Source organism: Gavia stellata, chromosome 4 (genome assembly GCF_030936135.1).
Source record: "Gavia stellata isolate bGavSte3 chromosome 4, bGavSte3.hap2, whole genome shotgun sequence".
Taxonomy (NCBI): Eukaryota; Metazoa; Chordata; class Aves; order Gaviiformes; family Gaviidae; genus Gavia; species Gavia stellata.
The window spans coordinates 57882174-58010059 of record NC_082597.1 but is presented as its reverse complement, the minus strand read 5'-3'; the positions used below and the strand labels follow the sequence as shown (position 1 = coordinate 58010059).

General features: G+C 47.2%; 6 protein-coding genes across 8 annotated transcripts; 1 reads left to right on the top strand and 5 right to left on the bottom strand.

The window, feature by feature from the left end:
- Nucleotides 1-16118: 16118 nt before the first annotated feature.
- Nucleotides 16119-39071, bottom strand: CSNK1E (casein kinase 1 epsilon). Its single transcript, XM_059817232.1, has 11 exons — nucleotides 39031-39071; nucleotides 34830-34917; nucleotides 28720-28830; nucleotides 28409-28557; nucleotides 27489-27717; nucleotides 20909-21079; nucleotides 18260-18408; nucleotides 17540-17732; nucleotides 17297-17436; nucleotides 16847-16912; nucleotides 16119-16328 (listed from the first exon to the last, which is right to left on the bottom strand). The coding sequence occupies exons 2-10, from the start codon at nucleotides 34903-34905 to the stop codon at nucleotides 16880-16882; spliced, it is 1251 nt and encodes a 416-aa protein (XP_059673215.1). The 5' UTR covers nucleotides 34906-34917; nucleotides 39031-39071; the 3' UTR covers nucleotides 16119-16328; nucleotides 16847-16879.
- A 16864-nt stretch (nucleotides 39072-55935) lies between these two features.
- On the bottom strand, nucleotides 55936-58570 carry KCNJ4 (potassium inwardly rectifying channel subfamily J member 4). The gene is made up of 2 exons (XM_009812972.2): nucleotides 58533-58570; nucleotides 55936-57265 (listed from the first exon to the last, which is right to left on the bottom strand). Exons 1-2 carry the CDS (start codon nucleotides 58568-58570, stop codon nucleotides 55936-55938), a joined length of 1368 nt encoding a protein of 455 aa, XP_009811274.2.
- A 2669-nt stretch (nucleotides 58571-61239) lies between these two features.
- LOC104258027 (endosome-associated-trafficking regulator 1-like) lies at nucleotides 61240-62358 on the bottom strand. Its single transcript, XM_009812974.2, has one exon. The coding sequence runs from the start codon at nucleotides 62356-62358 to the stop codon at nucleotides 61240-61242; it is 1119 nt and encodes a 372-aa protein (XP_009811276.2).
- Nucleotides 62359-76470: 14112 nt separating this feature from the next.
- KDELR3 (KDEL endoplasmic reticulum protein retention receptor 3) lies at nucleotides 76471-82346 on the top strand. Its single transcript, XM_059816900.1, has 5 exons — nucleotides 76471-76653; nucleotides 77335-77435; nucleotides 78024-78182; nucleotides 78510-78762; nucleotides 81942-82346. The coding sequence occupies exons 1-5, from the start codon at nucleotides 76563-76565 to the stop codon at nucleotides 81980-81982; spliced, it is 645 nt and encodes a 214-aa protein (XP_059672883.1). The 5' UTR covers nucleotides 76471-76562; the 3' UTR covers nucleotides 81983-82346.
- Nucleotides 82347-84968: 2622 nt separating this feature from the next.
- DDX17 (DEAD-box helicase 17) lies at nucleotides 84969-103272 on the bottom strand. 3 transcript variants are annotated; one of them, XM_059817298.1, is made up of 13 exons: nucleotides 102981-103272; nucleotides 98742-98892; nucleotides 96573-96672; nucleotides 96310-96443; nucleotides 95502-95567; nucleotides 95069-95210; nucleotides 92839-92999; nucleotides 92578-92750; nucleotides 92155-92265; nucleotides 91614-91675; nucleotides 91128-91187; nucleotides 86685-86930; nucleotides 84969-86008 (listed from the first exon to the last, which is right to left on the bottom strand). In XM_059817298.1, exons 1-13 carry the CDS (start codon nucleotides 103022-103024, stop codon nucleotides 85485-85487), a joined length of 1974 nt encoding a protein of 657 aa, XP_059673281.1. In that variant the 5' UTR covers nucleotides 103025-103272; the 3' UTR covers nucleotides 84969-85484. The 3 variants fall into 3 exon arrangements, with proteins under 3 accessions (XP_059673281.1, XP_059673280.1, XP_059673282.1); XM_059817297.1 differs by having other exon boundaries at nucleotides 86691-86930; XM_059817299.1 differs by having other exon boundaries at nucleotides 84969-86005; nucleotides 86691-86930.
- Nucleotides 103273-106365: 3093 nt separating this feature from the next.
- DMC1 (DNA meiotic recombinase 1) lies at nucleotides 106366-117556 on the bottom strand. The gene is made up of 13 exons (XM_009822209.2): nucleotides 117500-117556; nucleotides 116827-116871; nucleotides 113803-113949; nucleotides 113502-113584; nucleotides 112839-112891; nucleotides 111891-111932; nucleotides 110598-110670; nucleotides 109862-109953; nucleotides 108947-109020; nucleotides 108729-108843; nucleotides 107817-107877; nucleotides 107165-107281; nucleotides 106366-106435 (listed from the first exon to the last, which is right to left on the bottom strand). Exons 1-13 carry the CDS (start codon nucleotides 117554-117556, stop codon nucleotides 106366-106368), a joined length of 1029 nt encoding a protein of 342 aa, XP_009820511.1.
- Nucleotides 117557-127886: the final 10330 nt, after the last annotated feature.

Below are 127886 nucleotides of genomic sequence, written 5' to 3'. Positions count from 1 at the left end.
CCTGAAACACTGCCACTGCCATTGTCACCACCCTTCTGCAATAAAAATATTTAAGAACAAGATGAATACAGCATTAACCTGAGATCAGAAGCAAGTATCTAAATCATCCATACTGGAAGATGACAGGCACACCTAAGTTAACAGCTTCTCTTTCCACAAAAGCACTGGCTATTCCGCCATGTTCTGAAAAGACAGAGTCTTAGTCTTATGGTTTCATCTGGAAGGTGGCAGAACAAGCAGCAGCAGGCAATAAGAACATGCACCACAAAGTGTCACTGCGCAGCAAGGGGGAAAGAAGAGCATCCTTATTCCTCCAGTGAGCAATCCCCACCTCTCCTACTGCCATTCTGAAAACTACACTCAGCCCAAAGCACCTTCATTGGAAGGATATGCACTGAAAGCTCTCTCACTAGAAAGAAGAGCATGAAAGTGATGCTTTTACCAAATGTCGTATGGCATGGTACACTTAGCCAGCCTGTCATTAATTCTACCAACTTAGCATTGTTTTCTATATGACATGAATTTAACCTGATTGGCTTTCAAAAGCCAGTTGACCTATGAAAACACACCCAGAACACAAGGATATGCATGATTTCAAAGCAGCATGATCCTTGGTCGTTTCCTGAATGAAAAGCTATTTTCTTTCAATGGAACAAATTCTTGAAGGCCTAAGATCTAAAGCAGCTATTATTTTCAATTTGGTTTTAAGCAGGCTCTGATGTGACCTCTGGATTGGAGGAAGATAATCCACTTAAACCAAGATCACAAGCAGGCCGCCATCGGTTCTATCCACTAGAAGTGCTGCTTCTGATGCGGTTGTAGTAAAGACATGGTTATCAAGGAGAACAGCATAATATTGCCTCCTTCTGATAACCTCCTAATAGTTTTTGGGATACCCTTTCTGTAAAAGCACAAGAGGCAGCTCTTACACAGGCCTTTAAGATCAGCAGATGGAAAGGGCTTTAGAAAGGCCAACAATCCATTGCCACAGTTTACAGCAGCACCAGGGAAGGACATGTCTGTCATCTACTGACAGGTCACACCAGAACACAAAAGAGTACATACATCTGCAGATGAACTGCCCCAGCCTTGCTTCACACAGCACAAATCGGGGAACAGGCACCCAGTAAATGCAGAGGGACAGGGGCAAATCATTTCCACATGCACACTGAGGTGTGCAAAAGCCCCCTCCACCACATGCGTTTCCAAATCACACACTTGCACCAGCGGTGCACAGCACTCTGATGTTACTTGTGTCACATTCCACCTCATTTCTGCTTTCTTTCACAGGGGAAAGAGAACAAATACAAATCCTGGGAAATATCCAGATTTGTTTAAGCAGATTTTATCTTACTATAGAGGGAGCTGCACAACTGTTATGGCTTAATTTACAAAGTAATAACCAAACTTGGCTTTTCTTCTTTCTTTCCAGTCGTTCTTTTTCCAAAATATCTCTGATCTGAGTTACAGCCTTCCATAACTGCACGTACTGAAAAGAACTCCTTTCCAGTCCTGATCAGTACAGGAAATATAACTCTTAAGTTTTGAGTTTCAAAGCATATACACACACATTACATTATCTATACTGTATCTAAAAATTTGGAGAGATGAAGGCTGCATGGAGATGTCACAAGGTAGCAAGGTTTTTATTGCTTTGAGAAGAAAGAGATTTCTACCCAAGTGACTTCTGAAGTGACTGAACACTCACAGTGCTGAGAGTGCTTCTACTAAGCTCACAAACGGCACATCTAAAATGAAATCAGAGCAGATGCACCTGTGGTTAACCTAGCTCTAAATAAAGTCCAGCCACCTGCAATCCTGCACATCCCAGTGCACTTTGGGAGCCATGCAAGAGAGGAAGCTGCTAAGCCCTTCCTAAAGTTCATGGGGGAGAGGATCTCTACTGCAGACCATCAGTGGCAGGAGGGACAGAACCAGGAGTCCCAGGCTCCAGCTAATCAAACTGCACCAACAGCACAGACCCAAATGCAGCACCAGTAACGTCAGCAGAACTGAAGATCTAAAAGGGAATTCCTCTGCATCTCTGCACTCATTTTAAAAGAAACTGAGACAGCAAAAAGTGATCAACAAGCATTTTGACGTGACAAGGGTTACGTATTCAGAAGCAAGGACACTTACAAGTTCAAGTTGTATATGTAACCTTAACACTGCCCCCTTGTGATTATACATCAACTGTCATTAATTACATGATGATGCACCATTCTTTGCCTAATTCCCTTTAATTCACACAGGCACTGAAACTAATAACTCTTTCCAGCACTGTATTCTGAAAGAAAATATACAAACTTTCTTAACCAGGGCTCTACTTCCCTTCTCCTACCCCAAACCCCAATGCACCTCACCCATGAGCACTCCCCGTTCCTCAGGGTTGCCCCTGAGGACAACTTTTTAATTGGTTGATACTTTTTATTGGTTGTAAGCATCAGCTTGCAGTTCATTCTCCTTGCTAGTGAGACACAACAGAACATTGTACTCCCAAATCTGCAAAATTATCATGTACCTTCCAAATTATCCCTTCTAATCTCCTAAAGTCCCATACACCATTGCTACAGTGACAGGTATAAGCAGTGCATGAAGCTAATACAAAAGTCTACTGTATGCATGAAGCTGAAGCTGGAAGAGCAATTCTGTACTATATTTAAGTATAGTTTTAAGTATCATTTAAGTTCCAGATGACTGGAACCTTAACCCGGTGAGGGGATTTCAGCTCGTTCACTACCACCAGCTCAGAGTCTGCTAGCTCCTCTTTTGCCTTGTTAAAAAGAGCATCATAAGGGCAGGCTACAGCAACTCTCTTAACAGGCCTTGTTTCTGAGATGCCTCTTCCCCACTGTGCAACAGGACACAAGCCCAGCACATCATTAGAACGGGCTTCCAGCAGGCAGTGCCTGGGAGCACATCACAGCAAACACGCTGCCTTGGCAAGCTACGGATCGAGCACCCTGGTGTAAGCAGCTTCCCTCTTACCTGACACCAAGAATGTGTTTTCATACTTGTTTCTTGGACACCTACGTCCATCACAGCCCATGTCAGTGCCACACACATACCTTCCTGCTTCCTCTCACACCTGGGGAAAAAGGTCCTTTCCAACAGCCACAAAGCTGTTTCATATTCACCTTGATTTTCTCCATTCTCCCACTTTGCTACTCCAGCTGTGCAACAACCTGACAACAGTTAGGCTACCAGCTGTGATCTCCTATCTATGTGCTCCTCCCAGCTGGCTACACTTCTGTGTTGTTTCTTGTGCATTTTAAGCTCCTTGGGACAACCATCTTTTTGTTCTCTGCCCATACAGTTCCCAGCACTGCAAGGTACCAAACCATGAGGAAGGCACTTGACATTACCATACGGCAAATTAGGGGCATTTAAAAACCTAAATGACCAATGCAATACAAACCAAACTAATCTAACACATAATAAATTTTGAAGAGTTCCTTACTCTTCTGCCATATCCTGTTTTCTCTGCCCGTCTCTTTCACCTCCACCTTATTGCTTCCACTTCAAGGGAGAGTAAAGTTACTTGTGCACACATTCTCCCTCTCTGGAGGGCTCTCCTAAATATATCAAAGGAAAACGTTTCAACACTTTCAAATTTCACTCCTGAAGCTTTCCCCATCTCCAACTGACTATCTTGCTCCCCCTGGAGGTAAGCTGCAATATAGCACGTCCCAAACAGGACCAGGAGAACCAGTAGCCAGGAAAAGCACCAAACTTTGGCAACTGGAAACATGCACACAGAGAAGTATATCCGGGTAAACACACAGGGCTTTTGGATGCGGACTTAGGCATATTTCAGGATGGCTGCGGGAAACTTGGATCATCTGGTACGATTCCTGTATGTGGGCTACATGACCTTCGGGCAGTGCTTAGACTGTGTGAGGTCTATACCCAACAACCCCAAACATGGAAGGCAGAGATGACACCCCCATTCCCAACAGGCTGTTACATGTTCCTGCCCAGATACCATTACATGTTATACACATTAGAGCAAGACAGGACCTTGTACTGCTAGGGTATTAGCTTAAACACCAACCTAGCACCAGCTTAAACTTACCTAACAGATCTTCTGAAAGCACTTTAGGAGTATTAGGGTCTGCTCTCAATGCAAGGAGGAGAAAAGAAAACAAAGCAAAGCATATGCTATTTATATCAAGATAACTATCCTGATAAAAACCTAGAGATGCAAAACACTATTACTGAGATTCTTGATAGGAAAGGGGCTCCAACCTGCATGGGGACCAGTTCTGTTATAAACACCACACTGGTGTAAAGTTAGTGGGGATTTGTCCACAGGACCTACATCCACAGAAAAACAGCAGCACAGTAATTCTCGATCAGGAGCAGATTGCCATTCCTGTACCTTTTGGAAACAGAGCCCTTCTGTCTCTAACAACATGGCAGCTTCTTCCATTGAAAATAAACTCAGAACAGTTAACAGAAGGGATGTGGCACAAGTGAAAACAAAAACCTTCATTTTGGGCTTGTGTAAAGGCATGGAAAATGTTACCACCAAGGAGGAGCTATTTCTACATAAACAAACAAATATGTAAACTCCATTTCTGATGCAACAAAAGCCGTGTAAGAGGAGGGAAAAAATGTTCAAGCTTGGTCCTTCAGTTCCTAGGGGTAGTTCTGAACATGTATTCAATCATAGAGCCTAGAAAGGGAGGAGCAGGCTGTCTGCTCTGAGCAAGACCCACACTGTTGCGCTGCTGGCAACAGCGGGCTCGCTTTACCCTGGTGTTGGTAGGAAAAGAACCCCAAACGACATGACTCTGAAGCCATTCTCTGCCACCTGCAAACACAATCTGCGGTTTTTAAAATAGATCATCTCCTCCAAGGCTAAAAGTATTTAATTTCTAAACTGCTGAGAGAGCAAAGAATGATACACAAAGCTATCCCATGAAAGAGTCTTAACAGCTAAGCCTCCTTCTGCTGTACAAGATCCAATCCAACAAAACACGCACGACCTGGCTGCAACGTTCTCCTGGAAAGTTACAAGGCAAGAAATTGCTTCTCCTTAAAACCTACTCCACACTTAGTGTATTTTCAAATATCCACCATGCTGAACTTTGTTTCTGTTAAGATACCACAAAACCATCTTCTACTCCCTTCTTAATTTCTTATTCCTCACAGAGTTTCTCCATTAAATTATCCTTATTAGGAACCCCAAAAGACCAATGCAGAAGTGCCATGTGATAAGTGATTTAAGGTCTGAATTTTCTGCATCTATTAGGACACAAGTCAGAGCTTTACATTAGTGAAAGCAGGAGCTATGGTTTTCAGAATGTCCCCTAGACTTACAAGGAGTACAAGAACACAGGACAAAATGGTTCAAGGTTTATTTTAGACTATTTTAATTATAAGAATGCCTAGAATTGCCAACTGGGATCAGCTCTTTCCATTGTGCTAGGTATATATCGCAAATTCATAACTGATTTAAGGTCTTTTCAACCCTGAAAGGCATGGCATCACCAGCTGATCTGGCAAAAAGTAGGAAAAGGAGGAGGAAGTGAGTCAGGACAAAGTAACACAACGCCATACAGTAAGAGAGGCACTGGTGCAGCTCAAATCACTGATAGCAATACAAGAAAAACAAATGCTTTTAAATTTATTACTTTTTAAATTGCTTTTGCTCTCTGGGGTGGCATCTAGTTTAGTTAGCTATGAGACATGAAAAGGTCCCAACAGTGCATTTTTAAGCTCTGCAGTAGCATTCCTGAAACAATCTGTGAGTTAAATATGTGACCTGGCACGCAATTTTTACTAGTGCAACTCATTTACATTTTACCATTCATGTTGGGCAAAGCTTTCTTAATCTCAAGTCAGTGAAAGTCACCCCACAGCACACACTTCATACACAGGCACCCATGCATAACTCCAAACACACGTGAGCAATACTACTGTGCTCAGCTAGAAGATGGGCATTCGACAAGATTTACAAAAACATACAGTGATTGAATCTACAGTTACTGTGCTTCGTATCAGTTTAATGCACGACTTCTCTCTCTACAAAACAAATTCAGATCCAAATGCAGTCCTTCGCAATGTTATTTCTCCAGAGGTGTAAGCAGTCTGAATGCTAAAGAGATTTTGCCTGGTCACGATTTTCAAAACAGCTGTCAGTACAGTCAGTGAAAACAGAGAAAAGTGTCACTGGGACATAAATCCAGTAGCACCAGCACGAGCGGAGCGGAAAGACCATTAGCCTCAGAAGCAGAAGGCAGAGAAGTCAGGCACCTAGGAGGACCAAACCGCAGGGCAAGGTACACACCCACTAAGCCATATTCAAGAGATGATCCAACGCCTACGTACGCGCAAGAGCATACCGTACACACAAACAATTTAACCAACAAGGCCATGCAACTTCTTTTCTCGTTTTAAGGAAATTAAACTCTGAGAATACGACAAAAGTCTTCTCCACTTCCAGCTCACGCAGCCCCCACCCATTTTGCTAATCCACACACAGCCACCTGAAGAGAGAGCAGCTTCCCCTGCCCATGCAACCATTTAAAAACTCAGAATCGACAATAAAACCCTTTTACCCTGAGCCATGCACTCTTCTTTCCAGAGTTTTTTTTCTGCTCTATTAATTTCTGTTGTCTTGCTGTACTCACACAGCCCTCTTCCTCCTCCTTTTTTTTTGTGGACTGACCCACATTGTGATAGGTCAACATCCAACATCCCACCCCTTTTTTTGAAGGGGACAGGGAAAAAAGAGAAAGGGAGAGGGAGAAGGGATGTTCCCCAATCTTCCAACCACTCCTTTAAGAGCAGATTCAAGCACACTTGGGCAATGCACTGCGTCCCTTTCCCATATTCCCGGCAGCCCCACTCCATGCAAATCAGTCAAGCCCTCTGCTCCCAGGGGAGAAACACAGAAAGACTACAAAGATGTTCTGTAACTGGCAGAGGGAAAAGAGACAACAAGAAATAGGATGTGTTGTAAACATTTGTGCCCAGCATGACAGAGGAAGTTTGCATTTCATTTTCCAAATTCTCAAGAACAAAGACAAATCAGAATTTATTCCACCACCACTTGCATTCATCCTTCCCACCTCCAAGTGCCAAGACAGAGGTGGCAACAGTTTTAAAGTTGCTACAGGGTATACAGTTACTCTAAGAATCATCAGAAGTCAAACTCTACAGCAAGATAAAAAGACATTGAACTTGTGGCAGTCACACATGAATGGATTGGGTTTTTTTATATTGGAGCATACTTTTCCACACAGAATATAACATACAGAATCTATCAGATCAAATCCATACTTAAATTTAGCAAGTAAATGTGCTGGAAGAAGCCAGACATCTTATCACAAGCCTAGGCAACTGTGCAGCGATGCATACGAGGGAGATGGCATCTGACTTCCCCAAGCAATCGTTCTCTGATGCAAATATGTAACAGTGATGAGCACTGCAGAAGTAAAAACAAATTCTCAAGAAGTAAAAACAGATTCTCAACAAAGCACCCAAAGCCACTCACTGTGAAGCCATTCTGTTACTGCCAAAATAACTTCTGATCTGCTTATTTTTGTTTGTGGGTTGTTGCTTTTTTTTTTTTTTTTAAACTCTGGACATAAGACACATACATCCTCTTGTTAATTCCAAAAAATCACTGACCCCTAATTTCATTACTCCTGTTCAACACTGCCCCCTCCACACTTCTCTCCTGCCCTGCTACTCCATCAAGAAAAATAAAAATCCTACAAATGCAGACTTCTAAAAGCAGAATTAGGAGCTTTGTATTCCTGGACTCCTGGGAGAGGAGAGTTCCTCCCCACACAAAAATGCCAAGCCCTAGATAGATCAGCATTACAGCTTTGCTAAAGAATGAGCCCAGACACAGCACTTCCCTTACAGAAAAGTTACCTCTGGAAGCTCACAGGCAGAGAGCAATGCCTGGGGGAGGAAACCATTCTCACCCTTGCCGGCTAAAGCACAGCAAGTAGAGACAGCATCAGTGGGAAAAACCTTGCCCAGCATCCTCTTCCGAAGGCTACTTACGCCACACAAGTGGCTAGGTGCTGCTCAACCTTTCCTGACTCAGCACCGAAGCTGACCACAGAGGTTTGCAGAAAAGTCACCAATACTGTTAGAAGCTGATGGATGCCAACAGCTACCAAAAGACAGTTCAAGGCAATACTGAAATCCCCCCTCTCTATCCCAGAAGTCAGCAACAGCAATACATTTATTTTCTCTATACAGAAAGGGGCACACTAAGTGTCCACTTGACAGGATGTGTGCTTAAAAAAAGACAAAACTTCAACCCAATTTTTCCAGACACAGTAACATTAAATTACCCAGTCGGATGAAGTTGCCTAAATGGGAATTTATGTGAATAACTTCTAGCTTAAAACTCTGCTGTAAAATCAGTGCCATCACAAAGCCATTGGGACAGGGGAAAAAAAGTCTGAAAGTCAGGAGAGCTTGGAAGAGGAGAGAGGTCACTCCCAGCTCCCACAGGACAATTAGCTGCAAATAGCTTCATCCACCACTAACCCACCCTTCCTAGCAAAACTGGCCAGGAGGAGACAAGATGTGGTGAGCCATGAAGAGAAATTCACTCTCTTCTAATCTGCCTCCTCAGGTGACTGGCTTGTCCAGGTTCATTTTAAGTAACCTGGACAGAGGCACGGCAACTTACATTACTGCTGCCTGGGCTGTATCTGTGCTGGAGATGACCAGGCAACTGCAGGTGCCCAAGCAATCAGCTCAGCAGCCTCCAATGGCATCAATGTCATGTTTCATAGCCTGGGGAGGGAACAATGGGCCAGCAAGTTCAGCGTTTAAGGTATTACTTCATCTCACCTCCTTCTCAAAGCCTCACTGCTGCACTAGGTAATATGTTGCAGTCATTTTCTTTGCTGAACCAGAGAGACCTTTTTTTACCTTTTTGCCACAGAGTTGATCGGGGGCCAGATGTACAACATACTCAGGGCAGAGGAATGCTTTTGGGTTAGACACAAAAAATTTGAGGCCATGACACCATCTCTCTATGCTCTTGGTCACTCTCCATTATACAACGTCCTCAAATAGCTGATCCTTTCAGTATCATCAGACTCCCAGGCACTGTGACTGTAAGATAATAATAGCAGTATTCCCATCCTTTCAATCCAGAGGCAGACTTGAGGGTGGAGAGACAAATATCCAGGTACTCTATGGGTTAAAGGACATTCAATGCTGCAGGTAGAGCATGTAAGTTATTTCCCTCTTCAGGTTTCCTGTAAATTATGCCCCTCAGGGGCTATAAAGACCTGGTCACACGCAGTATAGCACAGTTCCTAGGCAGCTTGCCTACACGCTGCATTTTCCCTGGACACAGCTTGCTCTGTTGCCTTCCCAGACATGTTACTTACACCACCACAAACAAAAACCCCATGGAGGTTGAACTGATTTTTAAAGACTAGAGAGAACCTGGCTACAAGCAAGGACTCCAGTCCCCTGCCTCTTCCCAGAGAACGAAGACTCTGAGGCGAGACTCCTGGAAGGTGGCTGCAGCTCACTGCTTCAGTTGGCAGAATCTCACCTCCACAACCTTCCTTGGGGATTGCTGCTCTGAAAACATGTCCGGTTGCTCTCTCACAAAGTAGTCCATAAAGAGAAAAAAAACAAACACTAAAAAACCTTTTCAAAAGGCACTATCATATTTTACAGTTATTTTAGCTAAGCGTTTTAATCCATCTTATCACCATTTCAAACCACGTTCAGAGTCCCAGTGTTCTGGTAGGGTGTAATGTCTTGGCAGGAAACCACTTTTCCACCACAAGAAAGCAAACCCCAAAGAGTTTGGGAAGATGCGAGAACAGCACGCAACACACACAACACTTCAAGCTAACAGATGGGCAAGTCAGCACACAAAACCCAAACATGATGCTATTCTCTACAACACCTCAATTTTCCAGGGCCTTGGCGAATGTAATCAATCACAAGCTCTAAAACAGAGAAAAGCTTTTGCCCCTGGCCCTGGCTGTCCAATAACACACAGCAGCTTTGTTACGTGAATAGCTAGCAGCAGTCATGTACTAGGAAAGCTCTACTGTACAAAGGTTAAGTGCAATTTCTCTCCCAGGCTGTGCTATTCTTTCGATTCTGCAGACAGCCCAACCTGTACATTCACCACTGCTTTATAACGTTGGTTTCCTCAATTTTAGCCTGAAAACCCTGTGAAAACTAGTCACAGCAGCAGCCCTTCCGAATCAACAAGTCTGCTTTGCAACTTTGTATTTTACCTCAACCTTCAATACTTTGAACAATGCAACACTGGGCTCTTGAAGCAGCTAGGACCAAATAAAAAACATCTCCCGAGGGATTCACTGCTCCCACCAGCCTTGCTGCAAGAGCTCAAAAATACCCTTTGAGCTGCTGGAAAATGAAACAAGCACTTCTGCTAGAAGGAACAGGCAAGAGCTCATCTCCACCACTGCAAACATAAGCCAATTAAACACAGACACGAAACAAGAGGGGAGGAGGGGATGAAGGGTAAGTAAGTTCCATCACAGAGAAATGAAAAAAGGTTGTTGTCTTAAGTCAAAACATGATTATTAGACATTTTAGTTAACCCAGCAGGAGAATTGGGTAGAGAAAGGGACTGATGTTTTACGGGGGGAAAAGATGTTTTAAAAGTTACTTTAATTATGAGTTGGGGAAAAAAACAACCCACCCTTCCTTTATCCATGAGAAGAAAAGAACCCTAATCCCACAACTGCACACCACAAAAGCTCATCTCCCAGCCTGCTACCAGCAAACAGGCAAACAAGCTGACAGAGAACAAGGCAGATTTCTAGCTGGATTCTATCAAATCATTAGAAACCAGCCAGCTCAGAATGCTTTCGTTATGCCAAACCAGCTAGTCATGCTGAACTTTATTTTCAGAACAGCTTGTGCATGTCTAAGAACCTACTCCTTCTAACTGCCATGTGTCCCAAGAAGACTGGCAAATAAATGTACAAAAGATGCCCGAGTGATTGGGAGGCATTCTTCCCCTTGCCCCACATTTCCAAAACACAACCCGTTCAGCACTCAGAACTGATTGTAGAGACCTGAGCAGAATACAAAGAAAAGCATCTTCCCACACCACCAAACTGGTTAGAAACGCTGACTTCAGTAGCAATGCTTTCCCAATCATTTTACAGCAAGACTGAATCACTTCTGCTCCAGATGCAGAGGTAGCCAGCCACCTGCTTGCATACATGCCACTTAAGGTTTACAGCACAACCCTAACAAAGATGGTACTAAGGACTTAAAAACGGCTCCACGAGACCAGCGCAAATTTGAAGCCCATGTTCTTGGGGACAACGGTGAAAATAAGCCTGAAGTAGACCTTCATGGAATACCTTCACCATAAGAAAAGCTGTCCCAAAACTCTACCGTTTAGTACTTCAACAACATCCTAAAAGTGTGAGAGTTAATTTTTTTCCAAAACTACCACACAAATACAAACCTTTAGTATTAGAAACCTGAATAACACGAATGTTTCTAGAGAAATCTCTGGTCCCTTTTAGAGAGGCTGCTAAGCTCTTAGACTCAAGGGTAACTTCCAGCAACACAAGTTCAATTGAACAGTTAACTATTGTGCTAAAAAAGCCAAGTCTTTGTTAGTGGGATGTATGCTTTATTACATTTTCATCGATTGTTGTCTTTTTCTTGCAGGACAGGAAATAGACATTTCTATTCATCCTGTTAGCCTTTGCTTTATTATTGATCAATGCCTTCTATTTTTCTCTTCAACAAAGAGAAGTGGTCTTCTCTCAGGGGAAGCCTGTCTGTCTTCAATAATTACTCCTGTTCAAGTTCTGTATGTGGCAACAACAGTTTCAAACTTCCTGTAAGCAGGAACCATCTTCAGTATTTCCTCTAGATTTCCCACTCCTCCTCCCACTCTTGACAGCTTCACAGTGTTCCAGGCAGCTTTCATAGAGCTGTCCCTGAAACCACTCCAGTCCCTTTCCTGGATCACAATTCATCAGAACCCAGTCACGCACGCCTTCTTCCAAAGACCTCCTTCCACTACACGCTGCAGTTGCCAAGACTGAATTAGCCCTCACAGAGCAATTAAAATTTCAAGCCACCGTAAGCATCCAAACAAGACCCATCATAACTCACCTACAATACAGGAGCACACAGGCACAGTAACAGCCTCCTCACACACCTACCACATCAGCATACGCACATACACACGGTGTCTGTCAGTCCATTCAGCTTGAACCAGAGGAGGCACAGCAAACACAAACCTGGTGCCCACCACCCTGCGGGGGTCTATTGTGCTCCCAGCCCGCCTGGGACAAACACAGCCTTGCAAACAGTGACACCCACCCAATACCACTGAGAAGCGTGACAGCACCGCGGGGTGTGGGGGCTGTGCTGGGGCAGCGCATGTGTGTGTGAGCATGGGGAGACCGGGTGGGCTGCAGCAGGGAGATGTTGGGGGGGAGAACTGCGTGGGCTCCATCGGGGGGGGGGGGGATTTGGGGGGAGCACTGGGAGCTTGTGGGAAGGCGCGGGGGGGTGCGTGTGTGTGTATGTATGGAGGCCACGCAAGGGGAATGTGCGTGGTGGGGGCAGGCTGTGGGGGCCGCGTACGTGGAGGAGGAATGGCGGGGGCCACACAGAGGGGAAGAGAGCGTGCGCGGGCTACACCAGGGAATGGGGAGGAGGGCGGGGGGGCCGCGCCGGGGGGATCATGCAGGCCACGCCGGGGAACGGGAGGAGGAGGAGGGATTAGGGGAGGCGGGGGGAGCGGAGGTCGCCGCCACACCGGGGCGATGCGGGGCGTGAGTCCGCGGGGGCACCACCGAGCACTCCCGCGCCCACCGCCAGCGCTGCCCCTCAGGCCCGCCCCGCGCGCCCACAGCCGCCCCCGCGCCCCGGCTCCGCGGCCACCCAGTCCCCGCCACGTCTTACCTCCCGGCGGGCGGGCCTCAGCTCGGCTCAGCCCGTTGGGGTGAGGAGGGGTCGCGTCGGGTCGGGCCCTGCCCCGCTGCCCCGCGGGCGGGCGCCGGCACCGGCGCGGGGGCGCTGGGGGCCTCAGGAGCCCATGGCGACGCCGGGCCCACCCCGGCCCTCCGCGCCTGCGCACGGCACGACACGCCCCGCCCACTCCGCGCGAGCTGAGGCGGGGCGGTGGGCGACCGGGGTGACGTAACCGCCCTGCTCTTAAAGGGGCGGCGCCGCCAACGAGGGGAGCGGGCGCCTCGGGGCGGGGGACCTGGGCACGCGCCGGTGCCGCCGCCGCGCTAGGGCGGTGCAGGCCGAGACTGGGCGGGCGGGAGGGCCGAGCTGCGGCCCCGACCGTGGCCGTGCTTCCCGGGGTTTTCAGCGCTCCAGCAACAGTTCCCCCCCAGGCCGGTTAAGGGCAGGAAGAGCCCCTCCAGGCACATTTCCACCTCTACCCCAGGACCGTTTTCCCAGAAACTGCGAGGGAAAAACACCTGTATAGCTGCTGGAAACCAATGCCATATCTCCGCTCAAGCCGGAACAAGGGACTTTCAGTCAAAAAAACCCCCAAACCCAAGCCCTAAAAACCTTTAATACGCAAACTGCTTGCAGCAAGGACTGTGCCCAGCTGAGGCACTTGATGAGTCTCTCCTGTAGAGGGGCACTTGCCTTCTTTTAAACAGACGCAGCCCTGGCCCTGTTACTGCCTATCTCCCAAAATGGTGGCACATTTCCCTCCTGTCCCAGAACAGAGCTCCTATCTGAAACACTGCCACCTCTCCTGAGCCCAGCCAGATGAAGGCCCTGCTGCCTCCACTGTACTGTAATAAGGCCCCACACTCGGTGGAGCAAAGGCACCACGCAGAGATGGGTGTTGTCTTCCACACCGGTAATGCTCCTCTTTCTCACAGAAAACAAGATTTAGATGGGAAAAACTCCAGTTTCATTCTGATCCCTCAAAAACACACTCAAAACGGAGGCAGGACCAGCACAGGATAGAGGAAACAGGACAATGCCCCATACCCCTGAAATACCCTCCTCTTCTCTTCCCTCCTAGTCGTCTTCTCTCAGCCGAGGAGCTGGAAGCCCCACACACCAGGAAAACAAAGAGGCAGCTCTTCCTGCTCAGCTGTCAGAGAACAGGGTATGTGAAGTCACCAAGATTTACTCGCGGCAGGTGTTTCTGGAACTCAATTTCAGGAGTTTTACAGAACCTGCAAGAAATAGGCCTCTCGTCTGGATAATGCAGGGAAGGGTAACTATAGGAGCAGTGACTTAGAAATAAATCAGTATTAAAAATTAGTAATTTATTGCCAGACAGGTCAGGCAACCAAAGGAGGAGAAACCCAAACAAACCACACCACCGCCAACATCAAAACAGCAGGTGCCACTTGACAGGGATGTTTGCACCAGGCACAGCACCATTGACAGGTGCTCAGGGCTGCTGCCCTGACCCCTCTCCTTCCCCTTCCTCTGTGATCTAAGCTTGAGGATAGAAGAAAGCAAGAACATACAAAACCCTGGGTCCACCTCTGTCGAACGCAGTGCATAAAAGCCAACGGTGTGGAAAGTTTCCATCCCATTCCTCCTAAAGGCCAGATGCACGGGACGCCAGAGGCTCAAATCCAGGAACTGAGAGATCCTGAATCGGATTTCACAGAGCTCTTGCTGTACCAAGGCTGCAACTGCAGAGATCAGCTCAGATTTATTTTTAGGTGCTCCAGCCCTGTGCCTTTTTTCCAGTAATTCTGATCAAACACATTCCTGGAACTCGGGAACAGGTTCGGCTGCAAGACAGCGCTTCCTGCGTGTAAGATGTCACTCCCAGCAAGGATGCCAAGGAAGGAAGAAATGACAGATGCTGGCGTCACTTTATCATTTTCTACTTTATTACTTCAAATTAACAACCACGATAAAGCTCAAAAAAGTCCAATATTTACACAGGAAAAAAGTACAAAATCCCCCCCCAAAGTTCTTCAGGTTTTTTTTTTTTGTTTTTTTAAATTACAAAGTAATAAAAAGTTTTGCTCTTTAATTAAAAAAAAGAGAGAGACAGTAAGAGGGGTAAATAAATTAGGAAAAAAATAGGGAGGAAAAATAAAGTGTTAAATAGAAAGGATAAAAACAAACAAAACAAAGACTAACCCCACCCTCCCCGCCCTGCCAACAACCCATTGGCTCCACACTACAGTGACAGTGTGTCTGCTACAGGCCATAGGTCGCAGTGGTGATCATTGTGTTTCAAAGCCCCAAGTGCCATAAAGCAGCTTGAGTATTCCTAAATTATATTTAAAAACAACTAAAGGGGTGGGGGGGGAGACAGGTGGGAGAGGGCAGGAAGGGGTTGTGCATGTACGGTGGATCTTACTTGGGGTTGCATGAGGGAAGGAGAGAGCAAGAGCCATCGCTCCGAAAGAACACCAATCTCCAGTTTCTGTGCGCCCCTCTCTTCTCCTCAAGTCCCGCACTCTCTCCGCAGGAATTAAAACAAGTTTCAATTAAAAAAAATAATATAGAAAAACACGCACAGCCAGACGAAAAAAAGACCCTGCTGCAGAGATGGGAAGAGGGTTCTCATCTCCCTGTATTTCAGCTCCAGCCTTCCCATCCTCCAAGGGACCAGGTGCCTCTCCACAGAGATCGCTCGGCGCTTGAGGACCGCACGGATCAGGAAGTCTGGCACTTCTCCCAACAGCTGAAAAAAAAAAAACTGCAGAGAAGCCACCCAAGGAAAGGAAGCCCAAGTCAACAATTAGGCCATTGCCACAATTCCCCTCACAGCTTAAAATTCGTTTAATGCTTGAGAAAATAAATTCTGTTATAACAATAAAAATCAGACTTCTACCATCAAGTGTGGCTGGAATATGATTCCCTCCTGGTCCACAAGGCTCCTGGAAAAAAAAAAGAAAAAAAACAAACCCAAAACAAAAACCCAACCCCCTCACCATCCCCTGCCCTCAGAAAAAAAGGAGAGCAAAAGTTAAAATTTATATGGCTAGAAACCATATTATTTTAAAATGAAAAAAAAAAAAATCCGGAGAAGGTATCCAAGAAGAACGAAAAAAAGAGAGAAATCAAAACCAGGAGCACAGAGTCAGGAGAGGGAGCTGGGGGTAGCCAGTGGGGGCAGCAGTAGGGCCGGGGTGGGGCTGGGGGGGCAGCAGACGTGTTCCCGCGTCGTCAGCTTCTCGGAGGTGCTCGCGCTGGGGGATGCAGGCAGCCCTCTCAGAAACAGCTCACACCAGCGCAGGGGCACAGCTCGACTCCTCATCATTGGCAAAAAGAAATTCTGTTGGGTGTTTTTTTTTTTCTTTTTTAGTTTTTTGTTTGTTTTTGGGTTTTTTGTTTTTTAAAAGAAAAATACAGTGAAGACACTAGAAAAAAAGAGAAACAGGGAAGAGGACATTAGGAGAAAACGCTCTTCCCAGCACTTCAAATGCCAACTGGAGTGTAACAAATCAAACCAGCCCTTTCTTCTATGCTCCTGCCACCCCACCTTGTCCAGCTACTGTTGTTTCCTCTACAAGAGGCACTCACTAGCTGTGCAAAGTCTCGCACACTTGATTATGTGCTCAGCACTCTGCTTCCCAACATTATTATGCCGCCAGAAAAGCATTCATTAGGAACTAACAAAAGGGCTCCCTGGCCCAGCACCTTCTCCACCCTCGCTAGCCTCCTGGAGAAACGGAAGCTACCTTCACACTCAAGATAATCCATCCCCCCAAGGTTTTAGCAGCCAACCTTACTCTTCCCTCTGAAGCCAAAAACCATCTCAAAAGTAAAGCAAAGGGAAAGGAAATGTACCAATCCCCCACAGCAACAAAGCCTTAACCTAATCCCTAATGCCAGCAATTGCCTCCTTGGGGGATCCCAGACACGAGGACAGGCTCACCTAAGCAAACACTGGTCCAGTGGCAATTGCTCCTCACTTCCCAAGGTGATCAAATGGCACACTTGTCTACAGGAGAAACAGAAGAATAAGTAAGGGATGGAAAGGAAGAAAAAGGCACAAAGGACACCAAACAGAGAGGCTGCACGTTTCTCAGGATATCCTCCCTCCCAAGAGTTTACTGCTCCACTTTTCCAAACCACTGCAGTCTGGAAGACAACCAGATGAAGGCTTACTCAGTGCAAAGCAGAGCTAAGACGACAGTACTGAGCATGGCCTCCAGAAAACACGTAACTGAAGAGCCAGGACGTAACCTGGTACCACTCCCCTCACCACACTGTAGAAGCTTCAGGCACATGTCAACTCCAGCAGATCAGATAAAAACCACTGTGGGGCCCCTAGTCCTTCTGGGACATGCATGCCAAGGCCACAAACATCGCAGTAGGGACTCACCTGTGATGCTGAAATCCGTGACACTTCTTGCCGCCCTGTGAGGTCAGATGAGGACACATTGGCAGGAGCTCCTCGGTGTAACCTCATGCTGACCTTCCGCTCCCTGTCCACTCTTGAGATTGCTCTGGGGGATGTGTTTCCTGTTGGTGCAGAGAAACACAAGACGAGAACATCAGTCAATCGTTTCGGTTGCCAGCCAATAACAGGGGTGGCACCCGCCCCCAGCTCTCACACCCCACTCACCGGACTGCTGGATTCGGGAGGTGGGGGTGGAGGCCATGGGCTCGGTGACATTGCGAAGACGGTTGGCAGTGGCTCCAGCAGGCGGACCCGGGGGCAGCGCTCGCGTGGCTGACCCCCGGAGTTGCCCCATCCTCTCTTCTCGCTCGTGCTCTCGCCGCTCCCGGTCCATATCCTCAGGGTTCCGGGCTGCTCCCTGAGGAGAAGAGAAACCCCCATGTCTTGCACAGCTGTCAGGCAGGAGGGACAGCAACAGCCCCAGACAGAAAACACACAGTGCTCCATCATGCCAAGAAAGCAGAGCTCCATCCCCAAAACATGTTCTCCCCCTGCCATCTTCCACTCAACCCAGAGAGTTCTCTTCCATGAAGAAACAGAGAAGAAAGCATATGGTACTGCAGCTGTTATTGCAATCCATGTCTGTGTCCCACCTCCAAATATAGTTTCTCCTGAAAAATCATCTCTACCTACCTATAGCTATAGATCTAATGACACGCATGCTCCATCAGACACACTCACTAATACAACACTAGCTACACCCCCCTCAGTTAGCACCACCAAACAACTCTGCCTCTTTTCACTCTGCCTGGTCCCTTTTCTCAAATTGCTCACCAGGGGTAAGTACAAATGACAGGCAGTTTCCAACTTTCCTCTCCCATCTCCATGATACACATCAATCCCTGCCCCTCCAGCCCTTTCCCCCCCCCACACACACACACTCACAAATTTAAGCATGTTCCAGTCAAAGACGTAGTCGTAGGAGAAGCCTTGGCGGTGGAAGAGGTTGCGGAAGAGCTGCCGCAGGTACGAGTAGTCAGGTTTGTCGTCAAACCTCAGTGAGCGGCAAAAGTTGAGGTATGTCGAGAACTCAGCTGGAGGGAGCAGAGAACAGTTGGTAGTTGAACACCATCCAACCCCCCTGGTCCCACTACAGAGCCGCCACAGCCTTTTCAGCAGCAGTATGCTGGACCAGGACAGCACAGAGAGCTGTACAACGAAAACAGAGCCTGCCGGTTGCAATGCTTTGGCTACCAAGACAACCCCATCCCCATTTTTACCAGAGGAAATGCTCACGCATCTCTTTTTCTGGCTACTTCTCCAAGCCAGAGGTAGCAAGTCACAGACAGAGCCTGCTGAAGGAGAGTAAGAAGTCACAAGCGGAGTCCCCCAGGTCTCAGTTTTGGGACCGGTCTTGTTTAATATCTTTATCAGTGATCTGGATGAGGGGATTGAGTACACCCTCAGCAAGTTGGCAGATGACACCAAGCTGGGCGGGAGTGTTGAACTGCTTGAGGGTAGGAAGTCTCTGCAGAGGGATCTGGACAGGCTGGATCGATGGGCCGAGGCCAATTGTATGAGGTTCAACAAGGCCAAGTGCCGGGTCCTCCACTTTGGTCACAACAAACCCATGAAATGCTACAGGCTTGGGGACGAGTGGCTGGAAAGATGCCCTGCAGAAAAGGACCTGGGGGTGTTGATTGACAGTCAGCTGAATATGAGCCAGCAGTGTGCCCAGGTGGCCAAGAAGGCCAATGGCATCCTGGCCTGTATCAGAAATAGTGTGGCCAGCAGGAGCAGGGAGGTGATCGTGCCCCTGTACTCGGCGCTGGTGAGGCCGCACCTCAAAATCCTGTGTTCAGTTTTGGGCCCCTCACTACAAGAAGGACATTGAGGTGCTGGAGCGTGTCCAGAGAAGGGCGACAAAGCTGGTGAGGGGTCTGGAGCACAAGTCTTGTGAGGAGCGGCTGAGGGAACTGGGGTTGTTTAGTCAGGAGAAGAGGAGGCTGAGGGGAGACCTCATCACTCTCTACAACTACCTGAAAGGGGGTTGCAGAGAGGTGGGTGTTGGTCTCTTCTCCCAAGTGACTAGTGACAGGACAAGAGGAAACGGCCTCAAGTTGTGCCAGGGGAGGTTTAGGCTGGATATGAGGAAAAATTTCTTTACTGAGAAGAGTGGTGAAACACTGGAACAGGCTGCCCAGGGAAGTAGTGGAGTCACCATCCCTGGAGGTGTTCAAGGAACGTGTGGATGAGGCGTTGTGGGACATGGTTTAGTGGGCATGGTGGTGTTGGGTTGATGGTTGGACTTGATGATCTTACAGGTCTTTTCCAACCTTAGTGATTCTGTGAAGAATGCAGGCCTAAAGAATAGGTGGAAGTGAGCTTTGGGAAGCTCAGCTCAGACCAGAGGTCCTCCTAGTTCAGTAGCCTGTCTTAAGCAGTGGCCAGAAGTTGACAGCTACAGAGGAGAAAGACTGGGGCAAGTACGTCTGGCACTTTCATTGACATTAGCCCAGCTTCCATCTGGCACTTTCATTGACATTAGCCCAGCTTCCATCTACTTTCAGCTCAGGGAACTTCCTGATCTGGATGTGGTTTCTAATTATTTAGTAACCCTCAGTGGATCTCTTTTCCACGTAGGTGTCCCATCTCTCCTTGAACTCCTGGAAGCTTTAAGTATCCACAGTATCTTCTGGGAAGGAGTTCCACAGGTCCACTACTGGCTGTGTGAAGAACCACATTGTTTTGTTTTGAAGCTAGCAGGAACCAGCTTTGTTTCTCTTCCAGTACAAGAACTGGGGCCACCAAATAATCAGCTCCCATCCAAACTTCTGGAGGCGCAGCAAGAGTGTAGACTTCTATCATCTCTCTACTCCCCTCTTTTCCAGATTCCAGCGAACGCATTGCTTGTATACCAATCAACTCACCTCTGATCACCCTTTCTGAAATAGTGAGATGGACCAGAGCCGCACAGTGCATGCAAGGGGCGAGCGGACCATGGGTGTATGCACACTGTTTGGGCTTCTTTTCTTTCCTAGCAACTCCTAACACCCAATCCACTTTCCTCAGTAGCCACTAAGCACAAAGTTGATGCTGTCATAGAACCATCTATTGTAACTGCAACAGCTCATTGGTGAGTGGCACTGGTCAGCTCAGAGCCTACTATTCTGCATATGACATGAGGACCAAGCCTTCTCTCTCCTCTCACAAGCATTATTCCACATTCTACAAAGAACTGCATTTACCACTTCATTGCCTGGTTATTTCTGGGGTTCACCACAGTTGGCCCTCATCCTCATTACCCAGTAAAAACTCCGGATCATCAGCACATCTTCTCACTTCACTGCCCACCGCTGTTCCAGACTTCTTCTGAGGTCCTAAAGATCCCTCTTAGCAGTCTCATGCCTTTACTAACACAAGGCTTAACTCTCCACAAAAACATGTTTCCCACTTCTGAACCAGAACTATATCACCACCAGTCTCTTATCGTTCTCATCACTGGTGGACTTCAGGACTCAAGACTCCATGGGGTTTCAGCAGGAGAGCAAGCCATGCATCAGACAAGACAGCCATCAAGATCAAAGCACTTACAAGGGTACCCTTTGCAGAGCACCTCAATGGGCGTTGACATCTTTTTCTCACTGATCCTCTCGTACTTTTGGCGCTTGGTGGCAGCCTTGAGGCCCTGCCAGGGCAGTGAGCCCAGGTTGAAATACATGAGCACGTAGCCCAGGCTCTCCAGGTCATCACGGCGACTTTGTTCTGCGAGAAGAAATTATAAAGGGGCAAGGAGTGAGCAGCAACCAAAATTGCTTTGGCAATCACACAGCTTTGGAGGTGAACATGGAACAAAAGAAACAACCCCTCTTCTCCTCTTTGGCAGATTTCTATGGATAGACAAACTTGTAGAAGACATTCCAGTACAAATTCCTGGGGGGATGTTCATCCTGCAACAGTTAAAGCGCTCCTCTCCCCATACAGCCCAAACCACTTCATAAATGAATAATTACTCAACCTCCTCACTTGGACAAGCCTTAATTCACACAAGAATTCAACAGACCAAGAAGTGCTGCAGCGACACTGCCTACTTTGCTCTTCCCAGTCGCAGAGGAAGGACACCTACACTTCTCCACCCAGAATGATACTTCACCCTGGGATTAGTCATGATGGAGATAGTCATGGAAAGACAAAGCTAACAGAGGTAAGCCCAACACAACCCTTACAAACACATCTTCTAATTAACCTACTGATACTCTTTACACAAGGCATAAATGAGGAACTAGCGACCCCTTCTTGTGGTAAATTACTTTCTTGATAGTTTAGAGAAGCCTAACATGTTAATACTGTGCAAAGATCTTTTCTGATTGGTGGCATTTTTCAAGCTGTGGAAGGAAGAGGAACGAATACAGGGGTATACTTTTAACAAAAGGTTCCCCTCCAAATGGAGAATGACTGTGTAACTGGCATCTCTACCAACTCTACTCAGAGCAATGGTTGCACTTAATATGCCATTGTAAGGACCTGCTTTTAGATGCTTATTTATGAAACAAACAACTGATTCCCAAACAAAAACATTCCACATTGAACTTGTTCTCTGGAATGGCCGAGCCATTTTAAGTTTCAAGTTAGCTCAAGATGGAGTTGATGCAGTATCTCAGCAACTGAAAATGCTGACTGGTTAACTTGTGAAACTCCTCCCAGCTCCTCCAACATGCTTACAAATTCATTTTTAAGTTTTGCCAAGAAGCTCTTGCCCCTGTTCCCCTCCCAGATAAAATAAACTAAACACTTCGGGGAAAGTACTTTACATCTTGAGGAGAATAACAACTTAGATAACAGACAGCCGAAATACGGCTTGAGGGAGAGCACAGGGGTAGAGGAAAGACTAAAGAGATTAATCTATTAGATTAATTTACTACTACAGCACATTTTGCTGGATTCAGTGCCATGTCCTAGAAGATGCTGCAGATTATGTATTGGTCTGTGGGTTAATTCTCAGGATCAGTTACATGCTACCACCTGCCCCATTCAAAGGCCAGTAGATTATTACAGCTACCCCTTACTCTACTAGCTGAACTGAACGCTGACAGAGTAACTGTAGCAGCTCACTGATCTAGATGTCCAGATGTACTGACACAAGCTGTGCGTCACCATGGGCCTTTCTTCCTCCTGCACCCCTCTCATAACCTCCTGGTGGTTTTGAGAACTAAGGGGCTTGGCAAGTTAAAAATATTAGGGGGAAAAAAAAGCACTGTGGTTGCGTAAGATAACGAGGGTCTCATCACTCCATAACTGAGAGGAGAGAGCCTTTGGGTCAAAACACATGAAATGCCATAAAAACACCATGACTAGAGGAGAAGGCAGCCCTGCAGATCCCTAAAGTGTCTTACTTTGAGCACGCAGAAATAACAGCATTTTTTGACCTTACTAACTTACTGCCTCAAGTTGCCCACTTTAAAGGGGCTAATATTTCCTAATCTTATCAGACTGCTGCCAAAGATAACTACATGACTGGCTGGGAGATGCTTAGATGCTATGGAGGGAGCAGGGAAGAGAAACTCACAGTTTTGCATTTGGTCTAAGGTTGGGATGTGCATACTCTCAGAGGGACGTGGTTACACACCATGCATATCAAATAAATAAAACTAAACAATATTTGATAACAACCTACATCCTGAGACAGAAGGCATGTGGAAATGGAGTCTGAACGCACATCCAGGGCCTGAAAGCACAGAAGACAAGGGTAACTTCAATCCTGCAATTTGCCAGCCCTTGACTTATCCGTGCTGTAGCTTTAAAGCCTGTAACTGTGGGTTTCTTGTCTACAGTGTGGTGCTGCCCCTCAGAGGAGTAGGGAAAGGCAGGGCAGGAACGAGAGAAACCTACTGAACAAGCAAATCAGCCTTTTTGGAATAAATCAGGATCTTGCCTCCAAAATCTCGCTTGAACTCCACACTGCTTAGGGCAGGCTGGACCACACCCCTCTACTTGTGTGGAGCACAGCAGCTTTGAGTACAGCCACTGACCCCATCCAAAACAGGAGATGTTCTGCGAACGTATGCCTAGGCACAGTCCTACTGATTTGGGGAAGGCCAGAATTAGAGACTTGAGGTTAAGGAGCCTGAAGTCAGTGGTGGATGCTAGAAGCCTTTACCGGACAATGAGAGGGGTTGCAAAACCAAACTGGGCAGCTCACTAGTAACCATTACATGCATGCAAACACACCTTACCTGTGCCTTAACACAGCAATATGATCAAGGAAAAGCAACTGCAAGCACAACAGCTAATTATTAAAATGCTGAATGGCAAGTGTCCAGTTGCATTGCATCCCTGATGTCCAATATCTCAGGTATATTGTAGCCAAGTTAAACAACTTCAGTGAGATTCAAATCTATGACAAGCCTGAAGCACCAACATGATGGGTCACAGTTGTCAAGCTACCTCAAAACATTGTAGCTGTCTTTCACCTGTAACCCTAACTACAAGATCCTGAATTAAACCTTGGGTGATGGTGAAGAACAACAGTTCCTCCATCCCATTTCTTTGTTTCATCTTCAGTTACTATTACACATCTCTTTTTTTTTTTTGCCTGGCTTCATATACCAAAATCCTCAGGATACTAGATAACATTAGACAGCAAAAGTGGAGTAATTAGTTATGAAAGAAGTTCACCTCTACACACCAAAGAAACATTATTTAATATCACTACTTTCCACTTCCAGAAGCTTGACAATCATTGACTAACTCTCACAGCATCCCCGGGATGCAGGCAAAGGAAAAAAAAAAAAAAAAAATATCACTTTACAGTTTGAAAAGAGAAAGAGAAACAATGATGTGAATGCGTGCCCAGAGCAGGTCAGTCCAGGAACAGGATTACAGTCATGACCTATGAAATCACATCACACTTCCTCTCTCCATTTTACTTCAGTTTCTTAGCTCTCCTACAACGCATGGGGGACTGCTACTTTTATAAGACACTCATCCTTTCCTCCCTCACAAAACCCCTTCCAATAGAAAACACGAGGTCACCTTCTCACACAACCTCTCAAACCCAACCCACTCTGCAAGCTATCTCCTGCCAGTTCCCTCCCACTCCCAGGGAGGTTCCCAGCCAACCCACACCCTCACTCCCTTCCCAAAGCAGGGTCCTCAGAAGGAGCTGAGTCAGGGGTGAGTAGCAGGACAGTGAGTTACCCGGGGAAGACATGCTCAGGCAAAGACTGAGACTGAGGACTGGTTGCCTTGGACACAAGGCTCATGACAAAACCTGTTTCTTTGCAGCCTAAAGTGCCTCTGGTTCCCCCAGGACAGTGTTTCCCTCCACCCCGATCCTATCCAAAGTGATGCTATTCCCATGCAGGACTCCTTAGAAATCAGCTGTCTTCACTGGAGCCAGCCCAGCTGCAAGCAGTCTTAACCAAGCAATGTTTTCCGAACTACATATTCAGATCTGATTTTGCACATGCTGAGACTACACTTTCCCCTTCCCTCCCCACTGCATGGCAACAGCCTTTAAAAGACAAAAAATTCTGGAATAGGTGACAGAGGGCAGGATGAGCAGAACTTCATGCTCCGCATAGTCTACACTGATGCCATCTAGGACACGTGTTTGGGGAGGAACTGCCCCCAGCCTCCTGCTATCCAGACAGAGCCCACCAGGCTCCTTCCAAGACTGTCTCCTGGGCACCCCTGGGCATCTATTTCAGACTTTACAAGCTCCAGAGGGTGCAAGGGACTCTCATCCCCAGAGCATGTGAAAATTGACTGGAATGCGTGAACCAAAGCCTGCACAGTCCAATGACTCCCCCAACAGCAAGTCTCCAGCTGTGGAAACCCTCCCTAATCTCGCCTCCTACTTTTTCCCCTGGTCACTGGGAAAAGAATGCATTTCCTCCAGACACTGGAATGCCCAACCCTTAGCTTGCACATTCAAATAAAGGCATTTATTCATTTGCTATTCCCGTCACATGGACGCCCCCAGCACCTGGTTCCTTCCCCCTCCCTAAACTACATTAATGTAACATTAAGACAGAGAATTTAGTCTCTGAAAAGTCAAAAAATTCAGAGTGACGGTTCCCATGGCAATGCTGCTAACTCACAAACATGTCTGTCATACACCCTGTGGCAAGGTCTTGAGAAACAAGAACTCCAGCTGCAACCTTGACACCCCCATCCCCTTTCCACTGGGCAAGTCACGTAACCTTTATGCCATTCAGGGGAACTATCTGGAACACGGAGATAATACACTCAAGACCCGTTGCGTAGAGTAACCCACACCCAGACTTTCCCGAAGCAAAGGGCATGAAGAGAGTGACAGCTGTGCTCAGACTGATGGCATATGCAATTTGCCCTTAAATTAGTGTTCAGACATTGTTTGTTCATCCTGATACACAAGCCAAGCACCAGTAGTAAAGGGCTAAGTTGGGGTGGGATGAATAATAAAGTCCTTAAAAAAAAAAAAAGGGAAAAAAAAAAACCCACAAACAAAAAAAAACCCCACAACCAGACATTTAGCCTCTCGTGATCAGTTCAGACAGAGCAGGCACACACAAAGGGATCGACAGACATAGTAGTGAGAATTATTTTGTGCATGTCTCCTTGTGGCAGTTACCATGGCTGTGGAAATCTTGACTGAGAATTCAATGGAGAGTCAGTTATATATAAGCAGGTCAAGCCAAAATACAGAAGACCAACTTGGAAAGCTCTACGAGAACTATTTTTACTACGTGGAAGAAAGAGGTCAGGAGATCACAGCCCACTCACCACACACAACACTCCCCATTTTGCTATAAATGAAGCATTTTCAGTCTACCGTTATACAGTATTAAGCAAGGAAGACAGTGGGAAACGGCTTTATTTTCTGCAGGCCAAGTCTTGACTCCAGATTTCTAAGAAACCATCTGTGAGAGGGGCAAATGGGAAGCTTTCCCTAGGAAGAATGAGGACATGAAATCCTGTGGAAGCTATTAGTTTAAAAGGTTTGAGTTTCTTGCTCTGATTTTCAAATTCCCAGCTTATACATTTCAGAATAAGGTCTCCCAAAGACACAGACTGAGCTGCAACCACAGGAGCTACTTTCCTGAGTCCACAGGCAGGGCAGCTTCAGTGTTTCTGCTCTTCAGATTTGTCAACCAGCAGCAGAACCGAGTCAGCCTGCTCAGAATGGACCCCATGGTAACTAAAAAACTCTCACACTGTGGACAAAGTTTAGCCCAAGCAGGGGAAAAATGTCACACACTGGATAGAAGTATCTGGTCAGGGAACAAAAGAGAAAACCGCAAGAGGTTTTCACCTCTGTTCCTCAGAGCAACCAGACGTTGTGCATCAGGGGCTCATTCCCAGGACAAGAGTTTGGGTGATTTCAGGACGTTTAAGCGTGGTGGGTACTAACCTGCATAAGGTTTTTAGAAAACCTGGGATGATGCCCATCACCAGTGTAAGACCTGGCTGAACCCTCAGCACTCTTTCCCAACCTAGTTTTATCCCCACAGTATTAGCCACAGACACTAAGGGCTGAGCCCTACCTCCCTAAAGCTGCCTCAATCTCTCTCAGTGGTGAACAGGGCAGTGTGGTTCACAGACACAAACATATTTTGAAGGCCTGTGACAGCCAAACCTCAGTCACAAAATCTGGATGTCCAGGCAGTAGGAAGCCTCCCCTCATTTCAGCTTCTTGTACATTTCCAGCACATGGCTGTGCCCACCCTCAGCAGTGGGTAACAGGAGTATCACCATATTGCAGTGGGCCTGTATCCTCCAGCTCTGACAGCTACAGAATAATCAGTGATGGAGGCACTCAAGGGGTCAACAAGAGACATTTCAATTGCACATAGACATAAGGGCTCAGTGCCTGCAAACATCTCCTTTACATATCTAATTGGCCTGCAAAGATTGTGCAAGGCAGACTTAGTAGCAGTAAAGTCAGGGACGTCACAGCCTGGCTGCTGAAATAGGGCCCCACTGTACTAAGCAGCGCACAAACACATACCAGTACACAATTCAGGAGCTCAAAGTGCCACAAAAAGCAGGTGAGGTAACACAGGTGTAACAGTTGTTTATCCACCATCTTAACACAGGTCAGCAGCAGAGCCAGGAACAGAACCCAATCCCCTCCTTCTGGGACACACCACCTCCCCTGGAAAACCCCACCAAGGGGCAATAGCAGGCTCACCGATTCCCAGGTGGGTGTTGATAGAGGCATAACGGGCTGTGCCAGTCAGATTTTTGTTTTCCCGGTAAGGGATGTGCTGGTGGGTCCGGGCATCTCGGTACTTCTTGGCCAAACCAAAATCAATGATGTATACTAGGTTGCCTTTTTTGCCAAGGCCCATAAGGAAGTTGTCTGGCTTCACATCCCGGTGGATGAAGTTCTTGGAATGAATGTACTCAATACGGCTGATCTGGAATGGGAAAATAAATAAATAAATAGTGAGACAAGCAAGAAGGTAACTTACCGTAACTGCATTTGTTAAAAAAATACCCTGTCCAGGACACTGGCCTGTCAGAGCAGGGAAAGGGACATTTCGCAGAGAATATCAGAGATGACAGCCAAGGAAAAGGACACCCTCTGGAGGCAGAAGGATCTGGAGATGAAGAATGGACATGGAATTCAACCTTGCACACCAGCCCAGTCCTCCATCTCGGGAGGTCACCATTAGCACCACAAGGAAGGATGAGAAGCAAGTTTGTATGGACTAAAACTTTGAGCTTCAGTATTGGCACAAGTCAACTTTCAAACTTAGCCACGCTGGGAAAGCAGAGGGTCCAGAACAGCTAAGGGTCTTAAACAGTTGAGTCGAGATAGGTAGCGATGCCAGTGATTCATCACACAGGCAAAAGCATCTATGCACACAACACTAAATACAGGGTGAGCAGCAGGGGAAGGAAGGAGGGACGGAGATCAAGAAAAGCCAGCAGTGCCTAGGTTCCAGGCCCCCAGCTTCACCAAGAAATAGAAACCTAGCAGCCACTTGCTGCTAAATGAAAAAAGCCTGGGATATAGCAGTTCTTGAGCAGAGGGGATGGGAGGCAGGAAAAAAAAAAAAGGCATGGAAAAGGAGAGTAGGCACAAATGCTTCAGAGGAAACTCACCATCTGGTCTGCCAGGAGCAGAACTGTCTTGAGACTAAATTTGCGGGAACAGAAGTTGAAGAGATCTTCCAGGCTGGGTCCCAAGAGCTCCATCACCATCACGTTATAGTCCCCCTCTGCTCCACACCACTTAATGGAGGGGATACCCACTGGGGAAAGACAAAGATTAAGCCCATGGAACAGAGGAAAACTGCTGCATCCCCTGCTGAGAAGATTATATGTAACATCAAACAATTTCCTTTCTAAGGCCCTCCAGAATAATCTCCTTCTTCAACCACTCCCCTGGCCCCATCCTTTCCTCCCCATCTCACCTCCTCCCTGCATCATCTTGTAGAACTTGCTTTCAATGTGGAGCTGGGGATGCTTGGTTTTGACACATTCCAGTTTGATGGCCACCTCTTCACCAGTCGCAATATTGGCTCCTGCATAGAAATGAGGGTGAAATGAAGGTTGTGCAAGCTTCCACTGAAGCTAAACACTTTTAACAAGGTCCATACAGATGCCAAAACTTTAAGATTTGCCCTGAAATTTATTCTCTACGACAGAAATGAGATTCAGCCACTTCAACTTCATACAGAGTTTCCAGCACTGCCATTTGCAAAGGCAGGCCCAGAGGAAGGCACACGAATAGGAAACCAGCTCTGATCCTGCAGCCAGGCTAGAACAACAGTCCCACAACATGTTAACTGCCTCATTATCTCTAAACATGCCAGACTTTGGGAGGTCAATCTGTATGTATCAGCAGTACCTAAACTAAGTGGAAGTTTTAGCTGTCCCTGATCATACACCTAGCCCCTGAACACAAGTCAGCCATCCAGGCAGTGATATGGAGTACCTCTTCCTGAGAAAAATTACTGGTTACCTCAGGTACATCATTTCAACAGAGCCAATTAGTTCAGGAGGAGACATTGCAAACATTCCCAGCTACCTCTGGTTTATCCACAGCCGTGACCTGCTCAATACAGACAATTCCCAAATCTCCAACTTCTCCCTCTCCTGAGGCCTTTGATAATACCTTTATCTTTTGCCAATACAGAAACATTTGCTACATCCTAAATTAGAAGCGTGAAGAAATAAACTGAATCCAGTACTGAATTAAGCTACTCAGATGCCTTTGTGAAAGGTATTGCTAGATAGTTTGCAATGACCCAAAACCACCATCCCACGCACTTCTTTCAGAAAAGAACTGAGCTGCCAGCCACAAAAGCCAGCACTCCGGTCCCAAAGTGCACTGTCAAAGGAGGAACAGGCTGGTCTTCTCGTACTAGCTAAGAGTATTCCAGATGTTTCACATCATCCTAAAATGGAAAGAATGAAGATCTGTACACAGGTCACGGGAATGACACTCAAGACTTGCCTCTCTCTACCCCCCTTCCATGGCTGCTAACACACACAGACAAGCCCTTCCTCCTATCCGGAACTATTAAAAGTTGCACTCAAACACAAATCAGAGAGCAGCTCTGATCATGAGCAGCTTATGAACACTCTCATAAAATAAACTACTCCAGAACATGCATGCAAAACATGAGCTAGAGTCAAAGGTGATGTTTTGTAGATATCCCATAGCTAGTTTTGGTAGGTCTGGCTAATTCATGCCTCCTGATCCCTGCGGTAAGACTTTCAGAGTCCACAAGAACAGCTGCAGATAGATCTCTGTACCCATCCTCTTTCACACACCGCATCCAGAGCTAGGGACCAAAGACAAAAAGGAAATGTTCACACAACTGGATCCCACCTCCCCCTGCATCCTAAGGAAATCCATCTCCTGTTGAAGAGTTCTGGCTTGTACACAAAGTTAGCCAAGAGCTGCCTGCTAGCAAAAAGACATCATCTAGATACTACAGACTCGGGTCGAGACAGACAAGCTGCTAGGAATTTGTAAGAGAGGAACAAAAATGATCAGGGCCTAGAGGGATTGATTTACTAAGAAAGATTAAAAGAGCTAAATATGTAACATAGACAAGAGATACAACTAAGAAGGGTGGGGAGGAAGAATAGGACATGACAACAGCCTGCAAATATTTGAAAGCTGTAAACACTAAGGAGGGAGAGGAATTATTTAGGGTGCTCTGAGGGAGGGGAAGGAGGAGCAATGGGATGAATTTAATAAGGGTTTTTACTCAAGAGCCAGGAGAAGGGAAAAAGCAATCCTGAGAGCTAGAGCCATTTGTCCAACGGTTACTTTTGGCAAGAGGTTAACATTTTCCACTTAAAAACTGCTGGCCAGCAAAGGAAGCCTGTACATTCCCCTCACTCTACCATAGGACCCTTCTTACAAGCATCAGGAATGCAAGGAGGAATAGAGCAGGAAAAGGGGCTCAGATCACATGGCCCTGGACTAGTATCTACCTTTTAAATTAGTGTTCAATCACTGGCCCTCATTCAGCATGGAAACACCCAGGACATCCAAATAGTTATGAGCGCTTCCTTCCTTTCTCTCTTTCCCCCTCCCTTTGTGAAGACTTTCCTCCAAATGTTCTGCAGCAGCTCCTTTGTCCGTTCCCTGAGGGAATTTTTCCCCTCTCCTAGTCCATCTGCTGACACACACGCAATGATAAGCCTTGCTGACTTTTGGCAGCAGTAGCATTAGCATTTGAAATGAACCCTACTCCCCAAAGTTGAACAGTGAAAAGATGAACGAGTTCTCATCTCCGCATTATCCTGTGTGTTTTGGAAGATGACGATGCATCCATCTACTAGGCTGTCTGCAGGTGGGGAGTGTTATCTGTGAACATGTAAAGCAGGAAAAGGGAAAGGAGGGGTAATTATCAAGAAAACTTAAGATTCTGTAAAATGTGAATATGCCATTCAAACGATCAACATGGCCTTCAGACCCACGCTCTCCATAGCCCAAACACAGGTGTTAGTCTCCTAGAAAAAGAAGAAACAACCCTGTGCCCAACAGCAAAAGTAGGACCAATTGGACCTAATGAGGAGCTATTCTTTGCAGAGGGGATCACAGACTGAACACTTTAGGCTCACCCCCTCCTCAAACCCCTGTATGTCTTCCGGTTGCTCCCTCTACCATTTTTGGGCTAGGGGTCTACCCAGACTCAGACCACCACAAGTGAGGTGGGAATTCAAGGGCAGGAGTCTCTCTGATCTTTTGTTCCACACTTTAACCACCATCTTTTTTAAAGATACAAGTACAAAAGCAACAGTTCTCCGCTCCCTCTCCAGATTCAAAAGCACCACATTTCAGACAAACGCAGCAGAGCCTGCCTAGCTTCAGCCACTCGAGAGACGTACGTAGGATTGGGGATAATTCCTAACATCCACCCCCAGTCTCGCTCCGCTGTGGGGGCTGCACAAATTCAACTCATTCATCACGAGCTGTTTGAAACAGGGCCCCGGGGACAGAAGATGTCACCGGCTAAACAGGATCTTTTCGGACTGAAAGCCTTCCTGCATGTCTGATACAATAAACACCGCCCTCCGTGCACATCAGGCAAGCCAACAGGCACGTCCCCCCCACTCTCCCCAATGCCCACTCCCCTCTAGCCAGCTTGGCGCGGGAAGAATGGAGGGCTGGGAACAGATGGAAAAAGTCAGAGGCGAGAGAGAGTTAACAGGCCAGGAAACAAAGGGAAGGCACTCCCCTCCCAGCAAGGGAGGAGCCTGCCACCAGGAACTGTCCCCAGCCAACACAGGTCCCAGCATGCTTTGTCTGCCTCACCATCCGCAGCTCCTCTCCATCACCAACGTTCCCCCTCCAGTGCATCCAGGCCCCAACAATTCCTACCACGTCCAGCAACCCTGCCCTGCCTCTTGGCCAACACCTCTGACAAAGCACCTCTCCTCCGATGGCTCAAAGGTCTCGGCAATTCCTCTGCAAACTGGGTTTTGCTCTTCTGACGTAGCGTTTTTAGAGGCAAACAGGGTAGCCAAGGCCCAAAGCAGCTGGAACTCATTTCCCACCCTGCTGACCCAATGCTGGCAGAATCCCCCCATAGCACATCAATCCCCCAAGGTAGAGCACAGAAGCAAGGCATTGTGCTTTAAGCTCCAGCCGAGGATTAACAGAGTCCATCCTTTGTATGTGGCCACGTGAAAATTCAAGTTTGCCTCTGACAGAAAACCCACAAGCAAATCCCGAAGAGCACAGCATGCAGTACCCCTTGGTTACAGGCTGGGTGAAGGCACTAACATCCTGAGAGGGAAAAGCTGGGAACAAACCATACAGCCCATGCTCGCCTTCAGAGACAGTCAGGGCTTGTCTGTCTCTGCTCTGTCTCCACACCATTATCAAGAGAGAGAACAGCAAGGTGAATCTGGTGCAGGAGAGAAGTCCTCCTGAATAAGTCCCTCTGTCTGCAGAACAGACTGTGAGAGGATAGCATGAGCACAAGCGTTCTCCAGACGCACCATCAGAGACTACATGCCTGATCCCTCCAGGCTGGGGAGTCACCCAGGCTCCAAGAAGTCTCGCTATCACTGCTTCAAAACACGCTGGCTTGCACCTCAATGAACATCACAAGGGCTTTGATACTGCATTGAAGTAACTTGGTCAAACTCAGCAGTTTGGAGGCATCCCACTGTGCTCACCACACTAGGGCACTGGGGCTTCCTCTGCCTCTCATGTTGTTTGGTTATGGGCAAGGCGGGCACAACCCCTCCACCAGAGCCCATGTTTTCCATGCCCTCCTTTGCACAGGTGGATGACCTGTTACGTGATGCATAGGCCTTTCCATTCAGTACCTCCCTTCTTTCTCCACACGCTTCCCAGATGTTTTGTAAGATCCTGACAACTTCTACTGTCCCAGAGAGGGTCTGGAAGGCTTCAAGCCCTAGTACAGGTGGAAAATGTTGTGTCTGGGCTATCACCCCTCAATCCCTAGCACCTGGGAATTGAAAGCACTGTCACCTGAGACACTAACTGGCTGGAGGGCCACAGAGGAGTGACATACAGGAGTAGGCTGCAGTGAAGGCAGCACACAGTGGAACTGGGATCCCAGATCCATCATTTACCGTCTTTGTTCGTGTTCTGGATAAAGGTGGCAACAAAGCCTGTTACTGATGATTCCCACAGGATACTTAATCAAGAGAGGCTGCCAACACCAATCAAGAGAGAAAAATAAAGCAAGAGGGAACTGGAGCTAAAAGCCAGAGGTAGAAAACAGAAGGCGATTTACAAACATGGGGAAAAGTAATCTGAACTAGAGGTACTCAACAAAAGGAACTCAAGGAGGGATGGGAAGATATTGCACAACCTAGAAGAGATCGCCTACAATACAGCTGACAGTGCGCTAATGCCAATTCTGCAACCCAATACAGGGCTGGTGATGGGGGAAGCCAAGGAGACGCAAAGCAATCTATGCGGAGGCACCACATTACAGATCACCAAGGGTAGCCCTTTGCTGCCCAGCACTGGAAATGCCACACCTCAAATGCTGTGTACGCTCCAAGCTGCTCACCAGATAGACAAACTGGGAAAAATCTGAAGGAGCAGCCAGAGTGACGAGTGGTGGATGCACTGGGAAGCAAAATATAACTCAACTGAGCAAACTGACAGTCAAGGAGCATATGAAGACCATCTTGCACCCAAAGGGTGCAAACACCAAGAAGGGAGAGGGCAATCATTCTGCTGGCCGCAGAATTACAGCTGAACAGATAGTGGTGAGAACTAGATGACAGGTAAAGCCACGCCAGCTCTCATGGAGGGATCAATCAGGCTACTAGGTAGTCTCGCCACTCCAGCCCCACATATTGAGCCAATAAAAAATATCACCAGGCAAAGCATCAGGGAACATATCTACACATCAGCATGCTGGCTTGGAAGAACTTCTCCCCAAGTGACCTGCTGTGGTAACAGGAAACCCAGCATCTCATGGGCTCTCTTCACTGAGCTCCCAGCTCAGGTCATTCCAGACATTAACTCTAAATCCCATTACAGACCTAACAGATCTGGGCCCCCAGACTTGAACCAGGCCAGCCTCTCTGACCTGTTTTACACCTCCTGGTCTCAGACCTCTCTCTCACAGATGCTGGACCACCTCTTCCACTACCAATCTTCCCAAAACTCTTTTCCTTCTACCCTGAAGGAACATCCATCTCCTCCCTTTCCACCACCCACTCTTTACAGAGTTTATACCCACACACACCCAAGCTCAAGAAAAGGAAGCGAGAGAGCTGTAGTACGGTGTATGACAAATATGCCCTGAATAGTCCAAATTTAAATCAGTCTGATCAAACACACCACCGTCTCTCCAATACCTGCAAGGCAAAGCTGAACTCATCCCACTTTCCTTGCTACCAGAAGACCAGCAGCAACTAGCAGTATTCCTTGAAACTCTTTTTCTCTCCACCACCTCCAACCTTACCTGGTACCCACAAATATCAACAGGCAAGAAAAAAAACCCAAAACAATGATGCAATTGAGAAAAACAACCTTGCAGGTGGAAGATCAGAGACTCACACTCACCTAGGTAAATGTCTCCAAACGAACCGCTGCCAATCTTTCTGCCCAGCCGGTATTTGTTCCCTACTCGAAGCTCCATGGTTCAGTCGTGCTGAGAAAAGAAGCACAGAAAGCGCAGCGTCAGAGCAGAAACAGGAAGTGAATCATGTAAGGCTACAGAAGAGACCTCGCCACTTCACCCAGAGGCTGGGTACATTTTTTTAATCTTGAAATACTTCACTTTCTAACATGGCCTCTATCACCTCTCCTGATCTCCTGGATGTCCAGGGACAGCATGAGCTAGAAACACTGCAAAAAACACGACCCTTTCAAACATGTTTTCCGTGTTCCCATTATGGGAACGAAGGATTAAGTCTCTTCCCCACCATTTTGTTCAGAGACTGGGAGGTGGCAGGAAATCCCTCCTAAAAAGGTTTCAGTGGGTGATCACTTCACACTACTGTCAGGAGAGATGGTACTGCTCCTTGTAACCTACAGTACCTGGCACCCAGGCAGTAGTAACCTTGTGAGACACCAGAAGGGACAGGCATAATAAACACTATGACAAGGAGTGCTCTCTGGCCCAGCCCTAGACCAGCATCACAGTGGCAGTGAAGCACAGGACCCAAGGGCTGCAAGAGACAGACAGACTGCCAGGAGCAAGCGACTCCAATGCCCCTAGGCAGGGGCTGGCACAGGGAACAGGGAGGAGACATCTCGCTGAACTGAACCCTGCCAGGCGCGCACACTGACTATGAACGCCATTTGCTTATCTCCACATGCTTCTACTGATGGGATCACAGCCTCCTTCGGTCTGTCTACCTGAGCCTCTCCATCTCTGTTGCCTACCCAGGTGTGCCAGCTGTTTTTTGCAGCTCAGGCCTTTCCTCATCCCTTTACCTGAGGTGATTAGCTAACCCTTTGACCTGCTATACCCTGTCGACATGCCCAGGCTTAGCCTACTCACCTTCCACAGAAAACCAACTAAATGGAAGGACCGTGGCCACAGAGTTTGTTCTCCCTGCCAGCCTCAACTTCTGCTGCAAACACCTTGGCCAAATACGGTTCCAGCAGTTCCCCCCTTAACAGCCCTTTTTCCTCTCACCCCTTCCATGGCCACCAACTTATTCTAGGAACCACAGCTCTTCAAGACAGCCAATGCAGCTCCTTTTAGAGGGATTTGCCACACTCCTAATTTATGCAATGCCACATCATTAGCATACAAAATACAGACACGGAGCCTGTTGGGGACAGGAAAGGTGAGGAATGATTCATGTTTTCACAAGTAGGTGAGAGGAACTTTCCCTTGCTGGAGCTCAGTGGGAAGGAAGCATCACTGAAGGAAAGAAGGGAGGAATGGCCTTGTGAGACACGAGCACAAAAAAAAAAAAAAAAAATCCCAGCTACAGGATTCTAGGCGTACTATAAACCCAGAGCTGCTTCTCCTGCCCCAGGAGATGGGATTACAGAAAGAGGAATGGACGGGCTGCAGAGACAGACAGGGAAATAATCCTATCAAGGCGTTCAGGAGACACTGTGAACCCTGAAAGCAGAGCTCCAGTCACCAGAAACCACGCACAAAACACTTAAGAGGTGGAGTCCCCTCACCTCTTATTTACTTATGGATGTGGGTTTCTGTGTGTCTAAAGTCTACAAAACCCTGTGGCTATTTCTGACTTTCTTACTACAAGGAACGTAAGCAGAGCCTTGGGTATCAAACCAGGAGGCAGACGTACCTGGGTGAGGGCGCAGCAAACAGACATGATTTTTATCCACTGCCTGCTGTTCTGTATAACCACATTAACATACATCTGACTTGCTTACACTCCTACTCCAATAAACGATCAAAGGTCTGTGTCCCCGGGAACCCGTCACACCACCATCAGGAAGACAGCTCTTGAACCTCCTTCCTTTTCTTCATAGCCATGTTTGCTCAGGCCTGTTAACCCTGAGCACTTCCACTTCAGTCTAACTCCCAGCTGCAAACAAGCACGGCCGACCAAGCTGCAGAGGCTGGGCAATAGGTCTCGGCACGGTTCCCTCCATACCAGAGCACAGCAGTTACCACTCTGCACCACCACAGTCCCAAGCCTAAATTTGGTCCCACCCTTCTGGGACAGGCAGGAGCCAGGTTAAGAAGGGTTTCTCACACAACTAGGCAGCAGCCCTTCTAGCTGATTAAGCAACAGGCTCCAAAGGGGAATCTAAAAAATGCTCCAGGGTGAGGGGGTGGAAGCGGGAAGCAGGATAATGGAGTGAAAAATCATGGTCTCGCACAGCTGTCATTTTGCCTTATCTCCCCCCCAGCACACACAAGTGTGCTTAGAAAACCCGGGTGGAGAATAGCCAGAGAGCAACAGCTTGGATTCATGGTAAGGGGAGCGGGCAAGACACACGCATCCCACCCCCCAACAACTGCTCCAGGAGTTCAAACATCTACCACATTTGCTTCTACTTCACACACGTACCCCCACCATCACACACGTACCCCCACCATCTACAGCTTCCGCCCTTATCATCTGATCTTCAGGTCTACTATTACAAGAAGAAAGAAAATTTTACATATAAAATCTCTATTATTATATATGAAATTTATATTATTTTATATATATATTATTTATATGTGTAAAATTTAAAAAGCCATCCTCCCTCCTGCCCCCCAGCAGGCTTAACCCCCGCTGCCCTGCCACCCTTCCTGAGCTCTCCAGCCAAGGCAGTGCTCCCAGGGGCTTCGGGGCAATCATTTAGTTAAACCATTTACTTTTCCATAAGGGATTAACACACATACAACCTCAAAGCAACTGTGTGCTCTGCATGGGCGTTTGCATACATGAATATCCAACATTACACAGACACCTACAATATAGTACACGGCCTCAAAAAAAAAAATACTATCCAGCCGCCAGCGCTGCTTCCCCACACACACCATTTTGCACCAATCCCCTTTTATATAATATAAAATACCCACGTACAGGCACAAAGGCCATTATATAAACACACGATCTCGCGTGTTAATCTCGCGCCGCTGTGCCAGCACCGATGGTGACCGAAGACAGACGCAGGGACCACCTGGGGGGGGGGGGGGGGGGGGGGCACGGGGGCGAGCAGGAGGGCCACCTCCATCCTACCTGAGGGGGTCGGGAGTGAGAAGATGCCCTGGCTAGCAAAGGCCACGCAAAACCAAACCCACGGCTCCGTAATGGAGGCTGCCGAGCCCAGCACCGCTCGGGCTTTCAGTGGAAGTGTGGGGAGCGGGGGCTGCTTCGCCCATAGACCATAAAGGCTTTACATGGCTTTTTGTGTGTGAAGGGAATAAAGGAAGAGGCTGGCAAAACAATAATTTGAACTGGCTTTAAAAATGGGAAGGAAAATAAGAAAAATTACATTTTGATTGAAATGCAAAACATCAAACCCCTCCAGACCCTTCCACGCTTACAAAAAGGAAAGCAGCAAATAAGATGGGTGGGGGGAAGAGAAACCCCACGTACAGAGCTTTTGGACATCTGAGGAAGAAATAGCCACAACAAGAAAACAGGGGGGGGGGAACAAAAAAATAATAATAAATATGGCCCTTACACCCCCACCCCCTACAGGCAAAACACTACGCGAAGACAGCCGTACCCGGGCTGTTATTTTTCCGGGTAGGTAACAAAAAGCAGCCACCCCCGAGAACGGCGCTGAACTTCTCCTCGTGTCCCCCCCCTCGCTCCCGGCCGCGGCCACCGACCCCCGCCCCTACCGCCCCCCACCCCGCACAAAAGGAAAAACCGAGCCCCACAACCCCCCCCAAACGCAGACCCCCCGAAACAGGCGAGGAGGGGGGGCTGGGGAGGGAGACAAGGAGCATCAGTGAGCGGGAGGGGTGGGGGGTTAAATCACCCAGGGGGCGGCCCGCCGTGGGGACACCCGCAGCCCCCCGCCCAGAACGGCACGGTACCCCCTCCCCGCTCGTCCCGGCCCCGCCGGCAGGTCCCCGGCAGGGGGAGAAGGGGAAGAGGGGGGAGCCCCCCCCCCCAAATCCACCGCCGCCGGAGGGGGCGACCCCCTCCGCGCGCCCCCACAAAGGGGCTTTTGTCCCCCGCTGCCCCCCCGGCCCAGCGCATCGCGCCCTGCCCTCCCCTCCCCCGCCCCCTCCCCCTCCCTCCGCGCACACAAAGAGCCGGAGGGGCCGCCTTTCCCCCGGGGTTTGCGCCCCAAGATGGAGGCGGGCGCCCCCCATACCCACCCTGGCGGGAAGGGGGCCGTGTGGGGCTGCTGCTCCGCCGGCTGTCAGGGGGCCAGGCGGCCGCGACGGGAAGGATGACGGAGGATTGGGGAGGGCTGGTGGCGGCCGTGCCCGGCGCGTCCCTCCTTCGCTCGGCTCCGCTCAGCTCGGCGCGGCGCGGCGCTGCCTGCCGCCTCCCGCCCGCTCGCCGTCCCCTCCAGCCGGCGTGTGCTCGGCACAGCCCGGCGCTCACCCAGTTTCCATTGAGCCCCGGAGCCAAACCCACTGATGTCACCCAGCGCAGCCCCGACCCTCCTCCTCCTTCTCCTCCTCCTCCGCCCGGCGTTAAAGGCACAACCATCCGCCGCCGTTCCCGCCGCCCTCCCGCGCGGCGGCCCCCCTCGGCCCCGGGGAGGGGGAGGCCTACCCCACCACACACGGGGGAGTTTGGGGCACGTTTCCCTTCAGCGGCCGCCGGCCTCCTCGCTGAAGGTTTCTCGTCAGCGGGGCACTGTGGGGGGGAGTGGGGCAACAGCCCATCCGTGGCACCCCACTGCGGCGAGGGGGCAGTGGGGCAGCCCCAATATGGTGCCACCGCTGCCACAGCAGGGTCATCAGCCCTCGGCCCCGCTTGGGGATCCTCACACAAGGACACCAGGTCCCATCGCGGTGATGGCGGACGCCAAGCGGGGGTCCAGCAGGGACCCTCTGACGCCCATCAAGGCGTCAGAGCCGCCCCAACCCCACAGAGAGGGTCAGGGCTCCTCAGCCCACGCCCCTCAGGAGCCAGGGGCACCCCTTGGGTGAAGCACCTGCAAATCCATGCTAATGTCGACGTGCACGCATAAACCCTAACGCGGACAGACAGAGGCCCACGGGGCGCCCACCAGCACGTACATGCAAAGCTGGGGGGTAACCCCCAGCCCCCGAGGTGTTTGGGGGCCAGGTGGCCACCATGCGTGACAGCGAGTCCCGGCGAGCCCCAGAACAGCTCAGAAGGAGCCAGCTGACTTGGGGGGAGGCAGCCAGGGTGTGTCAGACCCACATGAGGGTGTAGGAGCAGCGCCCAGGCTGGGGAAATGTTTGGGGGGTCCCGGGAGGTGGGAGGTTGGGCCTGGCTGGGCAAAAAGGAGCAAGGTGCCATTGTGCAGCTGTGGTAACAGGAGTGTGGGGGGAAGCTGGAGGCTAGCGCAGGGTGAGAGGAAAGGGAACAGCAGTAGGTCCCGTGGAACAAGAGCCAGATTCTGCCAAGCTTCTCAGGCACCAGGATGCCTTGGGAGGAGCTGCTTCAGCACAGTCATCGCAAAGTCAAGAGCTGCAGTTCCTGCAGTGGGGCTAAGGGTGGAGGAGATAAGTGTGATGGGGGAGGGTTCAAGAGCCCCCATACCAGGCCAGCCCATAGATGCATCTAGGCTAGGACACCCATGTCAACTTCCAAATACACCACGTAAGCACAGGCTGTTGGCACTAAGAGGCCCAAGTTGCAGCCCTGCCGGCACTGTGCGGTGCAGAAAGCAGTCGTTGCTTCAAGTCATACCAACATGGTGGGCTGCAATGTTCTGAACCCCACTGCCAGTCAGCACCCGTGCCAAGTTGGTGGACTATTGAGACCTGGGAATAATTCCTGGTTTATGCAACCCTTTGGGAACCAGTGCCGCTTCTCTCTGTCCCTGCCAGGCAAGTTTTATCACAGAACTTTGCCTGCATTCCAAGAAGTTAAAATTTAATTGAGTTTTTCGTAGTAATGACATTTCCTTACACATGCTCCATTGAACCTCTGTAGTTTCACAGCTTACGTAACAGCGAACAGATGGGAAGATAGGTAATGAAGTATGCAGCCGCTGCCGAATCCTGCCGAGGGCTTGCCCTCATACCCTGGGTGGGTGCACATCAGCCGAGAGGGAATTTGCTGCAGCCCAACATTGCTCATGACTTTGCTGCAAGTGGCAGGCCTGTACAGGCACTGAGGGAGGTGGGCTCTGCTGGAGAGGGCTCCTGGAAGGATGGGTCCGAATCGAATCCCAGGAGAGTTGGCTCTCAGCGTGGCTGGTGGGAGCAGAGTTTGGGATGACACTGCCTGGCAGGCGGGTGTAGGGTCTGGTGGCCATGCCAGCTCTCCCCCTGTTGCTGGTTGAGGCAGCGGGAGGGAATTTGAAGAAATCCCGAACGTAGACACAGCCCTTGGAGATGAAATCGGAATGTGTGTACGGACACTTCAGCTACCTTTATTTTAATCATTTAGGGCTTAAAATAAGAACTCTTTAATTAGAAACATTCCCTTAATTGAATTGTAATCAAGCTTTTAGTGCTGTTAGCCTGGCTAACCATGTGATCTATTAACACCCACCTTCTCTCCAAGCATTGCCTAGTTACACCTCTTCTTATGGAGTGATTCATATCAGGGAGCCTGGGCCAGGGGCTGCTGGTTTTGGCTATGTGTGTAGCAGCCAGTACGGCAGGGACCCTGTCTGCATCAGGACTGTCAGTGCTCCAGTGGTACAACAGGTAGCTCCTGCCCCAGTGCCTAAAAAAAGGTGGGTGTTATATGTAACACAAGCAGCATGACCCCGACTAGAGAGGTTGGGGTTGGGTTGGGAAGGGAAGGGAAGACATTTGAGGGACAGGCAGAGTCCATGCTCACAGTCTGTGCTGGGTCATCTTCATTCCTCTCCAGTTACCAAACTGAGGCGCAGCAGTAGCCACAAGCGTCTTTTCCTCTCTGTGCACCTTTCAAAAAAATGAACATCCGCTCAGGTCTAGCCCTGTATTAGGCAACAGAATACAACCAAAAAAGTGCATTAAGGCTTTGTTTAAACTACAGCACCTCAAAAGCTGTCTAACCTCCCAGACCCAACAGTGAGCCGCAGCCACACTCATAACCCCGTGCCAGGATGAGACCCCAGGAGGCCTCACCTCATCCCTTCTCCCTGGTTTGCCTGGGAAGGATCTTTGGGTGTAGACCATGGAAAGGAGTCAAGGCTCCAGTCAAGCCCCTTAGCTCAGCAGCTGGGGGACCTGCACCTGGGACACCTCATGTCTACCTTTCACAGGGTTCAGACATGGCCAAAGCATCCCTAAATGATCCAGGGAGTGCTGCTGCTGAAGGCAGGCAAGCAGAAGATGGGCTATACAGGATGGCTCTGCTTGCAGGCCCTTTGGCTGCTGTCCTGTTCGCATGGGAAGGTCCTCGGGCAGTCCCCAGTGCTCACACTGCAGCGCTGTAGAGGGAACCCATGGCAATGTGTCTTGGCTGAGTCTTGTGGGCTGATGTATCCAAGGGGGCTATACCTCACTGGACACCCACCCAGCCTCACCACTGCCCGCCATGTCATTCCTCAGGTAGGAAAAGAGAAGAAGGGCTGGAGTTGCCCTGTTTATTCACAGTGTCACTTCTGGGTGGCCTTCCAGTGTCACCGTATATGATATTCATAGCACCTAGTAAAACTTGTGGGAAAGTTGAGCTCCAGTGACCTAGCAGACCTTGGAGAAATGCCAGGTTGCATTTGGCAGCTCTGCCTGATCCACAGTGAGAAGAATCCCATTTCACCCACTATCCAGAGAGGGACCAAAGACCAAAGCCACTTCTTCAGAGAGACTTGCCTGTGCTAGGAGAGTGTGAGGAATCAGGAAAAGAGCAGAGAAAACTTTGGCTCTGTGCTGAAGTTCTACTTCTGCAAGGACAGTGAAAGGAAGAAAAGTTGAGAAGTGAGAACAAATGTATTTCCACCTTCAATTCAAGAGCAGGTGGAAACCAAGGAGGCAGGTGCCTGTGACTTGACACATCCAACAGAGCAGAAGACAGTTGTTCAAAGCATTAGCTCGCAGTTTATTCAGAACATGCAGCCCCCACTCAAAAAACAATGATTAATGTTCACAGGGTCTTTTTTACGGGACACCCATTCTAGTTTCTCAGTACTTCCCAAATAATAATGGATTTGCCTTTTCAATACTCATACCAAGCAAGAGTGTAGCGTTTTAGAGAAGACCCAGCATTCATGGAAGGAAGGTCAAATGCAGCCTGCGAGCTGGGGATGCTGATCTGAGCGCTTTGCCAGAGTGCTCTCTGCATTTTAAAGCCTTTTCTACAGTCAACTGCAAGTCCCCATTCACATGCAGCAGGGAGCAATAAATACTCCTGCAAATGAGACATCAGGATCCCAGGATAGCACAAGGCTAAAACCAAAGCAAGAACACCAAAGTAAATAAAACATAGCTAATAGCTACCTCTGAAAAGGTTGCTGTGAGTGACTCGCTCAGCATCAGGTAGGAAATCCGGGGCAGGGATCCAGGCCAACACACAACTGTCTCAGCAATGAGTCACTCCTTTTTCTTCACACTTTTGAGGGGAAAAAAAAAAGAGATGATGCTGAGTCCCTGCAAGGAGCCTTCTTCATGACACAGCCCAGACTCATCCAAAGCACCATCTGACCTGTGTGCTGCAGGTGTCCTGTGGAAAATAAATCTGCGGCCACATCCTTAAAGACTCAACCGTAATTCATATGCATGAGGACATTGAAGGGCAGTTGTACAGCCAGCCTTCGTGCTGCCATTTCTCAGGGATGAGAAATGTGTATTCTGATGTAACAGATAGCAGCAGTGGCCTGTTGTCCTCAGTGAGGAGCAGAGCTGGCGAGAGGTGAGATGTGCTGTCGGGCAGCATTTGGGGTAACAGCACAGGAGCAGTAAGACTTGGGAAGAAGACTTGGGAGAAGACTTTTATTCAGGCACTGAAGAAATCTGTGGTCCCAGAAACACAAGCTGATACAGCTGTCCTCCCTGCTCCCCTTGTCCCCTCCAAGCTTCCCACTTTCAGCTTTCCTTCTTCAGGCTTGTGATGAAGTCCTGGGCTCTGGGCTTGGCCATTGCCCCCTCCGAGGTCCACCTCACCTGCCCTTCCCTGTCTCTTCCCCACAGCACCCTGGGCCCAGTCTCCTGCCCAGACAGTACCAGTCTGGCTCAGCTGTGTGTCCTTGGCCAGTCAGTCCCAGCTTTCCCACCACATGCTGTCCCCCTCCACGCAAGCTGCTCCCTGTCACCACTCCAAGCCTTCCTGTGCAGTCGGTCAGTGGCAGCTCCCCTCCATCCCCAGTCCCCATCTGTCACCAGAATCCCCCACTCCCCAGGCAAATGGTTTGAGTGCTGCCTGCCTCCCTCCCATCCCCCCTGCTCACCCCGCTGCCGATCACCCCTCCTCTGCTCTTCCCATTCCCCATCTCTGATCACCACGCCTTTGCTCTTCCCATTGCCCATCTCACTGCCCAGCCAGCCCTGCTTTCTGCTCCCAATTCCTCTGCTCAGCCAGCCCAAGTCACTCCAGCAGCTCCCAGACAATAGCCCCTTGCCCAATCAGCCTCGGCACCTCCCTTCAGCTCCTGGTCTCATCCCTCTCCCGGTCTCATCCCTCTCCCTGTCTCATTTGTTTTTTCCCAGATTTTTGGTCCTTTCCCTTTGAGTTTCATCCCTTTCCTATTTAAATCAGGGGCTTTCCTCTACTGGGCTTCCCAGAAGCCAAAAGACAGGTGGCCAGGAGGGCAGAGCAGAGGGAGGCATCGAGGGATTCAGCCCGGTGCCTGACACAGAGCAGCAGGATATGGCCCTAGAAGGGAAAGCCCTCCCAGTTTCCTTCAGCCCTGCTTCTCCATGGGAAAGCCCACACGCTGTCACGCCAGCCTCAGAAGCCAAGGGAGGGTTGGACAGGTTAGCAGAGGCTGAAATCTTTGTAGCTGTGAAGCTGTGACAGGTCTTCCTCCCATGTTTAGCAAAACCATGTAATTTGTCCACGCCAGTGGGGGAGAGCAGTGGTGTTTCATAGAGCTGGCAAAACACAGCCTCTGTGACACAAAAACTGATGTCCTGCCCAAGGCCAAGCCCTTGCTTGAAAGCCCGGAAGATCTGCAGCTTTCATCCCCAGGGCCATATGTATACTTCCTCCAGCTGGGAAACCTAGTGGTGGGCCAACATTTTCAGAAAAAACTAAATAAATGCGCTCAATGAAAGTTGAGGCAATCACTTCTATGGAAAACTTCTGCTCCAGTGGTGAAACTTTAACAAAGTTACAAGCAAATAAAAACAGGGTCTTAAAAGGGGAAGTGTCGACAACCTTAATAATAGGAGCTGCTCCTGGCCACACCTGTAATTAAGGGCCTTTATTGCTTTTTTCCATGTACCTTGCCTTTTTTATCCTCGTGGTATTCCCAGTTTCTGTCAGTTTGCAACTTACTCTCTTTATTACACTTATGTTGGCTTGCTTTGGTAAAAAAAAAAAAAAAAAAAAAAAAAAGTTCTAATGGAAAAACACCCAAACAAACGGGAATATTCATGTGTACCCTCAGAGCTGTGTTAGGCCAGGGCAGACATAGCAGAGGACTACAGGACAGGGCCAAGGTTCCTTGGGAGGAGCCAGACTGAGGGTTGAATCAGCAGGATCTTGCTTGAAGACATGTAACCTCATCCTCCTTGCCTGCATGCTGAGTGCTCCCTGGGCACCAAGGCATCTGGGCGCCTGGGGGTGGTCAAAGAACCTGGCCCAGCATCCTAGGCAAGATGCAGGGATGCAGGGGAGGCACCACCTCTGCCTTGCAAAGTCTCATGGATTCCTCCTCACATTGAAAGCAGTCTCCCTCTAAGAAACTCCAAGACTCTTCTTTTTTGGATAAATGGAGCTGAACTGGTCCCTCTCTCTCTTTGGGCTTTTGCTCCATGGCCACACCCTGAGGCAGAGCCATCAACTGGGACAGCCCCATCCTATCTTCCTGCAGGGTGGGATCAGGCTGCTGTGCTCCCCTCTCCCTTTCTGCATGACACCAGGGATGGCTTTTCGCAGCAGTGTGAACTTCTCAAAGCCTCTAGTAAGAGGATGTGCAGCCCAAGGAGAAGAGAAACAACCCTGAGGCTCAGAGACACAGCCTTGTCTCTGTCTTTCTTAGGAATAGCAGGAGCAAAGCAACGGAGAACTGAGAAGCCATATTTGCCCCTGTAGGAAGATTTGCAGGTCAGACCAAATGAAGTACAGGACTGGTCAGACAGGAGGCAATTCAGCTGTGAAATGACTTGTGTTTGGGAGGCTGGTTGCAGGAGAGGCTAGATAAAGAAGTACAGATCAGAGAAGGTCCCCCATGACTGGAGAAAGGCAAATACTGCATTCTTCTTCAAAAAAGGACAAAAGATTGATCCTGGGAACTACAGGCTGGTCAGATTCATTCGGTCCCTGGAGGGGGCCCTCTTGGAACACATTTCTGCACACATGAAGGAGAAGAAGGTGACTGGCAACTGTCAGTGTGGATTTACCAAGGATAAATCATGCCTGAAGAACCTGATAGCCTTCTACAATAAAATGACTGGATTTGTGGGTGAGGGGAGGGTGGTGGAAGTCGTTTATCTCAAATTCAGCCAGGCTTTCAACACAGTCTCCCACAATGTTCTGATATCCAGGTAAAGGTGTAGCAGTGTCAATAGGTGGACAAGCAGATGGGTAAAAAAACTGGTTGGCTGGTCAGGCTCAGGGCGTAGTGGTTAATGGGTTGTACTCAGCCTAGAAGCTCGTACCAAGTGGGGTGCCTCAGGGGGCTGTCCTGCCACCTGTCCTGTTTGACATGGTTATCCACGACCTGGAGGAGGTGATGGGGTACACTCCCATCAAGCTTGCAGATGACACCTGGTTGAAGAGGGGACCAGTCAAGATGCCTGAGGGCAGGGCTGCCATCAGAAGTTCATAAGCAGGCTGGAGGGATGGGCCTGCAGGAACATTGTGAGTTCAGCAAGGGCAAATGCAAAGCCTTTTACCTGGGAAGGAAGATGCCCTGGCCACAATACAGGCTGGGGACCTGCCAGATGGAGAATGGCTCTGTGGGAAAGGACCTGGGAATCTTGGTAAAAGACAGAGCCAAGCTCTTCACAGCAGCATGTGGTGGGAGGATGAGAGACAATGAGTATAAGTTGAAACAAGAGAGGTCCAGCTGGATACGAGGAAAATCTGTCTCCAAAGACAGTCAAGCATGGGGGAAATTTGCCCAGAGACGCTGCGCAGTCTCCATCCTTAGAGGTTTACAAGACCAGATAAAGCTCTGAGTGACCTTCTTTAACCTCTTTGCTGACCCTCCTTTGAGCAGGAGGCTGGACTAGAGCTGTCCTGAGGTCTCCTTCAACCAGAATTATCCTATGATGCGCAGTGCCCCATTTGTGTATGGTGTGTGTTTGGCATGGCCCAGGTACATATGTGCCACACATATATGTCTGTGGCAAGGGTGAGCTGCAAACCTGTGGCACAAGTCCCATGTGAAGGGTGCAGCTGAAGGAGGATGAGGTATCACACACACACGATGGGCGATGGGTGAGGAGCACGCAGTGGCAGGGGAGCAACTGGGGCAGTAGGTCTGAACGTGTGTGACAAGCGTGTCAGTTTTGCGCGTGCCGGTGAGCTCGCTGAGTGTCACACGCACGCGAAGCGCGCTTGCAAGGAGCTTGTGATGTAAGTGTGCAGTAAGAGTGTGCATGCGTGTGCCAGGGGAGTGAACATGTGGCCATAGTAGCGAAATGCATGTGCAGAGTGCAGATACTGCGTGCGTGGGGGGTGGAGAGCGGCGTTTGTGTGGGCTTGTTATTCACAGGGGTGTAAACTGGCGGTAGCTAAAAAGCCTCCCATGTACGAGCATCTCCCATGCGGACTCAGGGGGTGGGAGGACGGGACGTAGCACAGGCGGTTATGAAACCAGCTTGCCCAGTCAGGATAATTCACGTACTGCTGTGGGCGGGACAGGAGAGATAAACAACGCACGGGGAGATGGGAGGGTAGTGAGAATGGCTTAAAATGCAGCTTCCCAGCATGCCCTAGTGAATTAGTTCAGCATCTCAGCCCAGCTCCTCTTTAATTCTTATGCAAGGGGTTTCTCTGTAAGGGACAGCTTGTCCTCTCCAGCTGAATGCCAGGCACAGGGCACTGATTAACAAAAGGCCATCTCACCACCCATCATCCCACACAGCGCAGGGCGAGAGGCAGCTGGGGACTTGTTCCCTGCAAGGACTGAGGTTGTGGATTTTCGTTTCTGCTTTGCATCGTGCTGTTGCTCATCAGGGACCTCAGGACGTGCTCATCTAATCCTGCCATGACCTCCTGTTCACTTCTGGGTGTGATTTGAAAGTGCTGATTTGTATCTGTAAGGCCCCACGTAGGCTATTTTGAGGCCTGTGGCCCAATGGCTCCCAGTTTCTACATCTGGATGTCTGGAGGCCAAGGGAATCTGAGTTGGGAATATGGACTGCACTGGGTCCGTCAGAGCTGCTGTTTGGAGTGGTAGACAGTGGTACGAAGGTGATGGGTGTTGTGTACATACCTAGGGAGGTACAACGTCCTGGCCACAGCTTCACTGCAGCTGCAGGATGGGCAGAACACTATTTTGGGAACCATTCCTGGTTCATTTATCACTCGCAACGTCCCCAGCTGTGCAAAGAGGTGATAGGTTAAGCCCACAGTGGCAAGTTAAATTCTTCCTTCTCCCACTGACTGCTTCGTGATGTGGGCAAGTCACTTTGCCTTGCTGTCAGCTGCTTCCTTCCCCCTTTGTTTTCTTTCTGGCTGAGAACAGGAGCTTCCCCTTCTCTTGCAACTGCAGCAGCAAGCACAACGGGGCCACGGAAGACCTGAGGGCTCTGGAGGCTTCTCCATTGGACAAATTATCAAATAATTACAATAACTCAGAAAAATCCCATGTTTTTCACAAATTGCTCTTGCATTTTAACAGCTGACAATGCATTTCAAGCTCTTGAGACCATCTGACTGCTGCAGGAGAGCTGTGTCTCAAGCAGGGAGCATGCAGATTCATCTGGCCAGTACAGCTCCACCAATGCACCTTGCATCTCCTCTGCAGCAACTGCTGCCAGCTGCTCTCTCCCTGACTTCCCTCCTCCACTGACCTCAGACCACTCAGTCCCAGCAGCCCCTACCAGATCGCAGAGCACTGCTGGCTCCTTGGGCACTCCAGAGCTCCCAATTACTTAACCCTGGCACTCCAGGTGCAGCCAGACACCCCATGGCTGCAGCTCTCTGCTCCAGAGCTGTTTCTCATCAGAGCTCTGACCCACTTCCCCCACAGCCTCGTGCAATGCTGGATGGGTCACATAAGTTTCTCTAGCCAAAGCAGCCTGGTTGCTAGTGAGCACAACACTGTGTCCTGGAGAGCAAAAGGCACATGGTGTCACTCAGCAGCCTGGAGCTAAATGGTGGCTCCACTTTGCGTACATTTAATCAGCTCCTTCTGTGTCGTACCAAGTGTTCTGCTATAGGTCTGCATTGCCTGTCATGCTCGCACCCACTCTCCAACTGATTCATTATTTTATCCCTGAGAGAAGCATGTGCAGGTTGCAGGTCATGTTATACATATCTTCAAAGTCATCTGTACAGTTTCTGCGTTAGCTTGTCTTCCTCTGATACCCCAGGAGTGGTGTGCAGGCCTGTGTCAGGTCCCTGATAGACATGCAGAGTCTGTTGCTGGGTGAGCATCTAATCACCTGTCAGCAGCAATTTCAAGCTCCTTATTCTATTGTTTGCATGGCTTCTGTTACAAGGCTTTGTATCGTACAGCTGACTTTCAGTGGCAGTAGCGCTGGGACATTCAAACAAGTCTACCAATGCACTACAGACAGGAACCCAAATATTACCAGGTTCTAGCTTTCAAGCCATGCTATTTCAAATCTGGGGCCAGTACCAAAATAATCCTGCTAATTTCAGAGGCCAAAAAAACTTTTAAAGCTCAAATATCCAGTGTCTCACAGGCTATTTCAGGATGGTGTTTGTGTTCATCCCAAATTTCTTCACAGGCATCAGGGCAGTGAAATCACATGGCTCTGCTTGGCAACACGCGTTTCCTCTTTCCATGCTGACCTGACTTTGATAGCCAGTCAGTTGGGGTCTGGTCTGTGTGCCGGGCTGCCCAGAGAGCAGAGGGGTTGCCCCCACTAGATGGTTTCTTCTGGAGGGGATGTCTTCAAAGGTAAGCAAATACACTAGTGGCCCACTGACCGCTCTGCTGGTGTTGCTTTCCCCAGGAACTGGAAGAAGCCCTGGAGACTCTGTACAGTTTGCAAGCTAGACTGTCATTATTTAATGTCCCAAGGGGGTATGAAAAGGTTGGTTGCCAGCAGAGCTTTCAGAGTATTGCAAACCCTCCACCCGAGAGCCCTCATGCTGGCAAGGACACCACCAAATGGGGCATTTCTTCACTTCCATGCAGTTTCACTGCCCCTCTCCTGCTGGGGGAGCATGCTGGCCGGCTGCCTGTGGCACAGAAAAGGCAGCAGCGCCCTGCCACAGCTGTAAGTTGTGTGTGCCTTGCCAAGGGACTGAATAATAGGAAAAAAGGGAGTAAATCTCATACATTGAGCCCATTCTACCAGGCAGGGCTGTGAGGCAATGACTGAAGGGCAGGCAGGCAGCAAGGCGGCAACCAGAAGAACCGGACTCTGAACACAGATCATCTCTGCCTAACTTCCCAGGGCTGGAGCGGCTTTGTAGGCTTCTCCCCAAGAAGAAATCAAAGTGGTAGCAGATATCTGAACTGCTTCCAGAGTCAGTGGCCGTTCTGTGAAAGCCCCGGCCCGGCTGTCAGCCGGGGTGACCTTTACTGCAGGTTATGGGTGCAGCGCTGGCGGTGGGTGCCGGTCCTCTCAGCCCCTGCCTTCCCTCAGGATCAAACGTTTCCACACCCGACCCCCACCTCTGACCCACGGCACTACCCGGGGAGCCAGCCCCGGTCCCAGCCCAGCCCCGCGGTGTCACGCCAGCGCCGGGGCGGGTGGCAGCCCTGGGCCAGCCCGGGTAGCCGGGACCTGCGGGGACGCCGGGACCTGCGGGGTTCCCGGGACCTGCGGGGACGCCGGGACCTGCGGGGTTCCCGGGACCTGCGGGGATGCCAGCCCCGCTTTCATCTCTAGATGGTGCTCTGAGGCCGGGCAACGGCCGGGCTCCCCGGGCAGTGCCGTGCCGCTCAGCCTCCCTGCGCTGTGTCCCGCCGACAGGAACACAGCAGGGCTGGGGAGGGCAGGACCCCCGCCCTGCTGCCCGTGGCAGGAGGAGAAGCCTGTGTAGCCCCTCCAAGAACCTGCTACTGCCTCAGCTCCCCCTGGTGTGGCATCCCCCAGCTGTGGCATATCGTGCCACGGGCGGCTGCATTGACAGACTGCCTCCCCTTCCTCCCCATCCCTCTGCTGTCCCCCTTTACCTGCCCCAGCGGGGGTGCCCATGCTTTCAGCATCCCAGCAGGCTGCCTTTCCTCCTCTCCCCCTCCTGCGCAGCTGGCAATAGTCCGTCTCGGCCCTGCGGATTTCGCACAGGGCCGGCGCCTGCGGGGTTTTCCAATAGCGGTGCTCCATTAGGGCCCAGCTCTGCTCTTACCACTGGCAATGGCAAAAGTCCCATTGACTTCGCAGGGGCAAGAGCAAGCCCTTAATGGCCTGAGAAGGTAAGGCTTTTTCTTCTGTTGGGGTTTTTTTTTGGTGATGTTTAAAACCATGGCCACTTCATATTGCCTGTCCAAAAGCTGGGAGAGACTTCAGGCCCTCCTGCAAAGGCAAAGAAGGGCTGCTAAAGCTCAAAGCGAGCAGAGGAGGCATTTTGCCATGCAGAGGTCATGAGCCTGCGTGCAGCTGCTGAGGCAGCACTGTGTGCCCTGCTCCTCTCCTCAGCCAAACCTGGACGAAACTGGGCTGGTTGAAAAGGAACACGTTTCTTCAGCAGCACAGACATTTTCAACACCATTTCCTAATCATGGAAATTCAAACCCGTTTTCTCCCCTTTTGAGATTATTGTTGTTTTCCTTGAAAATATTTTTAGTCGCAGTATGTATCAAAATGTTTTGCTGAGCAAGTTTTGGGTGAGTTGAAAGGTGCCAATGACGACTTCTGTTCAAAAGGGTTGTCCAAAAGTGTCACCAAAAATAAAACATGAAACAAGTTTCTCAAGTGTCATTTAAAACAACAACAACATTCATCTGAAAGCTGGGAAGAGTGACAGCAGCGTAGTTAGTTGTCATGGGGTGGAGGATCTGAACTAGTGCCTGGATCTTACTCATAGGGAAAAAGTCCTTCCTGTCTCCATTATCTTTCTGATATTTGAATAGCTTTCAATAACAAGCCAAGGAAATAGATTGTGGGCAGATAAACAAAGCAGCAGTGTCTTCCTCCTGAAAAGCAGGCTGACAGCCCCTTGGGATTAGGGGCAGGCCTTGGGGAAGCAGTGCCTCCATCAGATCCTGGATGAGGGAGGGAGCTCAGGGATGTCATGCCCTGCCGTGCAATAGAGGTGTCTTCTCTGGAGCGCACAGAAGAAGAAAGTGTCACCTGCCCGAAAGGTGATGCTCCACATATTGTATGCAACAGCCAAAATATCAGGTGTGTTTATGGTTATGAATGGCTTGGAGAGCTGATTTGCAGACTCCTTAAAGATGTCCAGTCTTCTTTATAGCAAACAGCCTTCTGAGGTGGATTCTCTTGGTGGCCTTTCATGAGCTACATAAAGGAGTCCCCAGCCTACAGCCAGAGAGGCGATTTTTGAGGTGGATGCTGCTGTCACATGGCACTTGTGCGTACATCCTTGGGTGTTTATGGGATGAAGTTGTGGTATAGGATGGGTTAGGCCCTCATGTGTGGCATACACATGTAGGTATGTGCAGTGTGTACTTGGGCACAAGTACTCTGTGATTTGAGCATGCAGTTACAGAAGTACCTTTGCAGAAGGATGTACGTACCGCTGTGTATCAGCAAAGCCTGTGGGCATGCGTGCAGCTTGCAGAGGCAGAAGAGCACTTTCTACTGGGAGGAGTGACCTCACCGTGCAGTAAGATGGGCTATGTGTGCCCAAGGAACGTGCCATTTTGGCAACATAAGCACAGCTATGGGAGGAGTGCCTGATGGGCAAACGTTTACCCATCACCTCTGTTCTCCTGCATTCTGGCTGTTCCTCTCCTTCCCTCTGCCCTCTTCCCTCAGCCCCCTTCTCTTTCTTGGGTCCTCCTCAGCTCTCTCCCTTCTCTAACAATGTGACAGTGTTGCCAGCTTTCTCCCCATTTTATTGTGAACAGCAGGGGTTTAGCTGCATTTTCCTCAACGTCTCGATGTCTTTTCCACTGTGATGCCAAACATGACATGAAAAGGGCCAGCAGGTTCAAACATACGGAGGGGGCTGGGATCCCAGCGTGGCTGCGTGACGCTTGTTCCCTTAGCAGCATTGCAACCTTTTCCCATTTTTCCCCCAAGAGTCATGTCGTCTGAAGTGAGGGGTGGCAGTGCTGGCCTGTGTGCCGCCTCCACCACCCCAGCTGTGCATGCCCATGGCCCCAGTGCACCTCAGCTGCCCCAACCTTGCCCAGGCTCCCTGGGCGTCACTCCTTGGAGATGAGCCTCCCAAGAGCTAACAGGCTGTGGGCACTTCATCCCCACCAAGGCGCTGCCATCTGCTTCCAAAGGATGCTGTACCTCGGTCAGGGGGTCCCCAGCCATCCGGGTTCCCGCTCTCCTGGATGCCACCACCTCAGTCTGTGTCCTGGATGCCCGTGTCCTCTCACACAGAGTCCTTCTCTCTCGGTCCATTAGGTTGTTTCCACTGCCATGGCCAGTGGCAGGCACCCAGCTCTGAAAGCTGTATTAAAAGCCAGGTCAATACCAGCCCCTGCTTATTCCCTCTGGGGAAAAAAAAAATAATAAAAGGAGAGAGGGAGGGACTTCATTAATTAGCAATGGGGAGGAGAGGTGGGACAGGGACCCATGTGGAAAAATGAGGCTGTGTATTAAGTCATACATGGGAAACGCCAGGATCCACGAGCTCCTGTTCTCACTCTGTGCCTGATGGAAGGAGAGGGAGGCATCAGGAGTGATGCCTTTCCTCCCCCCCGCCCCTCTCCTGGTGGTCTGCTCTCCAGTTGTTACCTGTCTGCTCTTCTCTCATCCCCCTGCCAGCTCCTCTTCCCTTCTTGGCAGGGCTTCCCAAAGGTGTCAGATCACTGCTTGGGTGCAGAACAAACCTGTGCAGTGCAGCTGTCCCCCCACAGAACCTGCTCCCCAGGAAGAGAAATGGCCACGGCTGGGTCTAGACCCATCTTGTTAGTCTATCCCCGCTCTTTCTCAAATGCACTCCCATATTACCTCACTGTCTCTTCTTTTTCTCTTCCTCCTCCTCCTCCGCCTGCCTGCTGTGCCTGCTTCTTCCTCTCACTCCTGCTATTTCCTTCCTTCCCCTTCTGCTTCTTCCCCCCTTTCTCTTGCTTCTTGAACCAAATCCAAATTGATATTGATATGCTGTTTTTCTGCTTTGTAGATCAGGTGTTGGGTGAGACATCATTTCTTCAGCCATTCTGCCCATAGCACAACTGTTGGGTGCCCAGAGCAGCTTCCTGAGCTACCTGTTTGTCTTTGTGTCCTCAGGTCATCTACAGTTTTGAAGGAGAGGAAAAAGCTCACTAGGTTTTCTCATCTTTTGTGAAATGATAGCAAAGTGATGTTACAGGTCTAGCTCTGGTTGATGCCCTCCCTCATTTCCTCTAGTTCTTACTTGCTTCTAGCAAAAAAAGAGGTTTTGGGGTGGGGTTTTTTTGTTTTTTTTTTTTTTGAGCCTTACACCTAGAGCAGTGTCTTGCATGTCTCTGTCTCTTCATCAAGCATATCTATAACCCTTCCCTGGGCAAAACTCTCATTATCTCCAAAGCAAGCAGGATTGTTTGGCCCATCCTACTGGTAATTTTAATGCAAATGCTTCCCTTCATACATAGATTTTGTATGATCTTCTCCTCAAGCAAGTTCTCTGAGCCTCTTGTCGTAACTCTTTACCAGGGAGGGCCAGAACAGAGGAGCCCTCCTGGTGAAGCTTCCAGGCACCAACACCATACAAATAGCAAACACCAGCACTAATAACTTATCAGTCTCTATACCAGGCTGCAGCCTTGGGGTGTCTCCTTTGATTCCAAACCTCTCCCTGGGATATTAGACTTTATTAAAAATAAATAGTTACAAATTCAGTTTTACAGCTGATGGCAGCAGGGAGAAGAACAGAGGAGGTGAAAGGAGCAAGTTGAGGGTCTGCTGTCCAGTCAGGTCACTTGTCTGTCATCCCGGCCATGCTGTGCCAGGGAGCAGTCTGAGTGTGCAAGCACAGGGCCCTGCCTCCTCTGCCAGGCATCTCAGGAGAGGAGCAGGACGTGTTTCTCAAGAGGACTGGGAGAACTAGGTCTGAGTCTGTGGAGTCAGGCTGCTTCTGGAGGTGACAGATGCCAAAAGCCAAGGAGAGTGCAGAGCAGGCTACACAGAGCGTCCTTGTCTCCTAGCTTGGCATTTGTAGTGGAAGAATATGGATTTCAGTTCTCGTTCTGTTTTATATACAAAGGAAGTCATGTGCAACAAGCAATAAACATGCAAATAAACCCCTCCCTTGAGATCCTTCCCCACTCCCTCCAGGAGTCCTAAACTCTCCTGTCCATCCTCATCTGGTCAGTGCTTATGTATCACTCCTCTCCTAGTGACAGTCATGACTCTTGACAGCCATGGGGCCTTACCCACACTGAGAGAGGACAGAAAGTCTGCTGTTGCCTCAGCAGCAGAAACACTTGCTGCAGGTCCCAGTCTGTCCGTCGAGGGCAGGGACTCCTGTTGCCTCTCCAGAGACGAGAAACCAGGCATGCTGCTCTCCTGCCTCTGGGCAGGAAAGGGGTCCTAGCATGAGCTGCACACAAGGGCATAATAGTGTATCCTCACTCCTCTTCCAGGCAGTATGACTTCAGGGGAAGGGGAAGTATATCAGAGCAGCTCCAGGCCTTGGTGTACTCAGGGGCTGAGAGGCAGTCATGGGAGGCATCTTTTGGTGGGCAAGGGACTTATCCAGCTATGTACGGGTACAGAACGGAGGAGGAGACGTTGGGCGAAGGGTGTGGAATGGGGAGGCTGGAGGAGTTAGATGGCTGACTCCCTGCGGTATGAGATTGTATCTAGGGGCAGAGTTGCCTGGAGCCGCTCCAGGTCTAGGTGGCTTCCAAAATCCATCATCTGGATGACGCCTCCTTCCTCCTTGGTGCTGCCCCCTAACACCACACCCACTTCGTCATCGTCTTCGTCTTCGTCTTGACTGACAAGAGCTAGCTCATTCTCGTAGCAGAAGGCACTGGGAGGTGGGGGAGAAGGTAAGATAGTCATCTTGCTTTCTTGCAGCTCCCGGGCTGAGCAGCAAGGCGTACCAGCTACCTCGTAGGTCTTGTGAAAGCGCGAATAATCCACTTTGTAGTGGTTCTTCTCCTCAAACACAACTGGTTCAAAACGATGACCCCAAAGGATTTCACTAGCGAGGTAAGAGCTTCGAGCCTGTGTGGTCATGGCTGTGGCTTCCACCATCCCCTCCAGGATAACAACAATCTCAAAGTTCTCTGTTTCCAGCTCCTCCTTGCCAATCCCATAGAGCGGGCTCTCCTCGTCAATCTCATGAACGATAATAATGGGTGAGACCAAAAATATACGATCGAGGCCCACGTCGTAGCCCACATTTAGGTCCCGCTGGTCCAGGGGGAGGTATTCCCCTTCCTCTGTCATATAGGGCTTGATGAGCTGGGCTCGGACGTGGGCCTCCACGATGTGGCTCCTCCTCAGGTTGCCCACCCGCCACATGAGGCACAGTTTGCCATCCCGCACTGAGATGACCGCATGGTGACTGAAGAGGAGGGTTTGGGCCCGCTTCTTGGGCCTTGCCATCTTGGCCATGATAGTGCCAATCATGAAGGAGTCAATAACACAGCCCACAATGGACTGGACCACAACTGCCATGATAGCCAGTGGACACTCCTCAGTCACGCAGCGGAAGCCATACCCAATGGTTGTCTGTGTCTCCACTGAAAAAAGAAAAGCCCCTAGGAAGCTGTTCACATGCATGATGCAGGGCTTGAGGAGAGAGGGACTGCCACCCACCGCCGGTGTATTGAGGTCACCATGGAAGAAAGCAATGCACCAGAACAGGAAGCCAAAGAAGAGCCAGGAGACCAGGAAGGCGGCAGAGAAGATCATAAGCATGTACCGCCAGCGGGTGTCCACACAGGTGGTGAAGATATCAGCCATGTAGCGCTGAGACTTGTTGCTCAGGTTGGCAAAGTAGACATTGCACTGGCCGTTCTTCTTCACAAAGCGGTTGCGGTGCTTCCGCCGGGGGGCATGGCCCTTCCCGTTCCGGCTATGCCCGTTCATACTGCCCAGCGCAGAGACCTTGTGTCCATCCTCTTCAGTCGACACGATGCTGTACCTGGAAGAGAAGAAACAGGCATTTCCAGCAGAAATACATGACAAATAACAGCAACTACCGAGACAGCGAGGGTGGGAGACTCGTGGGTGGCTCATAGGGCTATGGTACCGCAGTGCTGAATATCACAACAGCACGTTTCCCTGGTTATTGCACCGTGGTGCCACCCTGACCAAATTGGTGGAGCTCGGCTGCAATATTTGCCAAGTCTTGCTGCCAGGAGGTTGTAGCTAGCAAAGTCCTGATAGGGCAGCAAAGCAGGAGAAGCTTGTAGCGCTGTGCTATCCTCCAGCCTTTGTTGTGAGAGGGGGTCCAAGGCTTTGAAGCCTGATGGCAGTTTGGGCAGCCGGGAAGCCTGGGAGCAAGCACCCGCAGTCTGGCCACATTTTGGCCCACACATAATGTAAGGCCGAGAGTTTCTATTTTCTCTTCTGCTCTCCTCATTGATTTCATGGTGTGTCAGTGACAATGTTTATACACTTCCTGTGCTCAGGACAATTCTGTTGCCACAGCAACGCGCATGGCTCCCAGCATGCCACATCCAAAGCCAAAGGTGTAATTTGGAGATCAACAGCCAAAGTGCTGGCAGATTGCCCTGGGAGAAGCTCCCCACACACTTTCTGGGAGACCTTTGCCCCTCCAGTTCCCCTCCCTGGGGGGCAGGGAGGCACTGCTACTGCCCCTTGTGTGGTGCTGGGTCTACGGTTGCATATACTCCTTAAAGACGTGATGATAGAAGATGCTCTGATCACTGGGGAAATCAAGGGAGTGCACAAACCCACCAAGACCACTCTGCCCTTGTGACCGCTGAGTCCAGGCTTCCCAGGACATGTTGGGCTGGCAGCACCTCCCTCCCACCCCATAGTGTTGACATGTCAGCTGGAGCCCTCCAGCATGGGCTCCATGACCCTCCTCCTTCTCTCGTGGGAAGAGGGAGCAGGGGAAGCACCCGTGGCTGGAGCTGGGACTCCTGGGGACTCCTGGGGACCCGGGCCTCTGCAGCACTGCTGGAATCTGTAATTTCTGGTCCAGCACCACGCAGCACTTTGCTTCTCCTCCGTAGCACTCCTCCTCTGAGCACTGCCCCCATGTATGGCGTGTCTTGGACTGAAGAAGGAGAGATGAGCCATACCTTGCAGCAGGAAAGCCCCTAGTAGATAGTTTGAGAAGAATATACCAGAAGGCAGGCTGAAGGTAGGGCCTGAGGTGTCAGATGAGGAGGACCAGGCCACCCTGGGCAGCAGCAGTCCTTCAGAAGGGGGTTACTCACCGGTTGACTCGGATACTGCCCATGGCTCGCTGTATCATCAGGTGTTAGGGGGCCGCAGGAGCTGGGAGGGTGTGGGATCTCATACAGCAGCACTCACATGGGACCAGGCGGCTCCGTGTTTCACCTCCAGTGAGCTGGGGCCCGTGCTGCCATTGTGATTGCTCCCGGGCACGCGCCTTGCAGAAAAGGACGAAGCAAAACCCAGTCAGAGCCTCTCCTGACAGCACCTGTTCCAGTCCTGGAGCGGGAGACACAGGGCTCCCAGCCTTTTGCTCAGGAGGGTCTGGCAGCGTCCACAGGACATCATGCCACAGCCTGGCTCGGGCAGGTGAGGAGCTGATGGATGCAGACCGGGTAGCATAGCCTGCAGCCCCCACACTCCCCGGCATGTACTGCTGGGAGAGGTGCAGGGCCAGCTGGTCACCACTCTCCACATCAAGGGCACAACGACTGAGCAGCTTGCAGAGCCCTTGCCCTGAACCATTATAATAATATCATAGCTTACACTAGGACGAGAGCTCAGCTGGGTTAAATACCTCACACGCAAAGACTAACGAAGCATGCACATGCATGGCAACCCTCAGGGATCCCCGTCAGCCCAGCCTGACCCAGAGGGAATTTATTTCCAGGGGGTGCAAAACATCCCCCTTGTTTCAAGGAGAAGAAGAAAAGTGATGAGTAGAGCCAGAAGAGAGAACTGATGGAAAGGAAAAGCTTAGGGGTAGATAGGGAGAAGCCCGTTAGAGCAAACAGACCTTGCGATGCGCCCTGTGTTACAGCATCCAAGGAGCAGATCAGCAGCACAGCCCTGGGGAGGATGTCCAGGAGATGTTATGTCCCAAACCAGTCCTCCCTGAACTGAAGAACAAGGAAACCAAAGACTCAAGAGCCGACCTACCCTGCCTGCTCAGAGCTGCTGGGAAGTGAAATGCAGTGAGGTGGTAATGACTCACAGATTAGGAAGGGCTTTATACACCTGTGCTAATCCTGCACTGTAACCTGTGGATTACAGCAGCCAGTGCGGAGCGTAGGAACAGACACAGCCAGCTAGTTTGCTTTCTCCCAGCCTTACCGACAAGCAACCAGTGGTTGCCATATCTGTGACAAATCCAAGGATTTCTGGGTCAAATCCAAGGTTTAGAGCTGCTTGCAAGTGGTCATGCACGGACAGGAGAGAGGAACAGCAAGTGATGTCAGGGACAGAAAAGCTGGTGAGAACCATCCTTGTCTCATCATCATTGTTGCAGAACAGGGCTTCCTGTGGCTAAGGGTGACCACCAGCTTTCCCCAGTTAGGAGCACAGACTAGAAAGCAGCAAGTAAGGAGCTCCAGATATCACATCTGACATGCAAGCACTGCCGTTGTCATGACTGGGATGAAGATTAACCAGCAGTCTCTCCTCCAGAGACCAAGGTTACTGAGGCAGTTTAAGCCCTGTGGCAACACAAACATGGTTGTTCAGACCAGGACTATTATGGGATCAGGGCAAGACAGCACCCTTGTAGTCCACAGCTCACCTTATAGAGGTAAAAGAGAACAGCTGCCTAAAAAGTCCCATCAGGAAAAAGCACTTGGGCACTGAACTCTGCCAGCACCTACCCCCTCACCACCCTACAGCATCCAAGTCTTTAAGGAGAGTCGGTTTGACCAGATGCAGGAAATTTTGTTGTGCAGCTGGGTAACCTACAGCAGAAACAGGGGTCAGTAACCTAAATTCATCAGAAATGTTGAGGGATGACCAGGTGATGAAGAAAGGTCACTTCATGCCCACAGATGGTCCCCCTAGGATAAAGCTAAGACGTATCTTCAGTGATTACATGGTGAGTTTGGACTGCAGGGTCCCACAGGTCTTTAGGAGGTGAACAAACGTGGGCAATTTAAGTATACTCTTCTCTGCCAGCTCCAGCCAGGAGAGGAAGGGCATCCTCTCCAACTGGCGCCTTCCTTAGCCAGCCCAGTAAGCCAAGCTCATCCTTAGCCAGCAGTGACACTGATACCGGAGGAAAGGCACTGCCACAGCTCATGTATGGATACTTCACAACTTCATAAAGGTTTCTGACTACCACTACCACCCCTTTCCCCAGCTGCAGGAATGGGTGCACAATTTCTAGAGGCTTCAGATTTCTGGCTCAGGTGGTCGCCACCTCCAAAAGAAGAGGAAGGAGGACCTAAGGAGCTTCTGCCCACTGAAATTATGTGCAGCAGCACTCAGATCTCTGCTCCTAACCTTCCCCATCTCACCGAGAATGGGCAAAGGAAGCAGATGAAATGCAGGTACCTCAAGGGCTGTGCTCATCTCCGGTTCTGGCTGGTACAACTATGGGAAAGGATGGGCACACTGTTTAAAAGCGCTGCATTCCATGCTGCTGTGCTTCCTCCTGGCTCCCACACGGGAGCTCAAGACAGCCAGAGCTGTGGCACGGCCTCTTGCGCAGAGCCCACCACAGCTGGACCTTGCAGCTGAGCGTCTGGGAAACATTTGCTGCTGGGTCCACAGTGTCAGAACAGAGCATAAGCAGCTAAAACTACATCACTACCTGCAATTTGTACTTAATCACAAGAAAAATATTTCCATGAAGAATAAAGGCTATGAATCTGAACACACATATTCGAGCACGTGAGAGAAAATGGTTTTAGTATAGGCTGTAGTGGGAGACCCGTGGTCTCAGTCCATACACTCATCCGTAGGACCCAAACAGTATTGAGTTCATAGCTCTTTTTCTGCTTCAACTTTGAAAATTTTGCCAGTAGATTTAAGGACCTCAGCAACAAAATGCAGCAACTCCGCCCCAGAGGCAAGCTGTCTGATGGACCAATTTGCGCCCGTTATTATCTTGTGGAGGTTCTGCAAGGCGAAGTCTATGTTGTGCTTCACTGTCCCCAGATCAGACATTTGGCCCGCTCTCAGGTTTTCATTCTCCACCTTGGAGCTCTCCAGCTCTCCCTGGAGAATAAAAATGTCCTGCTTCAGCTTCTCCACATTGCTTTCTGCCTCCAGAGCCCGCTGGGTCATTAGCTGGAGACTCCACTCAGTCCGCTGGACAAAGGACTGCAGCTCTTGGGCTTCTCTCGCCTCTTTGGCCAGGCTGGCCTTCAGCTGCCTCTCCAGCCTCCGCACTGTGCACGCCTGGCTCTCCAAGGAGCTCTGCATGCTCCTGACCACCCTCTTGAGCATGGCATTCTCTTCCCTGAGCACGTCGTAGGTCAGCTGCATTGACAGTAACTCCCTGTCCCCAGTGGTCTCCTCATGCAGCATATGGGGCTCTGCTCCCCTGGTGCGCTCTGGGTGCCCCAGATAAGGGTCACTGGCATGGGCCCATGGGGCAAACACATCCATCCCCAAGTGCTTGCCTGTGCTAGACTGGAAAGAGTCATAGGAGCCACATGGTGCCATACTGGCAGTTTGGAGAACATGGGACCTTTGTTGCACAGGAAGGTGATAGGTCCAGCTGTGGTCCTCATCTTCGGACAAGCTGTCAGGCATTTCCGTGTCTTTGTAAAATGGTTCCTGAAACTCCTGAGCTTCCTTCTTAAGCTCCAGTGCATGCTTGGCTAACGTCTTGGCATATATTCTATTTTTCACTGCTTCGTCTTTCACTATGTAAGAGTACCTGGGGTTTAGGGAAAACGGGATGGGTTCCCCCAGATCCTCCACCTGACTGTCACCCAAGCTGTCATGGCTTTTGCACTGGGGTGGAGGATGTGCGGAGTGGCAGGGGTAGCTGTATTCATCATCGTTGTCATCGTCGTCATCATCATCTTCCAAGCCTTGAGATTCTGGGCAGACCCTCTCCATTGTCCCAGAGATGCCAAGCAGCCATGACATTTTTCAGGATGCTTTGGGCTGCAGCAAGCAGGAGGATCCAAATTACCCTCCTGGAGCCGGGTCACGCAGGCAGGAGACACTGACAAGCAGTGTGCCAACTTCTGCAGCCTCAGCAACGCTCGTGGGAGAAGAGGCAGTCACCGAAATCCCTCCCTTTAGATCACCAGGGTGTTCAGGAGGGAGCGGAGGGGAGGACCAGACATCTCTGTGTCTTTGCTATGGGGAGAACAGGAATCACCAAGGTCTGTGATGTCATCGTGTGACTTCACTGCCTGCTGTGAGGTCATGACCATGGGGGAGAAGAACCAACCAACTGCGAAAGAACTTTTTTGGCAGCAGGAGGATGAGCGAGGTGCCCATGGCCGCAGAGCCGACCCCAGTTCAGGGGTGCTGCCAGTGGGCAGAGGGGAGACCATGAAGCCACCTGAGACCTCTGGCATGCATTAGGGACAGGGACCAGCTGGCCCCAGGCAGGCAGCATGGGGCAGAGGGGACAACCTTGCCCTGCAGGCTACTGCAGGCTAGCTGCAGGAGGGTGAGACGAGACTGAGAGATCTCTGGCAGCGAGATCAAGCTGCTGGCATTTTGGTGCCAGGGCTTACCCTGGGCAGAGGCAGGAGACATGACCAGCGCTTTGGCCAGAGGCATCGCCCCAAGCTGGCCAGCCGGCGAGGGGTCCGTGCCATGGTGCTGCCAATCTGATTCATCCCCTGCTGCCAGCTGGCGCAGGGAAGCGTTAGTAATACTGGGCGCCACAAACGCAGAGTGGCACGAGCCAGGAGATGAACGAAAATAAACCCACTTACCACTTCCACCCCAACACACCCCCACAGCGCGCGGTGCCGCCATGGGAAAGACAGACGGGCAGGCAAGAAGCCATCACATTGGGCTGCTGTTCGCATTAGCCCCCCAGAGATGCCACAGCAGGAGGTGATGTAGCCACCATCCCTCCTCAATAGCTGGTGGCCCATGGCCACTGCTGACATCCCTCCCTTCAAAATGAGTGCCACGAGCTTGGCAAAGCCAGGGGCCGTACCAGGAGCCCGAACTGTATGCTCAGGTTCCCATTGCTCCTTGGAAACCTGAGAGACAAATGGGATGAAGGGGGATGGCTCAGAGATGCCTCCAGCAAAAGGGGATACCATTCCCATCCTGAACAGGCAGCTGCCTATTGCGCAGAGAGGGGGGAGGAAAGACAGGCCAAGGACAGAAGTGTGAATCCTAGAGCATGCCTGAGGACCTTTCCTGGAGTTTGCTCTGCCTCCTGGGACCCACATGTGCAGAGAGGAAGCTGGAAAGTCAGCGGTGACTCCTGGGGGGTGGGATGAAACCCCACCAGTGGGTGCAGCATGGGGCACCCTGGGAGATGCTAGGCAAGGAGACTGCAGTCCTGAGAGATGCCTCTCCATCCCTCCTGTTCCCAGCATACATGAACACCCACATATTTCATGGCCTGAGGAAGCTCCCCGGTGCTTTAGGAAGCCACTGCAGTGTGGGCATCGCAGCCCCTGTCTTGCAGCATTGAAGCTGTCAGCCGGGTAGGTGGGTCTCCAGGGGCCAACAGCTGCCTCCAGCCCTGCAGCCTGGACTGCCCTTCCCTCCTTCCCAACTGCTTTCCCCCTCCTGTGCCCTAGACTGAGCAACGCCGGGGACACCGCTGCTGTGCTGCAGTCATCCCCTCCTTCCCAGGTGACACCATGCTCCAGCGGCACAAGCCATTGCACCAGCCTGCACTGCCACCCCAGCGCTGCTCTGACCCTGAGCAGACACGTGGCTGCTGCCATTGCTTTCCGAGGGATCTGCGGGCTAATAATAACATCAGGGCACATGGTGCTGATGCAATGCCTCCATCGCTCCATCCCAGTACACAGTGCATCACCTTGCACGTCCCAGGCTTTCTCCAGCCCCTGCCAGAGCAGACCATATTTGTCAATCCTTCTTTAAATTTGCGGTGGAAGAGTCTCATGAAACAGAACAGAAAAGTCCATGCTGAAGCACTCCCCCACTTCTCTTTTTATAACAACCGTATCTTGTGCTCTGGGACACACACCATGAACAACGATGATGGAAAAATCCCAGGGTATTTTTACACTCTTAGTCTTTGCTTTATCTGGAGTTGTCTGGCAAACACTTCCCTCCTGTCTGTGGTCAATAACGCAGCCACTGGTTGTGCCGCACTTCGTGCCTTTATTCCTCTTACTGACTGGGTAGCACCATCTGGTTTTGAGATCAGCATCCACAGACCTATCCTGCCAGCTCAGGCACAGTGACAACATGACAGACGTCTTCTCACCTCCTGGGGAGTCAGGTGGGGGAGTCAGGTGGAAAGACCCGCAGCAGAGAGGGGACCCCTTTGGCTTTTTGCAGAGCCTCGCAGACCCAGAGCATTTGGTTTGTCCTCTCCATCCTCTTTGTAACTCCATTTCTTCCCCTCTTCCTTGCAAATACTCCCAGGGTTCATGCCAGGGCTCGCAGGGCACCTTGGTGCCATGGGGCTGTCTTGCTGTGAGAGGCAGCGGCCAAGCTCTCGCTCCTCTGTGCTGGCAGGGCTGGGTGCTAGGCGCTGTACAAGCACACGCGAAGGCACAGTCACCATGGGGGAGAGTTTTACCATATTAAAAAGGCAAGTGACATATGGAAGGTGAGGGGAGGAAGCTGTAATCAACTCTATACCATTTTTATATACACACTTCTGCCTTTTCGTTCAATAATTATAAATAGATCGAGTAAGTGCCAACAGTCCCCATCTGCCCCCAAGGCATGATCCGCTGACCAGTTTCTCTCTACAAAAGAGGATTTTATTAACGTGCCTCTGCCTGGTTTATATTTTGGGGTGGAGTGAGGGGGGGGGATTTTTTCCCCCCTGTGAAGCCCTGGAGCCTGGGGATGGGTAATATGAAAACAAAACAAAATGATTTGAAGTTAAACCATCTCAGTGTGTGACTCAGAGCTATTCATAGCTCTCTGAAGCCAGCTGCAGCAACGGAGCCAGAAGGATTCTGCCCGTATTATTATTCCAATTACCATCTGAATTAAAAGTTTGAGCAGTGATCAGCCCACATACTGACGGGAGGGGGAGAGAAGAAAGAGAGAGAGAAGGAGAGAAAGAGAGAGAGGGAGAAAACACAGATAAAAATGGGATCCACACAAAGGTCCATAGGATGACAAAGTTGGGAAGAGGCATGGAGAGGTGACAGCGTCACCTCCTGCCTACTCCCACACCGCCCCAGTGATCCTTGCTCTGGCCACACCGTCCAGGCAAGGGTGCTGCAAGAGCAGCTGCCCACTCCCCAGGATCCCGGCCGAGAAGGGGGGTACCCCACGACAGGGCTGGTGGGACTGGCACAGGCGCTCACCCACTCTCCTCCGGCTGAAACGGGGCTGAGGAGAAAAGAGGTGGGAGCTGGGAGGCAGGAACATAAGGAGAGGATGCTGCTGGGGTGGCAGCCAGGGAGAAGTCCCCGCTTTTTCTTGTTGAGTGAGGTAGGTGGGTATTATTATTCGTGGCTGGCATCATGGGGAAAATTAAATGTTCAGAAGGCCCCTGGCCTTCCCTGTGTGCTGTTCTTGGCCAAATAGGAGCTGGGCTTTGTGGCAGCCAGGGCGCAGACTGTGTCCCCATCTGCTCCCGAGGAAGCGCTGGGGCTGATGTCTGCCCTGGCAGCTCTCTTGCTGAAACCGTGGACTGGACCCCGAAGGGTTGGTGCAAAACCTGCAAGACCTGAATAATTGAAAGCACTGGGGTGTTCCACAGGTCCCCACATCCCAGGTGGCTGTGATGTGCTCAGGTCATCTCCTCCAGCTTCCCAGCATGACTGCACCAGCAAAAAGGGCATCTCCCCTAACCCCCCACCCCAGGACCTCCCTTCACTGAGCATCCTGCCCTGCGAGAGCCTTGCCGAAAGGCCATCCCCAGCAGTGTCCCTGCGCCTCAGCATCTATCCAGCACAGAGCCCCTCCTGAGCCCGTGTCGGCCTGGGCAGGAGGGCTGCCCACATGCAGCCTCTCAATGGCTTTTGGCTAGTCAGGGATGAGGATCATTATCGGTGCGCAGGAAAAGGGGGATAAGGGTGGCCAGCATCATCTGCCTGCCCACTGCAGTTGCACTCCTGACAGGGCAGGGACAGTCTGCCGGTGCCTCTGCAAAGTGCCCAGCAAGGCAGGCGCCTGCAAATGGGTTACGAACGATGATAACAACAGTGACAGCAGCAAAGGGCAAGCAATAGCCAGGGCAAAGCTTGCTCTGCACTGAGCCCCCAACCAAGAGAGGCTGCAGCCACAGCTCCACACCTGGCTGCTGCACGAGGGCTGAATTCCCAGGATGGCCTGGCTGCTCAGTGCTAATCCATTAGCAATAGGGGAAAAAAAACCTTCCCCTAAAACCCTTGCCACTACTCTAACAAGGAGCTCAGTGGAGCCACCAGCCTCCTGAGGGGGTCCCAGCTTTTCCCCTTTCAGGCATGCCTGCTAGGGACCAGAAACAGAGTTGAGGGAGCATCCCAGGTAAGCTGCAAAACTGTACTCCTGCAGAGAGCAGATCAACTATTTCACTACAAGTCTGCTGACTTGTATTGCTGCAGCTTGCTCAGACCAGTTAAACAAATGACCTCAAAGGGGTCAAGCCTAAGTGCTGCCCAACGCCGGTGGTATGGAGGACAGTCCCCCCACTCCTTCCCTTGCTCCCCAACTCCCTGACATGGCGGGGGCTGCCAGCACGGATGGCAGGGGGGAGCAGTGTGAAGTGGGACATGGCAGCCAGGTTTGCACGCTGTTACGCCTGCAATATCCCCCCTGGCAACATTGCAGGTTGCTGTCATACCCTGCTCCTCTGGGCTGTGACGCTTGCTCCCGCTGGTGCCCTGCCTGCTCACCTGCCTCTTGCCTGCTGGCACTCGGTGCTGCCCACAGCTTCTGCCTGGTCACCTCCACCCAGACACGAGGCTCTTTTGTGGTGGTGGGAGCAATGGACACAAGAGAGGAGAGGACTTCTAGGGCCGCTGGGTCTAGTCCTGTGGCAGGCACGGCCTCTTTGGAATGCCGTCGAGCTTCTCGGAGGGATGAAGCGCCTGCCTGTCCAGCCTCTGGGATCCTCAGTGCCCTTCAGCCCCCGCGCTCACCCTGCTGCTGACTAGGACAATTCATACAGCTCTCATGGGGCTATAGGGCTGCTTTACGCTCCTCGACAGCGGAGTCACTTTTGACATCCTCTTTCTAGAAGTCTCTTTTCAGCTGGCCCCTCTGTGCAGGTGCCTGAGCAGGCTGCCAGCAAATGCCATAGCCCGGTGTGGAAAGGGAGTGGGCAAGAGGAGAGGGGAAAGCAAAGATGAAGGCAGGGGAAGGGAGAAGAGGCAGCAGAGAGGCAGACAGGACAAGGCTGGCAGCTCACTGCACCAGTGCCAGCGCTGCTTGCTGGGGAGGGAGGGAGGGAAGGAGGTGAGGAGGGAGGCAGGAGAGGTGTTGGGGTCTTTCCTCCGAGACTTTCGCAGGGGACAGAGTGGGGGATGCTGCCTCCTTCATTTTAGTACAGCACCAGGCTCCCTCTGAAGTGTTTTGGGAGAAATGTTGCCATAGAAATAAAACAGCCGTCCAGATTGCGAGGGGCAGGCCCGCCGCTGTGGTGGCAGGGGCTGGCGTAGGCGCAGGCAGAATGGCGGCATGAGTCCCCAGCCAGCGGCGTGGGGCAGTGGTGGGCTGGAGGATACCTTGTCCTCCATCCTCCACTCCCTCAACTCCACTGAGAGCAGCGGTGGTGCTGCTGTGCCAGCATGGCTGGTGCCAGCCAGAGGTGGCATCTCTTCCCCAGATGCACCCATGGGTGAATGCCGAAACTGCCCTTGCAGGCAAGCTGCCTGCCACTAGGCTCCCGAGAGGGCAGGCATGGGGGTGCACAGATCTCTGCGGCAGTCGGGACAGGGTCTCACTGCAGCCGGCTCCCATCCCTCATCTGCCCTGGCCACAGCACCACCTTCACTGCTGGAGAACAAGCCTGAGAGGTCTGAGGGCGAGAACCAGCTCAAAGGCGGCCCCTGCCTATCCCGAGCCCCCCGCTGCTGGAGGATCAGCATCTCTCCCGAGAAGGGGCTTCAAGACTGACCATCCCCGGTAAAGCCACTTTGTTTAGGGAGGAAAACCAGTGCCGCTGTCTCTGGGGGCTCTACATGAGGCCCCTCTGCCCTGGCAAGGGGCACAGGAGCAGCGCCATCGAGGAACACGAATTTAGCCCAAGGTGGTTTCACAGTGCTGCAAGGCAAGCACAGATGGCTTCACTCGGTCCTTACCATTCACAGAAAAGGGAGCACCAGTGGGATGCTGCAGAACTGCACGCGTGTGAGTAAGGGATCGATCGCTAAGACATGAGCATCCATCTATTGATCTCCGACCGTGCTGTCGGGTTAAGCCAACCCAGTGCAATAACGAGACAGGACAGTGGGAACTTGCTGAGGGCAGATTGCCATTAACCACTCCGCTCTGCGTCTGCACTGATGTCAGCGCGTGGCGGGCACAGGTATCCATCACCATGTCCTCCTCCCCCTTGCTGGCACCCTTCCACTGGCAATAACACCCCATGAACATAGCTGCTCCCAGCACGGTGGCCAGCATCCGAGCTTGGGGTGGCCAAGTGACCAGAGGGGCCAGCAGGGACCCATCCTGACAGCTAACTCCATCCTTCCCCAGCCACCTCCTCACTTCCCGGCTTTCCTTGCAAACCATGGCAGGGAGCTGCGAGGGGCAAGGACCGCTGCCAGCCCCCCGCCAGTGCAGCACATCATGGTGCTTGGTCTTGGCACCCGAGGAGGGGGAGAGATGGAAGAGGAGAAAGGTGGAGAAAAGGGAGTCCCACTTCCCTCCAGATCAGCCCTCTCTAGCTCATCCTGTCTGTTGCCATCCTCATCATCCCTCCTCTTCCTCGCCATCCCCTGTCCCCACCAGGCTCACGTTTGCCCCCTAAGGCACATATTCACCCTGTACTTATTATTATTATCACCCTGTACTTATTATTATTATCAGCAGCTACAAACAGGAGTGGCCATGTGCTGGGGTGACTCAGGCATCTGTGGGTGCCACTTCCGATGGCGAATGGAGAGGGGGCATGTCCCCATGTCTTTGGTGAGATGAGCTCCCCCTGCACCCCCCCATCCCCTCCCAGGCTCTGGGTGACCCCAAGCCCCGGGTCCCTCTCCACACCTCCCACCTCCTGTGGATGCCTCCTCCCAAGAAGCCGAGGAGGCCATGGAGCGGGGGTTGAGGGTAGTCTTGGAGCCATGTCACCTCCGCCACACATCCCCCGCGTGCGCTGTCACCATCTGCCCTTCGCAGCGTACCCCCCAGAGGGGACAAAGGGAGGAGAGGGGGAAGAGAGAGGCCCCGGAGCTGCCGTTCATTTTGCCACAGATGGAGCCGGGGCTGGGCAGTGGGGACGGGAGACTCCAGGCTCTTGGCAGAGGGATTTGGTTGTCTCCTGGCCCAGGAGGGAGGACACTGGAGGCTGAAGGTGGCAGCAGGGATGTCAGAGGTGACCTGCCCATGCGATGCAAACCTGCCTGCCGGCTCCAGCCCTGGCAGGGACACTGGCCTTGCCAACAGGGAGCAAGGGCAGAGTTTCTCCTGAGCTCCTTCACTCAAACCCAGTATCCAGAAGACCCTTTGCACCCTGCCTATCTGGGGGATGTTGGCCCACCACCAGCAGGATCAGCCATGCTGGGATTAGAAGAGCTTGAAGGCAAGGGAGAGGGGGACAGGTCTGAAGCCCGAAAAGCTCCACAGGCAGTGGGAGAGCCAATGCAGCCGCTTTGGCCCCAGCTACACCCAAATGCTTGGAGAATGGGTCTCCAGCTCCATTCTTCTTCAGGCTGCCTTGGGGAACCAACCGGGACTATTGCCTGGACAGAGCAGGAGAAACGAACAGCAAGCAAGACCCAGCCGTGGGCAAGAAAGCACTAAGGAAACACAGGGAGCCGAAAAAATGAAGAAGTTACCTGTAAGGTGACCTAAGTCAGGGCAGCGAGGGAAGGGGAGGGAAGTTGGGGAGGTTTACAGGAAGGTACCCACCCCTGCCCCTCGGCCCGCAGCCACCCCGGTAGCCATGTGTGCATATGCCGTGCACACAAGCAACTTTATTATTCACTGGCATGCTCACATGAAGGCACACATCTCTCCCTAAGTTATATTTATAGCTGTTCCTCAGAGCGAGCGCAGATGAAACAATACATTATTTTCATAAGGAAAAAAAACCCCTTCTCAGTCTCATGCCGGTGAGGGGAGCAGTGTGCCCCAGCACCGCCTCTTACCCGGGTCCTGCTGAGGGCTGCCGCTTGCTCCAGCCGTGCCGAGCCAACATCAGAGGAAGGGGAAAGAGGCCGGTTTCTCCATCTCACCATGAAATGTCTCAGACGACCGGAGGAATCAGGGAGGTCTCTCTGCAGCTCTCGCTCCCCTCTGGCTTGGGGGTTTCCCCCCCTCCCCGCCCCAAGGAGCTACTTCTCCACCGTGACCTGCTCCTCTCCTAACTCTGCCCTGCCCACGCCAGCGCTCTCCTCCTGCCTCTGCCTCTCCTCAGCATTTTTTGCTCCCGGGAGCATCCATCCCACGGAGAGCTGCTGTGCCTTCGCAGCTTGGCGAGGGGTTCAGGTCTCCCCCTCCTGCCTGGCTCCCTCCTTCCCTGGCATTATTCGCCCGTGTCCCTCACTGCTCCCCTGCTCTAGCCCACAAATCCCCCCTCTCCCTTCCACTCTTCCTCCCTTTGCGCTCCGTTCCCTTTCCCTGGCTGCCTCCCCCCTCGCTGATTGCTATGCAGTCTGTAGCTGAGAAGTCAGTAACTCTGTGGTAGGATCCAACAGCTTTCCGCTACTTTAGCCCATCCTCGCGTGTGAGCTCAGAGCCGCGGAGGCACCGCTGCGGAGCTGCCATGAGACAAGAGCGCAACCATCGGCAGCAGGAAGGGGATAGCGGGGCCGCTGGATGCCCCTGGGGAGATGAATTCTCCCGCTGGGCTGGAGCAAAGGGCTGAAATATCCACTGCCTGGGTGTTTTTCCAACCTGGATTTGGGGTGCTGAGCTGACACCTTGCCCTGAGGAAGGACCAGGCTCTCCCGGCTCATGCAGAGCATTTGCCACCAGGCATCACCTCCCTGCATTCACAGCCCAGCCTCCCCACCCTGCAGTGCTGGGACTGCTGTCGGGACGGGCCGTGCCGGGGTCGGGAGCAGCCCTCAGGGCTCTGGAGATGGTGCACGGCCACCCTGCCAGGAAACCTGTCCCAGAAACCTTCCCTGGGTCTCCATGACCAGCAGCACCTCAGGCACTTTGAAGAGGTCACTTCTTGGTGGCAAGGTGAGGGGCCGAGGGACCCTGTGGCAGCAAAGCTGGAAGCTGAAGAGAGCCCTGACGCCGCAGACTGTGGCTGTAGGCACAGGCTTCTGGGGACAGCCCCGCGCCAGGTCAGCAGGGTCCATGGGCATGGTTTCCATCTCGGTGTCTCATCTGCCATCGCCAGCGTTAAGGCCTATGCTGGACAGTCAAAAAAGATAAAAAAACCCCAGTTTTTGAGTGTCCCCTGGGTCCCAATCCTGCAACAATCATGACCCTCCTTCTCAAAATCATCCCGACATCCCCTGGCACAGGGGATGCTCCCTCACACGAGACGTTGCAGGGACCATCACCACCACCAGTATTGGCGAGCACCACTGCAGCGAGCGCAGCCTACTCTCACCTGGCAAAACCACCCCAGGGGGAGCAGAGGGTATTTTTAGCAGCTCTCCATGCAGATGAGCAGCTGCAAACAGGGAGAGTGTCAGCCTCCTGCGCCGGCCAGCTCGTCCTGGCCCGACCACGGCTGCTCCCCGATGCTCAAATGGGGTGTCCTGGGGAGCTGCAGCAGCCGGGTGGAGTGGGGCCAGCCTGCTGCCTCCGTCCCCTCTGCTGCCGTCCCTACAGGGACCTTGTTCAGGTTCGGGGGGGGATAGGTTTCCCAAAAGCCCCGTCCCCAAGGCCCCATGGGGCTGCTTCCCAGGAGCTACCAGCTGGGAGCCGCACAGGTGCCCCATGGCAAAGCATACCGGCCCTCTAGCACCACAACAGGCCTTTCCCCTCTGTGCGGTAAAGGGATGAAGATGCTGCTGAGACATCTTGCTCCTCCTCCAGGGGGTCGAAGCTGCCAGGCACCCACTCACCCCTGCAGCCGCCTCAACTTCAGGTTGGGTTTCACCCTCTCTGTCTTTCACTCCTCATCACCAGCTCCCCCTGAGACCTCGCCGCGTTTCCCTCCGCCTGAGCAGCAAGAGGATGAATAGCTACACCTTGTGCATGGCGCGGCACCCTGGCATGGCCAAGAGGCAGTCAGCATGGCCAGAGCCATTGGGAGGGACACGGGGACGTTGCATCAAGGACACCACCAGCCCCTCGCTGTCCTTGTGCCCCCAGGGTGCCATGCCCTGGCCACCCCAGGCCCACCGGCCCCAGCAGCGGGGTGGCTCACACTCACCACCCCCGCCCGTCTCCACCGGCACCGTCTTTAATAAGAAGCGTGGAATATTTTAGCACCTATGGAAAAGCCACCACAGACGGTGGTGGCAGCCGTTGCCAGGGAGACACTCCCAAAAATAGCCCCACTCCGCCAACCTTTCCCGATGCTTCTGTGGGGATGAGGGAGGCAGGGGGACGGAGGGGTGGAGGGATGGAAGGGTGGGGGTATGGATAGAGGGATGGAGGAAAGCACGGAAGGAGAGATGGAGGGATGGATGAATGAAAATTTGGAAAGATGGATGGAGGGGTAGAGGAGTGGATGGAAGGATGAATGGATAGAGGGATGCAGGGATGGAATGAGGGATGGATGGAGAGGGATGGAGGGGTGGATGGAGGGGGGAAGCAGGAGCTCCTGGGAAGGTGGGCAAGCGCTGCCTGACCCCTCTCCTGCCTGGGGATGAAGACAAGCGCGACCCTCATGCCAGCAGCCCCTGCTTGGGCACATATGGTCCTGCTTTCCCGCAACACCAGCTCAGCCAGCATGAGTCCCTGAGCCCTCTCTGCCCTGGGCAGGTCTGACTTTGAGTGTTTCAATCAAACAACACTGTTTTGGACTCCACAGCACCTGCCAGGGTCCCTCTGCTATCTTCCTCCAACCGTCCCATCTCTGTTCCCAGTACTCCAGGACTGCCCTGGCCGAGTTGTCCAGTCATGGGAGCAGAGGTGCTGAGAGATGGAGGTGGCCCATGGTGCTCAACCCCACTATGTTCCCCAGGCCCTCCAGGAATGCCGAATCACTTCCCTCTCTGGGCCCACTGTGGGATGAATTCTGGGGGCTGCCCACCCTCCGGGGGTGTCTGGATGCAGCCTGAGCCACAGCCTGCAGCAGAAACGGAGGGGGACTCCCGGCCAAGCATCTATGAGGCAAAAACACAGAAGCCTTCCTGGTGGCAGGAAACTAATGCTTTAGTGAGAAGGAAACCGCCTTCTCCCATCTTCTCACGCCATTGCCATCACCTCGCAGGACAGGCAGAGGTGGGGAAGGGCCCTTGACGGAGCTGCTGCTGCCTGGCCCAGGGGCGCCTGCAGGAGAAGGAGCCTCCCAGACCAGCGAAGGCAGAGAGGGAAACCCAAAAATAGAACTAAAGAGAAAAAAAAAAAGAAAAAGAAACCCAACAACCCCAAATTCCCGTTTCTAATGCCAAATCCCAGCTCACTCGCCTCCCTATCACCCTGGTGACATTCCTTGCTGTCGCCATGGGAACGAGAGGCATGGAGAGAGCATCACCATGCGGGCGGTGGCAGCGCCTGGCATTATTTTGGAAGGCAGGGAGACACCCGGTGCAAGGGTGTGGAAAAGGAGGGAAAGTTTATTTTTACTTGCTCCCACTTCGTGTGCCAGTTTTCCTTCTCTAAGTGTCTGGGTGCCCTTTGCCCTCCCAGCAGCCTTCCCACGGCCCTCCCGCATGCCGCACAGGGATGTCCCATGGGGACACCCCAGCCCCAGCACCGTCTTCCAGCTGGGTGAGCTCCCTCTGACAGTCACCTCACATGGCGGTTCCTGGTGCCACAGCAGGAGATAATACTGCGGTTTGGTATTCAGCTCTTCTTGGGAAGTCACAAGATGAAGAGAATAAACCTTTGCCACTCACAACAGTCTTACCACTCCGCAGGAGGCTTCATCCCCTGGGTGGGACAAGAAGCTGCGAAGAGGAGCGGAAGGACCGGAGGATGATGAGGGCTCTCAGACATTGAGCCCCAAGGGCTTGGAAAGGGATCTGTCAGCATAGGGGACCCTCAATCTGTTTCCCCAAAACTTTCCATCCCTGCTCCATGGCTCAAACCTCTCTCTGCCCACCTGTGAAAGGACCTGGGATGCCAGGGACCTGCTGGGCCACAGGGGCTGGGGCTTGGCTTTCACCAGCACCCACATGGCCTTGCAGAGTCCTGCTGAAAGCCCAGATGGCTCCGGTCCAACGGCTGGAAATCCAGATTCAGCCAGTCCCTATCCTGTCGCTCCTTTGCCGACGCTCTCCTTTGGTCTAACCTGCTCTTCTCCCACGGCACCGACCTCTGCCTCAATGCCCTGGCAGGGGCAGGCAGGGCCCTCCCCAGTTTCGTGGGGCCAAGCAGGTGTTTTCCAGCCTGGCTCGGGAATGTGGCTGGAAAAGCCCGGTGTGGCAGGTGCTGAAGTGGCAGAGAGGGAAAACACAGCAGCCAGCCTAATGGGCAGAGAGGAAATGTATGCAAATATATTCAGAAAGGAATCCGGTGATGCTAATAGACTTGTTAGTCCTCTCTGTAAGCACTGGGAATAATATTTTTACGCTTTAATTGTTAAGGATTTTACTCCAAGCGAGCCCACAAGGATGTGCCGACAGAGGGAGACGCGGAGATGGCTGCAGGTGACGACTGGGGACAGGGAGGGCGGCAGCCAGAGCTGGCCCAGGGCGAGAGCAGGTGGGGTCACTCAACCCTTGAGTAACCAAATTAGACCCAGATGTGATTTGCTCGGGGATGAGGTGACAGATCAAAACAGCATTTGGTTGTATTAAAGCAACTTTATATTAGCAATTAGATAATTAATATCTAATGGCCCTGTCTCAATTCAGAGGTCCCCTCGTGCTGCCATGAGTGGTTGCTGCTGCAAGGACAAGGTTTGTCCCAACCAGGCTGGTCACCCAGGGCTGTTTCTGAATATATTAGTACTTTATAACTGTCACTACTGGGCTCCTTTCTGTTAAATCTATAAAAACAGCAGTACCTATGTGTTTCTTTCACTCAACACATATATTACATTGTTTGTAATCCACTTGCAGGAATCCAGGATTAGTATTTTCAGCGAAGTTTGTTTCAAACCAGCCCTTGGGAGGATCTTTTCTTTCCTCTGTGGCTGGGCTCTGCAATCTGCACTGCTCCAGGCAGGACACCCGCTGTGGAAGTGGGGTGTGACCTACAGCAGCCCGATAATTCAGATCTCCCCCACCCCATCTTTGTTCTCTCCAGGAGACAAGGTGAAGCACCGGGAAGAAGGTGCTGGAGGCAGGACGGGGCCAGGAAGGGCAGAGGGCAGGAGGCTGCCAGCTGGGAGCAGGATAGAGGTTCATGCACCCACAGGGTATGTCCCTGGAAAGCTTGGCCCTTGCTGGAGACTGCATCCCCAAAGCCAGAGGATGGGGATCCCTTTCCCTCTGCCTTTTCCCCTTTAACGACACTTCCGCATGTAACTTGAGACAAGTTGGGGAATTAAAAAGAAGAAGGGAAAAAAAAGAAAAAGGGAAAAATAGCGCAGTTATTCCCGCCTCCGCCTCCTCCTCCCTCTCCTCCCCAGCCAGCCAGGAGCCACGTCACCGTCACCCAGTGCTGGTTTCAGGACTGCTCAGCAGGCTCAGCCTGGGGCTCTCCAGGGGACAAACCCCAACTTTCAGCCTGGAGCAGGGAGAGGAAGGCCCTGGGGGGGAAAAGAGAAAATCCACCTTGGGGGAAAAGTAAGCAAGGGAGACGTCCAGCTTGAGCGCCTGGCAGGGGAAAGGCGCTTGTGACCAGGGGAGAGGGGAGCCGGAACTTTTCTCTGCCAGAAGAGAGGGCTCTGTACTGGGGAAAAAAGGAAAGTTGAGCCAGAGGAGAGCATTTGCTCAGGCAAGGCTCGGGGAGCGGGGGGGAAAACTCCCTGCCTTCGCCCTCACTGCCCGCAGAAAGTGCCCCGCTCCCTTCGCCCTGGAGGAGTCCCCCCACCCGGCGCCATGAATGTCTTCCGCATCCTGGGGGACATCTCCCACTTGCTGGCCATCATCATCCTCCTGCTGAAGATCCAGAAGTCCAAGTCCTGCGCTGGTGAGTGCTCCTACATCCCAGGGAAGGAGGGGGGGTCCTTCTTGGAGGGCGGCTCAGCAAGGGATGCAAGTGAAATGGGTGCCAAAAAGGCTAGCAATAGCCCATGCAAGCTGGCAGCCCTCCCCGGTGGGCTCTTTGAGGGAAGCCATCCTCCTCCGGGAGGTCTCCCTGCTAGGAGGAGAGGGCTGCATTAGAAGGATATGATGTGGCAAGGCACATGGCCTTGGGCAGGTGGTGAAGCAAAGGGGAAGGCAGCAAGGCTGGAGGGAGATGGAAAATGAGTGTGAAAAGTTGTGGTGGTACCAAAACTGACGACCTCGAGGGAAAGCTGCTTTAGGTTGGAGGTCCTGCCAGCAGGTGGGCAAGTACCAGAGGCTGCCTCATCCCTGGGTGAGGAAATCAGGGCAGCAGCTTCCCACAGGAGGATTTTGCTCAGAGTTCATGGTTTCCTCCCCAAGAGACTTTGGGGCTGTGCTGCAGCACCGTGGCCATTATCACAGGTAGAGAAATGGGTGTGTCTGTCTGCCTCTCCCCACCAGGAGAGAGGCAGACACCCAACCAGGCTCACAAAGCAAAACACATATATACAACCACTTCCAAAGAAGGCATAAGGGGAAACCACCATCCCAGGGGTCCTTCCTCTCATCTGCCTTACCTTCCTTTCTTCTCCCTGCCATGCAGGTATCTCTGGGAAGAGTCAGATTCTTTTCGCTCTTGTCTTCACAACCCGCTATCTCGACCTGTTTACCACCTTCATCTCTGCCTATAACACCGTGATGAAGGTAAGGAGAGGGCAGTGCAGAAGCAGAGGTTCCCCTCAACTCGCTGTCGTTTCTTGCGGAGGCAAGGGTACACATGAAATGTGTTTTTCAGCCAGAGGGAAGAAGGAGCAATTCCACCTTCTCCACTTGTCACTGACGCTACAGGGGGTTATACATAGGAAGTGGTTAAATATGCTTCCTTCAGTGTCATCGGCCCTCCATTGACCAAAAAACCCCCTCACCACAGTCAATGTGCGAGCTGAGCGCACCACATTTAGTACCACCAAAACCAAAACGAGACACCATGAATCAAGCCTGGGTGTCCTTGCACAGGAGGAGCATTAACAGATGGCTGCCACCAAGCCAACCTCTTCACACAGAGCCCTAGAGGACTCAAACATGATCCTCATGGTGGGGCAATCTTTAGTTGACCTCTGGAGTATCTCTAGCAGAAGTCAACCCACAAGCCAGTGCAGAAAAAGCATTTACACTGGCACAGCCCCACCAGAACGGAGTTAAAAGATTTTGACTTTGGCAAAGCCATCCTCTCTTCAAGCACAGAAGGTGTAATCGCAGGTAAGGTCTTGCTGTCTCCCTTCCCTCCCGCAGGTCATTTTTTTGCTATGTGCCTACGTCACCGTGTACATGATCTACGTGAAATTCCGGAAAACATTTGACAGCGAGAATGACTCCTTTCGCCTTGAGTTTCTACTGGTCCCTGTCACAGGCCTGTCATTTCTGGAGAACCACAGCTTCACCCCCTTGGAGGTAAGAAAAACCTGAGGCAGGAAAGGGGAGGGGAAGCAGCAGCCTGACACCACGCAGTAGAGTGAGCAGCATGTTGAATAGTTGAGATTTTTAACAGCAAAAGGAGGCAGGAGAGGCAAGGTTGGCAGGCCTTGAAGACCGTACCATCTATAGAGCAGCTCAGCACTGTCTCCTCTCAGTCTTAGGACAGCAGGCTCATTTTCTCCAACGCCAACAGCACTACTCATTCCCCTCGCGTATCGATGCTCTGCCAAATTAAAGCTTTGGCTTTTAATGCATATTAATCACCACCAAGACTCTCCACTGCTTTCATTTTGCATCTCACAGATACTCTGGACCTTCTCCATCTACCTGGAGTCCGTGGCTATCCTTCCTCAGCTCTTTATGATCAGCAAGACAGGGGAAGCAGAGACCATCACGACACACTACCTTTTCTTCCTGGGCCTCTACCGTGCTCTCTACATTGCCAACTGGGTCTGGCGCTACTACACAGAGAATTTCTACGACCAGATCGCTGTAGTTTCCGGGGTGGTACAAACCATCTTCTACTGTGACTTCTTCTATCTCTATGTAACCAAAGGTAAGTTAAGGGATTGGTATAAATCCGAAACGTTCATTTAGCGCTCTTGCAATGTACGGTGGAGCTACAGTTTGCTGTGCGTTAATCCTTATGTGACTTTATTCTTTGCTGTATTTGTGATGCACATCGTCCATCGAAAAATACAGTTTAAAAAAGGTATCTGTTGAATGCAAGTGGGCATCTCTGCTCACAAGGCTCTAGACGTGCATGTGAAACAAAGTAGAAGTTAAACCAGAGCTAAGCCTGGTTTAACCCCACCTTGGAAAATTAACAATTGAGGTATATTCAATTCTACGTACATATCGAAAGATTATGAATCACGCAAAAAAACTTTGGTGGGGGGGGGGAAATAGCTGTAGGCAGACAATGTACCTGAGAAAGCAACTGCAGACATACGGAGATACTATTAAGCCTGCTTTTTCTTTTGATGGAAAAGATGTGACGTTCCTAAGAACTGATTCTGTAGGAAGACAGGTACCTGCATGGACCAGACATCACTTTCTGTTTCCAAAAATCAGATGCCCCTTCCACTTTAGTGCCGTGCTTTGGTAAATGGCTACGTACCAGAGCTAACAAGTGCATCAAGGGCGTAAAATTTGATAGAACGTGCTATGGTTTGCTGAGGCTGAAGTACACTTTTAAACACTTTTCCGTTAAGAAGGATGGAATTTGATGAAATCTAGCAGAGCGAACAAGTATTTTCTTCCTTTTTCACATTCCTGAACTAGTCTGCCAAAAGTAGTAGTGACAGCCCGCATTTGATGTTTCGAGGGATGGATCTTTGGCAGCTTCATACCTGCCGCTAGAGAGGTGACAGGAGCACCGAGCACGTGGCTAGCCTTGGCAGATTAAGACTTCCTTCTGTCACTAAAACATTTCTGTAGCCAGAAAAGTACCTTGTAAAACTGCCATGAAGGTGGTCCACATCAATTCCGTTTCTTTTTTAAACTAATTCCCATTTTAGCTTCACTTAATTCATGTGACCTGTGTCCTTCGTCCTTCTCTATTTTGTGAGAAATCCATAGCCTTTTGTAGTTGTGGATGGTGGAACAAAAGGGGGGAAAAAAAACCCAACCAACTGCTGGCTTTCAGTCTTGCATTGCTAGTGATAAAACTGAAAAGTTTAGATGATACAGGAGGCAGAAGAAAAAACATTTGTCCCTGGGACATCACAGCAGGAAGAGAATTGCCTTTTTTTTTTTTTCCCTCTTTTACACAAATGTTCTGGATCACAGGAGAGAAAAGGTGACTGAACATATGCAAATGCTTTGCAGTCATTTATGAAAACCAGCAATATTATAGCAGGTTGCATCTCTCTTCCACTCTTGAAAAAAAAAAACCAAAACACCAAAAACCCCACATCTTTTCAAAACATTTCTAACACAGAAGAGCTCAGACAAAAGGGCAGCGATGCTGCAAAAAAAGCAAAGGTGTTACATAAAGAAGTGTATTTAATAAGACTTCAGAGCCTGTACCAAAGCATTGTAAAGGGATTTTTATAGAATGCGACTTCTATCCTGTTTTCAAAACTAGATGAGCTCCTTTCTGTTTAACAGAAGGACCTGAAAGATATTCCGAGGAATTTTTCAGCTCCCAAAAGCTTGTATTTCACAGAACCACTGCGGTTGGGAGCAACTGGGGGGGAATCATCTAATCCACCCCCCTGCTCACAGCAGGGTCACCTAGAGCAGGTTGTTCAAGGTCCTGTCCAGTCAGGTTTTGAGTATCTCCAGGATACAGGCACCACAGCCTCTCTGGGCAAACTGTGGTGGTGTCTGACCACCCTCCCTGTAAAAAACTTTTATGTTTAAGTGGAATTTCCCATTGGCCCTTGCTCTGTCACTGGGCACCACTGAGCAGAGTCTGGGTCTGTCTCCTTTACTCCCCCCATCAGGCATTTATACATGTGGGTAAGATCCCCCTCAGCCTTCTCCAGGCTGAGCAGTCTCAGCTCTCAGCCTGCACTCTCCCAGCGGATTCTCTAGTCCCTTAACCATCCTCGTGGTCTTTCTGGACTTGCTCCAGTATGTCCCTGTCTCTTAGACTGAGGAGCCCAGAGCTGGACTCATTGCTCCGGCTGTGGCCTCACCAGGGCTGAGCAGAAATGAAGGACCACCTCCCTCAACCTGCCAGCAATGCAGCTCAAGAGGCTGTTTGCCCCGAGAGCACAGTAGTGGCTCATGTTCAACTTGGTGTCCACCAGCACACCCAGGGCCTCTTTTGCCAAGCCACATTCCAGCTGGGCAGCCCCCAGCACATACTGGTACATAGGATTGCTCCAGTCCAGGAGCAGGACATGGCATTTCCCTTTGCTGACCTTCATGAAGCCCATCAGCCCGTTTCTCCAGCCTGGCACAGTCCCACAAAGATGTCGAGCGCTACTGGCCCCAGTACCCACCACCAATACCAGGCCACCAGCTGGTCTCTGCACTGCTGACCACCACACAGCCAGGGCAGCCACTTCTCCATCCTCCTCACCTAAGCCTATGGGTCCCTGATATTTCCAAGAGGCCTCCCATCCCAGCTTCCAGACCAGATGAGATGGGGCAGGCTTGGGGGGGGCGGGGGGGGGGGGGGGTGGGGGTTGGCCACAGACCATTTATTCAGGCCTTATTCTCTATTAAAAGGAGGGGGAAAGCACTGGGGATAGAACAGTAGAATCCATACTACATCATCAAGAAAAAATGGGGACATGAAGAGGGTCCAGGCACAAGAAAGAGTAACCATGGAAGAGGAAACAAGAACCTTTTCCTTTAGTGTAAAGGAGAATAAATAGGTTGTGGAGTTTCCTCCCCCTAGAAGCAATTTTGTAGTAGCTGTCTCCCATAAAGGATCACAAATTCTCCTGTTCTCAGGATTCCTTAATTTTACCCTTCTCGCTAAATTCTCCACAATGAACAAACAGGACTCTCCGAAGCTGTTAGCATACAGTCATAACTGAGGACAAACAGTTGTGTTACCTGAAGACAGCACAGCTCTATTCCTACTAGCCTACAGCAGCACACGCAGGAAGCTCGAGACGGTCTATTTGATAGCCACAGACCCATAGCCGTTTGCAAACCTGTCAACCTGCTATCTAGCACTCTAAATAGCAAGTTAAAAAAAAATACATTGTTGAAACAATGGAACAGTTTAATTCCCCGAAGTTCCTTCATTACCTTCTCTTTCTCTTTGCACAGTCCTAAAAGGGAAGAAGCTGAGTCTTCCCATGCCTGTTTGAAGACGTTTCCACAGACAACGCAAGAAACTCCAAAGATGAAGCTCCTAAGATCACAGCTTTCCTTTCCTGGCCCTTTTTGACTAACAGATGGCTCAGCTGCCAGGAAGACAGTGAGGCCTGGAAAGCTGGTGTGCTTTCCATCTGAATGAGACTTTCCCTAATTTTTTTTTTTTTGTTATTTCTTACTTGAATTTGGCGCTAGTAAGTAGTGCTGGCCAATAGTGAAGTAGTGCAAATTATTCTCTCCCGGCTCTTCCCAGCATCTACCTCCAAAACACGCCTCCACCTTGACCCTGAGGCAGCACAAGGAGTGTAAGGGAAACTGTCACTACCTTTAGTCCTTCAGTCCTTTAACAAGTGCCTATGGGAAGGCTAACATGGTACTATTAAGTCTGATAACATACACAAAGGCCACTGACCCATTTCACATGTGGCCACATCTGACACAGCAGATACAGAGTTAAAGTAATAGTTTGTAGTATGAACTCGATGGGTGGATTTGATGATCTTACAGGTCTTTTCCAACCTTAGTGATTCTGTGAACTAACACCCTCCTGAAAGTTAATTGTCTGATCCCCATTCTATTCAAGTCCCATAACATTTAGGAAAAAAATACATTCCCTTTGAATGACATGAATCTTCCAATTCCACAGGTATTTAAACATCCTCCCCACTTACTTTCAGTGACAGCAGTTCCTCATATTCTACAAAGGGGTATCACTTCCATTAAAATTGCCAACAGGTATTTCCAACTCCTTGAATTTGAATTTTTTTTTTTTTTTTTTTAAGAACTGGGAAGAACAGGGGCCAAGACGGTTTTACGCTCCAAAAATAAAGACAAAGTTCACAATTTATTGACAACAGTGTTTTTATTTATACCTACAAAAGAAAACAAGATGGTATCAAAAGGACAATTTACAAACTAAGAATAGTAACATAGCTCTTAGTATCCTGTGTCTGAACACCACAGATCTATGAATCTCTCAATTTAAGTCTTCATTAATACAACAGGAATGTGTTCAGAGACCAGCAGGTGTGTGAAACAAAATGCTGATCCCACACAAAGCCACTAACCCTTCCATTGTTCAGAGAAGTCCAAATGGCAAATTGCTTCAGGAAGTGGGAGGGGAGGAGACACCCAACTTATGTGACACTCCCACAAACTTTTACAGATTGAAAACAAGGCAAACAATACTAGACGCTAATGCTTTATCAACAAGGGCCCTCCAGCTGGTATATGGAACAGAGCAGCAAGCACCAGGTGGGACAGGGGCAGCACACGCCACGGTGCACTTATGCATTCAACAGTCTGGTTAACACTCTGAACTGAACCGAGACCCTGGCCTTCAGCTGACCTCAATGGCAATAAAGCACTGCAGGACTTGGCATAGACATTTACATGTGCCCAAGTCCCTCCTCAAAAGAAGTGAAAGCTACAGCAGACTCTAAGGCAGCTTTGGCGGTCCAGAGACCCTTTTTAAAGCCAGTCAGTGAGATGTCCTAGTCCTACACCCCTCAAACACATTTCTGCGCTGAACTTGCAAATCTGGAAAGAAAAAAAAAAAAAAGCAGCTCTACATTTGCTTGTGAGGGAGGCCAAAGACAAATCAGTCAGTGCCTGGATAAACAAAACCTTTCTGGCTTTCACTTAACACAAGGTAAAGGAACTTCCTGCCCAAGCACTGGAATTAGAAGATGGCATGAGGGAACCAAGGTTCTGGAAGATCTCTCCTTTTTCCCTCTGTGTCAGCAACCTACCTGTGTACTGCACAAAAAAAAAAAAAAGCGCATTCATCCCCCAAAATTTTACTCTGGGAAGAAATCAAATTAAAAAGAAATCACTTCTGTATAAGCAAGCTCTTTTCCTGGGCTATAAGAAGTTCCACTCTTGCTACAGAAGGAGTGGGCTGCCTTGTTCATCCATATGCAAGAATGCCAACAGAAAAAAAACCAAACCCCAGCACTCTCATAATACAAAGATTATGCCTCACAAACCAGGAGATGTATCCATTCTTTTGTCATATTATCAGATCAAGAGCAGCCAACTCCTGTTATCATCTACTGTCTCTGAACCGTCTGGTATTAGAAATAACAAGTCAACAACATGCTTTACTAAAGGGGAAACCCCCTCACACCCACCTCAGCCTGTAAAATAAACAAGTTTTATTTACGTATTTACTAAAATTTCACTCTTCTCTAACATTTTCTAAAATGCTACCTACCTGCGAGAGCTCAGCTCAAAGGGACCAATGGAGCAGGGAAATGCACTCAAAAGCCAGGAAAAGCAATAGTCAGAGCAAAGTACAGAAGAAAAAGCTTCAGAATCAAGATGCACTAACCAGCTCACCGCTTACCTCATGAAAAAGAGATTCCAGGCAACCTCCTCCTCCTCCCTTCCTCCCCTTGCCCTCCCCCCCCAGCCCACCCTATTCAAACCTCCTAAGTGTGGAAAACTCTGTCACATTTTATTCAGTGTAGCAGCATTCAGAACACTCCCCATGGCAAAAGGTAGTTTGTTCGTGAATGACAGACAAACGAGATATGCTGTTCATCATGTCAGTTCTGTTTAGTTTCTGGGCTCTCAAGTAAGACTTCTCTCAACAAACCCAATAAAAGGAATTTGAGAGCAGAAACTAATTTAAGGATAACCAGGCTCCATGCATTTGCAATGCTGCAATTTAACAATCGCAGGGGAAGAACTTATTTGGCTAAACACTATAGCAGCAGTACCTACAGTCACAATCTGGTTTTCAGGTATCGAATCCAAGACAGGTTTGGCCTCTGACACTTGGGTTTTCATCCCAACTTCCCTACTGCAGGCTGCTATGGGTACCAGAAGATGGGGCCACTGCTTCCAGAGCTGCAGGAAACGCCAACAATGTACCTGAGGCATTACTCTGAACACTGCCCAGCTCAGACAAATGAGCAGAGTTTTCCTATAGAAAGTCACCTACGATAGATTACAAGCAATAATAGTGAGCTATTTAAAAAAAAAAAAAATTTTAAGATTAGGAGAAGTGAGCATTGCTCCCTTGCATTTATCATTTTAAATGAAGTGCTTTTTGGCTCCCCAAAGTTTCCCACCTCTCTTGATACTTCCTGAAATTAAGTTAACATGTTACAGAATCGAAACTTCCTCCCCTCAAAAGCAAGTTTTCACACAAACCTTAGACACCAAGATGATCGAGCTGGGACCTATCTGCCTTATACCCATTTCTTTTAGAGAAAATAAAATTTCCAATTTCCTCAACATGCAAGACAAAAAATAATAAATTTTCCAGTCAACTATATATCTCTCTTACAAAAAAAAAAAAGAAAAAAAAAAAGAAAAAAAGAGGATAGGGTCAGTAATGTGGACTGGGGGCCGTTTTTGATGGACTTGAGGGATTTGAATGGTGAATTCTAAGTCTAACCTGCATGAGAGAGACATCACAATGGGAGAGAAAGAAAAGGTTCCTTTAAATGCAAGAGGTCTACACTGGTCACCAAGAGGCGAGTGGTCTCATTTGCGGGAAGGGGGAGGGGGTGGGGGAGGGGGCGGATACTGGTAGGTGGCAGTCTGTCCCATATAGCCCATCACGTTAGTGGCAGGGGGCTGCGGAAACTGTTGTGACATGAGCGGCTGTGGCTGCTGGCCCGAGCGCCCCACCATCCCTGCATACTGCTGTTGGGTAGTGCTCTGTGAGGTTCTCCCAGCGGTGGCAGCTGTGGTGCTGGCACCATAGCCACTAGCACTGTACTCTGCAGTGCCATAGCCACTCGTGCCATAGGCAGCTGCTCCATAGCTCCCTTGAGTGTAACCATACTGGCTCTGTGCTGCCCCGAAAGCAGAATTTGGGCTCCCGTAGGCACTGCCATAGGTCTTGTTGGCTCCGTTGGCATAACTGTCACCACGCTCACGGTCTCTGAAGCCACCTGAGTCTCTCCGTCCCTCTTTCACTCCCCGAAGCCTCCTGTCACACTCTTCCTGGTACATCAGGTTAGGGTTGTTTACCGAACTGCTCGTTCGGTAACGAGAACGACCTCCTGGTGATGGATATATTAAGATTTAGTACCATGAACAAGTCTTAAACAACGAACTCCGGTACAATTATGCCACCCTTTCTCCCCCTTCTACATCCACAGTTTTGCCCACAAGGAGCAAGTTCTCTTGACTGACTGTAACTTCCCGGCACAGCTGTGCCTACACCTCTTCATTTTATTCAAGGTGTAAATATGAAGTTCAAAAAGGGTTTTTAATGCACGTGCTCCGAGACGAAGAAACAGAAGAAATTCAGGACTAACTCGGAAATATAATGAAACTAACTATTCCTTCAGGGAATGGGAGGAAAAATAGTCTCAGTCCCTGAAGGTAAAGTCAGTGTTTCACTTCACTGATTTAAGTTTCGCATGTGCATGCACACACATCCTGTTGCCTATGCTTAGGTAGGAACTGCAAGGAATTAATTAATTCAAGCAAAATTAGCTCTGTGAGGACCTTATCAGGAGAAAAAAAATTCTACAGCTAAGGTAAAAGAGTGGGCTACCTCTTTTTTGGACAGAATTACTACATCTACATAACATGTTGACATCTCAGATACAAAACAGCTTTATTACTAATCTACTGTTTGTTATCTTGCACTTACTACTTCCCTACCATCTTTTAATCTTCCCTCCCTCAAAACGGGGGAACTATTCCTCATGTAGCCCTTTTCCCATGAGCCTTTACCTCCACCACCACCTCCTCCTCCTCTGTGGTCCACAAGCTGCATCAGTTTTGGATTGATGGCTTGATTGGCTTCTTCCAACACTTTGATAAGCTCCCTGGCTTGTTTCAGGTTTCCTGGTGTGAAGAAGGTGTAGGCAGTACCTTTGTTGGTACTACGTGCAGTACGGCCAATACGGTGCACATAATCTTCAGAGCTGTTCGGATAGTCGTAGTTTATCACAAATTTAACATCTTCCACGTCTTGTGAAGTGCCCAGGTGCGAAGCACAGTGAAGGGGTGGGGTTGAGGAAAGGGAAGAAGAAGAGAGGACGTGCCAACGAAAGGTGGGGAGCACGAATGCAGGTGACAGTAATAAGAAAAAAAAATACAAAGTTAGTAATTGCATGGAATAAATACAAGACAGACTCATCCCAAAAGAGTAGAAGACTCAAATTTAAGATCACCAGGAACAAAGACCAGTGTCCTGAAAAACAGTGGTAATTTCAAAGCAGTTTTGCCCTGTATTCAAATTCATCCTCCCCGGAATGCTTTTCTCTGTCTTCCTGTGTCAAAGACACTGATGTTTGTGAACGAGCTAATTGAATTTTGTACTTTTTTTTTTTTTAAAAAACACAATCTGAGAAGTGAAAATGCCACCATCAGACAGAGCAAACTGGGGTGGAGGAAGGACAGAACTGCCATGGTAAAGCTTTTACTCTGTTGGGAGAAGTCTAACAAATAATAACGGTAATGAGATCACTTACCTTCCACTTAGTAACATGAAATAAAAGGCAATCTTAAAAATATTTACTTTCACAGTCCTAATAAAATACAGTGAACTACTTTCCTTAGCCTAAAGCTTAAGACACGCCAATTACATTAGTATTACTCAGCCAACTCATTAAAAATTATTCAGACCTAGAATATCTTAACTCAGCTTTGTAGTTATCACCAGAATGCATTACACTAGCATATCACCATGCTGTTCTGTCCAGTTTGGGCAAGCTTTTGTAATTTGGATAATCCTGAATTCCATTAGCAATTCCCTACTTCCAGTGTCAGATGGAAGCAGGAAATGGTCAAAATTGCTTTGCATGCAAAATATTATTAAAATTTAGGAGATCAGAACTGCGTGCCTTATGCGAAGACAGAATTTGTAAACTTATGGGACAGAAACAAAGTAAACGTTAGTGTAACACTTCAGTGAAAGCACCTCAAGTACCAAAAGCACCTATTTACTATAGTATACAATATTTTAAAAAAGCAGTAAGTGCCCTAACAGCTCATAAAAAAAAAAATTAAAAAAATCTGCATTTTAAGAAGAATATTCTGAAAATATCCAAGATAAAACACAGATTTTTGTGATTTCCTTTCCTTTTTGTTTTTCGTTTTAAAGAGAGAAACATTCTCTGTTTGTTACCAGACCGATGCACACTCCCTCCTCCTGTGGGAAACCGCTGCAGCCGATCCCGTCTCTGCCTTTTATTTTTGGCGGCCTCCTTTCGAAAACTCCGCCCTCTGACACGGGACCACTGGAGCGCGGGGAGCATGCATCAAGGGTCCATGGCAGCGAGAAGTCCCCACACACGCTCGCTCTGTGAACTGGCTTAGACGCTTCTCTGCAGCCCCATTTGGTTGTGAAGCACCGGAGAACCTGGGTTCAGGTAAAGGTTTCAGGTCCTCCAACGCTTTTTGTCCCCTATTCGGGGTTCTTAGGGGCAATTGTCAAAAAAATGAAGATACAAAAATTACATCCAAAGGGTCAGACTGCATCTATTGCCCAGACTGCATCAATTTCAAAGGGGTTGTAGGAAAAATAAAAACAAGAGGGTTGTAGTGACAAGAGGGGGACTTTATGTCTGTTTCTTATTACAGCAAAGGGGGGGCTCCTCAGTCTTTGCTGACTCCAAAGTCCTGAATCACACCAAAAAAAGGGAGTGAGAAGGCAGGTTTCACAGGGGGCTGCGCGAGTCTCCAGCTAGGGTCCTTGATGCAACAGGGATTTTTTTTAAACACAGGAAAGTGAAGTAAAGAGAGGAGTACGTATGACAGATTGCATCTTCACAGCCAGGGTGTAACTAGTCTGACAAGCTGCAGGCTACATGATCCTCAGTCAGTCCCGTTTTGCACATCCATCAGTAGCAAAGCAACTTGAATTACCACAGAGGATAGGTGCTTTCCCGGTAGAAAGCACAGGGAATCGTAGCTACCAATGTAGACGTAACTGACTTGACTGGGGAGGAGCAGGAAGAATAGGAAGGCAGGAAGAGGAAAATGCAAGGGTGTTTTCCAGACTAGAAAGTGGTCCTGGTAGAGCACGCAGCTTGCTGAAGAAAGACCCGAGCAAGTACAAGACTCGGCTTCTCCAGTCTAGCATGCTCCAAAGTGTTTGCGCACACTGGCAATCTTCCTGCGCTTTTAGAAGATGATGTAGCAGGATCAAGAATTGAAACTAAATAATTTTTGACAGCTACCTGGGAAACATTCCCTTTGTCAGAGCACCAGAACACCCTATGGCACAGACAGTCTCCGATTATTAATCAGGAGAGATATAAACTAGCAAACATGCTAGTCTAGAGAGCTGTTTAGACCATCAATGTAGATGTGCCCCCACCCCTGCACTGAGAATTATCTGCAGCTGATATCAAAGCTTCTGTTAAAGAAAACAAAACAAAACAAATTCAATGTTTTTAGTTTAACAGACTGAACAAAAAAATAAAGGAAAAAAAAAAAATCAGTGCAGAGAGAGGACCTCACTCCAGGGAATTATCACAAAGAAGTCATTACGGGACTTGGAACTTACCTGGAAGAAGCTTTTTTGAAACCAATGTTCCATTAGGAAGAGGGAAAGCCCTGGTGACTCAGCCAAAAGGCGCGCGCCCCTGTTTTATGTTATTTAGGTAGAAGCCTTCACTTTCCAGGATCTTGGAGGAAGTCGTCCAGAAGTTTGCCAGTTAAGTGACTTATTTTAAGAAGCAGCAAACTCAGGGCCCCAAAACAAGCAGAGATGTTGTTCAGTAACAAGAAACAGACTCTGGTACCTTTCCCCCTTAGCTCAGGTGAAGTGGAGGACAGGAAGCAAGGAGACTGTTTTCTGAAGTGTTATCCAATTGAGTAGTTTTTGGGGGAGTGTTTTTTTGAGGGGGGTGAGGCTGTTTTAAATGTCTAGGCAAGATGCACAAAGAAGCTACCAGCACATAGCAAGCCTGTTTAAAAAATGCTGCTAGAGAAAGCAGCTCTCTTTCATACAAACTAGTTTCAGGCCTCAGTCCCTTCTCCCAACAGGCCCAAGTTCTAACTGCACAGGTCCAGACATGACCCTAGAGGGCAGAGACTGAAGTCCATATAATCACCTCTCTGAGGAAGTGTTGGACGTTTTTTGAGGAGGGAGGGGAAGGAGTGGTAAAGGTTGTGTGAACAAAGGCTGTCAAGTCTAGTAATGGTCTGCCTGTATTAAAGTGAACAAACGATGCACAGCACAGCCACCCTTTCAGCATATGAAAAAAGAGAGCTCAGATAACCAAGATTTTTAACAGCTAGAGATTTTTCTGAGCTTATTTCAATGACTTACAATAATTTTGTCTAGAATTTACTACAATGAGACATTGACCCCCACGTAGTATATCTTCTACCAAACTCAGGGAGGGGGCAATATTCAATGTCCATTATTAAACTCAGAGCACTTCAGAAGTCATCCTCCTCTTCTAGAGTGGACAGATGTATAAGGACTGTGCTTAGCACACGAAGTGTTTCACAATACAAATATGCTTATTAAAAAAGGGGGCACAACTGATGCATCCAGACAGATCATCTTCATACCACCAGAATAGAGCTGTGCAATTTTGATTCAATTACACATATGGGTAACACGATGTTAAAGGCCATATATAATCTCAGTGGTCCTGCCTAGAAGGAACACGGAGGAGGGAAGGTTACATGTCAAGACCAAAGATCTGGAGCAGTGCTTTCTCAGATGTGAATACATCTGTGGGGTAAACATGCATGTACGCTGGGGCTGGTACGTTCAAATCTGTGGTGTGTCATACAGGGAGAATATTAGCTATTTGCTGTTGAAATGCTCTCCCACAACTTCCTATTTGAACTTTATCTGACACGCTCTGAACTGAGAGCAATCCATCCCTATCACCCAGCAACAAAAGCTGGATTTGGGGAAGAAGTGAGTGTGGTGGAAGGGTTGGGTTGCATAATTGGACGTCTCTTCTCCCTCTTGGCGATCGATTGGTCATGCCTAGGCCTTGCTGCAGACCAAAGCCTGTTCATTAGGAGCAGGAAGAGACTTTGAATATGAAAGAAAAAAAAAAGATTAATGTTAAAAAACGTATTTCACATGTGGGGGAAAATCACGCTTTGAATTTTTTTTTAAAAAAAAGAGAACATATTTCAGTCCAAAGAAGAAAAATATGCAGCAGTAGGCAAGAGTGGTCTATGTGTACAAACCTAGCCCACGAGATGCAACGTCGGTAGCAATGAGGATAGGAGCCTTTCCAGAACGAAACTCTGTAAAACAAAGCATGCTATGAAGTAAGATTTTTCAAAAAAGATAAAGTTACCTGAAATTGCTTTAAACTAAATGCTCATTTTGCAGAATCTAGGTAAGATAGGTCAATTTCAGAAACCCCAGCAAGTCAGGATACGACATGTCAACTATTTTTCAAAATCCAGCTCTCTGGGTTAAGCAATTTTCCCATTGTTTTTTTGTCAAAAAACAAAAAAAACCAACCACTAAACAAACAAAAAAACCACCACAAAAAAACCCTAAAAAGCAAATAGAAGTACTGAAATTAACAGTACAAAGGCAAAGGAAGTTCTTTTGAAATGTACCTACTGGGTACAGAGACAAAAGAAAAGAAGACTGGAGAAAAGCACGTGTTGGTAAATTACGTACAGCAGCCCGCGTTATTCTCCCATCAGTGATGGACTCACCATTAAGCACCCAATCTCTTTCTGGCTGACTCTTGTCTCCATGGATACACATAGCTGGCCAACTGCCAAACAGAGATGCACATTAGTACGGACAGAAAGTACATACATTAAGGGCAACAGGAAGCTTTACTGGCTTTTCAGTAAAAAGACAAAAAATAAAAGACTTGAAAAATACTTTATTCCCTGTCCTCCTCTGGCCTGTATCTACCTAGCACGTATACTAGTTTGTTTCTCACATGTTAAACCCACAAGCTACCTAAACAGCCATCTAAGCCAAATCACATTTCCTATATTGATACAGTCCCAATCAGCATATCAGTATTCTGATACACTAAAAGCTGCCCAGCTTACAAATACTCTCTCCTGCGCTAATGCTTTGATGGACTGGAACCTTCTGGGAAACTAAGACTGAATTCAGCCAAGAAAAGAATGGACAAGTTGTTCCCAACAATAGCATCATGAACATTTAAACCTTACTGCTTTTGATTACAATTTCTGTTTCCCAGTAGAAACAAGGGGAGGGAGGGGGGAAGCTAATCACCCATCTCTGCGCATCCTTCGAGTGAGATCATCACATCGCCTCTTTGTCTCCACAAAGATGATAGTCTTGTTTTCCTTCTCTGCCATGATTTCTTCCATCAGTTGTATCAGTCTAAAATAGACATGAGAGCTATGATGTATAGCCACATATACAAGAATATAGCAGCACTCTCTCAACTTACATTGAGAACATACACAACACACATCCATGTAAGTCAGTCAGTATCATTTACACAGAATCTATGTCTGTTAGAATATATGCAATAGACTAGTTAATTACAGGACTTATGTTTTTTGTAACACTCAAAGGTTAAACAATACTACTAAGTAACTTTACTATTCAGAATTCATATTTGGCTTTCAAAGCAATGTAGATTTTTAAATACCACCAAAAGGAAGTGAAATGGTAGGAAAACCAGCTTACTTATGGTCTTTCTCGCTTTCCATGCATACATCCACTATCTGCAGGATATTGTGGTTGGCACTCAGCTCCAAGTTTCCCACATTGATCTGAACATAGTCCTGCAGGAAGTCCTCGGCAAGCTGCCGCACTTCTTTTGGCCAGGTGGCACTCCACATCAGAGTCTGTCTGTCAGGCTAAGAAAAAGGGAAAATGGATTTATTTAAGGTACTGGACTTTGAATGGGAAACCAAAGGAGTCTGTCCTTTTACAAGGTTCACGCACCCTTATCTGGTCAACAATTTTACGAATTTGGGGTTCAAATCCCATGTCCAGCATCCTGTCTGCTTCATCCAGCACCAGGTATGTACACCGACGAAGGTTGGTCTTTCCTGCCTCAAGGAAGTCAATCAAGCGACCTGGTGTAGCAATGCAGATCTCCACACCTTCAAAACAGAATGAGGAAAAAGAGTAAGGCTCTTCATTTGAATGTCAATTGGTATTTTTAGTCAGAATGAATCACCTTCCAGAGCAAAATTGTTTTAAAAAAAAGCACCACCCTCATTCGTACCCAAGATTGAGTCATTTCAGTAGAAGCCCTAGTTTCTTTTAATATTTTTTTCCATTCTGAAATTACTGTTACAGTGACATTAGAATAATAAATGCAGTACAGAAGCTAAAAGCTTACTGTCAGAAAACACCAGCGAAGAGCTGTCCAAAAAGCAGAAGTAAAATAAGCTTCTATTCAAGCCTGACCCACCTTCATCCAGAATCATATAGTCTAAAGAGCTCTCTATAAAAATAAGAGCTAACTGCAGCTAAACTCCGCATGTTAAGTAAACATGAAGTGCTCCTCTTGCTATATGAGTCAAATTACTTCCAGTTATTTTTTTTTTAAATATGTAAAGCCAAAGCATGGGATTTAATACTGAGTAATATGCACCTGCAGTAACAGACAACCATCCTGACCATATCTGTTAGCACAAAAACATAATTCAAATATTCATAAACTAGTATCACATATGGCGATTTATACATTCCTTAAAAGTAGGGACTGGTTTCCACTGATTCCCAAATCTTACAGGAGAGTTCTTCAGCATCACCGAAATGTCCACAGAAGGTAAGTTTAGGTAAGCAATGAGGTGAAAAAGAGCAAAACACCAACAACTTTCTTGATACTGCACTTACAGATGCAGAGTACTTTGTGGCAACCCCATCTTTTTGTCTGTGTCAACCTGGACTCCTCCGAACTGTCAAAGCTGGGCATACTTCTAGTTTCTATAAAGCTCATGCAAGTATTAGATTTCTAATGGAGCTATTAGTCTGCCAGGGAGACTGAAGAAATTACAATCTCTGTTGTCAATGATGTACTCCTCCAAAGTAAATTCACTAAATACCCAAAAAACACAACTAAGAAAAAAAAATGTTTTCTGGACTCTATCTATTCAACAGTCTTCGCTGAAGAAAATACTAAGCAACCATGCAAAGACAGTAACACCTGAAAGGACTGAAAGCGCTGAACCTGCTCACATGCTCTAACCAAGGAGTTTTTCTTCATAAGCAGAACACCAATTTTGCAGCACTCCAGAAAGGTGTGCAAAAACCCACCAAGCTGACCCTCCAAAGGTCTCTTCCTGTAACCTTTGACTATTCCATTGAAGATGCTACTTTTAAATTGGAATGCACTACCATTTTCTTCAACAGAGCTATCCCACAGCCTTCTGCCATGCACGTCTTTATCCCACTACTGCAGTTTTCCACGACTCTGCAAACTGCAGTGATAGGTAAAATTTTCTGATTTCTGGAGTAGATCTGTATATATAAGCTTACCTTGATAATACTTCTCACATCTTTTCACATAATTCTATTACGTTTTTTCAATCTAGTGAAGATGAAAGCCATCAACACATTCCTGCATTTGAAATTGTATATAACTAGCCCTTGATATGAAGGTTAGGTCACTTGAGCACTACTGAGTTACAGTGGTTGCTGTAAAACCACAGTTCCTCATCATTCCCAACTCCAGCCCCTTGCTATGTATGGAAAGGCAGTTACAGAACGTTACGGGGTTCATGAACAGAAATAGAGCTTAGTGCTTAAGAACAATAAAAAACCAAAACCCACTGTCTAAAGAAGTTTCTACACATTCAGAAATTAAGTTTGATTATTTGAACAAGCCTGGGCAGAAAAGTTGCAATCTGGCTTAAGAAAAATCATTCCTTAAACTTGCTGCTACTGCATTTCCTCAAAATAACCTGTTCTCTTTCTGGTAAGTTTCCTTTCCCCCTTTCTATGTCCTGATGATCTTCACAAGTGGAAAGTTCACCATCCAAATAAGTCGCTACACAACCAAGAAGAGAAATACTACATGCACTATCATTGTAACTGGAGAAAAAAAGATAGCCACTCATTCACACACACACCCCTCCAAACAGGTTTTAAGATAGTTTTATTTTTACAGATATTTTACAATACCACCTCCTCCAGAAACTGCAAACACCTGTTTTAAAGTTACCTCTTTCTAGATCTCTGATTTGGGGACCTTTGGGTGCTCCTCCATATATGCAGGTACTCTTCAGTCTTGAACATTTGCCATAATCATCAGCCACCTGCTGCACTTGCTGGGCCAACTCTCTAGTAGGTGCTAGAACCAGACACTGCAAAAGGAATCGATTCAGGATAGCCAAGCTGCACACACATCCCTAACTTAAGGGCTCTGCACAGATAAGCAAAGTTGGACCATCTGCTCTTTATTAGCTAAAACATTTAAATATCTTTAGACTATGTCAGCAATTGCACAGAATTTCCACTCATGAGTGGGATGTTCACATTGTGATAGTAAACATTTCTCTACTTACTATTCTGATAGACCAATTAAATAAAGTACACCTCTCATTAACGATGCCATGCCATACACACAAAAAGGAGGAGAATTGACAAGCACTTACAATTGGGCCATCCCCTCTCTCCAAATATGGCTGGTGGTTGATGTGAACAATTGCAGGCAACAAGTACTAAAACAGAAGAACTTTAAGTCACAACACAGGACTTCAATATTCACTCCCAGTGATCAACTGCCATGACAACTGGATCACGGCAAGAGCCCACTTAGCCCAACATCCCTTCAAGAAGCCAACACCTGATGTGAGAGACAGCAAGAAACCTTGGCTATATAAAAATCAGGATTCTGCAAAACCAGATACTTGTTATCCAACAGAACATAAGATTTTCAGAGCTGCTGACCAACCACAATTGTTTTGACATGAGCACAAAATATAGTTGCTCAGCGCCTCTGAAAGGAAGGCTTAAATATGGAGTCTAAGTTAGTAGAATCGAGCAATCTTGGCTCTAACCAATGCTTTTCATAAAGGCTAAAATTCCTTCTTAACCACTGCAGATAAAATTGAAGTATACCTTGAAGACTCAACCATTCTTTAACTTGCATAGTTAATAAAACAAATATGTTAAAAAGCACACTGTTTTTTCAACCACAATGTAAGCATAGACCAAAGAGAAGTGACTAAGCATCCAGAAAGACAGACACACAAAATACATGCCTGTGAATAAGACAGGCTAGTTGAGTTGAGACTTAAGTCTCACCCATGATGCAATAAAGCAAGCTTTAAAAACATATAATCATCTCACTTGATGCCTGTAGTACTGACAAGCCCAAAAACTAGTAGCAAGTAGCCAAGAGTAATTTCTCCAAAGGGACTAGGAAAACTAACCAGATAAATAAAAGGGAAGAATACATACTGCTAGTGTCTTCCCAGAGCCAGTCTGCGCAATGCCCACCATATCACGACCACTGAGGGCTAGTGGAAAGCCTTGGCACTGAATTGGAGTGGGTTCTGTGAAGTTTTGGTCCATCAAGGCATCCATCACATACTCTAAGGATTTAAGAAAAGAAAAAATTTCTTAAAGGATAACTGAGGCTTCAGAAGACCTTTTAGAACAGGCCTAAACAGTTACTGGTTTTGAGTAATCCTCATTATCTTAAAGAATGGCAAAATACTTACGCGGAAAGCTACACTGGTGGAAGGCAAACACAGGCTTGGGGCAGCCCTCCATTCCTCGAATTGTTATCTCTTTCTTTCTTCGCAACTCTTCAACTTCGTACTATTTATGTGGAAAAAGAAAAAGCAAAGACAAATGCTGAATGTCAGCATGGACTTAAAGTGCATGTTTCTAAGTATTAACTCACTTCACACCTCTGGGTAACAGCTTCGTTAGAGAACTGAATTGAAAGAGGTACCTAAAAAGGACTGCTTTCCTAAAGATTTCATCTTGAGATTGAGCTATCACATAGCTTCTCCAATAGTCAGAGGTATGAGCTCTCTATGTAGTCTAGAAGGACTAATGTCTCCCTTGTCTTCCAACCAGCCCTTTTTAATGAGAAGTGTATTGATATAGTATTTTTAAGAATTATACTCTTCTTCCAGAGGCCAGAAATGACCAACAGCTTCAAAAGTGATTAGAAACAGAGGATCAGGTAAGAAACATGTTTTATGTAACAGTGCTAACAACTAAAAAAAATAAATAGGCCCCAATATATTATGAACAAGCAGAAGGCAGGGCAGTCCCCCTCCTTCAATTAACACATTCCAGAGGTGGTTAAATACAGAGCTCTTGCTGGACAACTTGCAACTCAGAAATGTTGCTCGGAATCTTTTTGGAACCAGCACTTTTTTCTGCATGAAAGAAGCCCAGGCAACATCATAATGATACCCTAAGACCTTGCAATTTTTTTTAATAATGGAACTTCTTAAAATATTTCTAAAACGTGTATCTACGTAAGCATAATTTTAGGATTAGAAAAAGTGTTTTATCTTTGTCTAGATTATCTTACAAATCCAACTGTACTTTGCAACATGCTTCCACAATTCATGAACTTATTGTAATGCTAATTAAAAATAAAAATCAGTAGAAAGAGATACATCAACATCCAACATGTACTTTATCCAAAGCAATAAATTTACTATTTGTGAGACTCTCTTGAGCTTGAATGAAAAGGTAAAAAAAGAAAACAACTTCTGGGAAAATCGTGAAAATCCTCTTAGTTGGCTAAGGTAAAGACAGCTACAACAGCTAACACTAACTGTGGTTCAGTAGTTCAAGTTGTTGTCTCTTTAAAAGGCCAATGCCTCCTTCAATTCCTTTATGCCATATAAATATCTCATGAATATTTCACATGAAGATTTGTAAGTCTATATAATTGGATAAGAACATTTTGTTTATTTGTTTCCTTGTGTTAAGAATGAAATCTCCTAATTTCTAAATATAAAAAGACATCAAAGAGGGAAAAAAATACTCTACACTCAAGTGGGGTATGAAGGGGAGGTTACTGAATCTGCAGAGTAAACAAAGTACTGCATGCAGTTTTCAACCCCCAATGTAAAAAGGGCATTGTTTTAACAGGGCATGTCCAATTATGGGGGGAAAGCTAGAGGCTGGAGTATAGACTGTAGGAAGAAAGACTGGGAGCACTGGATTTATTTAGCTTGGGAAAGACAGAACAGAGGAATTTAACTGCTACTTTCAACTACCCAATGGGTCGCTGTAGAGAAGATGTTGCAAATAACTATTAGGGAGGGAAAAATACCATGAGAAACATTAAGCCCTGGGACAGCCACCCAGAGAGGATATAAACTCTCCCCATCCCTGGGGATATTCAAACTCAAAAGGACAAGGTGCTAAGCAACCTGCTCTAGTTCTGTAGTTATCCCTGCTCTGAGCAGAAGATTAGACTAGAGATCTCCATGGCCTCTTTCAGCCTGAATTATTATTATGATAAAATATTACTTTCAAACATTTCTCACCTATTTCTGCCACTCTTAGTTCATTATTTTTGGTTCTTTCAGGGCCTCCCTAGTACTGCAACTCAAGTGCTCTAGTCTTATCTACACTGATGAATAGCTAGAGCAGACAAGCATTATGACGATGAATTACAAATGACCAAATGTAAAATATCTCGTATAAAAACAGCTAAGAGCAGAAGCATCACCTTTTCTAATGTTAAACATCAAAGGCAACTAGAACCAGCATCCTGCAGAGTACACACATACCAAACAAGCTTTATGAAAAAACAATTCTATTACACACTGTCCCAAACTTCCTAGGACAAGTTTTTCTACTTGTGACATTTTCTGTTGCAGGCAAAATGGAACAGACAGAATCTGAAAACTTACCGGAGTAAGCCTGGCCACTTCTGGATGTTCCACATAAAAATTCTTCTCAAACTTAGGCAGTTCATTTAAATCCCACTTTTTCTTACGTAAACGTTCCCCTGGATTACCAAATTTCTTTGGAGGAAGAGGACCTCCACGACTTGCTCCAAACCTGGGAATGTCAATATTAGTTATAAACAAGAACATTTAATTACTCTGAAATTCGCAGGTTTCTTAAGCGTTTTCCGCTTTTTTTTCTCCCTAAGTTCACACATGAGCACAACATTCTAGCAAAAGTCACTCCTCCTCTCCCTCCCTCAGTCACTATGATAGCATACAACTTCCTGAAACAACGTAAACCTGCTCCAAGTCAGTTCTAAACCAAAACCATCTTAAAGTTTCCTTCCAGTACAGCCATTTGTAAGTCACTGCCTTAAAGCTCCTGTCTCTAGGTTTCTACCTCAAGGTTCCCTCCCTTGGGACAACGCTGTGGATATGGCTATAGCATTTATCTTTTTTTGAAACTCACAGTACACTTTAAACATGGTTAGATGAAAGGGATGAGAAAAATCTCTAATCGCAAGTTCCTTGTATCTCTCTCAAGGTTAGTTTTACACAAAAATAGCTACTTCACTGTCTCCCCCTCTATGTCTTTTCTCCTTTCTTATCAAGCAGTATGCCTCAAATAAAAACCAAAAGAGTGAAGAGCTGAAAGTAAACAAGTCCATCCAAGCCTGCAAGTCCATCTGTAATTCTGGAACCAAAGCAATAAAAACCCCAGAATCTAATGGGGGGAAAAGGGCGGGGGGGGGGAAGTACCCAGGAAAAATCATATCCTCTCTCAAATGCTTTGGATGAAGACTCAAGAGAGTAAGAAGCTTAATGTTTGTTCTGCTAAGAAGTTCCTAACTAGCAGAACTACTCAGAAGTTACTGCTCTTTCTCTCTCTCAACCCAGTTAATTTAAGAAGGTTAAGAACTTAAGAAGGTTAAGAACTAACTGTAATGACTAACTGATGCATTAGACAAAATGTGAGCTTCTGGCAATAATCTGTAACAGTAACTGAAAACTGAGTGGCATAAAATGTTTATTTACTGTTAATACAATAAATTATGTATTTTAAAATTCCACAAAAAAAGTTAGACCTTTTCCATTAGTACCACACAAACACAGCAGAAGGTACTTTTCCAAATGCTATCAGGTCAAATTTTGTCCTAATTCAGATTTTGGTTAATAAAGCTAAAGCTTTTTGCAAAACATGACTTTTATTTTGATAGCAAATCCAAAGTGTCTGCACCTTACCCAGGCAGTCTGCTAGTAAATAAAAAAAACTGTTAATGAAACAAACCAAAAGCAGTAAAAATCCCAAAGCAATCTTCTTACACGAGTAACCAGGGGCAGGGAGGTTGCTAAAAAAATGAAGATCTGAAATACATTTCTGAATTATATTGAGTACAAGACTATCTGGTCAGACATTAATGACATTTTCTCTTTAAATCACTTTCCGATGGAAACTACAAATTATACTGATTAAGAGACCAAAAAAACAGAACTCTAATCAATATATTAACAGGAAAAAGGGGTTACATTATTGGAAAAGTATGGTAGATAGAATTTAACTTAAAACCTGCTAAGTAAGTTTTAAAATGCTTGCTTTGCTGCAACTGTTTCATTAAATCTCTTTCCTCTCCTATAAATATGTCTTATTTTCCCATCAGTATGCCTATCATACCCCGAGACAGCCTGCATAATCAGCAATTTTTGTCATATGTAAAGACTGTGAAACAAAACTTCAAAAATTAATTTAAACATCATATTTTCTTTCACGACCAAGTTAAAAGAAATAGTATAGATTTTCATTTACAAGGACATTCATCTGTAGTGAAGACGTCTGCTACTGATCATGCTAACTTGAGGTCAAAATGACAACTACTGCTGTATCCAAGGACTTCTAACAAAACCCATAGTCTCACAGAAGTCAGTGGAGGTTCAAAGGGTCAATGAGTTTCGTTATGAAAGGAAACATACAGAAGAACTGCTTGCGAGACTGGACACTGAAACAGCTGGGTACCAAGAATATTTGCTCCACAGCTATCCAGAAGGAAGAATCAACATATTTTACATAAAGGTAACATAGTTTCAGTTCTCCATTCTTCTACACAACATGGCTGTATGCTGACCTGAAAGTGAGCCCTGCAGCAGTCCTCAAACACTGCCTCTGCCTAAGTTTATCTGCTAAACTGGCAGTAACTGACACTTTACATTCCGATTAAAAGAGATTCCAATTCCAGCTAAACCGATTTAAATCTAAGATTATTCCACTCATTTGCAAACGATTCTCTTTTCAAGTGTAAATTCAGACTGACCCAAAACATTCTTCTCTAATACTACTGGTGCCATCATTTCTGGTACAGGACTGAATTAACCTGTTAAATTCCAGAGCAAACCAGTACAACTTTCCGTTCTAAGAAGTCACCTACAACTCGTTCCTGACAGGAGGAACACAGAAAGCCTGTATTTGTTTAGCTTACAAAACAATCAGCACTGAGGGTGGCCCAAAATTTTAGAGGTTATTTATGAAGTCTGATGGGTATAAGCGATTACAAGTATTTTCACACCTTTAAATAGATGTGTATAACAAACTGTATCCTGATGCATTAAAGCTTCCAGGATAATATGCCAAGAAAATCATTTTCCATGCAAACGTCCAAAAACTTCACCAAGCAGCAGCATGTAGGCACTCCTCTTTCTTATGCAAAACCCCTGATCTAAAAGAGAAGCATCTGCCTATAATCACAGTCTTTACACAAAATAAGATTACACAAATTTTAAGGCACGCCAAGTGTTGTGCCAAGTGTTGTGACAATGCTTTGGACAGTGTTCTTTTAAGTAAATGTATATAAATCTGCATACTCAAACTCACTCACTAAACTCGAAAAACAGCTGGGGTCTGAATTATCTCAGACTTGCCAAAGCGTTTACTCCAGTGTCTTTGTGTTAAACTGAGCTGGAAATGTCATAGTGGAAAAACACCAGAACCCCCGTCTCTGAAAAAAATGAAAGTATCTTTTAATTTCAGAGTATGAAATGTGCGTGTAAGATAAAGCAAGGATACAACTATCTCTCTCCACAGACCATGAGAAACTGTTAAAATGCATTGCAACATATAAACAAAATATTCTTGAATCTCCCAGTGGGGAGGGAAAACAACGGGGAAAGGGGAAAAAAGAGATAAGACTCATTAACTGAGATCTAGTCTGCCATACAAAGAGTAACAGAACCCACATGATATGTTTACTGTTAATCCTTGAGAATGGAGGCCTAACTACTTCTGATCTAAAGGACAGAAAAATGCCACTCTCCTAAATTAGTTCTAACTTTCTCTTTAAAATGGCCTGGGATTAACATCTTATTACTTTCAACCCTTAAAAAACCTCAAGTATCAAACTAGCTATATACTACAATGCCATTGTATTTATTGCTGCCATCCTCGGAAGAAAAAAGAAAAAAAAATCAAACCTGCAAAAACCTTTTCCAAGCCAAGCTTCCTTTACATAGTGGAATCAAAAGTATCAAGCACTAGGCCTCTCCAGTGCCACACAGACAACTCCTGTTTGACTGCTACGTAAGCTTGGTCATGCTCATTAAGTGTGGTCCAGGGCCATGTTTACCGAGATCACCCTCCCGAGTATACAAGTTCCCTGCACGGCAGCAGCTTTCAATCTCATTTTCTCACGATAAGCCTGGGAGTGCAATTGATTAAGATCTTTCACCAACTGCCGTCTTTCTAGTAAGTCCAGAAGGAGCAATGACAAGAAGGGCAGAATGTCTAACCACCTTTGGCAGGGCCACTAAGACCTTCATGGCTTGCGGGGGGTGGGGGGCGAAGGGAGGGGAGTAGGGTAAAGGAGAAGAGAGCTGGCAGACAATAAATTAAGGGTAAGGGAAAAAGGAAAAGGTAGGCCTTAAAATTGCAAGCAAAGCACACACGGTTACACATGAACGATGGAAAAGCTGAATTAAAAAAAAAAACAAAACCAACCCACCACCACCCCTCGCTGCCAGCTCCCCCCCACCCCCACACGAGAATTTTTCGGGGAAGAAGGTGCCCCCCAATACGCAAGCAGAACGCGCCCCCTTCATCCCCACAACTCCTCTCAGGCCTTCCTCCCATCAGGCCCCCAACGCGGGGGACACGGCTCCCTCCACCGCCCCCATGCCGTGTGGACCCGCGCCGCGCTTGCCCCCCCCGCCCCTTACCCGCCGCGGTCTCGGTCGCGGCCCCGGTCCCCGAAGCCCCTCATCGCACCCGGCGGGGTGGGAGAAAGGCAGCGGAACGCCGGCCGTGGGGACGGCGAGGGACTGGGGGTACGGGGAGACGGTCCAGCCAGGGGCGGCTGTGTCTCGGAGGAATCGCTTTGCGCCACCTCGCTTCTTTGGTGGGATACAAAAGGAGAAGAAGTGGTCAGTGGGTCAGAGACCCGCTGGACGTCGGCGGAGGGAACGGCGGGGCTCTCGGTCGGCTCCAGGGCCCGTGAAGTGTGGAGACACCAGCGTCTTCTTCCTCCGGGCTCCCGGCACAAAATGGCTGCCACCGCCCCAACCCGCTTCAGTTACGTTACGGGCGGCCCGGCACTGCGCAAACTGCGGCCCTCAAAAAAACCTACGCCTATTCCCGGAAGCCAACTACGCCCTAAACGCGCTTGGCGAAACAGTGCTCTGCGCGGCAGGCAGGCTACGAAAGGTGCGTAGCGTTCTTTACTTGAGCCAGGCCCCCGCGTGAGAAAGGGAGGGAGGAGAGTAATGCTCTCCCTATTCCTCAAAGTCTGCTACGCACGGAGTCAACCCCATAACGCCTTCTAGACGGTAGGGAAAACCTAGGCCGAGGCGTACGTTACGTAAGTACACGGCGTACGCAAGTTGCGTAACTCAGGCTGGCGTAGGACAAGCAGAGCCTGTGCGTTTTGCGTAAAATTCTTCCGCCGGTTGTGCTGGCAGGGTTGGTGGAGGGTCGGAGGATTACGTTAACTTTGCAGCGTAGTCGGGTTTGGAGAATACGGCCTTTGCCTACGCACGCGCTGGCCCCGTGGAGGGTGGCAGTGGGCCTGAGGAGACAATAACGGCAGCGCGGGGCGGCGGCAGGCGCCCGACATGGCACGGCGCGGGCGGAGCGGCCCCTCGGGCCTCCGCGGCGGCTCCGGCGAGGCCGCACGGGTCCGGCGGGCTTGGGTTTTTCCTGCGCTCTTTTTCCCTGGCAGATCATTAGGGGGATCTTGGCGCGGCGCTGGGGCAGTAGCAAGAGTGACAGCAGCCATGATGTTTGTGTTCCCTTGAGTGCCAGGAGACCGGGAGAAAATGGTATAATGGGACCCAACACGGGTCGTGCCGGCGACCACCAGTCACACGTCCCGCTCCGTAGCTGCAGGAGGTTCATGGCAACCTCTCCAGAAAGTAAACGAATGTGGCATTATTGCAAGTGGTCAAAGAAATTATTTGAAGTACTCAAAGGACACCGGGCACAGCACAGACGCCATGTTTATGGCCTGCTAGTGTTTTGATTCCCAAATCAACCTGAGACTCGTAGCTAAGACATAAGTCATGAGGCAATTACGTGGTATAGGCCGTAAGTTCTTCAGTGCTGTGCGTATACTTATAGCACCCACTGCCAAGTAGCCAGTCGGTCTGTCCTGGCACAAGAAGCCATGTCTGGTGGGTGGTCCGTGTACACCAGCCAAACCGAGCCCTGGCCGAAACCACAGTTGCGCTATCAGCAGTGCTTTCTGGGCTGTCAGATTATAAAAAAATCAGTTACATTGTCAGAAAAGAAAGTGAGCCCTCTTTACTTTCGGACCCTTGAAACAAATATAACAAATAATCTTAGCCTGGAAGGAGACACAAATTTTTTACCATTTTAGTTTTACTTGCTGTATGTATGGTGTATGTGAGAAAGCAAAAAGCAATCTTGGTGCTTAAAATACTGGAAGAAACTTGGGCCTTTCTAAGTGGGTGGGAGGGAGTCAAGTGACACTGTAAGCTCTCACTGACATTCGGTACTTGGCCATTAGGTATGAATGCCTGGTGTGGGAAAGACTGGCACATGCAAAGAACTAGGTGTTATATGAAGTATAACGGCTGACCCATTGCTGGCTCTCTCAGATCAGCCAGCCTCCCTGCCTTTGTCTCTCTAGGCTTCTCTCCACTGGGAAAAATAGTGCTCTACCTCAGGAAAAGTACCAAATATAAGATATGTTAAGAAACCACTCAAGGAAGGCAAACTCTCTAGATCTGTCACAAGGTAAAACGCGGCTACAATGTCAGTGCTTTTCTTGGATTAATTTCTGGTCATCGCTGCCTTTTCACTTCATGTTATCTTACGTGCATTAGTTAATCGAAATGAAAAAAATTTTATATCAGTGAGGACAAGCTCTCTAACCAGATACCAAAGTTAGACCCATTCTAATTAGCATTTTTATACAAGAAAACAAAGTAAGGCCTTCCCTTAAAGCGTCTAACATATAAATTGTTGAGTTTATTTTAAAACAAGCAATTCCATGAGCATTGGAGGTAATACAAACTGAATTGGTATTTTGTCCCCTGATCCCCCATTTCTGTCTTTACTCCTGGCTTCTTCGTTTGCCCCTGGTGACATGCATCTCTGGCTAGTTCGGAGCTATGCCTGCGCTGGCTGGCCTGCAGGCACGCTCACTCAAGCTGAGTCATAAGTGCCTTTCCCTCGGTGTAAGAACCAGTGTCAGCCTCTCTCCCCTGTCTAGCCACTGGTTTTGTTTTCTTCTGCTTTTTAATAATATTATTTAATATTATTTAATAATCATCTTTATATTCTTACTTATATTAGGAGACTGGCAAGGCAATTATATAAACTTTGTTTCTTTAGAGAACTAGACAAAAGGTTTTAAAATGTTGGGTCACATCCGGTTTCTTTCTCTTATGGAAAATTAGTGAGATTATTCAGAGCAGGGTTTGATTCAAAGTACCCAAACATAATCAGAGCACTGTTCTAATTCATAACCTTTATTTTTAACTTCAATAAGAACAGTTTTAAAACATTCTCTCCAAAAAGTAGAAAATGCTAAATAAAAATACAAAAATTACCTAGTCAAGATAAAAATGCCTAAAAATGTATTTTTCAAGTAACTGTTGTTCCTCTACGGCACATGAGATTCCATCAAGTTCTTGAGCTATTGCTCCTGCTCCTGCTTTTCCATCTATTTATGTCAATTTTATAACGGAGTTTATTACAATTCTGTTCCATTTTGCACTATTAAATTCTACCACATAGACACTCTTTTTGAAAGAAACTAAAAAAGAGTATATTAATTTCATGTGAAAGGACAGCTTTGATTTTCACAAAATATAGGAAAAGGATTATTTGAACAATTCACAAGCTTATTTCTTAAATCTCTGTCTGCTGAAAGTTCAGTTGAAAAATGAAGACCCTAAATGAACCAAATTCTATTAAGATCAGTAAAACTGAACTGGACAGAGTTCATCCCAATGTTCTCCCAAAATATCTCAAATGGTTCCCAAAAGATAAAAATGCAGCCAGGCAGTCGGTGCCCTTGCACAAATCTTTATCCCAACTGCCCGGGTGGTTTTCAGCTGTACATATACATCAGTTTTCTGCCTATTCTTTGGCATCCCCAATCCCTCCAGCAGTTATTGCAAATGTGGCTTCGTTTTCAGGCATCTCAGGGCTGGGGGGAAAAAAAAAAAAAGAAACAAGGAACTTGTGGGTTTCCCCATGTTAAATGCAGTTGTGAAACAGTCCCCAAAATGTTGTAAGTGTAAGCAACCTGGAATACTTCAACATCTTTATACCTATGTGCAAACTGTAGAATGTGATCAATATTATCAAGATCAGAAAATGCGAAATCCACCTCTTGGAAGACGACAAACACAAGGGAGGGGAATGGAGAAGGTGCAGGAGGAGGAAAGATTCTGTCTGTGCAAACTCTCATTTCAATTTATTGGTTCAATTTCTTGGTTCCTGACCAGAAACACTAAGAGTTTCTCCCCAGGCAGTTCCACTAGTGCGATTTTTAATGACTTGCGTCTGCCACAGCTTACCAGGTAAAGTGATATTAATTGTGTCAGCAAAACTTAGTAATTTAACAGCTCTGGAATTTTCCTGCCAAGGGATGACCTGTCCTACCAAACTATTTGGTGGTCTTCTTTAAGAGATGAGCATCTAGGAGGATTTATGATGAAAGATTACATAATTTAATGTATGCCATATGCAAGACAACTTTAAGTCTGTTAATCAGTTTGTCCTTTCAGATTTTCTCTCAACTTACCATCCAGAAACACAGTTAGTTTGAAACCATGAATTGGTTGTCAGGCTATTGAGTTTCAGTACCATGAACTTCGTCACCTTGTGGTGGCTTATAACACAGCTTCCTTCCTGTGAAGGAAAGGTGACTTACCTATCGTATATCTTTGCAATACGCAGCTCCCCTCTCCCTTTCCTCAAACTAATCCTGGTAGTTGAAGCATGAGCAAGGATGTGGCCCCCAATGGGCTTTTTTGGGTCCGCCTGAAAGCTAAATTAGCAAGAAAATTGTGATGATTCACTGGGCAAATTCCATAGGTTAATACTGTGATCAACTGTCAGACAAGGCACATTGAACTCAGTAATGAATAGGTAAATATATCAAAAAAGGACTTTAACACACTTGCCTCAAGATAGTATGTTCAAATGTTCAATGCTGGCATAATTTTCCTCTCATTAAATTCAAGAGGCTCAAGAAATACACACCTTAGACTTCATATATAAACTGCTCCAGAAGAAAATAGGGTGCTTTTTAAATACTTTTTATGGCTTGTACTCTTTGTTCAAGACACACTGAAAGAAGCCATCATGCCAGGCAGCAGATAAACAAAAAAAATCATTACAAAAACCGAGAGAAACCTATAAGTGTCATCCATAAAAGTTTCATCATACCAGAGGGACCAATGACCAGTCTGAACCTTCATTTCAGTGCCTCTTGCTCCATACCATCTCATTTCTCATGTGTTACATATGTAATACAAAAGAGAAGAGATTTTTAAAAAAGAGAAAGAGAAAAGGTATCTTACGTCATAGTTGCTCCTGGATCAGCAGTCATCTGGTTGGTCACAAACACAGCCACATTATATTCTGCAATAGAAAACAATGCAAAGAAGGTGGATTATATCCAATCAGAATTCCAAAATATTCTCCCGTCCATGATAAAAGCAAGGCTGCTGCTGAAGCACTTCAAATTTCAAATGAAAGAGAAGCAAGTATTCTTTAGGTCTGATGGCTGGGGTTAATGAGGACACAGCCTAAATTTGCTCCTGTGTGACTTCAACTGTAATACTTATGCCAAAAAATGAGCACTTTTCAGAATTCCACTGAACAAGTCTTTCTCAGTTCCCATCTTCTCTGTTGGCTCCCTGCCCTCAGCCCCCTCTCCCTTTGTCCGTACTCTTTTTTTTTTTTTTTTTTTTATTTACTGCATGAAAAAACATTTACTCATTCCTCATTAACATTTCTGAGCCATTCCAAAGAGGAGGGACCCTATTCATCCTGTCATCACCCCTCAGTACTGCAAAGTACTGGGAACATGGCAATGGGCATGGGGTTTTTTATCTCTCTGTGCCTTAATCCTTTTTTCTGTTCTTCATGTTTCTCAGGTATTTAGACTGTCAATATTTGGGGAAGACAATTTCTCTTGCTGGATATTTGTCCAGTTCTACAACCTATTCTGTCATTTAGGACTTCTCTTAACAGTATTTCTAGGAAAACTCTAAATGTTGAATAGTTCTAAAGACTCTTTAATCTGTCACACTGAAATAATATATCAGTTTGATCTTTTTGGTAACTGACGGAGCTGTAAAGTGAGGAAAGATTCCTGGGCCAATGCCTGATTGATAATACATTTGGACTACTAGGTGGTTGTGCTACCAACAGCTACTGTTTCAGTAACTCCAGTCCATGTTTTCCAAATTTTGCAATGATTCCCTTACCTTCTGATATTTTTTGGAGCCTTGACAGCATCTGAGCCAGTTTCTGTTGTCGTTCAGCCAACTCTCCACGGCCACTGAAATCCACACGGAAAAGTGCCATTATGGAGTCAATGATCTGCATTGTAATTATGCTAGGTAAGTAAATACAGAGAGAGAAAATAGGAAAACGTATTCTGAAAGCAGTAAGCATACAAAAAAAAAAAAATTAGTCTTTGTACCAATAGCTTGAAGATACCAGCTTCCTCGTGGAATTTGGCTGCTACATAGTCAAGCAATTCCATCTGATGTTCACCTGGTGGGAAGTACAGTTGCCAAATGAAATTAGGACCAGAAAGAGCTCTGAAGCAACAAAAGCCTTAATTTTAAAATTCCACTTTAAATGTCTGCACTCTTTTCACTGCCAGCAGTTTTAAATCCAGTGTCCAATAACAAGCTACCTCTACAATAACCAGCAGTGCCTGTGCTTCTGCAGGTTCCAGTTTGCACTTGCCCAGCTAACAAAACTTCTTTGTGAAAAGCTTCAAAACAAAACTATGCATGAAGACAACTTTTTTGTTGTGTTAAGAACTGAAAAGCAATATAAACTTTTGAATTTAATACTGAATTAAATGACACATAGAAATTGTATTAGCCATATTATTCATGTTCATATTGTACTCTCAAAGTAAAAGTCCCATCTAAAACTTCCTTGAATTTTTAATGCAATGTCTTGTGACAGAGTGTGTTGGAGCTGTCCCTATAAAGTTTAATTCACAAGATCACAGAGAATTTCTCAATAGAATTAGCTTACATTCAGGCAATTGTGATTGATTACATTAATTGGTGCTTCTCTTACTAAGATGCTACACAGACACTCATCATATACATGGCAGAGTTCACTTAATGTTGTGGCAAAAAAAACCTGCAAAACTTTATGTAGTGCAGCTGAGCGGGAATACTTACACTGAGCAAGCCTGCTCAGTGTACAACACCAGAAACAGAGAATGGAAGCAAGCTTACAACTTCTTTTGTTAGCAGCAAAACATTCTTTATGATCCTCAGTGGGCAACCTCAGGTAATAAACTGAGAACTATTAAAATGAGAGCCTTAGAGAAAAAACACAGATATCATGCCAGTTGCAATAATGGTCTTACTAGTATATGCACGTGCGTACAGCACATTGTCAAGTACTGCATCGTGGTCAACATTGAAGCGATCAGCGATGTCACGAAGACGGTCGGGTCGGCTGACGTTAGTCAAAGTTAAGGATTTCTCTTTGTACAAACCATGCTCTGAAAATAATAAAACTCCATTCCAAAATAGAACTATGGAAAAACAAGTAACAATATTTATTTTGACCCTAGAGAAGACTGACTTTTTCTCTTCACATTGTCCCACATACACTAAAGGTAGTTTAGGGCTCACGATGATAATTCTTTTGTGTATAGGGTCTGAGGCGGGAGTGGGTGTTGACATATGGGTATCTGTGCTCTAGGAATTTAGCTGTGGGCAAAACCTTTTTTTACACAGTCTACCACAGATATGAAGTGTTAAAAATAGTGTTTAGTACTTAGATTAACTTCTCTTTAAGTAAATAGAAAAGCTTCTATTATGTGTATCATTATCAAGAAGGCATATTAGATTTCAAAACCACCCAGTTAAAATAAAATCTGTATCCTAACTCTAATTTTTCGAGGTTGGATTACATCAAATGACAGAGAAAAAAGTGACTGCCATGTGGGCCACTACACACTGTGCTCTCCAGGCTTTCTGTGTCACTCATAATGTTTTACATATATGAAGCTACCTGGAGCCTCCTACTTGCTTATAACAAAATGAACTGTCTTTCCAGTTCCTCATACTTGTAGCTTTCAACAGTCCAAAAGATACAAAGTGTTTTCAGTATCAATGAAGATGATCTTTCCACCTGTGTAGCCATTTGGTCCTGGAAGCTGAGCTGTCACTACAGTGAATCATAGATTTAGATCAAAATGAAAAAGTGGGAAAAATGTTTTCTTACTCCCATTGTTATTGTTTTTTAACAAAATATGACTGCTAATCCATATCACAAAGAACCACCAGTTTTAATCAATGTGGAAATCAGGAGTATCTCAAGTCTTACTGCCACCTTGAGAAGAAACTCAAGCCACTTTTCTCGATTGGGGATCAGATGAGATTTAATTAATGGTGTCAGAATTGTCTTTTATTCAGTACCATCACTAAATCTGTATATTTTCTATTGAAAATAGGTAAGGATATTATTAAGAAGTTCTTACGCACAAAGCATCCTCTTAATCCTCTGCCCAAATTAATGGTATTGATTTAGTAGGGTTTTTTCCCAGCTGTAACTCATATGATCAAAAATTCTTTGGATATGACTTCTTCCTGATATGTGAATAGTTACTGATTGTGGGTTTAGTATCTTTGGAGTGAGTAAGCTAAAATACTCAATTAATTCAGTTGTAATCATTCATGCAAAAGGGTATGACTGCTGACCATTAGACTGTACTAAAGAGAAGAGGCCTTATTTTTCCAGAAGATTCCATAATTCCCTTTATAATACAGGGTTCATTTAAGGGAACGCTTGCCTATCCAGTGTCTGGTAACTATATTCCAGCAGCATTAATAGTTACATTAGTTATTATTTACTACTACTTGAGAAATATCACTGGGAAATCAGAGTCCTGCTGTATTTTGCGCTGCCTAAATATGGTGACTGCCAAAGTCTGTTTATCCAGTTACTGTCAGCTAGTAGTATCCTTTCAGTGCCCTTTCAGAATGTCATATTTAGCAAAATCTCTTGAAACCAGGAAATTAAAAGAGTTGCTGAGAAAGACTCTTGCCTTTGCCTTCTTCTGAGCAATGCCCCTGTCCACCTGTAACCCATATTTGTGCTCTGCTTTTCCAGATGGTGTGTTTCACTGGTTTCTCTAAGGCAGTCTATTATTTTCTTTCTCCTTATGGCAAAACTTACATTGATGTGAGCAGTATTAAAAAGTAATCATTTATATGAGTTCTCTACTCAAAGACTGTTAATGGAGGTAAGAGTCATTAAGGTCTGTTTGACTGTATTTCTAGAAATAAAAGATTCTGACTTGTCTCTATGTGTTTAATTCTGATATAGTTGTAAAGAATGGATTCACTGAGAAGAAACGGCTCTCTGTTTTAAGGTAGTACACCTACCACAAAGGGTGTGAGATAGCTGAGTTTTGCCTGTCCGGAACTCTGTTAAATAAAGAAAAAATAATAAAAAAAAAGTCATGGTTTCTTTTTCTGAGTTTGCCAGATTCAGGAGTTACTGCAGTTAGAAACACTTTTACTTACAAAATTCACCTCTATCTCTACCTTTTAAAATCATTTAACCCCATATTTATAAATCATATTCTGTGCAGTAGAAATGTGTTACATGAAAAGCAAAATCTGAAATGCTTTAGATTGATCATGCTTGACTGCTAAGGTAATTTATTATTTTCTGTGTAGAAGTTAAATACCACATGGCACCTGTGGAAAAGTGTTGAGGGAGGGGGAGGAAAGAAATGGTTGATTCCACTGACCTGGCCCAGTTTCATTTTCAGTAAAATGATCAAGGAGAAGCTTATGAGTTTATTAATCTCATTATATCAAATCATGTCCAGTCTCCAGTTCATCTTTTCTAAAGGGAAGAGTACTGTGTTTTATGAACTCTTCCTATTGCTATTGAAGTGTTAACCTCTAACTGATCAAATTTACTGTAATAGTAGCTTAATTGTGATTTCAAAATCTTACATGAAATGCAATGTATCCTAAGCATGCATAAATAAAATATCTTCTGTAGCAGTTTTGTTAGTGGAAAGGAACACAGATTGCATGCATCAGGGAAATCTTTCCTATATGACACATTAGTTTTAATAATGCTATGTCATACTGAATCAGTCTAATGATTACTCAGCTCAAACTTGGTCTGCAAGCAAATGAAGAGGAATAATGGGAAAACACTAAAAGAAGTTAATTCCTTCTTCTTACTCTTATGCAGGTACTCATCTTTGTGACCACAATGTCATAAGTTTGATAGAAGTAATGCACCTTGATTTAAAATCTAAACTAAGTTGCAATTCTTCATTCAGTAATACTCATTTAATGTGGATTTCTCACCTCCAAAGGCCTCAGTGATTGCCATGCTTTCAATCCCACCACCCAGAAGTTTACTGGAGAAAGGGAGAGGATTATGATATAGTTAAACCCACAAAATCACAAGAAGAAAGTAAAAAAGAGACATTTTTGCTACTTCAAGAAAAGTTATTTCTGCCCTAAAGCTCCTCACTTGATGCATTAAGTGCAGGGCACTAAATGATCTCTGATTCATAAAGAATTAACTCTGTCTCAACCTTCCTTTCTGTGTGCAAGAGAAAGATCTATAGAAATTATTACTGGAAAGAAAGAAGAGAAAATACCTTTGAAAAGACAACATTCCATAAAAATATCTCAAGGGAGATCTTGAAGACTTATAATTTTGACCTGAGACCTGCAGGTTGTTTTGACAAGCTGAAAAAATGATGATACGTTCAGGATTTCTGGATGCAAACTCTGTTTATTTACAATGACTGTACAAAGTCCAGTTTCCCCTCAGAAAAGGAGTTTGTTTTGTTGCTTACTGATGCAGGTATCTTTGAGCCAGCACTAGCTCCAAATGCAAGGTAACCTGCCTGTCCTAGCTGAGTATTTGTTCCTTTATATTTTTGTGTCTCATTAAAGACAATAAATATGATCATTGGAACAATTTGGACTAAGGAAGGATTTAAGTAGAGATCAGCTTACTCAAATTCCTGGCTGCCAGTAGTAATATGAAATACCATCTTCCGTTTTTCACTGTACTCAAAGGCGGTCAGGAAGCCTGGTTCCTAAGGAAGACCAAAGAGAACATGAGAAGTTTATTTTAGCTTTAACCTGAAGGTAAAGTGCAATATCCCACATAAGTATCTTCTATCCACCCTAGCCTCATTTACACAGGTTTCAAAATTATCTTGATGATGTGAAAAAAGTCTGTTAAGAGAAACGTTGCATAGCATTTTGGAGAGGTCAGCATAAGTTTAAACAATCAGGAAAGTGACTAACTTACAATAAGCTTGTTTGCAGCTTCTTTAATCTTGTCTACTTTGGCCTCTGAAAGCCCTTTTACATTGCACAGTGCCCGTCTTGTGGTCATCTGGATGCCTTTGATGGTGCAGATCCCAACTGACTTCAGTTTTTTAATATCTGCTACATTCTGTGAAGAAAGTTCCCTTCTGTGAGTATTCGTGTCAGTTAACAACTAGAAGGCGAAGTAAATCTTTGAAACACATTTTATTGTACATTCATATGTATGTGTATTTTCACAAAGAAAGAACTACATTTATGGTACTCTTTTGTTATGATACCAACAACAGAAGATTTTGAGTAATATTGGTGTGAGGGATCATGGTGCAGAGACATCCTGGTGCTTTTGAGAGAAAGGCACCTTTGGTCCAGTTGTATTTACGTGTCCCTGTTCAGTGCCAGTCTTTCTAGATCCAAGCTGGTAGTAAAGAAACAGTACGGATTATTTCAGATAGCGTGGAACCCAACCTAGTAAACCCTGTAACACTCAATCTGTCCTTGGTCCCTTAGCACAGATAATCTGTAAACCAGATAATCTGATCATGGATAATTGGGAGCTAACTCGCAAGAATCATTGGAAGCTGACTCAATAACTGCTGCGCTGTTTCTGCATGTTCACAGTATGTCCAGTTTAAAACAAACGTATCCTCCAGATCTGACCAACACTTCGTGCTGGAATGAACTTACTAGAGTTTTTCATAAATTGGGTACAGCATGACTTCAGTCAGCACCCTACTGACACGTTTTCCCTACTCTCACCTCATTTTATGATTCTGACATCACTGGAAACTTAAAGGCAAGCAACAGATCACTCACAAGAAAACATACTATGTGAAAGGTTTGGGATAATATTTCAATTTACCATTTCGAGCCAGGTTTTTTCTTTGAAAAAAACTATGAACTGGTTGTATCATATATTTATCTAGAGTGTGTGGGTGCATAGGACATAAGAATGGAGCGGGGCTATGTTAGAAATTAGTCATGTTCATTGGGAAGCTTATTTCTCATCCTGTGATGTGTTTTTTGATTATTACATTAATAGAGATGGATGACGTAAAATCGGTCACGAACAAAAATGACTCTTCCACTCGAAAGGATATAATAACCAGCAATATAAGAAGGATTGAGCTGTTTTACTGTGTTTTTCTATTAAGACAACAGACTACTGCTGCAAAGATAATTTTTCTAGACCAAAGCTTTAAATGCATTACCCTGCTTCTGCATTTCTTCAGTGGCTCTGTCTTTCTGGTCACATCAACCTTAACACTCTTCTGTGTTACAAGTCTCTGTGTGGTAAACCTGGTTATAGAAGTTCTTGTTCTCCCCCTCACAGATACACCTTTCACCAACAGCTTCTGTACTAAACAAGTTCCTAGGATATACTCCTCCTTAGACTAGAGTTCAATACTATGAAGTGTTCAGCAGTACTCCTGGCTTAACATACTGACACACCTGCCCCCTTACACCAACTGCTTGTCCTGATCCTCTACCTTATGTTGCAGCCCTGTCCCAGTTGTGTGCCTCTGAGGTGGAAAAGGGATTAGACTGAGAATTTACAAACAAAAAAAAACTAAACCACATTTTTTGTTGTGATAATTTTTGGACTAATTGATTCACAAATCCAGTTCACAGGGTGACTAAAAAAGCAGATGTGCTAGAAGAAGGGATAGCATGCTTTAGGGGCAGGAACACACAGCAAAGGCTGCAGGGTCACAGCACCTTAATTCCTACCAAACACTTTTGAATATCAAACCACAGCCTCGGTTGTGCTAATCTGACTCTTTTTGTGGCTACACTGTCAGATCTAGTAAATAGTTCTCTCTCTACTCCTAGGAAAACAATTCTAAACTCACAAAAGCTATTTCTTTAAGCAAATGAATTTAACAGATATGGGTCATCCTCTTTTCACACAAAGATTTTAACTGGCACAGCTGAGAACAAAAACTTCCCCTGGGATGTGGGAATAACTACTTGGAAGGAAGAAAAGAAAAAAGAAAAGGAGCAGGAAACCCTTATTATGCCAGAAGAACAGCCTAAGTCATTATTGTTTATTTTCAAGATCTTTCATACCTTATTATTCTCTGCATACCATGCCTCATTTAATATTGACAGGCTAGTACAGCTCCCTTCCAGCTCATGTGGTCAGCCTCTTTGGTCAACTTGTTAAATTTTTAACACAAGAATTTGTGTATTTTTCCTATGTTGCCCCATAGTTAGAGCTCCCAACCTCACGATCCTTCTTCAGAACTCTCTTTAAAACTGTCAATGAATTGCCAATAAAAAAGTTGACAACAATTATGCTGCTGACATGCTGAGCCCAGTAACTATAGCGCTAACTAATGCTGTCTCACTGTGTCTATGTCCCCCCCATTCTGTATGTGTCGTCATTTATATTGGAGTTAAATCTTACATTACTTTGGGCAAACTCAACTTTCTATTCTGCTTCTGTAACACTGGGTGTAATAGGGTTCTGATCCATGAGCCTGGATAAACATATAGTAATAGTAATTCAAATAAATAGGTGATGTTCATGTGATAATGATGATGATGATAACGATTATAGGAATTCATATTTGATGAAGAAAACTAACCACTTATTACCCTAGCTACTAGTATTTTCCTCACTCCCACTCTATCCCCTTCACCAGCATGATGAAAATAGTATAGCAACAATTGTCACAGCGTAATTCCACAGGCACCAAAAACGCAGCAGTAATTACAAAGATTGGCAGGAACAGGAAGTAATCTATCACCCAGTTTTCAAACAAATTAGCAAGAGTGCTGGTTGCTAAATACTTTTAATATCTTGCCACTTTATTTAGGAATTTGATGGGAATGAGATTTTCTGAAAACCTGCTTTATCACCAAAGGCAAAATTTGTCTTCACATGACTGATTTAGAATTTATTGCAAGGAGGAATTTCAGTTATTTGTATCAATATGTATATACTTTTGGAAATAACCTTACGTGGACAATTCTGTGCGGTGAAGTCATTGCTAATACTTACAATTCCATGCTTCTGTAGTAGGTCAATATCCTGAAAAAAGGATTCCTAAAAAAAAGGCAGAAAAAAATAAAAATAGAACTTGCTTTTTCTTGTAATTACATCTATCTCACTATGTGTCTGTTTCAAATTTGTAAGCATTTAAATTATTTTCCCTAATAATACATAACTTGTTGGACTACCCAAATAAGCAAAGCCATAGTAAGCCAAGAAGGCCTACACATTTCCTATCCCCTTCCTCATAAAGTGTATCTTCACAGGCAAGCAATCCTCTGCTGTGCTAATAAAACTTGTGTTATCATCATCATCATCTTGATTTTTCCCGCCACAGTTCCTCAGCCTTTTCAGGCTGATGACCATGCCTTGGAAGCATAAAATTAACTGTTAGTCCCCTTGCATTTAATATTGAAATGTAAAATACAAAAAAAAAAAGATAATCCCATTAAAAACCATGCATAGCTTTTGAAAGGTTAATGATGAGCACTTGAAGAGCAAGACTTTACAGGGACTAGGAGAGTGAGATTTTCTTGGTATTAGACTGGAACAAAATTTTAAATGCATTGAACTCCCTGATGGTCTTTGGGGACCTCCTGTCTCTCCATGGATTTCATAACACTACCAAAATACCTTCAAACAACATTTGCTGCACATATTTTTCTATCAACCATAACTTTACCTCATCATCCTGGTATCCTGGCTCTTCTTGGACTACTTGATCCTCCATGGCCTTCATCGTGAAAGAGCAGGCAATAAAGTATTGATCACTACTGGGAAATGCAGACAAAGATAATATTGGGGTGGCAATAAATGCGTAAATGACTGTAAAAGGACTTTTAAGAACCTTCTCAATATGCCATCACATGGATTTAAACTCAGATTCTGCTTCCAACTCTTTGGTATCTGACCTACCAGACCAAAAGGAGAAAATCTGCTGCGTTACTCTCAGATGAACCAGTTTGGCTAGAAATGGTTTAACAGGCATTAGGAAAAGAGATCTCATTCCCTTCTGAGAATCTTGGGTCAGAGATGAGTTTGGAGGTAGGAACATTTTAAATGATTTATCATTAGTGGAATTTATTCTGGTAAGAAAGTTAAAGACAGTCTGTATTTTTATAACAAAAGTCAGCATAGTTGCAGACAGAATGGGTAATGGAAAGGCTATGCAACATCTCAGCTTCCCCACCTTTATATGACAGAAAGCCCATAAAACAGTGCTGTTGAGAAGGCTACAACTCCTTAGTCATATATCTTGAGAGTAGATGCATATACTGAGAGCTTATTTCATGGTTTTTCATAGTTAACTTGCCATGTCTGTACTCTACTACAGCTTCACTGCCCTCTTTATGTAACTTCCTATAAGCAAGGCCTAGAACCAGAATAGGCACTTACTGATAGCATGGTTAAATAAAAATCAAAATATGACCTCCTTAAATTTTATGAATGCAAGAAAAATGAATACAAAGTAGTTCCCTGGAAATATGATCTTATAACCTGCTGTATCAGTTTTATGATTTTGTAAATGGATAGGTTGCTTCTGTCTTAATTGTGAGCTTGCCTTCACTCTTCCAGCTATGGCTAATCAAAAGTTTTGTAAAGGACCTCATCCAGATGTGTATATACATTTGCTTGCTCATCCTTGTTAATAAAATCCATTAAATGTAAGACAGGTTTAATATGAAACTACAAGATGGGCTATGTCTAACAGGATGGGATAATTTAGACTAAATATCTGCAAATAGCTTTTTTCAGCTTCTAAATGGATATTTAAGGTTTGCCTAATTTGCTTGCAAGAATCTTGTGTATATAGAAGATGGGAGAAGTGAGAAAGAAAATATTACAATTTTAGAATTATTTTATTTGGGTTTTGGAGTGAAAATACAATGGAGTCACCTGTTAGTATTTAATCAAAATTTTCATATAAAATCAGTTGTTTCTGATAGTGTCAGGATATATTTTGTTTCTATTTCAGAACCCTGGCAATTACAGAATGAGAAATCATGCCTTCACGTCATGCCTTACATCAGTCATAAAAATAATTACAGCAAAACATTGATTAAAAAATACTTGAAGATATTTTAACAACCCCTTAGCTTCAAATACTGAAGGAGGAAAAATGCAGAAGGCATTACAATCATATTACAATCCACTTCTCCATTAAAAATATCTCCTGAAATGCACATAATCCTGCACTCCAAGCACAGCTGAACAGGTCATGGGACCGCTCTCGTACTCCCCATCCTTAGGCAATTGGCACCTAACAGCAGAAAAACGAGGCAGACCCAGACATGTGCCTTCCTGCAGGCTAGGAGGGAAAATGGGAAAATTATACCACACCCTACTAAAAGCTTTAGGGATTAACAAAATCCTCCTGTTTAGTGGCGGGTCCTCCTGTTGCTGGTGCGTTGGTGCACTGAAGACCTGGAGGATTTCAGCCACCACTGTCTAAAATGAAGTGGATAAAAGGGTGAAAGTCTGAGACAGCACAGCAAATCCATGAAGAAACGAGGATCTTTGTGAGGAGACACAAACCCTTTTGTGCCCCCTCGGGTGCCCCGACCCTGCTGTCACCACCCTGGGCACTATTCATCAGGATACGTGAGCAAGACTTGGGTGCTGGACTCCTTTCAACAGATAGACTGTCAGCGTGACGGGGACCTGGCCCCAGCACGTGGCGTTGGGTATAATGAGCTGGTTTTGAACAAACAGAAACATTGCAGCTGATTTGATGGGAGCGGAGTTTGGGGCAGGAGGCGATCTGACCTGCCCCGAGGGAAGCCGTGGTGGAATTTCGCATCTATTGACTCAGAGGAAAATAAGTGATTAATCATAGAGCAACACGGATTTACTTGGCTTTTCCTTGCCAGCTGCCTTTTCAGGGGATGTAAATTTCTGTTCCCAAAGGGTGAGGCACCGCAGAATTTCCCTCCCCCGTGGAGCACAAAAATTCCCAGTCAAAATTACAACAATAATTAACACATAGCTCGTCCTCGGGCACCTCCAGCAGCGAGTGGTTACAGTACCCCAGTGCGTAGGGACCTGAGCTCCTAAAACCGTCCGGGCCGCAGTACCTGCCCGCCCTCCTCCGCCTGAGGGAACAGACCCGGCGCTTGTCCCGCCGCAGCGGGGGGGCGGCGAAGCTGCCCTCCCGCCAAAACGAGGCGGCCGTTAGCTGCCTGCCCGCGCGCGCTGGAGTCCCCGCGGCCGCCAAGCCGCCCTGAGGGAGTCGCGCGGGTTCCTGACAGGAATGGGGACTGCCCCTTCCCTTACCGCCCCGCCCTGAAATACAGTTGAATTCGTGTCTTCAATTACTTTCTCTTCTAAAATTTATCAACTACTGCATTTGCCATCTCCAAGGAATATTGTTATTACCCTTATTTTACAGCTGGCAAAGACAGGCTTAATTAAAACCCGAGCAGCATTGGCCTGGAGGGCATTCAGTTCAACACAGCTCAGCTTTATTCTATCGGGGTGCCACACGCACATCTGCCTTAAACAAGGCACATGGCATTTCTGGATTGGACGGCCAAAACCTGTCAGAGAGCATCTGTTTCCAAAAGCTGGGAGAGAAGTGACTTGTCTGAAGTCACAGGACAAGAAAATGAGGCTGAGTCACACACACAACTTAATACACCATTTTAAAGGGATGGAAAAGGTGCTTTTTAGGATATGAACACTTCTACAAGTTTGCAGTCTTCTTGGAGACAGTATTTGGAAAGCAATCACCCGTTTTAGCTCGCCTCTGGTAGCACAGTGGGTATGGGACTGTATGTAAAGGAGATGTGGGTGTGCTCCTGTGAGCAGGAGTTGCTGGCTGCCCATGGGGTTCGCTGCCCTGCTGGGGCGGAGTTCAAATGGCAGAAAGGATGGGAGCAGCATCTCAGCCTGTTTCAAGGTGCTCGTGAAAACTTCCCTGCCTTCTGCCCATGGGTGGTTAAGAGCGCACACGGGTGTCCTCAGTACTAGCCAAATTGGGAAACCAACCAACAAAACCCACAGCTCCTAACCATCAGGATGTGCTTGCAGGGTCCCCATTAGAGACAGGAAGCGATTTACATAAGTACCTAAAGTCTAATCCTGAGTGCCCCAGGCTTTGTCTGTACAAAGGAACAGGCTGGCACTGGTTTTGAAAACTGCGTTATTCTGCAAGAGCTATTCCAGAAGAGCACTTAGGCAGACAGTCCTTTAAAGACAAATTCCTTCACAAAGTATGCTTTTATTCCAGAACAGAACGCACATGCAGAGAGTGATCCTTCTGGTGTCACTGAACGGCTCTGCAGCAGCTAGTGTCTCTGTAAACAACCTTCCCTCCATTATCCTTCTAGTTCGTAAAATAGTTCTCAGAGAGGTCAATGAATGCACAGAATCTGAAGATCATTTCCCACCCCAAAGTGCTACTTTGGGCAATAGATTACATTCTACATCTTCAAAATGTTGTGTGATTGTTAACTGCTCGTTCAGCTTCCAGCTGGTGCTGTGCAATAACCCTATATACCCCATCATATCACACACCAGCCAACAGAGTCAAGGCATCCCAGAATCTGCTCCTTCCCTCTCACAAGCTCTGCTGCTGACCGGTGCACCTCCAGCTGTGGGTGAGGTGCTGGAAATGAGATACACCGCTGTGATCTGCATTTCCTCTCACTTGAGTTCTTATACCAGTTTGGACAAGACAAGACCCAAGTCAAACCATCACCGTAAAAATACTAAGTATCCAGCTGATTTTTTCATCCTCACAAGCCATTTTAATCCATGGTTGCAGTAGGGAAATTATGTGGGGTTTTTTTGATTGGCTGGTTTTGATTCAGATTTATGTGGATCAAATGGACTAGAGTCAAACATACAAGCTAACGCCTTCTCTGAACTTTCAAGTTGGCAGTTTGCATGTTCTTAACCAGGACAGAATAATCTGAGATTATTAATAATCGCTTTCCAGGATATAACTCATGAAGATTCAGCCTGGGATACGAGTGTACATTTATGTCTGAATTGTTTTGGAAGAACTGTGCCTTCTGGTTTCCATAGGAATGCATTTCACTTACAGTTGGTCCCAGACTATGACACACCTGAAATCTTCCCACAATTGCAGAATGCTTCTGGGCAAAGATGCAGCAATTTCTTCATATTCTTCAGCTCTCCCTTCTCTAGCAGCAATTGGTTGGGTTTTTTCCCTGTAAAGGTGAAAATATATGTTGGGGGGGAGAGGGGAACAGGGAGAGAAAGAATACTGAATATTTCAAAGGCAATCCAAGTATTAACAAGGTAAAAACTTTATTACGTCTCCTACAGCAAAGGAATATACATAGTAAAAGTCTAGCACCATTTTGGAAGTTATGTTAGCTATTATCTCCCCAAAATTACCCAAATCCACAAATCATGATACCCTTGCATTGATACCTCACTTTAGCTATTCCCTTAGTCACATCAGAATTGGCAATCACTGCTTCCAAAACAAAACCTGCCAAAAACCTTTCTGCAGGGAAGCACCAGGCAAACAGATGCATCTCAGTCAGTCTCAGCTAAAGGCTATGCTGCTTTAATGTGCCCCATGGAATTTGTACTAACTGACTGCACACATCACAGCTCGCTCCTGTTTCACCACACCTGAAAGCTCTTCTGAAAACCCCTGTTAGCTAATGGGTTATACAAAAAGCAAAAGAAAAGAATAGCAGAATCGAATTCAGATTATCAGAACACAGTAGGGTGAATGCACACAAATTTTTGTACTTACGGAATTCTTGCTTATCTTTCTGCCGTTTCTAGTCCAAATCCCTCATTTATCTGCAGCCTCTCTGGTATACTTCTTTTGATGCCATGTCCATCTTGTGAATATGCCTGAAACTCTGTCTGCATATGTTCAGGTAGACTCTAAGTTTTACATCAAGGAAACAACCTAGTCTATGTTTTCCTTCTCTCTGGTCAGAACTAAGATGAACTGCAAAAGCTGCACGCATACAATGGGTCTCAGAATAGGACTGGCAAAATATCAGACCAGCCAAGCTTCACTGTTCAGACTGCAGTAACAAGAGGGCTCTATTGTTAAAATGGGATTACTGGAAGGAATAGAGATGGTACTGCGAGACTGAGTGATGTCTCTGTCCCAGTCTTGAGATCCTGAGGCAAAGCCTTGACAAAATACCCAATACTACACTGTTGGGAGTGATTCTGCATTAAAAAGACACAAATTTTGCTACCTCTAATTTACCTTGAGTTAATCATTAAGGATATGTTATAGGATCGGAGATCTCCCTTCTGGGTATCAAGATGTCCTGTCCAGACCATGGTTCAGCATTGCAGCTCTGGAGGAAAGGATAAATTTAGAGGGCTGTGCCCATTTATATTAAAGAGGTGCCAGGTCAAGTCAGGACCACAACAGGTTGTATGTGACTGGAGAAGAAAAGATGCCAAAGATAACTTATTAATATCAAAATATCAACTAGAGAATTCAGGCATATGCATTTTTCTAAATGAAAAAGAAATACTCAGTATGTCAGCTATACAGATGCAGTAAGTGATAGCAGTCCAAGCACCACGAGCTTCATTTTCTTTGTGATAATTTTAATAGGTGATTGCGAAATAAGTAATTCTTTATATATAATAAAGGATGACATGATAAAAAAATGCAGACTGGAATAAACAAGGCCACTTTTGCAAAATTTAAACCCAGTTAGAGGCTTTCTGGAGACACGCATCAGTATATGATATGCAGAGTCTATCAAAAAGACAAAAGGAGGTAAGAAAAGCAATCCCTTTTGAGAATGCACAAGGAATTCTTTATTTAAAGTAAAAAAAGCAAACTAGTAATAGAGAGCAATAGGACTAAAAGGGACATCAAGAGATTATCTAGCTCAAAGCAGAATCAGCTAAACTTAACAGATGTTTGTTTGCCTGGGGAGGCTGTGGATTTTCTTTTATCAGAGGTTTTTTGAGAAAGAACCAGAGAATTTCAGTGCTTGACTATCCTTGCCATTACCCTTGTTTTCTACCATTCACTATGTAATGCAATTTTATTTGTAAAAATATGCAATATACTTTGAGCTAACTTCTAGTTTTAAAAGGCCAGCTAACTGGGACTCTAATTCTTGCATTCTTGTGTTTTCTACCCCAAAAGAGAAAAAACGCTAGCATATCCAGTTCTAAAAACATCGCTCAAACCTGATGGATTATCTGGTAGTGTGTACAGCTTTGCTCCTAGCTGTTCATGGCTTTTGGGGCTAAAACATTGTAACCGTGTAGCTCTGTAATACAGTATTGCCATTCTCAGTAATTTGCCATAACCTTTGCACTGAATTCGCGAGGCCTCGGGACTGAGGCTTGTCAGGCTTGCTTTGTTTAAACTTCTCTCAGCCCTTCTGTACCTTTGTTTTACTTGGTTAGCTGTGACAGCAGTTTCCATAATTGACCAGGTCTGTGGCTAATTTGTTTTACGTCTGTTTATCTGTGTGTGGTACAGCCATAATTTTATATAAATAGCAGTAACAAACAGTTATTCTACATAGAATGAGAGATTTATGACTAGCACAATGATGCAGCAGAGAGAAATACAGGCCTGGTGCACTACCAGGGGCCTTGAGAAATGGAGACACAAGATGTGGTGCAGAGGAGTACAGGTATGCGAAGATAACAGGCAAGGCACACGCTTGGCACTGGAGACCTGATGGCTATAAACAATTCACCAGTGATCAGTCAAAGAAATGCTGACCTGGAGCTGGATGAAACTGGTTTTAGAGGTAACAAAGAGAACAAAAAAAATAGTTACTAACATATGTAATAGGCACCACATACCATAAAATCAGATGTAGTGTGGCACTGTAGACCAGTGAAGAAAGGGGTAAATGTGTGCTAGCAAACATAAAAATGACACCAAGTGGATCCTAGAGCAAGGAACGACAAACCATCAACATGAAGACCATATTCTCCCAGCAAAGGACTCCAGATGCTGACAACTCTCCCTATCACCTCCCACACACACACAGCAGAATGAAACCACCAACCTTAGAACCCACAGGAGCAGTGGAAGGGTGAATGAAAAACAAGAAAAAGGGATAGAAGACAAGAAGTGTATGTGTTACCATTTTATAGACATACGCTAACTGCATTATTCTTTCTCTTTCTGTAAGTTATATCTGGATCAATAATCATTAGACTCTCAAGGTTTCAATTATACTAACAATAGATTCTTGGCTTTAATTATACACAATGTGAGCTTCCTCTTTGTCCATAAACAAGCTTTTGAGTGTAGCAGTGTGCCACTAACTAGTGGCTCACATACTCACTTCTTAATTTCACTGGTTGCTGATAAATTAGAAGAAACTCAAGGATTGCCTGAGCTAACAAGCAGACCAGTAGCAAAATGGACAGACATGGATTAAGTGCATATCCTGGTTGTAGCTAAAATTCAGTCCTTTAAAAATCTATCACTGAGCACATTTCTAACATATGCTAATATATATTAAAATATATATATATTTTTAAAGCAGCTTTTTCATGTTTAACAAAATAATTCTTCCTGTTTGGGATGCTGGTGCTATGACTGTCTGTGATTTATCAACCTCTGCACAAAAATCTCTGTTGCAAGACATGAAATACAGTTGGGGAAATATATTACTCTGAATAATGAAATGTATACTTTGGGAGATACAGGTCTTTTTTAAACTGGGAGAGCTTTCTAAATAGTTTTTGCAAATTCCAAAATAACTGGTCTTGGCTAACTCCACATAAATAGATTTTTGTTCTGGAATAAGTGCACCTTGTTCTACTTCACCTTAATCAACTTTATGATAAACAGGAATAACAGACTAATTATTAAATAAGACTGCCCACATATGTAGCTAAGTGGGAGTAATAATTGCAGTTACATATATCTTTGTTCATTTGAATTGACCTCCAAGGTCAGATAAAAGTAGGATGAACAAAGCAGTACTAAAATTTATTTGCAATGAAACTGTTATCAGTCTTCAAAGTCAGTGACAATGCCACTGACAAGCTTGCATTTGAATTAAAGCTCAGTCACAGGCCTGGTTAAAGTCCATGGGTGAATTACGTTCACTTCACTAAGTGAAGTACATAATATGGCCAATCGGGCACCAGGGCTAGGCCTGAGCAGACTCCAGAGCATGGCCAGGCTTCCACGCTCCCCCTAACTAACATCTCCTTTTGCAGCTTTCAGAGTTAGCCAGAGCTTTGGTTTGAGACAGAAGGGCATTTCTTGTGCTCTCCCTTACCTAAATGGCTTTGCATTTCTCCTATTTGTATTCACTCTGGTGCTCATCTGAAGAGTAACAAAGAAAAAATGGGGGACGGGGAAGAGAGACAGGGAAAGACTGCCTTAGCAAGGCGGTGGATGAATTTTGCCATTTGGTGGACTCTCACCATTCCTGTAGACAGAGGGATTCCTCTGGGACTGAACACAAATACAGGAGGTAGAATTTGCCTGGCGGCAGCTGTACACATTGCTGGATGAGACAGGAAAAGAGAGAGAAGCAACAGGGATTATTGCTTTAGGAGGAAGCTGAGGCAGAAAACTTGATGTAACCGCAATAACTCATCAGAAAGAGAGTTAAAACAAGAAAATTGTTCATGGATGCATCTGCCATGCTGCAGAACACAGGACTGTATGTGCATTCTTCACACCAAAGAAATTCTGACTCCTAATACAAACAAGCTGGAAGTACCGCAAATATTGTCTTAACTGTTATGGCCAAAAGAGTCAATGCTTCTCTAACTTATTCACAGACCAGCATTGAAAATTAATCTGAAAAAGACACAAAGCAAAGCAGCTTTATCCACAGAACATAGAAGAGCCGACTTTTCAGTGTTACTGCTAAAAAAAGCAAAGTTCATGGAATTTTTATTTTTCCGCCTCTGATACATTCCCGCTCAGATAAGCTGAGTGCTTCTCTAGTCAAGTAGGTTGAATAATGACTTTGAGTACACTGCTCTGTTTTGTACTCAGGACAGCATTTTCATTGGCATGCTTCAGAAAGAAGAATGTATTTAAAGTGCAGCTATTAGAAAATTTTTAATTCCCACGTCACAGCAGAATTCACTGGTCACATCAAAGAACGGCATTTTACAAGAAAAGCATTTTAAAATTCACACTTGGAAGAGGTTCAGCACTGGTATTTGAGACATTTTTTCATTTAAAAAAAACCCCAAACTTTGAAGAGCCTCTACTTGAAAAACTAATAATTTTCACAGTGTTTCCACATACCTTATGAGTTTGGAAAAGTTGAGGGTTTCTAGCTCAACCTCTCGGTTGGTAGAAGCTTTTCTTTTAAACCAGCCATGCTACAGAACTGAACATGCTCTTTGTTTGGCCAGTTTCCTACTCTTGGCTTTGCCTGCTACTTCTGCAAGTGAGCTTGTATGTAAACCACAGAAAAAAAACCAATCTTGCTCCATTTGCTTTCCGTATGTTTGCCAGGCTAGTGGCCAGAAGAGATCATAAGCAGTTTTGTTTTTCAAACCCTAAAACTTGGATAGGCATCGACTGCATCATCACACAGTTATTTTTAGCTTAGAATAATATTCAGAGCTCTCAGGAGTTGCAATTAGCTTTAAAATAGCGCACTTCCTTAATTTTGCTACACATAGAGCCTTCATTTTCAGTAATGGTCCAGCTAATAATTTTCTTCAATCTTGCACCTTTAAACTTCAGAGGTTCATTAGCCTGATTATTCTTGTTTTATCCCTTGTTCCCCTTTCCTTGGATTATCATGGTTCCTTTACCAGCCTTATTGGAAGTGTGTCTATTTCTTAAACATTTCCTCTGTCCATATCTGAAGAAAACTTTTAATCTCTCCTCCTCATGTTTTTGCTGAATTGGTAATTATAAGTGACATATAGGTGTCTCTGAAACTCAGTGCAGGTGCACAACTCCCATGTGGTTTAGTATACCTCAGTACTTCCTACTGTAGTCTTTCTTCCTGTTTTGTCTGTCCCCACTGTTATTTTCCCACTGGATTATTAAGGCAGCATTTCCTGCTTTAGTGGCCAGGCAGTCCAAGACAGAGGAATAGGTCAGAGTTTCTGAGACCAAATTTCACACATTACCTCTGTTCGTA

What these genes read in the sequence shown, in the direction of transcription:
- CSNK1E (XM_059817232.1), bottom strand. Translation starts at nt 34,905, where the DNA reads ATGGAGCTTCGAGTAGGGAACAAATACCGGCTGGGCAGAAAGATTGGC. An exon ending in CAAGATGATGCAGGGAGGAG is followed by an intron (nt 28,558 to 28,719) that starts GTGAGATGGGGA and finishes GTCTTTCCCCAG; the next exon opens with TGGGTATCCCCTCCATTAAG. An exon ending in CTCCCGAATCCAGCAGTCCG is followed by an intron (nt 17,437 to 17,539) that starts GTGAGTGGGGTG and finishes CTGCACCAACAG; the next exon opens with GAAACACATCCCCCAGAGCA.
- KCNJ4 (XM_009812972.2), bottom strand. Translation starts at nt 58,570, where the DNA reads ATGATACAGCGAGCCATGGGCAGTATCCGAGTCAACCG. An exon ending in GGCAGTATCCGAGTCAACCG is followed by an intron (nt 57,266 to 58,532) that starts GTGAGTAACCCC and finishes CTTCTCTTCCAG; the next exon opens with GTACAGCATCGTGTCGACTG.
- LOC104258027 (XM_009812974.2), bottom strand. Translation starts at nt 62,358, where the DNA reads ATGTCATGGCTGCTTGGCATCTCTGGGACAATGGAGAGGGTCTGCCCA.
- KDELR3 (XM_059816900.1), top strand. Translation starts at nt 76,563, where the DNA reads ATGAATGTCTTCCGCATCCTGGGGGACATCTCCCACTTGCTGGCCATC. An exon ending in CCTATAACACCGTGATGAAG is followed by an intron (nt 77,436 to 78,023) that starts GTAAGGAGAGGG and finishes TCCCTCCCGCAG; the next exon opens with GTCATTTTTTTGCTATGTGC. An exon ending in ACAGCTTCACCCCCTTGGAG is followed by an intron (nt 78,183 to 78,509) that starts GTAAGAAAAACC and finishes TGCATCTCACAG; the next exon opens with ATACTCTGGACCTTCTCCAT.
- DDX17 (XM_059817298.1), bottom strand. Translation starts at nt 103,024, where the DNA reads ATGAGGGGCTTCGGGGACCGGGGCCGCGACCGAGACCGCGGCGG. An exon ending in AAGAGATTGGGTGCTTAATG is followed by an intron (nt 91,188 to 91,613) that starts GTGAGTCCATCA and finishes TTTGTTTTACAG; the next exon opens with AGTTTCGTTCTGGAAAGGCT. An exon ending in CGTTGCATCTCGTGGGCTAG is followed by an intron (nt 86,931 to 91,127) that starts GTTTGTACACAT and finishes GCACTTCACAAG; the next exon opens with ACGTGGAAGATGTTAAATTT.
- DMC1 (XM_009822209.2), bottom strand. Translation starts at nt 117,556, where the DNA reads ATGAAGGCCATGGAGGATCAAGTAGTCCAAGAAGAGCCAGGATACCAG. An exon ending in CAGGATACCAGGATGATGAG is followed by an intron (nt 116,872 to 117,499) that starts GTAAAGTTATGG and finishes CCTTTTTTTTAG; the next exon opens with GAATCCTTTTTTCAGGATAT. An exon ending in AAGCTGCAAACAAGCTTATT is followed by an intron (nt 113,585 to 113,802) that starts GTAAGTTAGTCA and finishes GGTCTTCCTTAG; the next exon opens with GAACCAGGCTTCCTGACCGC.